The 144,179-nt window shown below is 41.4% G+C and overlaps 6 protein-coding genes and 2 pseudogenes across 19 annotated transcripts; 3 read left to right on the forward strand and 5 right to left on the reverse strand.

The window, feature by feature from the left end:
* Window positions 1–12,614: 12,614 nt before the first annotated feature.
* On the reverse strand, window positions 12,615–22,674 carry LOC103718609 (subtilisin-like protease 4 pseudogene; annotated as a pseudogene). The gene has a single exon (XR_015987920.2). The product of XR_015987920.2 is annotated as a subtilisin-like protease 4 pseudogene (transcript).
* Window positions 22,675–35,928: 13,254 nt separating this feature from the next.
* Window positions 35,929–41,821, reverse strand: FUC1 (alpha-L-fucosidase 1). The gene is made up of 3 exons (XM_008807502.6): window positions 40,584–41,821; window positions 39,836–40,072; window positions 35,929–36,958 (listed from the first exon to the last, which is right to left on the reverse strand). The coding sequence occupies exons 1-3, from the start codon at window positions 41,135–41,137 to the stop codon at window positions 36,187–36,189; spliced, it is 1,563 nt and encodes a 520-aa protein (XP_008805724.4). The 5' UTR covers window positions 41,138–41,821; the 3' UTR covers window positions 35,929–36,186.
* A 2,240-nt stretch (window positions 41,822–44,061) lies between these two features.
* Window positions 44,062–57,482, reverse strand: LOC103718604 (mitochondrial outer membrane protein porin 6-like). The gene is made up of 7 exons (XM_008807503.5): window positions 57,284–57,482; window positions 54,211–54,283; window positions 51,245–51,312; window positions 48,807–48,917; window positions 48,441–48,527; window positions 46,690–46,898; window positions 44,062–44,571 (listed from the first exon to the last, which is right to left on the reverse strand). Exons 2-7 carry the CDS (start codon window positions 54,260–54,262, stop codon window positions 44,265–44,267), a joined length of 834 nt encoding a protein of 277 aa, XP_008805725.3. The 5' UTR covers window positions 54,263–54,283; window positions 57,284–57,482; the 3' UTR covers window positions 44,062–44,264.
* Window positions 57,483–62,006: 4,524 nt separating this feature from the next.
* LOC103718605 (uncharacterized) lies at window positions 62,007–71,638 on the reverse strand. Of its 2 annotated transcripts, none has more exons than XM_008807504.6 (6): window positions 71,223–71,638; window positions 68,288–69,607; window positions 68,128–68,182; window positions 67,925–68,037; window positions 66,966–67,128; window positions 62,007–62,827 (listed from the first exon to the last, which is right to left on the reverse strand). In XM_008807504.6, the coding sequence occupies exons 2-6, from the start codon at window positions 69,587–69,589 to the stop codon at window positions 62,184–62,186; spliced, it is 2,277 nt and encodes a 758-aa protein (XP_008805726.3). In that variant the 5' UTR covers window positions 69,590–69,607; window positions 71,223–71,638; the 3' UTR covers window positions 62,007–62,183. The 2 variants fall into 2 exon arrangements, with proteins under 2 accessions (XP_008805726.3, XP_008805727.3); XM_008807505.6 differs by having other exon boundaries at window positions 68,288–69,592; window positions 71,223–71,545.
* Window positions 71,639–77,473: 5,835 nt separating this feature from the next.
* Window positions 77,474–81,880, reverse strand: TOC1 (CCT motif -containing response regulator protein). 2 transcript variants are annotated; one of them, XM_008807506.5, is made up of 6 exons: window positions 81,217–81,880; window positions 80,642–80,803; window positions 80,419–80,552; window positions 80,132–80,299; window positions 79,029–79,089; window positions 77,474–78,891 (listed from the first exon to the last, which is right to left on the reverse strand). In XM_008807506.5, the coding sequence occupies exons 1-6, from the start codon at window positions 81,389–81,391 to the stop codon at window positions 77,987–77,989; spliced, it is 1,605 nt and encodes a 534-aa protein (XP_008805728.3). In that variant the 5' UTR covers window positions 81,392–81,880; the 3' UTR covers window positions 77,474–77,986. The 2 variants fall into 2 exon arrangements, with proteins under 2 accessions (XP_008805728.3, XP_088579575.2); XM_088723449.2 differs by having other exon boundaries at window positions 80,132–80,320.
* Window positions 81,881–93,655: 11,775 nt separating this feature from the next.
* LOC103718607 (pre-mRNA-processing protein 40A-like) lies at window positions 93,656–126,890 on the forward strand. Of its 11 annotated transcripts, XR_003387806.4 has the most exons (32): window positions 93,658–93,842; window positions 94,303–94,378; window positions 96,215–96,277; window positions 96,420–96,488; window positions 96,586–96,918; window positions 97,031–97,225; window positions 97,339–97,415; window positions 97,633–97,702; window positions 100,575–100,627; window positions 100,760–100,817; window positions 100,919–101,307; window positions 101,400–101,472; window positions 104,931–105,029; window positions 105,108–105,176; window positions 105,255–105,332; window positions 105,500–105,586; window positions 105,670–105,704; window positions 105,897–106,002; window positions 107,128–107,208; window positions 107,302–107,394; window positions 107,457–107,510; window positions 107,592–107,708; window positions 107,903–108,001; window positions 111,777–111,824; window positions 111,906–111,998; window positions 113,353–113,460; window positions 113,559–113,623; window positions 113,720–113,822; window positions 123,102–123,422; window positions 123,533–123,662; window positions 124,701–124,787; window positions 126,240–126,379. XR_003387806.4 is itself a non-coding variant. In XM_088723453.2 (31 exons), the coding sequence occupies exons 3-30, from the start codon at window positions 96,245–96,247 to the stop codon at window positions 123,665–123,667; spliced, it is 3,141 nt and encodes a 1,046-aa protein (XP_088579579.2). In that variant the 5' UTR covers window positions 93,658–93,842; window positions 94,303–94,378; window positions 96,215–96,244; the 3' UTR covers window positions 123,668–123,688; window positions 126,240–126,890. The 11 variants fall into 11 exon arrangements, 10 of the variants coding, with proteins under 10 accessions (XP_017701075.3, XP_088579579.2, XP_008805730.3 ...); XM_088723453.2 differs by lacking the exon at window positions 124,701–124,787 and having other exon boundaries at window positions 123,533–123,688; window positions 126,240–126,890; XM_008807508.6 differs by lacking the exon at window positions 124,701–124,787 and having other exon boundaries at window positions 126,240–126,890.
* On the forward strand, window positions 126,326–133,426 carry LOC149753371 (uncharacterized; annotated as a pseudogene).
* An 8,855-nt stretch (window positions 133,427–142,281) lies between these two features.
* LOC103718608 (protein METHYLENE BLUE SENSITIVITY 1-like) lies at window positions 142,282–143,121 on the forward strand. Its single transcript, XM_008807515.5, has one exon. The coding sequence runs from the start codon at window positions 142,486–142,488 to the stop codon at window positions 142,798–142,800; it is 315 nt and encodes a 104-aa protein (XP_008805737.1). The 5' UTR covers window positions 142,282–142,485; the 3' UTR covers window positions 142,801–143,121.
* Window positions 143,122–144,179: the final 1,058 nt, after the last annotated feature.

Below are 144,179 nucleotides of genomic sequence, written 5' to 3' on the forward strand. Positions count from 1 at the left end.
CTTTCCTCTCTGGTCAGCGCCCTCTAATCAAGCGCTTTTCTGGTCGGCGTCCTCTGGTCGGCTCTTTCTAGCCGAGCATCCCTACTTGGTTGTGTTGGTTGGTCCGAGCGCCTTCTAGCCGAGCGCCTTTATTTCGCGCTCTTTCCTCTCTGGTCAGCGCCCTCTAATCAAGCGCTTTTCTGGTCGGCGTCCTCTGGTCGGCTCTTTCTAGCCGAGCATCCCTACTTGGTTGTGTTGGTTGGTCCGAGCGCCTCTTGGCGCTCCGGTCGACACTCTTGGGCCGAGCATTTTTTCGGATCGGCGCTCTCTAGCCGAGCACCCCTCTGGTTGGTGCTCTCTGGTCGGCACTCTTTGGCCGAGCGCCTTTCCGGTCGGCGCTTTTTGGCCGAGCGCCTCCATGGCGGTATGACTTGGGGTTTTTCCCCCAACACTATCCTCCAACTTCCGAGTTCCAGTTGGCTACCAGCTGGAGCGCGGGAAGTAGCTTCAGTTGGGCCGTTACGAATTCCGAAAATTTTAATTTATTGCGCATTTTGAATTATCGGACGCTTCGAGATGCCTTTAATAGGCGGCGTCTCTTCTTTTCCGAAAATCCTCATTATTGGGACACCTTTTGCGAGGCGTCCTCGCGCCGTAGGCTCATGATGGGGCCACACGATCCGATGGGGCGCTTCGGCGTTCGAAGCGTTAGCCCTAATTAAATGCGTCGTTCTGTCTTTTGGACCGACACGTGTGGTCATCTTAACGGGGTGCGGCTTTTCTTTTTGCCGATCGGGGCCGTTGGGGAGGTTTATATAAACTCTCCCCTGGCCCTTCGTCCCCTTCCTATTGCCTTCTGCTTCCAACTTTTCTTCCTCCAGCTTTTCACAATCCGAAGTTCTTTTCTCCGACATCTTCCTCAGGTTCTCCTTTTTCTTTTTAATCTCTCTCTCTCAATGGGTTCTCTTCCCAGTGAGGTTGTATCTACCATGAGCGTCCTGGAGGTCGAAATGACCGAAGAGTGGTTTTTCCCTCTTCACGGGTTTCATTTGGAACCCACCAGGCATGGGGATCGGGTAACCGATCCTCCGATAGGCCGGATTGGAGTGTACCTAGAGTCACTCTGGGCCGGTCTCCGATTTTCTCTTCACGGCTTCGTGAATGAGTTGCTGATGGTATGCCGGCTGGTTCCGGCGCAACTCGCTCCGAATGCCTGGAGGACAGTGATCGGTTTCCTGTCACTGTGCTTACTGCACGGGATTCCGACCTCTGTCAACGTTTTCCGGCGACTTTTTATTTTTAAGTCGAATCCGGAAGACGGTGAGTGGCTCTACATCGCCTTTCGGGCGGGTCGGCCACTCTTTCATGGTGCCCCCTCGTCCATTCATGACTGGAAGAAGAAATTCTTCTTCTTAGGTTCTGAACGGTCCTGGGGGTTTGACCCCAGGTGGGGGCCGGCCCAGCTCAGGTCCATCAACAAACCCCCCCAGCTTTCTCCACGTGAGCAGGGGATCATCGACACCATCCGCGGCCTCGGGGACGGCATTTTGCTGAACGGCCTCATATGTGAGGATGCTCTGGTGAACGTGGGCCTGAGCTCGGCACGTCCCCACGGTAAGGATAGTTAGTCTCTTTTTATTTCCTTACTGTTCTAATGTTCTAATTTTGTTCGCCTTTGCAGATATCGCAAAGATGGTGACTAAAAGCGAAGTCCTCTACGCCCGCTTCCAGAAGAGGGCAGCCGAGCTCTCGGGCGAGCCCACCGAGCCGAGGAAGAAGCAGAAGGTCTCGGCGACCTCAGCGACCCCGGCGACAGCAGTGGCCGAGGCGGGTCCTTCTCGCCCCGCGCATTCCGAGGCGGGGCCTTCTCGCCCCGCGCACCCCGGTGCTGGTCAGAGAAAAGGCGCGGATTCCAGGAGCTCGGGCTCCCGGGGAGCTTCAGCAGTGCTCCCATGCCCGGTGCCCCTGGCACAAGTTCCTGGTCGGCAGGACGCTCCAGTTGCCGACCAGGGGAGGAGTCCTGCGGGTCCCGCGCTTGCGCGCCCCGCCTCAGTCGTGCGGCAGTCAGATCGGCCGCTTGTCCGACCCCAGCCCCCTAGCTCCGAGCCGGGGAGCAGTCAGGGAGCCTCGGGGTCGGCTCCGCCGAGGCCAGCCGATGCTGGCCTTCCGGGCCCATCAGGCTCGGGGGAGCGAGTGCCTCTTGCGCTCACCTGGTCGGTATTCGAGGGCGATTCAGCCCTCGAAAACCCTCGAGTGGCGCGCGAAGTATTTCGGGTCGCGCTGCTCCCGGCCGACCGGGCCACGATACAGTCCATGAGCTACAATGCCTTCATAGACGCTACCCGCTGCAACGCCGTCCGGGTAAGTAAAATTTTTTATCTGTGTAATTTGTAAAAAAATTTTACTCGCAGCGCCTTATGTTTTTCTTTTCGTCTCTTTTACAGCACTTGTACAAGACGAAAATGCTGATGCACATAGTCCAAGACTACCGGGAGCGGGCCCGGAGGTGCCAGCGCGGTTACGAGGAGGCCCAGGCGAGGTACCTGGCCGCCGAGGCGAGGTACCAGGCCTCCGAGGCCGAACGTCAGGTGCTCCAAGAGAGAATTGGAGCATCCGAGGAAAGAATTCGAGCTCTGACCGCCGAGCTCGATGAAGAGAAGGGCGCGCACACACTAACAAGGTCCGAAGTGCGCGCCGCCGAGGCTCGTTTGGCCGCAGCCGAGCTGGCGTTGGCCTCCCGCGAGCAGGAGGTGGGGAATGCCCGCCTCCGACACTTAGAGCTCGAGCGGGAAATAAAAACCCTCGAGCGGAAGGCCGCATACCACGAGGCTCGGGAGCTCGAGGCTCGGGAGCAAGCCCAGAACGCGGTGAGGCTCTTCCGCGAGTCGGAGGAGTTTCACGACCTCCTAGCAGAGGAGGGCGTGAACGGGCTAATTCAGGGCTTCCGGGACTTTCGCAACCAACTGCGGCGGCTTCTCCCGGATTTCGATGTAAACCTGCTCCAACCGGGAGCAGGGGTCGAGAGGCCGGAGGCGGAGGCAGAAACTCCGGGGGCCGACCAGGGAGGTCCGGCCGAGGCGACCGAAGCCGCCCCTGAGGCTACTCCCATTGCTGCCGAGGCTACTGAAGCCCCGACTGCTGAGCCTACCGCTCCCGATACTGCCAAAGCCGAAGTGGTCGAGCTCGAGCCTTGATGTAATTTTTGTTATTTTGTAAAGTCGGGATGGCCCCCCATACTTGTAAGGGCCGAACCCGAATTTTTGTACTCAGCCTACGGGCTTTTTGAAATGAATATACTTTTTTGGAAACTCGTCTGTTATAGTCCAAGTTTCTCTGCTCGGATCCATTTTAGGTTCCGAGGATATGGGCTCTAGGGCCTCAGCTTTACCCGCCACAGGGTTTGGTTTTAGGTTTGGCTAGCCGAGCTCCATTGCTCGGTCCTTCGACCAGTGGTATAGCGACGCTTATGCTTATACCAAGGGGATTCGGGCTCGGAGAATTTTTTCGAGCCTAGTCCAGAATTCGACCAAGCCCTGGGGCGGCCGCTAGGACAGATTTTTTAGCGTAGTGAACTTCGAATCCGAGCCTCGGGTTGCCGGGGCGAACCGGATTCTTTTCCAACGAGTGGGTCGAATGCTCGTCAGCTCGTGACGGGGATTCAACAGGCTGTTTATACCAAGTTTGTTGATATCGTGAGTGTTTCACGCCGAGGCGACTAAAACATTCTGCTCGGAGTCCACTCTTTGAGGACGTCGGCAGAGAAATTCAAAACAGATAATGTAGAAACATTAAGTAAATGGGTACCTTGTACCGTGTGCGTCCTTGCGCCGAGGCGACTGAAGACGCTCCTCTGCTCGGGGTCCGTTCTTTGAGGACGTCGGCAGAGATCCAAGAATAGATAAGGTAATGTAAAAACATTAAATAAATTGGTACCTTGTACCGTGTGCGTCCTTGCGCCGAGGCGACTGAAGACGCTTCTCTGCTCGGGGTCCGCTCTTTAAGGACGTCGGTAGAGATCCAAGAATAGATAAGATAATGTAAGAACATTAAATAAATGGGTACCTTGTACCGTGTGCGTCCTTGCGCCGAGGCGACTGAAGACGCTCCTCTGCTCGGGGTCCGTTCTTTAAGGACGTCGGCAGAGAAATCCGGTGATGGAGAACGAGCCGAGCTTGTTGGTTGAAGCCGGTGGAGAACGAGCCGAGCTCGTCTTGGTCAGTGAAGACCGCATCCCAACGTATCGGGGCATTCCGAAGAATCGGGGCATCTCAACGTCTCGAGGCATCTCGGCCAAGGTCGGGGTAGGAGAACGAGCCGAGCTCGTTGGCCGATGGAGCACGAGCCGAGCTCGTCGGTGGAAGTCGATGGAGGACGAGCCGAGCTCGTCGGTCACTTAAGACCGTATCTCGACGTCTCGAGCCATCCCGACGGATCGGGGCATCCCGACGTCTCGGGACATCCTGATCGTGGTCAGGGTAGGAGAACGAGCCGAGCTCGTTGGCCGATGGAGCACGAGCCGAGCTCGTCGGTGGAAGTCGATGGAGAACGAGCCGAGCTCGTCTGGTCAGAGAGGACCGCAACTCATATTTCGACGTCTCGAGCATCCCTATAGCCGGGGCATCCCGACGTCTCGGGGCATCCCGACGTCTCGGGGCATCCCGACGTCTCGGGGCATCCTGACCGTGGTCAGGGTAGGAGAACGAGCCGAGCTCGTTGGCCGATGGAGCACGAGCCGAGCTCGTCGGTGGAAGTCGATGGAGGACGAGCCGAGCTCGTCGGTCACTTAAGACCGTATCTCGACGTCTCGAGCCATCCCGACGGATCGGGACATCCCGTTGTGGCAGGGCATCCCAATATATTGGGGCATCCTGACATCTCAGGGCATCCCGACGGATCGGGGCATCCCGACGTCTCGGGGCATCCTGACCGTGGTCAGGGTAGGAGAACGAGCCGAGCTCGTTGGCCGATGGAGCACGAGCCGAGCTCGTCGGTGGAAGTCGATGGAGGACGAGCCGAGCTCGTCGGTCACTTAAGACCGTATCTCGATGTCTCGAGCCATCCCGACGGATCGGGGCATCCCGTTGTGACAGGGCATCCTGACCGTGGTCAGGGTAGGAGAACGAGCCGAGCTCTTTGGCCGATGGAGAGCGTATCACGAACTCACGAACATCTTCAGGGAATCCTCGTAAGTCCCCCATCATCCCGAGACATCGGGGCATCCCAACCGTGGTCAGGGGAGGAGAAATAAACCCCTTGGGGTTCTACTGGTGGTACACGCAGAGATTTTCAGAGCTCCAGCTCCGCGGAATGGGAGTCCCATCTAGAGACTCCAATTTGTAAGTTCCGAGTCGGCGGATGCGCGTGACTCGGTATGGTCCTTCCCAGTTTGGGGCCAGCTTCCCTTGCTCAGTTGGTCGGGAGGCCTTAGCTCTTCTGAGGACAAGGTTCCCTGGTCTGAAAGATTTGACTTTGACCCTGGCGTTGTAGTACTGAGCTGTTTTTTGCTGGTACCTCGCCATACGAACTCGGGCGGCCTCCCTCGTTTCCTCGACTAGGTCAAGGTTGCTTCTGAGCTGCAAAGAGTTGGAGCTGGCGTCGTGATGCTCGACTCTCGGAGAAGGAATCCCAATCTCCAGTGGGATGACAGCCTCCGTCCCGTATGTCAGGTTGAAGGGAGTCTCACCGGTGGGGACGCGGAACGTGGTTCGGTAAGCCCACAGGACATTGTATAGGTCTTCGACCCATTGTCCTTTGGATTTGTCGAGCCTGGCTTTGAGACCCTGCAAGATAGTACGGTTAGTTACCTCGGTTTCTCCGTTTATCTGAGGGTGCGCGACCGAGGTGAAGCGGTGGTCAATGCCAAGCTCGGAGCAGAATTCTCTGAAGTGAATGTTGTCAAACTGGCGACCGTTGTCAGAGATGAGGATGCGGGAAAGCCCGAATCTGCAGATTATGGACTTCCAAACAAAATCCCGCATCTTCTGCTCGGTGATCCGGGCAAGGGGCTCGGCTTCCACCCATTTTGTGAAATAGTCGATGGAGACGACCAGGAACTTCCTTTGCCCAGTGGCCAGTGGAAATGGCCCTAGGATGTCAATTCCCCACTGGGCAAAAGGCCAAGGGGAGCTGATTGAAGTTAAGGGAGCCGAGGGCCGGCGTTGGACATTGGCGTTCCTCTGGCACCGGTCACATCTTTGGACAAAGTCCATAGCATCCTTCTGGAGTGTCGGCCAATAATATCCTTGGCGCAGAATTTTATGGGCCAATGCTCGCTCTCCCAGATGATTTCCACAAATCCCTTCATGGACCTCGCGCATGGCGTAATCAGCCTCCGTTGGGCGAAGGCATCTGAGGAGGGGAGATGTGAAAGATCTCCGATAGAGCTTTCCCTCGTATAGTATGTACCGGGTGGCGGAGCGCTTTATTCGGCGAGCTTCTTGTTCATCAGTGGGAAGGACTTCATCTTGCAGATAGTTGATGAGCTCGTCCCTCCAGCTCGGCTCGAACTCAGTGCAGAGGGTCTGCTCTGGCTCGTCTGTACTGGGCTTTTGGAGGTACTCCAGTACTGCCTCCTTGGGAAGCTCGCTCATGCGAGAGGACGCCAGCTTTGATAGCTGGTCGGCCCTGAGATTCTCCGACCTGATAACATGTTGAATGTGAAAAGAGTCCAGGGTCGAGGCGAGATCCCGTACCTTCTGAAGATACTTCTGCATGGTCGGGTCTCTGGCTTCAAAGTTGCCCATAATTTGGTTGACGACGAGCTGAGAATCACTGAAGGCCTTCAAGTCCTTTACTCCTAGCTCTTTGGCTAGCTTGAGCCCGGCGACAAGCGCTTCGTACTCCGCCATATTATTGGAAGCAGGAAACTTGAGGCGCAAGGCTTGCTCAGCGACCACCCCTTCCGGGCTGGTGAGGATAAGTCCCGCTCCGCTACCTCCCGAGTTTGAAGAGCCATCGACATGCAGAGTCCATGTCAAACTCGGGGTCAGAACCGTTGGTGGCTCAGGTTCGGGCTCGGCCTCGTCCGGTATGGTGCACTCGACTATAAAGTCTGCGAGCGCTTGTGCTTTGATCGCCGGTCTGGGTCAGTACTCGAGGTCGAATTCTCCGAGCTCGACGGCCCATTTAGTGATCCGGCCCGCACGGTCTGATCTTTGCAGGATTTGCTTGACCGGCTGGTCGGTCAGTACAGCCACTGTATGAGCTTGGAAGTAGGGTCGGAGCCTCCGAGCTGAGATGACCAGAGCATAGACAGTCTTCTCCAGCTTGGAGTATCGGGTCTCGGCGTCCCTCAAGACCCGGCTGGTGTAATATACTGGCTTTTGAAGTTTACCCTCCTCTCGGACCAGGACCGAGCTTACTGCTACAGGGGAGACGGCTAGATATAGATAAAGCAGCTCTCCCTGTTGAGGCTTTGTGAGCAGGGGAGGGGAAGCCAGTAGATGCTTGAGCTCCTCAAAAGATTGCTGGCACTCGTCTGACCACAAAAAGTTCTTCGGCTTCTTGAGGGCTGTAAAGAATGAAAGGCAGCGCTCGGCCGAGCGGGAGATGAATCTCCCAAGGGCTGCCACTCGGCCTGTGAGCCGTTGTACCTCCTTGACCGTCCTAGGAGGTGTCATCTCTTGGAGGGCTCAGATCTTTTTGGGGTTGGCCTCGATTCCCCGTTGTGTAATAATGAAGCCGAGGAATTTGCCGGAGGTGACTCCGAATGCACATTTGGCTGGATTGAGCTTCATTTGGTACTTTCGGAGTATGGAGAAGGCTTCATTGAGGTCGGCTATATGGTCTTGTGCCACCTTGCTTTTCACCAGCATATCATCAACATAGACCTCCATGTTTCGGCCTATCTGGTTTTTGAAGATCCGGCTGACCAGCCTTTGATAAGTTGCCCCGGCATTTTTTAAACCGAACGGCATCACTTTGTAGCAGTAAGTTCCCCCGTCGGTGATGAAGGCTGTCTTTTCCTCATCTTCTGGCGCCATGCGGATCTGGTTATATCCGGAAAAGGCGTCCATAAATGCCAGCAGCTCGTGACCTGAGGTGGAGTCCACGAGCTGGTCGATGCTGGGGAGTGGGAAGCTGTCCTTTGGGCAGGCTTTGTTCAGGTCGGTGTAGTCCACGCACATGCGCCACTTTCCGCTGGCTTTCTTGACGAGGACCACGTTGGCGAGCCATTCCGGGTAGGATATCTCCCGGATGAAGCCGGCTTCAAGGAGCTTGCCGACCTCCTCGGCTGCTGCTCGCTGTCGTTCAGGGGCAGCGCCTCGTTTCTTTTGTCGCACGGGCTTGCTGGTTGGCTTCACTTGGAGCCGGTGGACCATGATCTCCGGGTCTATCCCCGGCATGTCTGCAGGCGACCATGCGAAGACATCCATGTTGTCTTGTAGAAAATTGACGAGGCGACCCCTCTCATGCTCGTTGAGGCCAGAGCCGATCTGCACGGTTAGCCCGGGAGAGATCTCTCGTAAAGGAACTTGAATTAATAACTCACCAGGCTCTACCCGCTCTTTCTGAGGGTTGACCCGTGCCTCCAGAATCTTAGTCGAGGGCTGGTCGGTCGCTGGGACAGGCACCTCGGCTGGTCGCTTTGCCTCGTGGGTCGCCAGGTAGCATCGCCTTGCCACCATTTGATCTCCTCGAACTTCGCCGACTCCCTGGCCGGTGGGGAACCGCATGAGCAAGTGGTGAGTTGAGACCACTGCTCGGAGGGCGTTGAGGCCTGGCCTTCCGAGGATGGCATTGTGGACTGAGGGAAGGCGTATCACGAGGAAGCTCATCCCCACGGTACTTTCACGGGGGGCGAGCCCAGCTGTGACCAGAAGGTCAATCTCGCCCTCTACTGGGACTGAATCCCCAATAAATCCAACTAACGGAGCATTCATCCCCCGTAGCTGTTCTTTGGTCATCCCCATTTTACAATAGGCACCATAATACAAAACATTCGCCGAGCTTCCATTATCGACCAAGATACGCTTTACATCAAATTTGTTTATGATCATGGAGATGACCATGGCATCATCATGGGGAGTTTCGACTCCCTCTAGATCATCATCTGAAAAGGAGATGGCTTCAGAGGCGCGCAGGCGCTTTGAGGAGATTCCTTCTCCTGAAGTTTCTCCAACCGAGGCCCCGCCTTGGATGGTGTTGATGACGCCGGCGATGGGCCTATTGGCATTTGAACCTTCAGGCCGTGTGGCTCCTTCGGCTGGCTTCTTCTCTTCACGCCGGCCTTGCACAAACCGATCGAGCACCCCTCGGCGGATGAGTGCTTCGATCTCGTTTCGGAGCTGATAACAATCCTCAGTATCATGGCCGTGATCCCGGTGGAAACGGCAATACTTCCGGGAATCACGACGGATTCTGGTATCTTGTTTCGGAGGTGGGAGCCGGATGCGATCCCGACCCTCGATCTCCATGAGGATTTCAGCCCGAGGAGCATTGAGGGGAGTGTATTTTTCATACCTCTCCTCGGGTGCATGGGCCCGCAGTTGGAACTTCGGGCGGAGTGGTGACCTCTGCTGTGGCGGTCCCCTCAACCGGGGTGGACTCTTCGGGCGGGGCGGATTCTTGGCTCGTCGCGGAGACGGGCTTCTGGGCTGGCCGCGCTCCTCGCGGCGTCTCTTTCTGGGGTTCTGCTCGGTCCCGCCCCGCCTAACGGCCACGGCTTCCTCAGCCTTGGCGTACTTCCGCGCCCGGGCGAGCATTTCGGGGAGGTCCACAGGAAAATTCTTTTCGATCGAGAAGAGGAACTTGTAGGACCGGGCTCCAGTCTTCAGTGCTGACATTGCGATTGACTGGTCAAGCTCCCGGACCTCCCATGTTGCGGCGGTGAACCGGTCCAAATACTCCTTGAAGGATTCTCCCTCCTTTTGTTTGACATCAAGGAGGGAGTCGGATGTCCGCCGCTGGGGCTGGCTGGCGGCAAAATTGCCAGCAAACTGTCTGCCGAGCTGCTCAAAGGAGGAGACAGTATTCGGCTTCAGCCCGGTAAACCACAGTCGGGCTGGTCCTCGGAGTGTCGCCGGAAAAGCCTTGCACATCATGGCCTCCGAGGCTCCTTGTAGGGCCATTAAGACCCGGTAGCTTTCCAGGTGGTCAAGGGGATCAGCCTTGCCGTTGTAAGGCTCCACCTGGGGCATCTTGAACCGTAGCGGAACCGGTTCATCTTCGATCTCCGGGGAGAAGGGTGACTTCGTAGTGAACTCGAAGTCGCCGTCACATCCTGATTTTCTCCCGTGGAGTGCCTGGATCTGGCGCTCCAGCTTCTCGACCTTCTTGTCGAGTTCGTCATTCTGGAGGATCGCTGCAGCGGTTCGTTCGGGTGCAGGTTGCCCCGGAACCGACTCAGCTTCTGAAGGTTGTGGCCAGCCTCCGTGGCCTCTGACTGGGTGCTCTATCCAGAGGGAGGCCTGGACTTGAGAGTCCTGACCTCGAAGGGGAAGTCCGCTTGTAGGAGGCTCCGGTTGAACTGGAGCCGAAGGAGGTGATGCCGTTGGGATGCCCCTAGGTTGCAGGTTTTGGACAGTGGTGGCCAAGGCCTGCACCTGTCGCACCAGGGCATCAAACTGCTCCGGCCGAACTTGAGGTGCTGACTCGGCCGGAGGTGGTGAGTTTTGGACAGAATGTTCAGGACTGGGTGGAGGACGTCGAGAGGCGTTGGAAGCCCCTTTGCTTCTTAGCTTCATGGCAGCGACTCGGGCCCTTCCTCTAGCGCCAACTGTTGCTGGAAATTGGACCCGGGGGCCGCCACGGAGCCAGGGGAGGAGGAGCTCCGCCGCAGGGAGGGCGGACGGCGGTGCGCCGGCCGGCTGCGTCCTCCTGGAGGGTGAACGAGTGAGGGAGAGTGCGTCCTGTCCTGTCCTGCAAAAAAGCCGGTGGCCGGGCTCCCCGGCGCCGGCCCTCCGATGCTTAAGTCAGAGGGGGCAAATATGTGGAGAGAGCAAGGAAGAGATATGTGGAGAAGATGAAGAGAATATTGTGCTCAATTGTGTCTGTGCTGTTTTCTTGTGTTCCCGGTCCCCCCCTTCTTTCCTCCCAGGCTCCCTTTTATAGAAGGATTTTATGTTGCCCGGGAGGTGACAGGGAGTTTGTTCTCTTTTATAATAATTGGGCACGATTTGGCCCATTAATGGCGTAGTGGAAAATAAGGCCGAATCAGACCGGAACCAGGAAGTTGTCACGGTCGATCGGACCTGTTGGAGTGGTTGAACCGCCGGCCATGGTAGGCCCGAGGTCCATGGATAGTAAGTGCATTTATTACCAAGTGAACCGGCGGTCAGGGAGAGCCATACGCTTTGATGGTTCAGTGATCCGGAGATCGTCTTGAGCCGTGTTCATTAAATGACTGAGTGCATCGGAGACTTGAGGGGGTCTCATGCATTAATGGCAGGTCGTGCCAAATACCTGCGGAGATCTTATGCCTTGATGGCTTGGAGATAGCGGCAGGTTGTAGTGGAGTTGTCAGGTCCCTCAGGAGGTTAGGCAGGAGTTGAACATTTGGTCAAGGCAATCGGCTCGGCAGGGGTGCCGAGCCGAGCTGGTCGCCCAATGGGGCGCCCTGTGGCGGGGTCGCTTCTAATGCTTCTGGTCGGCGCCCTTTGGTCGAGCGCCTTCTAGCCGAGCGCCTTTATTTCGCGCTCTTTCCTCTCTAGTCAGCGCCCTCTAATCGAGCGCTTTTCTGGTCGGTGTCCTCTGGTCGGCTCTTTCTAGCCGAGCATCCCTACTTGGTTGTGTTGGTTGGTCCGAGCGCCTCTTGGCGCTCCGGTCGGCACTCTTGAGCCGAGCATTTTTTCGGATCGGCGCTCTCTAGCCGAGCACCCCTCTGGTTGGTGCTCTCTGGTCGGCACTCTTTGGCCGAGCGCCTTTTCGGTCGGCGCTTTTTGGCCGAGCGCCTCCGTGGCGGTATGACTTGGGATTTTTCCCCCAACACTACCCACCTTCCGTGAAGACAAGCGAACCTAGCTACCACTTTTCACCTTATTTTGGGCTAGTCACTACTTGTTGATCTTTTGTTTTGAATTATCCTAGCTGATATTCTTTCCTCCTCCTTCGGAGACTTCCACTAGGATCTTATATAGTGCAGCTCGTGCACCGCAGTGCTGTACATTTTTAAATAGCTATCATTAAAAGATGAATGACTATCAAACGATGTACGATAGGCATGCTCTTGTAGACTTTTTTTTTTTTTTTTTTAATCACCCTTTATCTTTTAATGGCAGCCATACTGCACAGCCCTCTGCAGTGTCGCTGCATTAGACTTTCCCTTGTAACCTACATTTCATCGACTTCCAGCTCTGCTAAAGCAGGCTCCACTTTCACTATAATTTTTTAACAATTTGAAAACCATATTGCTTCGATAAAGAATCAAAATGCTCTATGGTACGTGTTTTGCACATCAGAAAGATGTACAGCTCTAGATGGCTGCCATGTAATCCAATCACGGATGGCCAATTGCCAAACATCCAAAAGCCACACGCCGTGTATGGCATGCAACGCAAAGTGACCCACCGCATCTCGTTTAACAGCCATATCCATCTCCCTAGGTGATGCGGCGGCCATCTCGAATTTAACAGCACTCTACGGTGCAGGAAGCACCAAAAAAAAAATCTAACCTCGAAAGAATAAATACTTTTAAATAATTTGAAAGGCCATCAATGGTGATATTTGTTTATTTATTTATTAGCATACAATGAGAAGCATGATTGCTTTTCCGTCCGCACACATAGGATACTTGCCAGGGGCCAAGCTGTTTGTCATGCGAAGGTGACGGCGATGGGACTTCTTACAACGTGCTCGTTTGAAACCCATGAAAGCTGTCCTTCGGTGACCGAACCAGGTGTTGGAGTGGTGTTTCTGGCTCTAAACCGGATAAGATAGCTCTGCTTCTCACCCACATAAGAGAAAGACAGCTGATTAGTAGAAACATCAACTGCTGCACCACTAGGCTCATCAATCTGCACCGAGTAAACCGAGTTGGCCTCTCCTACGTTCGTCACCGTCCTGTTAACGATCGTTGTTGCACCGGCTCCTAGAGCCAGCGAGATAGAGGGGTAGTTCAGTTGCTCTGCGGTCATTTGGACGTGAGTAAAACAGTTGATGCGACGACCGGCGATAATGGTGACTTGTCTATTCGAAAATCCGGTGCCACAGAGATAGGCGACATACTCGCTTTCATCGATGTCGTAAACAAGGCCTGGATCTGCTGCCGCTGCAGGATTCACATGCCCCGCACCCATAGCGAAGTAGCTGCTACGGGGGTTGGTATCAGGGAATTGGTCGGCGATGAAATTCCCATTAAAATCTTGAGTGTATGCCGTCGTCATGATCGCCGACTTGATCGCAGCCGGTGTCCATCCTGGATGGATCTTCTTGAGTAAAGAAACGATCCCCGAGACATGCGGCGTCGCCATGGAGGTGCCGCTGAGGAAATTGAAGGTGTTGGTGTTGCCGGGCCATGCAGCAAGAATGTTCACACCCGGCGCGATTATATCCGGCTTTATAATGCCGCCGTTCACCAAGCTCGGACCTCTCGAGGAGAAGGTAGCGACCGCCGGGTTCCGGCGGACTCCGAACAGCGTCCCTTTGAATTCAATGGTCGCCGTCGGTGTGAGTGTTGAATAAATGTAGTTTAGAATCCTCCCAGTATTTCGAGAGCTCACATGGACTGCCGGAAGGACGTGGGTTTCCGCTGCAGTGGTGAGCGCTTGGAACTGATCGTTCATAACGATCATGGCGGCCCCTCCGGCAGCCTTAACTATCTGGCCCATGGCAGCATTTCCTCCAATCGCTTGCCCCCAACACAAGACAATCGCACCTCTGACATTGATCCCATACAGTGTTTTGCACTCCTTGTAGTCCTTAATGCCATTGTCTCCCGGATACACAATTGGCATTTGGTTGAGGAGCCCACTTGGTTGGTAAGCAGATTCGCCATTCAATTCCGTGCCATCCCCAAGCTTCACCGTGGCTGCGATTCTTCGATCCGTGGTGGCCGCCCCGACGGTCAGGACCCAGGGGGCATCGTTGGCGATTACGCTCCTGTACGGGCCCGAGTTGCCGGCGGCAGCGCAAGGGACTATTCCGCGCTGAATGGCTGCAAAAGAGCCTAGATTGACACTTTCGAAGAGTGGGAGAGAGACTAAGCCCAGGGACATTTGGAGCACATCGACGCCATCGGCGATGGCTTGGTTTATGCCGGCAAGGATATCACTCTGTGAGCCAACATTATTGAACAAGACCTTGTAAACGGCAATGTGAGCGCGTGGTGCGATGCCCACCGCATTGCCCCAGGCTTGGCCGAGGACGTTGGCATCGGGGACCAAGCTCCCTGCCACCGTGCTCGCCACATGCGTGCCATGGCCGATGTCGTCCAGTGGCGAGGGGTTGGCTCCACCTCGAAATGCCATGGCCCCGATGAGCTTATTGTTGCAGGTCCCTCGGCTAAAATAACAGCTGCCCCTCCACTTTAGCGGCGGGGGTGGCATTCCGTTGTCTTGGAATGAAAGGTGGGTGGGGTGGATCCCGCTGTCGATCACCCCGACGATCACGCCTTCGCCGTAACTGGAGTTCCGCCAGAGGCTCTGCCACCCATTTAGCCCCAGCAAGCTCGGCGTGTACGTCGTGAAGAGCTCAAACTCCTGGTCCGGGTAGGCGTGCAAGAACCCCTCCATGTCTTCCATGGCACGGACTTCCTCAGGGGTTAGCCTCGCGGCGAATCCGCTCATCACATGAGTGTAGGAGTAGACCAACCGCGGCTCGCCAGTTTCTAGGCGGGTGGAGGGCAGGAAGGACTTGTACCAGTTTTCCTGCTCTTCAGCGGAGAGGAAGTCGGTGCCATCGGGCTTTAGTACGTGGACAATGTAGATAGGAACCTTGCTAATGTTGTCTCTTGTTGGTTCATCAACTATGGGCAAGAGCTGGCCGCGGCTGAAGAGAATTGAGGAGGGATCGCACACGAGGAGGAAGGCCAGGAGGAAGAATGGGATGTGATTGGGCTTGGCCATGAGAAAGAGATCGGTGAGCACAAGGAGAGGTGGGGATGCATGGTGTTTATAGGATCTGGCAATCGTACGTGATCCATTGCATGCATGTGCGTTGTACTTGCTTTGGAGAGCATCAGAGAGATGACTTAAGCATGGAGGGGAAGGGACCATCCCATTAGTTTGGAAGCTACGGTGCAATGAACAAACACTTAGGGCCCGTCGAGCAGGCTTTCAGTTGGCTTCCGTCCTGATCTAAGTTTTTAATACTCCTTTCCAGGTTTAATAAGGTTGAATTATTTATTTGGTTCCATTAACATGCCCACCCTTTTTTGGAGAGATCAAGTAAGGCATCAATATAGTAGAATCCAAGGAGATCATTTGGCTAAGATCATTGAAATAAGGACATCGCTAGTGCAAAGAATACAATGACGTGATACCCATATATATATCATGCAAAAGAGAGTTGCCCATGTTTTCTAAAGAACTATTAATGGAGGCGTCAGGGAAACGTGATGACGATGTGATCACCACGAAAACTCCGTTGAAAGTGTTACAGATCAACGGTGACCCGAGTCCCCAGGAATGCCCGTAACGGGCACTCAGAAGAACGACGATTTGCCTTCTAAGTTTAAAGGTTCCCTACAAGCGAAAAACCAGGGTGAGATCAGGTCTGAACGGGGAATTCTCGAGAGTTTAAAAACAACTAGTGGGTGACACACAACTTATGGTCGTATCAATTCATTTACATTTCCTTCTTGGCCTTTCAAATTCTACTCTAAATCTTCTGATGAGGTTGTCCTTGCTGTCTTTCTTTTGCAACCCGCCAGGGACCCGATAGATCTTGTAGGAAGGGTTGAAAGATCTAAAGGATAACATCAAGTTCTTTCATCAGACGACGGTAATCAGGAGGAACCAGAACAGGATCAGAGTCATCAGGAGTGAGGATGGCCAGTTATCAGATGACCCGGTTATGATCCGGAGAATTGTGGAGTGTTTCTTCAGAGTGAGATGGACGGAGCAGTGTGGAGAGGGGGGCCGAGCGGAGCTGCCGACGCCGATGGTGAGGGTGTCGGAGGAGGAGGCTGCAGTGTTGATCAGACCGGTCTCGGTGGAGGAGATTCAGAAGACGGTCTGGTCTCTTGAGGGGGACAAAGCGCCATGATCGGATGGCTTTCCACCGTTTTTCTTTCGGAGGTACTGGATGATAGTGGGACAGGACGTGATGGCGGCCATACAGCAGTTTTTTACTACGGCAGTGATGTCTTCGGATTGGCAGCGGACCTTCATTACCCTGATACCGAAACGGCTGGATGCCTCTGAGCCGGGTCACTTTCGACCAATTAGCCTGTGCACCACTTTGTACAAGGCTACGGCGAAGATCCTAGCCGTCAGGTTACGGGACGTTCTTCTGAGGTTGATTAGTTCGAAGCAGGGTGCTTTCATAGGGGGTCGAAGCATATCCGACAATGTTATGATAGCCCAGGAGTTTATGTTTGATTTGGAGAAGGCCCCGATGAGGAAAAGCTTGATGGGAGTCAAACTAGATATGGAGCGGGCCTATAATAGGATGCGATGAGAGTTTGTACACCAGTCTCTGCTGGGGTTTGATTTTCCTGGGGCATGGATTCAGTGGATCATGGGTTGTGTCAGGGCTCCTTCTTTTGCCATCCTGGTGAATGGCACGCCTTCTCGCTACTTTGTGTCTACGGGAGGGCTACGACAGGGGTGTCCCCTATCCCCTTATCTGTTTATTATATGTGCGAATACATTATCCAGAGCTCTGCGTCAGACTGTGCTCGCCCAGGAGCTGGAGGCTTACAGGCTAGTGTTGGATGCCCCGTCGATCTCACATTTGCTCTTTGCGGATGACTGTTTGCTGCTAGCCCGAGCGACTTGCCGGGATGCTTTGGTTCTTGGTAGAGTTCTTCGGGACTACTATGCTATGTCTGGTCAACAGGTTAATTTCTCGAAATCTGCAATGTGCTTCAGCCCGTCGACCAGATAGGAGGTGAGACATTCTATTAGGGAAAACTTGGGGGTAGGCGAGCAGGATGGCACAATGAGATATTTGGAGGTTTCGCTTTCTGGCCGGCAGTTACGTGGGAGAGATTGCTCCTATTTGGAGGCTAGCATCAGGCAGAGGATGGAGGGTTGGCAGATGCATTCTCTATCTATGATGGGGAGGATCATTCTGGTTCGGTCAGTTCTCTCCTCGATCCCTATTTATTTACTTTCCCATTCCCTCATTCCAGTGTCGGTCCTGAGGAATATTGAGCAGCTAGTTAGGAACTTTATCTAGGGTAGGCAAGGCAGTAAATGTGGTATTCATCTGTTGCATGGGAGGTGGTGTGCCAGCCTACCAGATGCGGTGGCCTGGGGGTGCAGTCTTTGCTGGTGCGGAGGGAGGCTCTTGCGGCCCGCCATGTTGCTAGATATGTCATGGAGCCCGACAGTATGTGGTCCTCACTAATGAGGGCCAAATATGGGATTTTGGTGCCCGGAGTGAGAGCTGCCCGCCACCACTCTCCGGTATGGAGGGAGATGTGTGCCGGAGCAGGGGTGGTCCTATCGGAGATCAGATGGGCTATTAGTGACGGCCGCTCCATTGATGTCTTGGAGGACTGTTGGGTGACTGCAGTGCCGATCAGGCGTTTGCCGACCATGGTGGACTCGGTGCGCTTAGCAGGCCAGAGGGTTAGCGACTTGTTGGACCCAGAGGAGGGCAGGTGGAGGGAGGGGTTGATTCGAGAGGCGTTTGGGGTAAGTTGACTGAGATGATTTTGGGCCTCCGGTGCCATTTCAGGGGGAGTCTGACAGGCTGGTCTGGGCGCTGTCGGGCCGATCACAGGTGCGAGCTAGGAATCTACAGGCTCTTTTTAGTGGGGAGCCAGCAAGACGGATTGAGGGAGGATGGATCTGGCGGATGCGGATTCACCCGCGGGTGGCGCTTTTTATTTGGAAGGTAGCTTGGGGATGCCTCCCCACCAGGAGTGTGCTAGTCAGGCAGGGTATTCGGGTCCCTCAGGGGTGCGAGGTCTGTCCGGATACAGAGGAGACTATTCGACATGTTTTGCTACATTGCCCTAGGGCGAGGGAGATTTGGAGGCGGTCTCTCGTCCCTATCCACCACTCAGTAGAGACAGCACAGGATTTGTTGCACTTGCTGCGAGCCTTGGTGCGGAGTCCTATGCTCGCGGAGGCTGGGATACTTAGAGCATATCTGGCTTACCATATTTGGTTGGACCGGAATGCACGACTGTTTGAGGGAAGGAGGCTCTCGGCGAAGATGGTTGTGGAGAGAGTTGTGCTTCAGGCCGAGGAGGTCCTTTCTTGTATGGCCTTGTCTTCACTTGGGACGACTAGGGACATCTGGGGTATTCGCAGTGCTGTTTCAACGCCGAGATTTGCCGTTGTTTCTTGGGTACCCCCACCCCTTGGTTATCTCAAAGTGAATTTCGATGGTAGTGTGACGAGGGATGGGAGGTCAGGAGGGGTTGGTTTTGTTATCAGAAACCATTTTGGGAGGTTGATTGCATCGGGTGGCCGGGGCACAACAGGCCTCACGGTTGCGGGAGCAGAAATGTGGGCAGCCTGGGCTGGCATATCCTATGCGAGGCGGGTGCTCGGGGCCGGGCGGATGTATCTTGAGGGGGATTCTTCTATTGTGATAGCTTGGATCCGGGGGGGCGGATAGGTATGGAGATGGTCACCCACTTATTCGGAAGACCCGCAGGCTGGCTATGGAGATGGATGAGTTTCAAGCAGTACACGTTTTCCGGGAGGTGAACAGGGCAGCAGACTGGGTCGCCTTCTATGTTGCACGGCATTCCGGGGAGTTATGTTGGATATCCATAGTTGAGCTTCTACTCGATTTGTATTTTTTGCTTTCTTCTGATTTGGCAGGATGTACTCACGTTAGAGCTATATGAATTGCCGTCTTTCACCAAAAACAAAAAAAAGGGATAACATCAAAAACTTATGAAGTACTAGCAACTTATAACCGTGGCACGTTATATCTAGGGATCGACAAGCCCGGTTTCCCAGGAAAGCTAAACCAAGATTAACCGGTGCATGTGCTTGTTTGACACCCATTTAAGTTGTCATTGGGTCTTCTGGCGGCTGTAAATCCAACGCCAAACGCCTGTCTCTCATCGATATCAACGACTGCTTCATCTACGGGCTCCATATTCTAAACTGACCAAACCGAGCAAGGCACTCCCACATTCATCGCAGTTTCTGCAATAGCTTTAGTTTCACCAGCTCCTAGGAGTAGTTTAATCAACAGCTCTGCGCTTATCCGAAAGTAAATAGATCAGTCGATATGGCGATTTCTCTGAATGAAAACCCCGAGCCGTAAAGGTTAGTGATCTACTTGCTCTTAGTGAGATCAGATTACGTTGTAGCAGTACTAACAGGATGAGGCCCTGCCGCTTCAGAAATTATTCCCTACACGGTAAGCACCATATGGCTGCGTACGCCACCAACCACCAAAGCGCACTACTGTTGGTTTCATTCATCATGCGCTTGTCTTGATTGACTTGTAGAAATGCGCCTTGGTGATTGCTGGCATGCATGGCTATGCTGGTGCATGCAGTGCAGGCTATAATGTTTCCAGCTGTCTGGATCGTGTAGCAAGAATATTTACGCTAGATAGAATGATGTGAAAGAGATGGCAATCGAATCGGGTTGGATCAAATACGGATCGGATCATAGATCGGGTCAAAAATTTATAAACATGAACCCGTTCTATTTATTAAACTGGTTAAAATTTCAAATCTGCATCCGGTCTATTTATTAAACAAGTAATTCGACTCAATCCATATAACTCATTTATTAAATAAGTTAAGTCATGTTAAATAGATTAAATAGATTTTTAACAGATTAAATAGCTTTAAATAGGTTAAACAAGTTTAGCAAGTCAAGTTAAATAGGTCAGAAACAAGTTAAGCAAATTTTAAATAAGTTAGATGAATCGGATTATAATCCATTAAACAAATCAAAGATCTATATCTGAATTTAACTTATTTAATAAACGGTCTAAATGAGTTGGCCCATTTATAATCAAAATCTGCTTAAAATGCATGAATAAATCAAATTGATGGGTCAAATCACCACCCTAATTAATGATGTCAGGCTTGATCATGCCATGATTACTCAAGCTTAGGCCCCTATGAAAAGGTAGCAAGCGCCGGCGTTGGCCACTCACAAATTTCGTTTATTTAAAGTCAAAAATTTATTTCTAAAATATTAAATTTCATTAATAGAATATAAAAGTTTTTAAATGCCAAGTATTGTGAGTGGATTCCTGACTCCGGTGCTACAAGCCATATGATTCCTTCTTGGTGATGGTAAATCCCTGCCCATCACCGCATTGGCTATTTTTTCTCTTTCTTCCTCACAATGTCAATTTCCTATTAGGAATACTTTTGCTTTTTCCTAACATTACCCAAAAACCTTTTATTCATCCCTCAATCTACCAAAAATAATATTCTTTGAATTTTTGCCCTTGAGCCATGTGGTGAAGTATTGCACACGGGGCATCTCAACTCAGAGAGGGCAATGAGTAAGAGTTGGGCACGATACAGCTTAGGTTGGATATATCGATAAGAATCTATCAATCTAAATCCGACTTATCTATTAAATAGATCAAAAATCTAAATCTAACTATTTTATTAAACAAATAACCTAACCTTATTTACAATAGGTTGAATCAAGTTACATTGTTTAAGCATTGCCAACCCTATCTCTACAAGTAGCATGCTTTTTTTATTTTGGTGAAAAATAGAAAGGGAGGGGGAGAGGCAGAACCCCACCCGCGTAGCAGCCCCATTGAGCTCCGCTTTCATCAGAGAATGTTAGATGTAGGTTGCAAGTTTCCGCATGCCCTCCCCAACTCATGGAAAACTCCACTGGGCCATCCACGTGTGAGTACGTCACCCCAGCGCCACCTCAGTACTGATGGAAGGAAAGCAAATCCACACAGAGTCATGCGGTCCCCTGATTTAATCGACGCCCGTGCGTTCGAATCTGGACAACTCGGGTGGAGTCCAAGCTGTTGGGAAAAATTTAAATGCGCACGTGGCCCGAAATTTGGCCGTGTGCGCGTTTGAGAGGAAAAAAAAAAGGTAACGCCCAGCGGGCGTTACGCATTTCATTCTGGAAACGGCCGCAGCCGCGGCCGCGTGCTCGTTTGAAAACGAAAACGCTCGTTGGCGTTTTCGTTTGCATTAAATGGGACGCGTGCGCCCGTTGGCGCACGTTTGCGAGAAGAGCGCGGACGCGTCCGCGGAAGGCGCGGACGCGTCCGCCGAAAAGACCATATTGCCCCCGATTAAATCCCTATATAAACCCCTCAATTTCATCTCTTTTGGGGTACGAAAAAAATATAGAAAAATAGTGGAAAAACTCTGGAAAAATTCTTCTTCTCCTTAGCCACTTCCGATTTTCATTTTTACATTTTTATTCAGTTTTATTTTATTCTTTTCATACTGCTCTTTGCTGGATCTGCAAGTCCGATCGGGTTCGTTTTGACTTCTTCCGAGACGTGCCGAAGAAGAGGTTGTAGGGTCGTCGTATCTCCGAGAAGGATTGCCGGGTGACCCGTACGTGGGGGCAAATACTTCTTTGGGACAGCGTCTACGCGCTTCGACCTGCTTTCAATCAGGCTACTTTCTTCTACCTTTATTTTTAATTTAATATTAGTAGATTGGTAGGATTTGAAATTCTATGATATAAACTTATTAAATGCATAGATTTATTTTGTGCTAGAATAGATTTATTTTGTATTAAAATAGAATTATTTGGATGCCGAATGATATGCATGTATATTATTTCCTTTAAGATTTTTATTAATTGAATTTATAGATTTATTTATTTAGTTAGGAGATATATTGCTACAATCCAAAGAAGTATATGTTTTTTTGTTAGTAATATATAATTAATTAAATTCTTTATTACAATTGTGGCATATTTGATTTTAATTGCAATAATTGTTTTTGCTAGCACATCATTAATAATAAATTATTCTAAAGAGTTAATAATTTGGTTAACCTCCAAGAGGTTTATTATACCTCCATTTGGACTCCTCAAGGAGTAATTTCCAGATCCCATTCAAACGGGAAATTCGGAAATTGGTTGATATATAATAATTAATCTATTGAATTGACTTATTAGATCTTAATCAATTATTCTAATAAAGAAATAAATCTTTTAATTCATCGAATTGACATCTTAATTACAATAATTGATTTGCTACAAAATTAGTAATTAATTATTCTAATAAGAAAATAAATCAATTCTACTATATATAATTTATTGAATTGATAAATTAGATTTCAATTACAATAATTGTTTTGCTAGAATTAAATTTAGTAATCAATTGTTACTAATTCGGAAAGGTCAAACAAAAAAAAAATTCAAAAATTAGTTAATTCGTTTAAATTTGCATTTAGGTTATTTTAAATATTGAATTTGTGTGATTTCTAATGATTATATCCACTAACTAATAGTGTCTAAGAAAAGCTTGTCAAAAAGGCATACGTGCCTAAGAAAGGCTGGTACTTAAGTGAGCCTAGTGCTCCACTACCGATCTGGAGCTGATCTGGCTATTAGTTTTTAGATATATCAATTAGACATCCAAAGTTCAATATAAATATTAGTGCAATCTTTTGACATAGATTTTTTGCCTTCAATCAGGTTTCTGTCACAATTCTGTAACCCTGATCCTATGGCCTCAAACACTAGTGACCATCTTAGTGCCAAACCTGAAAAATTTGATGGCCATAACTTTAGGAGGTGGCAGAACCAAATGCGGTTCTGGCTCACCACATTAGGGTTAATCTCAGCCATAGGTGAAAGTACGACCGAAGTTGATAACGGATCCAACCCAACTACCTCTTCCAACACTGAACATTCTGCCTCCACTAGCACACCCTCTAGGACACCTGATGAGATAGATTATCATTGTATCCATAGAATCCTAGGTGCTCTTTCTGAGAGGCTGTATAATATCTATTACACAGCCAAGAGTGCCAAAGAACTCTGGGACACCCTAGATAGCAAATATGGTCTTGATGATGCTGGGGTAAAGAGGTTCAAGGCCTCCGATTTCAATAAGTTTAGGATGGTGGACTCAAAGCCTATGAATGACCAAATTCATGAATTTGAAACCCTGATCCACCAGCTTAGGGCTAATGGAACCAATTTGGATGAATCATTCCAGGTAGCCTGTTTGATAGATAAACTACCTACTTCCTGGTCTGATTTTGCTAAGACCCTGAGCCATACCCAAGGAATTCTCACCCTAACCCAAGTCTTAAACTCCATTAGGATTGAAGAGCAGCATAGGCTTAGAAATAATACCTCTACTGGACCTAAAAATAATGCATATAATGTAGAAGCTCCTCCTAAGAAAAATCAGAACCGACCCTTCCGTAAGAATTTCAAGAAGAAACCCTACAACCCTAGAAACCCTAACCACCACTACAATGGGAAGCCTATTCAATCCCAGGAGCAGAAGAAGAAGAAAGAGGAAGGTGGTGCTCGTTTCTGTTATGTGTGTGGTCGGACCAACCATTTGTCTCCACAGTGCTTCTATAAGAAGACTGCACCTCTTCAATCTAAGAAGAAGGGTCCACACACATCCAGTGCTCAAGTCAACATGGTGACTTCCGGCGCTGGCTCCTCTGAGACAGCTTTCAGGTCTGTTTCCTTCACTCCTGAAGTTAACATGACTTTACAATCACTAGATTGGTGGATTGATACCGGAGCTGGTATTCATATTTGTTCGGATCGTTCCTGGTTTTCTTCTTACCAGATCTCAAGTGGAGGAGCTGTGATCATGGCAAACAGCTCGGAGGCGCGTGTGTTAGGAGTAGGACGTGTGGACTTAAAGCTTACATCTGGAAAAGTCCTGTCCCTGCACGGCGTCCAACATGTTCCAGTTGTTAGGAGAAATCTCATTAGTGGTTCCTTGCTTGTCCAGCAAGGCTTTCGTCTTGTTTTTGAGTCCAATAAGGTTGTAATTTCTCATGGTGTAATGTTTATTGAAAAAGGATTCCTTAGTGAAGGATTGTTCAAGTTGAATGTAATAGCTCCTTTAATAAATGAAAATCATTTGATTATGAATATAGAACCCCCTTCTATTTGGCATGCTAGATTAGGTCATGTAAATTATAATTCAATTAAGCAACTTATGAACCTAAATCTAATACCAAAAAGTGATCTTAAGAACCATGAGAAATGTCAAATTTGTGTAGAAGCTAAACTCCCCAGGAAGCCTTTTAAATCCGTTAATAGGGATTCAGATCTATTAGAGTTGATCCATAGTGATGTTTGTGACTCTAGTAGAACTTCTAGAGGAGGTAACAAATATTTTGTGACCTTCATAGATGATCTATCCAAATTCTGTTATATCTATCTAATTAAAACCAAGGATGAGGTGCTCAGCAAATTTAAAATATTTAAGATCGAAGCTGAGAACCAACAAGAAAAGAAAATTAAAATTTTGAGATCAGATCGGGGAGGTGAATATACATCCAATGATATAACTCAATTTTGTGAAGATCATGGAATCATTCATGAAGTGACTACTCCCTATTCTCCCCAATCAAATGGAGTAGCAGAAAGAAAGAATAGGACTTTAATGGATATGGTTAACTCCATGCTTATAAGCTCAGGAGTACCAGAGAATTTGTGGGGGGAAGCTTTAGTTTCAGCTTGTTATATCCTTAATAGGATTCCCTCTAAAAATAATGATCTAACACCATATGAAGTTTGGAAACATAGAAAACCTAATCTTAGCTATTTAAAAGTGTGGGGGTGCTTGGCAAAAGTAAAAATACCTGATTTTAAGAGAAAGAAAATAGGCCCTAAAACAGTGGATGCCATATTCATAGGTTATGCAGCCAATAGTAATGCCAATAGATTTCTGGTGATAAGTTCAGAAGTAAATGATATTAGTAACAACACTATCATAGAAGCTAGAGATGCAACATATTTTGAAGACACCTTTCCACTTAAGACTAGAGTAAATAGCGGTATAGCTAGTAGCTCTAGTAGAATAAGGACAAGAGAAATAGAAGTAGAAGCAGAACCTAGGAGGAGTAAAAGATCCAGGGTAGAGAAAATATTTGGAGATGATTTTTATACCTTCCTAATAGAAGACTCTCCAACTACCTTTGAGGACGCAATGAAATTTTTGGATTCACCTTTTTGGAGAGAAGCTGTGGATAATGAGATGCAATCAATTATCCAAAACCATACTTGGGAATTGACTGATCTTCCTCCTGGTTGTAAAACAATAGGATGCAAATGGATCTTTAAGAAGAAACTTAGGCCTGATGGCTCTGTAGATAAATTTAAGGCTAGATTAGTTGCCAAGGGTTTTACTCAGAGACCTGGTGTAGATTTCTTTGATGTTTATGCACCTGTAGCTAGGATTACTACTATTAGGGTCCTTATAGCATTAGCCTCCATTCATAAATTAGTGATTCATCAGATGGATGTTAAGACAGCTTTTCTAAATGGAGACTTAAATGAAGAAATTTATATGGACCAGCCAGAGGGATTTAAAATCTCAGGCCAAGAAAATAAAGTTTGCAGACTAGTCAGATCTCTTTATGGTCTTAAACAAGCACCCAAGCAATGGCACTTGAAATTTGATGAAACCATAATGACATTTGGATTTGAAATCAATAGCACAGACGAATGTGTATATCATAAGAGAGTTGGACACAAATTTGTGATCTTGTGCCTTTATGTAGATGATATACTGATCTTTGGGACAGATCTTCAGATAATTGATGAAGTAAAACAATTTTTAAGTCATAAATTTGATATGAAAGACTTGGGACAAGCTGACTTAATTTTAAATACCAAAATAATTAGAAGTGCAAAAAGTATTGAGTTATCCCAAAGTCATTATGTTGACAAGATACTTAATAAATTTAATTATTCCGATTGTCAGCCTGTCTCTACTCCATTTGATCCCTCTACTCATCTTAAGAAAAACTTAGGAACTCCTGTCCTTCAAAGCCTATATGCTCAAATCATAGGCTCACTAGGATTCCTAACAAACTACACCAAGCCAGACATAGCATATGCTGTAAATAGACTTAGTAGATATACTATTAATCCAAATAGAGATCACTGGACAGCATTAGAGAGAATTCTTAGGTATCTTAAGGGTACCAAGTCCTATAGTTTGCACTTTAGTGGGTTTCCTGCTGTTCTAGAAGGCTATAGTGATGCCAACTGGATCAGCGATACCTTAGATGTTAAATCCACCACAGGATACGTCTTTCTCCTAGGAGGTGCTGCTGTGTCTTGGAAATCCACCAAACAAACCTTAATATCTAGGAGTACCATGGAGTCTGAACTGATAGCTTTAGACACTACTAGCACTGAGGCTGAGTGGCTCAGAGATCTACTAATAGACCTTCCTGTAGATGAGTCACCTTTACCACCTGTCTCCTTACATTGTGACTGTAAATCTGCAATAGATAAGTGCAACCAAGAAAATGCCAATGTAAAAATGAACAGGCACTTAAAAGTGCGTCATAAATCATTAAGATATAAATTGAAAAATAATGTTATTGCCTTAAATTTTGTTAAATCAGAAAATAACTTGGCTGATCAGCTTACTAAAGGCTTGTCTAGAACAGTAGTTCTAGAGTCGTCGAGGGGGATGGGGCTTAGCCCATAAAGATAGATCACCACGGTGGGAACCCAACCTTAAAAGGTTCAATGGGTAGAAACAAACCGGAGTGTGACTAAGAGGAGCACTATTTCATGTTTTCCTCATCCCTATGGCGCTAGTGCTCATAAAAGCAAGCGGTAGGATGAGTTCGTTTGTATAACTCTTAATGAGTCCGAGACCCAAGTGGCAGGAGCTTCCTTGCTAGCTTCCTTATTAGGACTCACCTATATGTGCAGTCGTGAGGCCGCGATTATGGAAAATGGGCGATTCCCTAAAAAGCACATGAAAGATACCTGCGCATGGCCATAATAGCGCAACCCGCTTAGAACCCAGATCGGGCTATATTATGTGTGCTGTTGATTTAATCTGAGCCATGGACCGAGGTTCAAGGTTAAGACCACCTTGGCTCCACAGATGTAATCAATTGTCACTAAGTGAAGGTTCAAACCGAAAGGTACCTACACCTATTACATAATATAAGATATCCAGCATTTTATTTTGATTTTAAAATTATTTAAATTTTTGTGGGGGATTGTTGGGAAAAATTTAAATGCGCACGCGGCCCGAAATTTGGCCGCGTGCGCGTTTGAGAGGAAAAAAAAAAAGGTAACGCCCAGCGGGCGTTACGCATTTCATTCTGGAAACGGCCGCGGCCGCGGCCGCGTGCTCGTTTGAAAACGAAAACGCTCGTTGGCGTTTTCGTTTGCATTAAATGGGACGCGTGCGCCCGTTGGCGCACGTTTGCGAGAAGAGCGCGGACGCGTCCGCCGAAAAGACCATATTGCCCCCGATTAAATCCCTATATAAACCCCTCAATTTCATCTCTTTTGGGGTACGAAAAAAATATAGAAAAATAGTGGAAAAACTCTGGAAAAATTCTTCTTCTCCTTAGCCACTTCCGATTTTCATTTTTACATTTTTATTCAGTTTTATTTTATTCTTTTCATACTGCTCTTTGCTGGATCTGCAAGTCCGATCGGGTTCGTTTTGACTTCTTCCGAGACGTGCCGAAGAAGAGGTTGTAGGGTCGTCGTATCTCCGAGAAGGATTGCCGGGTGACCCGTACGTGGGGGCAAATACTTCTTTGGGACAGCGTCTACGCGCTTCGACCTGCTTTCAATCAGGCTACTTTCTTCTACCTTTATTTTTAATTTAATATTAGTAGATTGGTAGGATTTGAAATTCTATGATATAAACTTATTAAATGCATAGATTTATTTTGTGCTAGAATAGATTTATTTTGTATTAAAATAGAATTATTTGGATGCCGAATGATATGCATGTATATTATTTCCTTTAAGATTTTTATTAATTGAATTTATAGATTTATTTATTTAGTTAGGAGATATATTGCTAACACAAGCCCCCTTACCACCAGGCTACCACCTTGGTAGAGTAGCATGCTTCAAGGATAGCCTTTACATTATTTCCCTGGGGTCAGCTCCAATAAAAGTTCATGCAGCATATGTTGCCATTTACCATTTGGCAGACTCACCTTGGTCATCCCTCTCGTTGTCTTCATTGCATATTTCTGGTAGGCTTAAATTTCTGATTGCAGATAAATTTATGATACACGTCGAATGGGTAAAAAAATCATAGACTCCCATTTCATTCATCATGAAGACAATCTACCATGCCTTTGCAACTACTCGATTGTGATGTATCCCATTTCATTCATATGTTGGGTAAAGATAGATAAGCAATAAACTTGCAGTAATAATTTAACTCACTATTTCTGCAAAATCAAAATAATTTCCTATTGTTGTTCTCATCACAAAGGTAATATATATTGAAGTTACATTACCTACCCTAGAATTAATTTCAGTAATTAGATAAGCATTTATTTTATAGCCTTAGTTTTGCAAGTTAAATAAAATGATGTGCATGCTAATACTGAAGAACTGTTCATACCAAAACTGATGCAACGATGGATCTCCTTCGAGGAAACAGAACATTGCTTTCGGATTTTTCGAGAAACCATTAGCGTGAGACTAATGGTCAAAAACTGAGGCCATGTACAGTCCTCATTCCTGGATTTTCCTGCAGATGAAGAGAAAGAACTTAAACTCATAATCCTTTTATTCAGATTAACAACACAATTTTTTTTTAAAAAAAAAATCATACATAAAGTTATACAGTATGATCCTGAATCACAGTGTGAGTATATACTGCATGTCCTACAAAGACCAAAGTAAAATAGCAACGAGAGTGTATCATTGATGGCTGTGAGGACTGTGCGGGCGTGTGTTTAGTCTCATATCAATTTGTTAGGTAGATCTTGGATACTTATACAGGATCAAGGAACCCAAATAATACCTTCCGGCCAGTCATTTTGGGTAAGATCCTAGATTGTTACAAATGGTATCAGAACGGACCCGGCCCATAACCTATGTGAACTAGAGGACACAGTAGCACGGATCTATTGGGACTGACCACGGACCGATCATGATATTTGTGATTAGATTTGAATGAATTTAAACCCTTAGCCTGACAAGGACATCAGAACTTGAACGGGAAGAGTATGTAAGAACCCGGGCGGGCGTATGTTTAGTCCCACATCGATTATTCGCTAGGTAGATCTTGAATACTTATATAGGATCAAGAAATCCAAATAATACCTCCGGCTAGCCATTTTGGATAAGATCCTAAATTGTAACCGCGGCAGTATCTAAAGAATTAACCACCTAAACTATTAGACATTGTGCCATGAAAAATTATTGACCATTTAGCATCAATATGAAATTGGAAAGAATTGTGCCACAAGTAATCAATGGCATTGGGCGACCAACACCAAATAATTGAATTAATATCTAACAATTTATGCCTACACTGGTGTAGCCGGGTGGGGGATAACCCCCTCAAGAAGAAGAAAACTAAGCATGTTTCTTATGTGATATATCCTTTTCCTTTAGAAAGACTAGTGTTTGGGATGTGTGATGCACATGAAAGTCAAGAAGAAAATCAAGAGATGCTCCCTTCACATGTGCAATTCTTTGAAGTTTTGCTTTCCAGTGTTTTTATATTTTTGGGCTGTCCCTGCCATCATCTTTTTTTCCTTTCCTTTAGGACATCCTTTATGAGGATGTAGAACATTGAATTCCAACCATCCTCCAGAGTTTTCGTTATATATGTGTTATATCTTGAAGTGTATATTGTACTCCAAGTGAGATAAATAAATGCTATGATCTTCTAAACATCCGATATCCAACACTTACATTTCGTATAGAAAACAGATAATAGTTCATGCTATGGCATTTGAATCCAACTTTAACATCTATAGCTGGGGGAAAAACACATGGTATCCTTTGACTTGTCAAAATCTCTACCTCAAATAGGGCTGGTAAAATGGATTGAACAGTCAGCAGGGTAAGACTGATGAAACCGCTGACAGCATGAAGACTGCAAGATCAGATATTATTAAATTAGTATACATGATATTATGACTGAAGTAATAGCTCCAAATGTCAAGGATAATGCACTCGGAATAAAAGAAGATAGTTTTCAACAGATGTATTACAGCCCTGCTTTACATAAATCATGGAAGTAAAAGGAAGAAAGGAAGAAAAGTCAGGCAATAATTCGGAAAGATGAGAATAATACTTAACATGTTCATATTTCATAAGGACACAGTTTTTAGGTACCTCTCAAAAATGGGTTTGTTAGTAAGTGAGCAAAGAAGTTGTTCCACCAGTAGCACCAAAAGCAAAAAGAAGAAAAACATGCCACCAAGGAGCTCTGGATGCAGATCTTTGGCCTTGAGTCCTTCAACAATATAATTAAGTAGATGCAGAAAGCACTAGAAATAACTCTGTATATTCTAAAGAAAGATGAACTTCATAAGACAGTGGACTGAGATATGTAATTGGATAAATGTAGCTCATAAGAAAAATCTCCTTTTCATGTTACAGTTTGGATCCAGTCAGTTGACCAGTTTTTCTTTCATTACGAGTCTCACGTAATGAAGTCATTCTGAGGATCAGTGTAGACTGGCACACCCAGCCTGAATGATAGATTTTTACCCGACTTCAATCATGAGATGTTTAAATGTTCGTGTGGTGCATGACCCACCATTTCTGAGTTTTATGACCTATCCACAGTCATCTCAAGACATGTTTTATTGTACAAGAACTCATCTACATGCAACTCTGGCCAGAAGTCATGTAACTATAGAAGATTTGGTTAACAGAAGGAAGATAAGAAATCTACTGGAACATAAATGCAATGCCCTAGGTGATTATCCATAAAAGCATTAAGTTCTTTCCAATAATCATCCATAAAAGTTAAATTCTTAATGCATTTTATATCAAATCATTGCAAATAAACCTGTTGATGTTCTACAGAAATTTTTATCACCATGATAATTTAATTTGTAAACAAACGACTCACTGCATCCTTTGACAATCTTATCCGAAATCCAAGAAATGTTCCATAACCACCCATTACAATGAGTACAACAGCCCGGAAAATCAGAGGAAAACAAGTTATTTGACAACATAGATCAACTAAAATATACTGCTAGTCAAGGTTACCAGCATTCTAGAAACCTCTTCTTTTTAAATAGGTTCCTTCAAGTTAGTACATTGCAGTAGATGGTTTGAATACTTTGTTCTCTCTTTCGAGATCCTTGGATTTCTATTGTCACTGAAAATAACATAAATTAGTTTAATGATTGGATATCCATGAAATTATATTTATGAAAAATTATTAAGTTGGTCCATATACTCACTCATGCAAAATAGCATTGCTGGAGTCCTTCTATTACATTTCAAAAGTTCATAAATGTTTTAGGGATGGTTTATTGATTATGTCAGCTAATGTTAATATTTGCTTTAAATAGTTATTTTATTTCTTGTTACAAAATAAGCAAAAATAACATTTTATTAACTAATCTTGGCCATGTTTTAATTCTGAATAATGTGCCAGTCATTTATTTAAACATATTATGGAAGCATGTGAGCATAACTGATTGAAAAGTATGCTTTTCCTGTTTCCATTACATTAGATACTTCAGGATAAATAGTACTTAAAAAACCAAAGTTAGCAGCCTTGTTCAATTTCAATTTTTTGACATAGAGTTTACCATTTTGTATCTTTACATATCAATTATCACTAGTATGAGATATTAAGAAGCCATGACATAGCTTTCATAGAATGTTTTGAATTTTGACCTCTTGCCTACTTGCGGAACATTAGAAAGTGCATAATGAGATACATCAATGATTAGTAATATTAGCCAACCAAAGATGGTTCAAATTCCTAGCCACATTCACTCACATTTCTGCTGTAAAAAAGTGGTATCCTGGTGGACCAAACTATCGTATCATTGTTTATACAGCTTTTTAAGAAATATGGTGCAGTTTTCACCACTAAGGTTCGAGCACTATATCCTTCCAAACTGGAGAGGAATGCCAACCACATGAATTAAGGCTGGTTGGTCATTGGTCATACAACAAAATGATAATTCTTTGATGCTTCCAGAAAGATATTGCAGCATTAATTCAGGCAAGAAAACAATTACTTTGGCCTTAAATGAAGTATATAATCACATAAGAAATTTGTTTAGCTTGGAAGTAAAAAAAATAAAGAATTACTGTGGTAAGTTAGGAAAAAAAATATATATATGCTCACAGGACTCACCATATTGCCTGGATGACCCCAGTGCACAAGCCAATCAAGAAGATTTCATGTCTTTACAAGCACAACAAAAGGCCCAAATATAGATCTCACAATTCCAGCTGTTGTTTACATGACATCATTTGTATCTATTCAGAGTGGCAACTAGCAGAAAAAGCTAAATAGGAAAATGACATCAGTTTATCATAAATTGATCATACCTTCTACAAAAGTAATAAGATACCTAGTGTAAAATGTGATTATCTGTCAATCACATTATAAACTGTGAAAATGAGAACCTGTAAATTTAGGTCTTGAAGTCACATTGTATAAGACAGTCAATGTGCCTCAGACATCACACAGATTGTCAAAGGACTGATTTTATCCAAGAATAACTTGACAGAGGGAAGAGAAGTCTGAACTGGTCTGCTTGTGACAGAAATACAGGGAATGCATCAGAAACATGATGCTCTATGGAATTTCTTCCAATATACACAAACTATTCATTTATAAAGAAAAACCTCGTTATATAAGAAATTTGAATTTAAGAAACAGAATATATCAGAGATGTTATGAGAGGTACTTTGGGAGGTGTCTGTTCGGTATTTTTGTTGTTTTTGTGCTTCTCTACAAATTAGTGAAATACCACATGGAGATTGATGTTGAATATAGTATTTGCACAAAACTTCTGCTATTCATTGCTTTTGTTTTCACTATTTTTTGAAAGCAATAAATCTTGCAACCAAAAGCTCTAAAGATTTTGCATGCAATTTGAATAAATCATGGCCATGCGTGCTACATGGATAGCTTGTGATTACAATTGGACCTTCTTAGTTCAACCATGAACTGGAGAGAATCCCACTTTTTTTACGTACGCTAGTGTTGACTAGGCCTCTTTCCATGCATCAAAGCACCAATATCTTCATCCTATGCCTAAGTTTCCAAATTAGATTGGGAGGTTACAGAAATAATGCATATAATTTAATGAGGACAGACTCCACTATCTTCATCCTCTTGACGTAAAAAACATGAGTGTCAGCTAGGCCTATTGCAATGCATGATCAAATCGCCTATATCTTTATACAATATTTCACTTTCAAAATTAGCTTGCAACATTTATGGAAACAAAATCTATAGATTGATTTACTGAGGACCAACTTGACTAGATTCATCCTCTAATTTTAAGAGCCCTCCAAAAAAATAACAACTAGTTGAATCTATCCATGTTTCTGTCAATGTGAAGCCACTGTGGAGCCTATAAATCATGTGCACTCTCCATCCACTCTCTTCCCAATTTCTATCAAAGTAGCAATGCCTCCCCCAATCTCCATCCACCTCTCACTCCTTCAGCGTTGTTGTAGCTCATGTTATTCCCTACCCTCGTTTCCTTTTGTTAGGTAAGTTGGGATTGAAAATATGTATATATCATACCCAAGCTACTGTTGGGTATGATGATCTTTTTTTTTCAATTATCAAAAAAAAAAAAGATCATCATTCCCAAGCAACAACAGCTTGGAAGATATGAAATGGAAGAACCAAACACCAAGAGCGCAATCAAAGAAAAGTTTGTGGCCTCTATCAATGTGGCAACAATAAAGGGTATAAAAGTTGCGAAAGGTAAGCACAAATAGCACCAACTAATTGTCTCAATACTCAAGAGCTTTACAAATCATACTAATGAAAGAGGACAAACCAACATCAGATGCCAAATTTTTGTAATCCTAGATCCATATCAGACTATAATATGCAATATAAATTGATAAGCCAACCTGATTTGCCAAATTGTTTTCATACTGTTTCTTTTGAGTTTGGATAGAAATTTGTAAGTTATATAACACAAAGTAAGTTGCATCTATCTTGATTTAGCACTATGATTAATAAAAATATTTAGGACCTAAAGCATCCATTTTGATCAGTCCAAGAAGAAAGCAAACTGTAGCTGTTGCAAGACTCTGAGTACTCTCGCATTTTATGTAGGCATGACTTAATTTTTTGATTTTTTATTGTTGGAGTTTGTTTTCTTCTGGAGGAGTACATCTTGAAGCAATGGACTAGTAATGCCAAAAGGCAAGTAATCCAAAACTTTATTTCCCGGAGAATATAGTTGCATGGTAGAACAATCTTTCTCTTGATGCTGTCAAAGCAATTCACTTCAAAAATAATAATGGTTCAGGCAAAAAAATTATACTAAAGCAAGACGCATGAGGTTGCAAGGGTTGCACATCATAAGGCCTTTGCCAAAGTTGTTGCCGCTCAAAACATGCAAAGGAAGGGAAATCAAATGCAGATATCTGCAAGACTCTGAAAGATGCAATACAAATTGCCTTTGCCAAAGTTGCAACCAAAGAAGATACCTACAATAGCAGCTCTACTAATAGAATTAAAAGAAGAACATAAGATGATTCAGTGAAGGGTTCATTACTACAATCCATGTTTATGCATTCATGCCCATTCAGATATGTAACTGCCTCTCCACCCCCCAACACCTTCTCTCTCCCCATCATCTTGCAACTCTACAACAGTATCAATTTGGCAGACCTAGCTACAATGATTATAGTGGAGGATCTTTTCAAGAACTTATGAAAGTGTGATATCAAATCAAAGTTGGATGACATTTATATAGTTGAAAATAAGGCCTCACGAACCATCTTGGAGAGTTTGTCCTTGCATGGAAGTCTTTTTTTTTTCCTTGTTTTTTTTTAACTTATGTATCAAAAATCCCCAGCACTATTCAGAAAGCTTTATCTTGAAGAGTGTCGTGGAGAGAAGAGGAAGAAAAGAGAAGAAGACCAAGGCCTTACCTTGCTCCAGTGAGCTCTCCGGCTTCGATTCCTGGCAGACATGATGAATCCAAACCGTCGGCAACCAAAAAAAGAAAACAGAGGAAAACAATGGCAGTTGTGAGATCTACCGATGAAAAAGACTTAGGAGGGTCAACGGCTTAAATAGGAGTGGAGGCTAAGCTTATGGACTCTTCCTCCTCCTCTGCTGTAGTTCACCAGGGCTCTGCCCTGTTATGAATGGAAAAAGGGCCTTCAGGCCCTCAGTTGCCATCGGGCCGGACCAAAGGCTGGGCCTAGAATACAGTCCATCAGCAGCATACAAGAAAGAAAGGAAGCATCAACTAAGCTTGTTCAGGTGATAAACTGCAGCAATAAAGATGATTGGTTCTTCAGATTAGCATTCATTTAGATTTCATGGTAAGCAACATGCAAATTTTGTCGACTTATTCACAACAATATCAAAGCATGACAATATGCCCAAGGATAAATATGAATTCCATTCCATTGTAACACCTAAGAGGCTCAAAATACTTCCACCTACAATGCCAACACTTCTGCTGCTGCTTCCACAGCACCAGGATGAACAACCTCGGTGATTGCATTAACAAAAGCAAATATCAGAAATTTCAGGCAACCAATGAGAGAAAGATCACTTTAACTTTGCAACTATTTAGATCCAAAGTTTTGTAAGAATGTAATTGGTTGGCCATGCTTTAAGGGAACATCTGCAAGGTTCAGGTTGCCAAACTTCAACTGCACAAATGGAAGAATAAGATGGTGTGCATGGAGTCAAGGCGATGCTTTATCCATATAACAAAATATTGAACCTATGTAGAAAACATGGCATGCTTCCGAAGCATAAAACAAGATGCCATCAGAGTAATCGATATTTGGAGCTTGAATAACAAATAAATGGAAACCTTACAAGGTAATCAGCATCGTCAATGGCTTTTATACACACATAATTTACAGGCAATACTTTTTGGAGAGCCTGAGCATTCCCAGGCTAAACAGCAGGGATCTGTTGCCCGTGCTTTTAGCTGCTCATACAAGATCCTACATTTGGAGGATTCAGGAAATGTTTGGACTTTGGTTCTCTAAAACAGCTTTCAATAAAAGAAACAGTTGAATCCTAGATTGTTGCTATGCTTGCACTGCCAGAATGATTATATGTTGATAGCTTAATTGTTTGGGTGTCATTCAAGGAAGACTGCACAACAGCACTTGGTAGACCATTAATGACAGTAAAGGGGTCCAGGTAGATGCCAATGTATGAGATCAACGGATCGGCACGTGAGTCATCAATGATGAAGCTCAAAAACTGAGTTTCAACCACTGGAAATTGAAGCAGCCTTTTATACCCAATAGTTGTGCCATATGTAATTGTTGTCCACCCTCTATTTCTCAAAATATCAACATGAAATTTAATAACTCGCTGTCCCATTTGAACTGGCTCTTGGACCTGCAGTACGTTAAATGATATAGATCGACCTAAGTCCAGGAATATTGTCCACTCTGTTTCACCCTCCTCAGGAGCCCAGAAACTATAAATACCTTGTTGGAGGACATTGTAGGGACCAAAGTGCATATCATGCAAACCTCCACGCACAGTGCTTGCAGTAACAATGGCATTCTGAGCCAAGTTATGGGAGAATATTGTGCTCCGAAGTTCAGTGAAGTCATGAAGTACTTGAAGGTCTTCATCAGATATTAGGCCTGATGAATTGGGTGGGACATTCAGTATCAACAGGCAGTTCCTGCCTACTGACTTGTAATATATGTCAAGCAGGGTCATTGCTGATTTTGGATGCTCGGAGCTGTGCCAAAACCAACCTGGTCTGATGGACACATCACACTCAGGGGGGACCCAATCATGCCCATCTGGATCTCCTCCTCGAGAATATCTGTTCCATGTGCAGTGAAAAGGTGATTGCATTTAAACTTTCTTCAATATTGCAAATTGTCTTGTTTATGACTAATGCAAAATTAGATAGGACAAAAATCATACAAAATTTTCAAAATAAAGTAGAAAACAGCAGTCAAGATATCCATGCACACTTAGAAAATCGGTTACCATACAAACACCATATGAGCTATGAACATCAAAGTTCGATAAGCAAAATTTACCTTTACTAACAAGGCTGGGTCATGGTTATATTTAAGAACCAAGTAGGAGGGCATCAAAATACATGAAACAATTGAGAAAAGCTAGATAATGGTTTTTGTCGTCTTCCTCCTTCAACAAGATTATTTCTAGGTCTAGCAGAAAGAAGTTTGTTCATCAGTTGGTCTTCTAGCTTATGCTAAGCCCATCTTCTCTAAAGTTCCATAGGTTAGAAACTAAGTAACCCTTAGTTTAGAGTTGATGTCAGTAATCTGCTCAGTTAAATCATGAAAAACCTACTCAGCTTGTTTCCAACTCTGTGTTTAGTTCATTCATGCACTGTACAGACTTCATGTTAGGAGGTGATAGGCCCCTTTTCTGAAGGATGTCATCCGAAACTTTACCATTTCTGGCATCTAATTTCCACCTTTGATATTCCATTTCTCTTTTCTCCTATTTAAAGATCGAGCTACTTGAGTCGAAGCCCAAACTCAAGCTGGCTCAAGAATAAATGAGAGAAGCTTGAGATGGGAATTTTCAGCTTGACGTGAGCTGGCCATATTCATTTTCAAGCCAAACTTGAGTTGACCCCAGCTCATTGACACCCTTAGCACTAATTAATATACCACAACAAGCACAATATTTGGTCATTAGTCTTGTCTGTATACAAATGACGGTAAATAAAATTTCAGTTATACCTCCTTGCCTAATAAAGCAATAAAAAATATTATACCAGATTAACATATAATATGGTGACAGAGACCTAAGCCAATTTTGCATATAAAATTTGTTCTTGATGTTTATACTCTTTTGCTTGTGTATACAATGTATTTAATTGTATGCTTCAAAATATACATCAGCTATAGCTAGGATACATATCAGATACTTATTGTAGTTATGCAGTTTCTTGATACTTCTTGAATACACCAAAGGCACTTATTTGAGGATAAGGGAGTGTAGTTTCTTACCTTTATGAACATTAACTTCCTAATGATGGACATGACGGATGACTTATGATGTCAATGTTACTATAAAGAGAATGGAATGTGCACTATGGATTTATGGGATGACTAAAAGATGGAGTTTGTGGATGTTTATGCTATCATACAATGCATGGACAATGTTATACCAAATTCTATCCTATTACTGATGATTTGTGATATCATATCCATATTTTTGTTGTATCCATATCCGTTATATGCATATTCCATAAATATGTCCATGCTTGAAAGATAGATAGGGGGAGAAGAGAGAGGCGCGCGTGCGCACGCACATGCAAACGCATACATATAGAGAGAGAGGTGGACTTTCCTCCCCTTTAAGGCCTGTTTGGGAAATCCAGCAGGATTGGGCTGGATTTCCTATAGGAATCGGGCTTGTTGTCCTGCCCAACCCATATTCTTCTAAACCCTTCCTAATCTTAGCCTAAATCCCAATTGTAGGCATGGTGCCTTGCAGGAAGAAAAAAAGACCTCCATGGGTCTTTTTTTTCCTCCAACAGGATTTGTACTGGGGAGGTATTGGATTAAAAAGGGCCTACTCAAAGAGACAGCTCCCTCCATGAATCCAATGGGAAATCTAGCCCAATCCTGCTGGATTTCCCAATAGGCCCTTAGGGGAGAAAGCTTCCTTTTCTCTCCATATTGAGATCATAGAGATGATTGACACAAAAGAAGAGAGTTATGGGGTTGGGTAGTAGTACAGGGCAGAGGAGGGGATTGATGGAGAAGTATACTAGTGAGGGCTGAGAGGGAGTGGCCCTAGGCAGCAAGGAAAGGGTGTATAAGAGATCTCAAGGATGAACAGAGGAAGGGAGCTGAGAAATAACATGAATACAAGGTGACAAGCGGGCACACACGCATGTATGTGCATACACATAGATATACATATGAAAAGAGGAGAGAGAGAGAGAGAGAGAGAGAGAGAGAGAGTGAGTGACAGGCTAGCAAACTTCTAAACTAGGAATCCAACAGATTTCTTGTATTTTACAGATTCCTTAATCTAACAGTTTGATTTTCTGAAGGAAAGCTTAGGAGGGGATGCTTTCTCCTCATAAGTATAACATTAGCTTATTAGTCCTACCTCCTAAACAGATGATAGTGAATGGAGTTACAGGTTGTAGCTAAGCCTGTTTAAAAGTTATAGCAAGGATCATAACTGTGCAACATATAATTCAACATCAGAAACTACAACCACTTTTGTAATGAAATATATCTACTTGATATTTGTGTTCCTGTACTTGCATCCATCATGCGTTTCCATATGAATGCTCTTAACTATGTGGTTGATGTGCATGAGGAAAAGAATATGCTCAAGAAAGAGCAAGGGAATCAGCTGTATCCTTACAAATATGGCCACTATAGCATGTTGATTGGATCAAGGCCTCAGAGATAGAACAGGAAACTTGCTTGTTGATTATATCTCTTTATCCAATCGAAGTTATAATTAGAAAAATAGCTGTGAAACCCTAGCCACCAGCTATGGATGCAGTCTGACTTATCTAAGTGAAGTGTAATGGGGGCTTAGATGACTTGTAACCTGGTTCTAGTCTTACTAAAAATTTATTTTTGTACTCATAACAAAGTGCTAGATCACAACTGCAAAGATAAAATATGATCCTTTAAATACTGAATAGATTACAAACAATGAGCCAAGGAATAGAGAAGGAAGTTCTCACTGATCATCAATGTGACCAATTGTAACAGAACTTTGATTGAAAAGAGACCAGCAAGTAGAACCGGCGACTCCATCCTCATCTCCAATCCATCTGCTGTCTGGTCCGGCATCAGAGAAAATCACAGCATTAGGTTGGAGCTGATGAATCAGTGCAAACCAGCATTCAAACAGGTAGTACATGTCCTTCTCGCCCTCTCCCTTTGCCCCGTCCAACCAAACCTCCTGAATATCTCCATAACTGCTTCAAAAATATTCAACCGCCACAAAGAGAACCACAATTCCCTTAGCCTGAAGTGTTTTCAGGAAAATGAAGTGGATAAAAAGAGAACTGTTTAAAAGTGAATGCTGACAAATGCATCAACTAATCATACAGTAATCATTCCCAGCAAACAGAACAGATCAAGAAGAAGAATTCTCTAAATCTAGATTCCACCAGTCCAGCAAATGTTCTAAAACCCAGAACATCAGGAGTCTTCCACAGAGAAAATTTAATTGCAAATGGAAAAGAATGAGTCGATAAGGAACAATAAAAATTCCGTATGGTATGTAAGTGGGAAAATAAATATAATTCCAAAACCGATATAAAAATCAAATCTTTATGAAGACCAGATCTCATATTTCGCAAAAAGATCCGATCTTTAACCAAAAAATCCTTGAACAAGTAATAAACAGGCAGTTTCCATCCAAGCAATCCGACTTCTCTCGAAATTCAACATCAAGAATACCAACCAAAAAGTGAGCTTTCTTACCGAGTCAGCAGCTCCCTCATCTGCCCCAAGTAGTACTCGTTGTACTCCCTCGTCTTCCCGCAGGAAGGATCGTGGCGGTCCCACGGCGAGAGGTAGATCCCGAAGCCGATCCCGAACTCCCTGGCGGCGCTGGCGAGCTCGGCCACGACGTCCCCGCGCCCGCCGCGCCAGGGGCTGGAGCGGACGGAGTAGTCGGTGTAGGCGGAGGGCCAGAGGCAGAAGCCGTCGTGGTGCTTGGCGGTGAGGACGACGCGGGAGAAGCCGCCGGCGGCAGCGGCGCGGGCCCACTGCCGGGCGTCGAGGGCAGCGGGGGAGAAGACGGCGGGGTCGGCGTGGCCGGTGCCCCACTCGGAGTCGGTGAAGGTATTGGGGCCGAAGTGGAGGAAGAGGGCCATCTCGCCCAGCTGCCACCGGAGCTGAGCGGCGGAGGGGAGGGGCACAATGGGAAGAGGAGGAGGGATAGAGCTGGAAGAGTGGACAGAAGTGGACCAAGTCAAGTAGAGGAGGAAGAAGAGGACGAGGAGAGGGGTACCTTGGGAACATTCTGCTGCCATCTCTGGCGAGTGCTACTGCCAGAGCCTGGAAGCGTGGGTACTGAGGATGCATAGGAGGAGTATTTACAAAGGCCAGCTTCGGTGATTGAAACTTCACGCAGCAGTCAACGGATCCGGCAGTTATATGATTGGATTTGCCACCGGCAAAATCTAATTTTGATAAGCTCCCTGGATCCTGATACGTGCCATGGTTGTCATCTCCCATTCTAACAATTGTATACGAAGGTACCGATATATTTTAATGTGAAAAAAAATTATTTTACATTCAGAACGTATTTGGCAAAATTAAGTTTATGCCAAAAGTACGTATAAAATTTCCATTTTGTTTCAATATATATGTCCAAAGTTTTGTCTTTGTTGATATACAAAATACTTATAAAGATTTTTTTAATCCTTACAAAAATATTAATGGTAAAGGCTTAGAAGTTGCCCGACACTCTCAAGATTCATTCAATATGCGAAATATCCTTATAAAATTGCTATGAAATGTAAAATATAGGCTCCAAAAAATATGTATTTTTAATTTGCATTAAGCTGGAGAGGTACTTTCAGGATCCAATATGCATATATGTTCTTATGCATTTTTTAAAAAATTATTTTCTACACAATATCTCATTTATCATTGAGAACTTTGACAATCAAAGTCAATGGTGGTAGTCTAAAGGAGCACCACCGCCAAAATTGGAGCTTCGGGCAGCAAACAAAAGAATGCATGAGAAGAATGTCAATTCTATTCTAATATTTAAATTAATTAGTTATATTATAATATTAAAAGAGATACTATTAATATTTTATAGTTTTATATTTTATATTATATATATGCTATTTTATTTTTATTTCCAATTAATACATTTTCTTATAATTCTATTTATCGTTATGATATTTTTATTTTGTAGTATAGCATAGAGTTTTGCTATGTTATTTATTTTCTATTTCTATTTTTAGTTCATCTTCTATATCGTATAAATCTTCTTTTTATTTGTATTTGACATTTTAATTTTTCCATGTCTGTTTTTGTTTGTTTTATTTTATTTTTATTTTCTATTTCATTTAAATTTGACATTTTCAAATTCCTATTTCTAGTTCTATTATGGGATTTGAAATTAATTTTGAACTTGAACTATGAGATCAAGCTTGATTTATTTATCATTAATTCAGGCACATTTCAAGTTTAATTTCTAAATATGATCTTAATTGATCGGCTTGATAACCTAAAATCATAGTGAAATTAAATCAAATTTGAACCAAGCTCAGTTCAAGCTATAATTAAATTTTGATTTCAAGCTTGATTCAAGCACGAAGTGATTTTGTTTCTTTTGAGTTCTGTTTAGCTCCAGACCAAGTTGGACTTGAACTTTTCTCAAGTTGAGCTCTAGCCAACCTTAAGTCACCCAATTCTTCTTTGATGGCCCTGCACCTCCATCTAAGTAAATACGTTGCACTGCACCAGGGAAAGCAACAAAAATGTATATTAATAGTACAAAACCTTTTACAGAATTCACTCCTTTATTTGTCCATGTTCCCAAAGATTTCTCAAGTGCTAGTATCGTAATTAACATTAAATCACCTGAATAGCATAACTGTAGGTTACAAGCTGTTTTTTTTCTTTCTGAGATAGGTTTGATATATTGTAGTGTCTCGTCGAGCTAAAGAAGATAACTTGGTCTCAAATAAAAATAGCAATTATAATGTCATTATATTCAACAAAATAACAATGCCCTTATACCCACTCTTAGTCCCAATTTCATATAACAGTTCTGGATCATGTCCCTCCTACTAATGAAACACAACGTTACATACAATGCATTAGTACATGATATATTCGTAATTATGTTTCGCATATATGATAGCATTATATAATAATATATTGTATTCTACTGTATAATGTTACTATACTGTATAGTTGATGTTGGTCGCAGTAATCCTTTAGTATTGATATTATAGTATAAAGTACTATTATAGTATACCAAATTTAATTACATCATTACATCTTGACTGCATAACTCCTTGCTACTTCCTTGATACGTCAAATCTTTTTCTGGTATGAATGTAACAAAGATTAAGTCATAAGTTTTTAGATCCGGTAATATATTAATATCTCATTCCTTTAAAAAGGTATCCCAACTCACAAAGTACTAGGTAGGGCACAATAGATGCTCCTTGTGCTGGCATAGTTTCATGCCATCCAACTGGCTTAATTCCCTACCAAAGATCCATGACTAAATTTTTACAGAGCTCAAGTGCTGCAAATTGGGGCTTCTGAAGACCATTTCTCCAATCATTGAGAGAAGGCCTCCTCTCCTTCCCTGAAAACCTCGATATCATCGCCATTCTTACCATCAACTGGAAGAACCATGCAATCCTTCATGTTAACTTGGCATGACCTAAGGCACAATGGAACAGCCCCATTCTTGGACCTGAATGTCCCCTGGATAAAACAGATGTACCAGTCATCATTCTCTCCTCTTCCTCCTTTTCCAGAGTTTACCCAAAATTAGATGTCCTCTCACCGAAACTACAGCATGACAAACAAATAAAGGTAGCAAAAATCACCTTTAAGAATAGCCTCAACCCACAACTAACCCAAATTGATGATGTGAATCCTCCCTTGATATCACTTTAGTATTTTACTATTAGTATTCATAAATATCAAATAAGGAACAAAGAAAATATCAGAGTTTCTTTAGTGAGTGCTATTTAGAATATCATCCATGAAATCACTGCGAGCAAAAATGTAATGAACTGTGATGCACATGACCAAAGAGACTGCTCTGACCCATTTCTGTACCCTGGGAATATAATCACAATTTTATCTCTGATGAAGCTGTCGTTGAAACATAAGATGTCTGAATAACAAAAGCAGAGAAATTGCCACTTACTGATGCAACATGAGGTTCCCACGCAGAGCCTTACAAAAAAGAAAATTAGAGAACAGTGTTATATGAACTTGTATAATTATGATGAATTTCTGTCAAAATTGAGTATGGACCCTCGGCCACGTGTTTCTGAACTCAAAAATACATCCACTTCCTTAGATATTAACCCAAAAGCAAGCTTTGTTTAAATAAAAAAAATAATGACATTAAAACATGAAACATTCTCACCCTGATTAGGAGAGCTTATCCAATCAAGGTTTGAGAGCAAGTGCAAGACCCACCCTCGATGGCACATTTATTGCCTTGGGATCATACTCAGCTGAAAGAGTAAGGAATGATTTTGGCCTCCATTCATGCCGACAGAGGAGTGCAGCCTTGCCGCTGTTGTTAAACCGCGTCTTTACTGTTGTTAGGGGATTAAGAGCATGGCAGCTTCCAATGGTGAAACTATTCTCATATGTGTTGAACCTGTGGATCATTTCAGCAGCCACTGAAGCTCCAGTGACTGGATTCACCACATGAACATAAGAAGCTTTTAAGGTCTCTCCCCTGTCAGCCCTAGAGATCAGAAATTCAAGAATATGTAAATTACAAGAAAAACATAACGTTTGTTAAATAGAAGAGGAAAACAAACAACCAAAGCTGACAACCTGAATGAACCAAACTTCAGCAAGGGCCAAAATAAATTAAATTTACGCCTACTCTTGTGCCAAATTGTAGAGTAATCTAAATTATCCAAAATCCTTATGAGACAAAAGCTAGGTTTCGAAGGCGAGCACCTACTCATCAAGTGGTTGTGAAGTAGATGATTCCAGTAACATGATAAATGACTTGATTCTTCTCCATGGCCAGAAAGTACCTAATTGTTTTACAGCATGCCTTTCCAAAATGGAGAACAATATGGAGTCGATTATCATCTACAGTTGCCATCGTCTGACTAGGTGTAGAGAATAATTATGCTAACCACGCTCAAGAAAAATGACATCATCCTCCTTTTCTTCTCCCTCTTTTTCCCTTTTTTGTGCAGGGGAGGGGAGGATGCAGTGAGGTTGCTGCTATCCAAATCCAGAACCAGGAGACCCCATCACAAGTAGTTAGCTGGAAATGGGCCAGAGCTAGCCCAAAGCCCATCAAGCCAGGCTAGTTCCAGGCCAAGCCAACTTTGATATGGGCTTTGGACCTGACACCCAGACATTGAAATTGCACTTGGGCCTCAAATCCTCAGCCTGATCAAGTCTCAAGCTCCAGTAAAGTCCTTACCTAGCTCTAAGCCAGAAATTTAAATAAATATATAATTTATGTTTTAAATATAATTTATATCATACATCTATATAAAAGTTACTTTTTGTTCTAAGCCACTCATCCTAAGATGACAGATGACTAAATGTTAGAAACCCTAATCCCCATCACCTATTGCCTAAATCTCTAGCGTATTTCCTCCAACAATCTTCTCTCACCTCCTCTCTCCCAACTCCAACACATTGGCTCCTCTATCGACAACATCAAGCTCCTTGGCCCCTCCACCGCCGCAACATCAAGCACTGCACGACAGCCCTCCTTTCCCATCCCCTCCTCAGATAACATCTTGGCCTCCCATTAACCATTGTTGATGATGAGTCCCACCCAGTGACCCCTCCTTCCTCCCCATCACCTCCACACATCAATCCTGAGGCCTCAGCACCACTAACATCCATCCTGACAACATCCTTCTTCCCATGCCCTCCACTATTGCTTCTACATCTGTTGTCAATACCGAAGACTTCCTAGAGCAGTAACAATTCTGCTTGAGCTTTCAACTGGGCTCGAGATAAGGCTTAGTAATGCTGAGTAAAATTTTCCCACTTAGGCCTCTCCAAAAGCCTAAAAAAAATTTAGGCAAAGCTTGTGCAAGGGATAACCTGGCGCTTGTCTGGCTCATTTCTAGCCTTGGGAAAGGAGTGCTGACCAACAAGGCCAATTCCTACGTAGTGAGGCGCAAGATGATGATGACATAGAGCTGAGAGCAAGTATGTAGCTCTTACTTTCTCACCATCTTCCAGGGATTAAGCTAGTTGGGATGAATCATGGGCTAATGTCAAATTTGCATATTAGTTGAGACCCACTAATTGAATGGATCAAGTGTGTCGCAATTTAATAAATAAGCTTAGCTAGTGTTTGAATACTTAACTTGTCAGTTGAAAGGTTGGGTTTAGATATTGTCATGGTTAAGTACAACTGACTTGAGACAAGATGAAGCTGACACATTGCCACCTATAGGTGTATTTTGCTGACACCTGTAGAATTAATGTGCTTGTACATGCATTTAAAGTGCTAAACGTGATTGACCTGTTTTCATCATGAACTGAAGTAAATTGAACCAAATTATATATGGCACAAATATACATGAGGATTGTCATACTTATAAGATAGATTGCTGTTATAGATCCCAACAATACTTCTCAAAGAATGTAGAAATTCCAACTATCATGGAATTTATGACTAACCAATAAATAAACAATGTTTTAAACTGAAGCATACATTGGGTATGAAAGGCAGGAAATGTTATAATTAATTGATAAGAAAATAATTAATGCTAATGTGAACTATACCATAATGCTTTCAGGATTAAGTAGATAATAAGAGGCTTAAGTTTATAATAATTAAGAACAACCAATACATAGATAACAAAGCACTTACAAAATCAGGGCAGCAGAGAGATCATGTTTGTTAAAGCCAATCCCAGCATTGTATTTGGTGAAAGATGCAGAAGCACTATCAAACCCAACCTCAGCACCAAGAGTAAGTTCCGTTCTGCCAATAGCTGCTGCTAACTCCAGCAAAGGTGTAGGTGTTAAACCAATGCTAGAATTAATCGCTGCATGGTCACGAAGGTATTGCACATCAAGCTGAAACAACATGCATAAAAAATGATCAGACTCCTTTTCCAACATCAAACTGATCTTTCTAACAAAAGACATGAGCCACTTTTATTTAATAAGAAAAGAAAGGATCTTATGAGAATCTGATTTTCTCATCCTTCTCATCATTATGCTTCAAATTCTTTTTGATTGAAAGTACCAATAACCAATAATATGATAATGGAGTATGTGCTATCCTTGCATGAAATAGAAACACAGAGCAGGTTTATGTTTTTATCAGCTGAACATCATAATCTTAGCGCACATAAAAGGACTTCATGATAAAGAAAACTCGTAGACCTTACTGATTGTGAAAGAGATCACAGAAACAAGGAGCAAGTATAAATTTAATATTACATAGTTCTACTACATTAGATAGATTAGTAAACAGTGATTCTTTTATCAGAAATAAATCAGTGTCGACAAATGTCCAAGCAATGAGTACACACCTTATCCACCCAAGGTCATACTAATAAAATAGAAGCCAGCATTATATCATGCTTGATGATGGTGATGGTAGAACAGTTGGAAGCGGGTCCAAATTGGGAATAAGATTTTATAAGGACAGACAAGCTAGAAAATTCTATGTAACTGAGCAGAATTTTAACTGAACTCACAAAGACAACACTTGCACTGAGTCAGCTTGGGGGAAAAATGAGAATATGAATATGGACTTGGATGATTGTTAATACAAGCCTTCCAGTCAGTATATACATAAGTTAGAAATAAAACAGTGTATATTTCCATTTTAATTTAAAGTTCCGAGATGTTTAATAAAAAATTCTCGAAATCATTAAAGACCCACAAGACTGCATAATCTAAGTATAATAAAAAAGATTGCATCATGAAGACTCTAAAATTGGGATAACTTCCAATACAATTTTAAGTTGAATCAGGAGTCCATGGGTAGGAAAGATAATTCAGTTTTGTACTTTCATGCAACGTAAGGGTTTAGAATCTTTTGGATGGATGTTCAATAACTCATAATATCAGTACCATCAAATCAAGGTTGAGATGTCCTTTCAAATGGGTCCCATGAGGAACTGAAGTTCGAATATACTTTCCCTAATTTTCCTCATCTTACAGACTTTTTGGCAAATGATAAGTCACCTTTTCCAAGTGATAACAGGAGTTCTTACTTGTCTCTTTAACTGAAGCTGCCTCTTTTCCCAAACCCAACTTGGTTAGGTAATCAGATCTAGATCCAAACACTAGTCTAGGTTTTGATTTGCAATAGAACCAAGTCAGAATAGGTTCAACTCATATCAAAATCTACCACTAATCAGCTTCCTAGTGCCCTAGTGCGAAGCCAAATTTATTATTTTGACAGATACACAGGAGATGTTCTTTTTTACTGAATATTTCTTCCTTTAAGGCCATGGAAGCACATTTCAAAAAGATGTCCAAAAAAATGACCTAGACTTGCAGGGATATATTTTTTATCCAACTGGACCAATCAGGAGCTTTGTAGAATGAAAGCATAGATATAAAATACAACTACACAAGTACTATGTTCACTCTCTTACTAACCTTGCCAGGCTTTAGATCAGGTATTCTGAAGCTGAATGAAGTCTTGACACCAGCAACTAATTCATTAACAGTAACTGTAGTCGAGACCTGTAACATTAAGAATATACTTCTCGGGCTCATTTTCTCATGATCACAAGCATATGTAATTGAAGAAATATGTCTGGTCATTCAATGTTAACTTGAGCACATACATATGCATAGAATAAAAAATCCTGCATGCAGCCCCACTGGAAAACATACCATATTTATCTAATCACAATAATAGACTCCTGCCAGCATCAAAGCAGGCATGAGGTTTTCACAAATTGGTATCAACTTACACATAAAAGCTTAAAAAGCATGAATGATCCAAGATCCTCCACTTACACTGGAATTGGTATCAACTTGGACATCGACAGTTGTTTTCCCACTTCTATATTGAGTACTTATATCACCAAAAAATAGCTGATCTATCTTCACACCTGTAGCCGTAAGCCCCTGTCCATATAATCGGCATCAGTAGAAGAATATACAACAACAATGAGCACAAGTGAAATAACTTTTTTGTGAAGCAAAAACTCTGAAAAGAACATATAAAATTTTCCATAGCATGCAAGGTTCATAAACTTGCATAATGAGTATCACTGTGTAAAAGGCCAGCTCTAAAAGAAAACTCGGCAGCCTAAATAATATCCAGACTGCTGTCAGATCTGATATACAACAAAGATGCTAAGAGGAAGGGAGTAAGGCAGAGGAGAAAAGAGGAAAATGAGAAGAATAAAAAATAAGAAGAAATGAGGTGGAGGAGAAGCAAGGGAGGTAGAACCTGTTTTCAGATTCAGGTGCAGAGACAACAGAGAACGGAGAAAGGAGAAAACAGAGGAGGGAGGGGGAGACAGAGGGACAGTGAGTGTGTTTGTGAGAGAGAGAGAACCCTCTGCAGGGCTTCTTCAGTAGAGAAGACCTTGTATTAACATTCCTCAAAAGTACATCCAAATTAATAATGTTGCAATTCATGCCTTGACAAAGTAACAAAAATTGACAATAAAAAAACCAAATATTTTTAACAGCAATTAAACCTCAAGATAGTAATATGAAAATTATGACCTAAAACAATTATGGTTCCATTAACTCTATTTTGAAATTTATAAATGCTTAGAAAATCATCAAAAAATGAACTCAAAACATATAAGAAAATTGATAAAATTGTAACATTCATCCCATCTAAACTTAGTTAGAGCAAGTACCTTCTAATTATAATATAAACCGTCTGTTGTGCCGGTACTAGGCCCCATATCGGTTGCCCAGCGGTGTAGGTCAGTACTACCCCACGCCGCACCGTGCCTTGTACCAACACAGTAGAGGCGGGGCAGAGGAAGAACGGGAGAGAGGAAGAGAGAGAGAGAGAGAGAGAGAGAGAACATGGGAGGGAGGGAAAGGGAGAGGAAGGAGGAGAGAGGCCAGCAGAGGCCGGGGAGCCTCCCCGCGGAGGAGGCGGGGCTCCGCCTCTGCGGCTCCCCAACCTCTGCCTCCTCCGCACGGAGGCTCCCCGGCCTCCGCCGGCCGGCCCCGGCCAACCTCTCTCCTTCCTCTCCCTCTCCCTCCCTCCCTCGCTCTCTCTCTTTTCCTCTTTTTTCTTTTTCTTCTCCCCCTCCAGTGATGGGGTCGCGGTTTTGTTACCGGAACCATCCCGGTCCGCCATTGGTATGGCTCGAGGCTGGAGGTCGCGGTTTTGTTACCGGAACCATCCCGTCTGCCATTGGTACGGCTCGGGACGCCCCGAACCGGGCGGTTCGGGACGGTTCCACCGACCATGATATAAACTATTAGTTCACTATTTTCTATCATAATCTGAGCTTCATGAAAAACATGTTTTATATAAGAATAAATTATATAAATAATTAAAGCAACGGTGCAAAACAATAGCAAATTATTTGTAAAGTTTTTCTCCAAAAAATTGTTCAACACATTTTCATACTCATTTTCTTTCCTAAGGAAATTCTAGTTTTTCCATATGTTAGCATATAAACATGTCAAAGGAAGTTAAAAATAGGGCATTGCTATCAATATTCATTTCTGTTCTATTTAATACCTACGCTTCACGCAAGGCCCCTCTCTTTCCCAATAGTCATGTTGGTTAAGGATTCAGCATCAATCCTCATGCTCAAAACATTCAGTTGAGAGCCAGATGTAACATGTTGTTGATGGAAGATAGATCCTAAATTGATCTATTGATTGTTGGGCATAAACATTATTAGTCAGTACCTGTTGCGTCCTTTTTAAGAATAAATTATAAACTCTAGCAGAACCAAGCAAAACAAAAGGAGAAAATATCAAGAATAGTCTGCTTACCAGGAAAACAATCTATAGCTCAATTTGCTTCTTCTGTCATATGTAAAATTTTCACTACTCAAAATGTTTAAGTTTAAATTGTTATTTCTTTATTCCTTTCTCTCAATCATTTTGCTCTTCACCAAATTCCATAAGTTTATACTAAATTATGGCCCTAGTCAAGTGCAGAACTATGACTTTGTGATTCTGGTGTAAGCTAGACAAATAAGCATCTCTGCAGCATTCTCATAAATAATTTGAAATAAGCAATGGATTAAAATAAAACCTGAGATGAAAAATTAGCAATAATATCACAATCGCATAAAATATGCTTAAACATCTGGAGGGAACATTAAGCAACGAAACATCACCTTAAAACCTCATCTCCAGGCGCAAGTTTAATTTTTTATTTTTTCTAAAGGATGTCACCAGACATGAGATTACTGATACTGAATAAAGAAATTCACTCAAAAGCAGGAAATCCTTTTTTTTACCAGTCCAGCATCACTCAATGTTGTCAAAGTGACCTTGTGATCGAAGTTGTAATCTTTCGTCAAAAGATCTTCAAGGAACAATTATAAAAAATTGATTAGCTGACTTCACGAGAAATACAAATTTGATTATCAGATTATCTCATGTATCGGCATCAAAGAGGACACAATGAAAAGCAAGAAGTTTGTAAAGCAATATAATATACAAGAAGGCAAAAAAGATTCAACAGCAGAAGTGATGCCAAATCAGCATTCGGCTTTAGTAGCATTCTTCGAACCATCTGCAATCATATGTTCTCAATAATAAACACTTAGCACAGAGGACCAAAAAAACTTGGATGATCCTCCAACAACAACCGAAGAGATTGATTTCATTCTGTTACTAGTTCGGTACCAACAATATTCAAACAAATAACTGGCAGGAGACTTGTTCTGCATAAAATGGGAGCACACCACCTGGAATGTTATTATGTAAAAAAACCAGCCCACCCGAAAGGGAAGACCAAAACCTGCAGAAAAATAATGAAAACAACAACACTAGAAGTACCAGGATTACCCAAATCCCTAAATTAATGAGAACCACGGGCCAGCCAAAGGAAAATTTCAAAATAATAATTACATTTGCCTCCATGAATCTAAATCTACTCAAATATTTAAATGATTATCTCCAATAAAGCAACCTATAAAAGGACATTGACAAGATATCCAACAGAAATTATTCCTCCAAACACTCAACCTTCTTATGAAAATGGAGTGTACGACTTGACCATAGTATTATTGGTGAATAGGTGTTTGATGTATTTCTTTAGAAGGAAACAACATATATTAAGAGGAAAATTCCTTGAGTTTTACCCATGGACTATCGTAGCATCTAATACGGTGCATGTCGTACCATACCGGGTGGGAACCGGTGACAAACTCAAGTTCAAGTTGGTACGGGCTCCATACCATCCCATACGAAAACGTACCAAGATGTATACCAACTTGTATCGAGCCGTACCGAGATAAAAAGTTACAAAAATAGTTAGAGAGTTGTTTCGGAACAAGGTACATACCGTACCACTGTACCATACTGAATCGGTAAGGTACCAGTACGATACCCGGTGTTGAGACTGCGGACCTTGGGTCTACATCTTCTAAAGGATTTGCATTCAAAAATCTCGTTATTGCTAGCAGTCCAGTTAAATGCATGAATAGCACATACCACCTTTCTTCCTATTACCTTAAACATCTAGCAACTCATGCCACCAATCTAAAAGTATTAGTTAATGAAAAAAAAAATAGAACAAGGCCATCTCAAAACTATCTCATCAAACACTTCAAGTTTAGTGTTGTATTCAAACATAAGCTGAAAAGTGTAAGTATAATTTAAAATTTGAACTTAAAATTGGTCCAATGGGAACTAACAATCATGTCACTCTGGTCCATATATGAATAGGTTATCACCAAAAAATTGTCCAAACTAGATGGTTAAGTATAGGAACAACTCCAAACATTCAAACCTGCCAGACTTCGGCAGGTCAAAACAAGTTTTATAACTGTGAATCCACCTTCAACCATAAAACTCAAGCATATCTGTTGTCTTAAGAATAGCCTTCTCACTCAAATAGAAAGGAACCAAGTCTCAGGGCACAATACCCATATATATGATATCTTCACAGAGACTAGTGTTATCAACACATAGTAACAAAGCCACTTCGGAGTGCCTCCTCCATGTCTAAATAACTAACCATATGCCGTGACCATTGGCTTTCGTTCAACAAACCTATCCCATATTTCAAGGAGGCTCTTTTAGCATCCATATGATTTCGACCACACAAATCCATCTGTCCTGATGAAGTTTTAATACCTGCTAGAATTAAAAAGAACGTACACAAGGTAGAGAGAGTGTCTAGAATATGATATTCAAAAAGGATGGGTGCACCCATTAGCACAGAAATTTAGTGAAAACACTCTAATCTTCTCTTGAATTTCTCAATTATTGGAGTGCAATCCATCCAGGATTTAAAATGGCGCACCTTAGGTTCAAACTTGCATAGACGACTTAAAGTAGTAAACCTCTAAATTTGATAGTAACTTAAACCAAATACCGAATTCAATTTCATAAACTGAAAAGGATCCTTGATTAAAAAGGATGATAATGTCATCAGCCACTAAACTCACCACCATGACCAAGCATATCCAGTATAATTAAGCCCCTCTGCTAGTTGTATTAAGAGGTAGAACATACAAAAAATTTGTTTGCCGATTTCTGCAGCTTGGGGTTTTGACAGCTAGGGCTTTACCAATAAGTTGTTGCCATTATCTTCTTCTTCTTCTGCACGTGCCTGTGTGCTTTCTTGTGTGTATGATTTGTATGTTTGCGGGTTGTGGGTGTAACTGTGTCTCATTTGTTGGTGCATACTATGTGCTCTCTGTATGTGTGTCTTGTGTCCCCGTGCGTGCTATAAGCATAGTGTTTGATTGATATTTCATGGTCAAATATGTTAGTTCAATGATACTACAGGGTTCAAGTCTTCAGGCTATATCAAGACAAAACAAAATCTCATGCAGTTAAGTTTTCCATGTAGAAGCTGCTGCAAGCAAAGCTATATCTAGCAATAGCATAGTATCTAATAGATACAAATACATGAGCAAAATAAATTTGAAATGGCTTAACAACAAATCCAGTCCATGTGTTAATGAAAATTAGATTGTGGAAGCTGAAAAATAGCTTCTGAACCTGTCAGTGAAACACTTATCCAAAATGATACTAAGTCTTCTGATAAAATGTACTCCATATTAAGTTGCACAAATACTTCATATAAATATGGTTAAAATTTAAAGTATAATATATCATAATATCATTGAAACCATGTAGTGAAGCCACATAATCTCACCCATTAAAACTTTCAGTACCACAAATCGCAAGCTGGTTTTTATTTTCCAGCTTTTTGGTAAGAATAATATAAATGAAACAAGAGACTTGCCTCTTGCCTTCTTCCCGATATCAGAAAATGGAGCTGGACCGTTGCCCATCATTAATCCAAATAAAACACGTAGCTGTCCAAATGCCATAGTGCCAAAGGAGTTTTAGACAAATAACAATTAACAAAATAATATAGATCAAGACAAAAGAGGACAAACAAAGTTCAAAAAACTAGAATATGATCAAGTCCTTATAGAGCTAACCATATTCTAAAAAGTGGCTTTTCCACCAAGAATAAAGCTCGGGAGATGGCATAGTATTACGGCAAATCATAGTCTAGTTAATTTTTAGTATGTTGAATCTAACAAAACTTATTTCCATGCAACATACTTCCAAAAATTGCAAGATAAAATCAATTTAGTTTTCAAAACAATGTCTGCAATACCAAAATCAGCACCCGTGCAAATAGGTCGTCGGTACAGTATGTACGTCCCAATGACATGTCGTTCCGACATAAACCGACTGAAAAACCGACAAGAGAGGGGGATAGGAAGAAGGAGAGCGCGGAAGAGAGAGACGGAGGGAGGGAGAGGGAGAGACGGCGGAGAGAGAGAGAGGCAGAGGAAGTGAGAGAGGGAAAGGGAGGGAGTGAGTAGCAACCGTGGGAATAAGGTGGAGGGAGGGAGGAAAGAGGGCTTTCTCCATGCATCGAAACAAGGGCACCTGTTTCGAAAGAAAACAAGGGCTTCGACCCCTTTTTTATAGTTTTCCGATTTTTTAAGTGAACTCGACAACCATTGTCGTCTTCACTTAAAAATTTTTTAAAAAAATAATAAGTAAAGTCAGTAGTGACTGCCTACTTCACTTAAAAAAATCAAAAAAAAAAGAAACTGAAGCTTCTATTTCCTTTCGAAACAAGAGCTCTGCCCCTATTCCGATGCACAAAGGAGAAAGGGCTTCAAAAGCCCTCTCTCCCCCCTCCCTCATCTCTATTCTAGCAGTCGCCACTCACCGCCACCCTCTGCCCTCCCCCCCTCTCTCTCTTTTCCTTTCTTTCTTTCTCCTTCTCCCCCTCTCTTGCCGATTTCTCGATTTCATTGCCAAAATCATCCTGGTCTGCCGCCGGTACGACTCAATATGCTCCAAACCGAACGGTTCAGGACGGTTCGATCTTCCTTATTTCAAAATACTGCAACTAAAAGAACAACAAGTTGAAATTTGATATACATCTCAAAAATGAAAGAATTGAATATCCTACAAAACAAGGTTCTAAGTTCCAGAGGGATAGGGGCATCCCAGTCGTCCCATCCCATTTTTATGCAAAAATAGGACCGGGACGGGGTCGGAACTCGAAAATCCATCCATGTAGGGAAAGAAGAAGAAAAAGAAAAGAAAGAATGTTAGAAAAGATGAAGAAAAGAAAAAATTGAAAGAAAAGAAGAAGAAAAAGGAAAGAAAGAAAGGAAGAAGAAAACAAATGAAAAGAAGGAAAGAAGGAAGAAAATAAAGATAAATATGAAGAAAATGGAAACAAAGAAAGCAATAAAGGAAAGGATAAGAAAAAGAAAGAAGAAAAAAATGGAAAGAAAGGAAGGTAAGGAAAAAAAAGGAAGGGACGAAGGAAGAAAGGAAAGAAGAAAAAGAAAGAAGGAAAGGAAAAGAAAGGAAAGAAGAAGAGAGAGACGAAAGGTACCTATAGGACTCTCAACCGGGCCGTGGAGACAGGGCGGGATAGTGGCGTGTCCCATTCCATAGAGAAATTGGGACACCCCCATCCCATAAGATTTAAAACCTTGTATAAAACACACTATCAAGGATCTCTATTTTTTATCAAACCATAAGAATACTTGAGAAGACCTTTCACAATTTGTATATATAAACTACTAGTGGAAAACTATGACATATTAGAACAATTTGAATCTTCGCCAGTTACCACTACAAACTCCTATCTGAAGATTCCTAAGGCATACATAGAAGGATAACGGATATTTCATCATCATGATAACAAAGCCAATGTAGAAAAAGTAGTCAGAAATTACAAAATAACAATTACAGTGATGTTGAAAAATGTATGGAGATGTCAAACAAAAGGTATAGCAATTTTTTAAAAAGCAATTTCATAAAAAAAAAGAATAAAATAGTATTTCACGAGGCAGAGCTCATGAACACTTTTAGTGCAGCAGTGGATACAAGAGCAAAATTTTAAATTAAAATTTTATAAGAACCAAACAAGCATTAAGATGACAACTTTTTGGTTTACTTAGCTCATAGGTTCGACCTTTGCAAATCTACAATACCATCTTATGTTGGAGCAATCATAGCCTTCTAGGAAAGAGACTGTGTGTCAAAAAAGACACTTGGAGATTCACTCTAACAAGAAAAAAGGTTTCTGTCAAAATTGACTGGAATTGAAAGTCAAGCTCTGATTGCATCCATCCGTTACATCCCAACAGAATGTTCAAAACGCAATCGTGCAGCTTTTTTGGTTCTTCAGAATTTCAAAGACAGACATAAACTCCCATCAGAACTTTATTTTTAAGAAATCAGAAGCAATCAGGTCACGCATCTATCAACAACTACAATATCCCAGACCACATAAAAAAAAAAAACAGGCAGAAACTGAGATCCTGTGTTCACATCTGTCAAATAACAAATGTGATTTCAAGAACATCATGACATTAAAGTACATCAAATTTTACCGATACCATCCATAAACAGAATACCAGGAGCCAATACTATCTATTAAACATAAGCAATGTCTTGTCTACTAAAATATTCAGATTCAACATCGGCGTTCGAACAAGGATTACTCCATTGATGGTTGAGAACTCTGCGACACAACCAGAGCCCAGAAAATATTGAAAAAGTTCTCTTCAGATACTACTATCAATTAAATAATTAAAAGTTCACTACTTCAAGCTCTCTCCCATGGGCAATCTGATCAAGAAAAAGTTTCATCCGATCAAAAAATCCCAACTTTATCAGAAAATATGCAACTAAACAAACAAAAGAAATCTATAACAGAATCAAACCATCGAAAATCGTACAAAAGCATGAATGCAATAACCTCCCTGACTCGGATTAGAGATCAGAGAAGGGGATAGAGAGAGAGAGGGGCGGGTGAGATTACGGACCTGGAATCGGCCACCAAGGATCGGAACGTCTGGTGGCCGGAGACGGGGAAGGCTTTTTGGACTCCGCTGGGTTCGCCCAAAAAATAAAAAGAAAGAAAAGAAAAGAAAAGAAGGAAAAACTAGCTTTTGGAGCTAGAACGCCGGAGGTGGAGGGTTTTGAGGCGCAGACAAAAACCCCTTTTTTTTCTTTTTCTAACGGAAGAATAATAAGAAAACCTGGACCGCTTAATATGCTCGTACCCTTTTCCAGACCACCGACCACGAGTCCGGCGATTCCTGTTCCGTGGCTCGGCCCAGGTTGGCCCAAACCACCAACTCTCAGCGCCCCCTCGCCCTCAAAAAAAAAAAAATCAGGAAAATAAAAATAATAATAATAACTAATTTAAATAATTAAAAACTGCTAAATTGACAAAGAAATCTTAAACCAGAAAAAGAAAATCCACAATTGGCATAACCTTGGTCCATTGATCAACTATATATGCTCAACATTATGGAGGCATTTGGTATGGGATGTTCATCCTAAGATCAAAGATGATGTAAGTGGAAATAATGAGATCACGTTATTTGATTGTACTACGGTGATTCTGTATAGCAGTAATCATAAATCATCTACATTTCTAAAATCACCACCTAACCTAGTGGTGGGATACCCATTCTTAAGGTTGGATATTATATCTTGGAAGCAAAAATATCTCATAATCCACAGAAAATATTAAATATTAAATATTATATTAATATTATATATATTATACTTATGATATCATAATATATAATTAATCATATAATTATTTACAATTATAAATCAAAATATTAGTTCTATAATAAGAATTAATATATCTTTATAAATATATTATTATTTTATTATAATATATTTTATATGATTAATAAATATATTTGTATGGAATATATCAAGGATAGCTTTGGTATTATATGGCCAGGGATTTTGGATTTCTATGGAATACCAAATATATTACTTGTGCATATCTAGAAATCTTTAATCACTGAAATATAGAATAACAAACACAATGATCTTAGATCATCGAAAATTAGATTACTCCAGGATAAAAATCACCAGTAATCTAAGATCACATCCCGTTTGAGTCATCAAATGGCAATAGATTGAATAAGCAAAAAGTTGCACATCCAATGTATATATTTTAGAAGATTCATGAATTAGCAAAAGAGTTAAATTTTGTAAGACCACTTGGGAGAAATTTATCAGACCTTGATATATAAAAAATCTTATTAAAAATTATTTACTATCTATTGGATGATAGTATCCCTTGCCACTTGGACAAAAAAAAAAAAAAGGTAGTGTTCAATTCGAGTTGGTGTCAACCCTTAAAACTTAGATTAGTAAAGCAAAAGGTAAGAACTAGCTATCCATACAAACATACATGTATGTATGCATATGTACATTATATATGTACATATATATATATATATATATATATATATATATATATATATATATATATATATATATATATATATATATATATATATATATATATATATATATATATATGTACATATATGTACATATAGATATATATGTACATATATATATATATATACATATATGTACATATATATATACATATATGTACATATATATATATATATATATATGCATATGTACATATATATGTACATATGCATTTATATATATATACATATATATTAATTAATAAATAAAAATATTCGATGAATCCAGCTCTAAATGTCAAATAATTCATTGATTTTCTCAACCGATTTAAATTCTGCAGAAGCAAATGATGCATAAAGCTATTTTTTGGGCAATAGCTAATTAACCTCGAGGTTGAGCATACAAATGCTAATATTTGTAGTTGATGTGATTTCAACCTATCATAAATGTGAAATCCAAATTAACGATAATATATATGATAAATGATTAATCGAAGTCAACTATTACGTATGCCACGCTCCCGACTCGAGTTCGAGAGCCGATAGTCATGGCAACCGCCACGTATTCATAGAAAACTCTCCCAATAAGTATGCAAGGCATCTCATCACGATATTATAAACATACAACGAAACAATTTTAAATGATAATATACAACTTTATTTGAATAACTAACTCGAAATTTAAATGTCTCATAATTCTAACAATATTATAAGATAGTATATCAATTTAAATAAACTCTAATCTACGATAATCTGTGCCAAAATTTTGCTAGTCACTCTTCCATATTGAACCCTAGTCATGCTAGTTTTTCAGATCTATAAAAATAATAAAAAATTATATAATGAGCTAGACAATCCGATAAGTAATGAATATCTTAACTAGACAATTCATGTAATAATATAAAATATAAATACATATTACAATTAATCAGTATAAAAACATAATTAGTTCTGTTTCAAAACACAAATTCATTAAAATTCATATCTTTCAAATATTCATATACATAATCATTAATCCGATTCGAAACAAATCACATTCAACTCAATAGCTTTAAACTATGGACACATTTATATTCTATACCTAGGCCAGAAATAGAACCGCACTTATATCTTAGAGAGTGGGTGAGAATACCGCACTTATATATTATGGAGTGGGTTAGAATATCACATCTATATCATATGGTAAGGCCAAAAATAGAATCAATGAGCCCAATAATAGTTAAAGTGCCAATGCATAACCCTCAATTGGCGGGGTCCAAAACATACTCAGGCTGAGAGTTTAAATCTGACACATATCTTTTTTTTTTACAAAATAATATATATATATATCATAATCCAATCAATATAACAATAGTCCTAAAAATATTACTCCGAATTATATATCTATTTTTTCATTCGAAACCCCATCTCATAAAATTCATAAATCACATATAAATCGATTAACAATTTTTTAGATGTAAAAATATTACATAAATAAAAAATCTAGAAAAGACGGATCATTACTTACCTTACACAAACAACGAGCATATAATCCAACTAATTTTAAAATCCTCCTTTAGAACCTAATATCCAAAATTATATTATTATTTTATTAAAATTTAATCATGATTAATTTAAGAATAAATTCTAAATTTCGATATCCTCATAAGGCCAACTAAGGGGAAGTGCTCGATACTCCGGTCGATTCAATCAAAGCAGAATTCATCTGATCATGCTTAGACTAGGATATAGGTGGTTCAATAAAGATCAAGGGTGACTAATTCCAACAATGTCAAGGAAGGGCCAAGGTAGGGCTAGCGCACTATCCGACGACCATGGATTAGAGCACTTTATCGGGGTTGATCCAAAATTACTAAAAGGAGTATCTTACTGGATATATCATCTCTAGAGAGAGTAGAAAGAAAAAATTTGGTAAAGAGAGAAACAAAAGAGAGAAAGGAGGAAGAGAGAACAAAATCTCTCTTTAGCAATAAAGAAGAAAGGAGAGGCAAAGGGTGGTTGTGGTGGTGCATGGGGTCAGGAAACCCATGGTCGGCGAAGACTGGTTGCCGGCAGCACCAAAACAGATCAAAACAAAGGTTTCAACCTCTTAAACCATTGATCCAATGCATCAAGGAAAGGTTTCAACCTCTTAAACAAAGGTTCCGACCATAGCTTCCAGCCACAGGGAGGGATCAAGGAAAGCCTCTACGATAAGCATCGGTGACGGTGGCAACCATAATTAGAAGAAAACAAGGTATGTTTCCGAAAATAGTGGAGAACAGGACGTTGCCTTTCTTGGCCAAATCCCGACAATCACCGACCAAATCGAGGTTTCAAAAGGTCCAAAAGGAAGAGGAGAAAGGCAAATCGAAAATGGCCATATTTTTCACCTAGTTTCCAACAGTGATTAGACGTGGCGAGAGAAAATCGAGGAAAACGCTGGCAATGAACTTTGATCGAGGCCGGTTCTCTAGTGAGGGTGAAAGAGAAGTCGAGGAGGGCCTCTAAATAGGTTTAGTTGCGGCCAGAATCCGACTCTTAAATCGGATTTCGTCTGACCATTTCGGAAAGAAAGAAAGCTCCCATCGAGCGTCATACATACATACAGACATATCTACACACACACACATATACACACACACACATACATATATATACACATATATACATATATATATATATACACACACACACACACACACACACACACACACACACACACACATATATATATATATACACATATATATATATATATATATATATATATATATACATATATATACATATATACATAAAAGCTTGGCAATTAATGTTCTCTTTGGATCCCTGCATCTCGATCCACAACTCAATCGACCGTGGCTACAGATTGAGCTGCCAGTCGGGTGTAGCTCAGAACCCAAAACCCGGCAGCTCGACCTGCGGCCCTAAAAACCTGTAGCTTATCCTCTGCGGTTCAAGCTGCACTGCAGGTGGTCGAGGCCCACGTTGATGCCTCCTAACACCTTCAAGGGATTGCCTCAAGTCACTGCATGTTGCTGTTCTTCTTTCTTTTTCTTCTTTTTATTCAACTACATGCAATACCAGTTTCATGCAACTCGAATTGCAGTGCATATACAGTTGCAGGAATCCAAACAGCCCCGTATTAGTAAAACTTGTGCAAGATATAATATGCATGTAATGAACTTCATGTAATGATATACCTGTCAATGAACAGATAGAACAGTAAAATGGATTTTGTATCAGAAGCTTTATAGGCCTAGACCATGATAGCGAGAGGCCTAGCGATATGCACTATGGTGAAGATCAGCAGTGATATTTGGGCATCCCGCATCAAATTTTAGTTGATTATTTCTACAGTAACGTAGCTACTATCTTTGACCAAGTTTACTTTTTACAACAAACCCTACCCATGTCAGCAAATCATTCACACATTAAGTACATTGGGGTGGTATGTTACAGATCAAGGTTAGTAGAGCCAATATGCATTTCAATCACATTTGATTTCTGTCCAAGCCCTCTTCTCAAACATGGACAGATCCTCAGCAGCCCCCGCTGTATCCAGCAATTCGATCTGCTTCTCGAAAAGTGATCCGTTCTGCCCAGCATTTTCAGCTCCGGAGTGGTCAGGATCAACCACCAACTCCCTCGGCATCATATCAATTGTTTGCAATTTCATCTCCTCCAAACTTTCTGCCTGACTTTTGTGTATGGCATTCGCAGGTGCATGTTCGCTCTTGCCCTCCTCAATGGCACGAGGCCGAGGGCTCTGGATAGACAGTAATTTGCAGCCACCTGCAAGTGCCGACTTGGCAACTGAAGCACTTCCAGATCTGATCTTGGCCTCAATAGCCTTGATCAGTGAAGCAGCGGCCTTGGGGGAAACTACACGGGCACCACAAGCAAGGGCAGTTGCATGCACTTGAGGATTCGGGCCCGAATAGGACTTGCAGTGCTCTAATAGATTCCCAGGAGACGGACTTAAAACCAGTACACTCTGAGATGCTGCTGCCGGCTGCAAGGGTGCATCCTGAATTTGAGGGTTTGGTCCTGCAGGACGAGCAGAAACTGGCAATGCCTCGATTGGAGCCGCCACAAGGGTGTATGAACCACCTGAAGTTCCTGGTGTTGCAACTGTTACAGTTCACCAAAAGAAGACACATAAGTTCACGCATTATCCCAAAAGATATTCCTAGCTAAAGGAATTGTGATAAAAATAGCTAAGAAACGCTATATCCACATGGCATAGGGATTAAAATCTTGCTCAGCAAAGGTCTCCTCCCATCTTTACCCATGTCAGACCCCCATAGCAACTGGAAGGTACTTGGAACACAGCATATGTAGGTGAAAAGAACTTAAAGATGCTTGTTCGTTAAGTGTCTAGAATCGCCGCAAGATATTATAAGATGTCATAATTACTTACTGAAAAATGGAAGTTCTGTTTGTAAATAGCTAAAAACCTTATAATCTTTATTCCATGATTTGATAAAAACATGAAAAGAATAAAACAGTAAAATAATAATGCAGGTAATTTAACAACAACAAAACAAGGATAATGAATAATGAATTATTGACAAAAATCGTTATAATCATGACAGTTTAAAATTGATGATTTCAAGTTGTCCAAAGTTCTTTTTCTATCATGAATAAAAGCTAGGTCATTTCAAGTCAGGTTATAAGATTCCAAGACAATCATACCTATTTGCAAATCCAGTTAGCATTTTCTGTTCGCCCAAGCAATGCCCCAGACTGAAAATGAATGTCAAATCACCTAATTCACTAAAAGACTAGCAAGCTGTGTAATTGGCAGAAAACAAACTAATTTTCATTATGGCTTAATAGAATACAATAAAATAGGCAATCAATAGTGAAAGGGTGCTTATTCATTTAATGCCTAAAGATGCTATATGTTTGCATCTTTCTACCAGGCCTCCCATGAAATTGTTTCTGTATTTCTTTTTCCACCTGTGGTACTTTTTTCCCAAGCCTCTTGTATTGGTCCCGGCACAGAAAAAAGTGGGTTGAGTACCATGCGTTGACATAGTATAGTGTAAGAGTCTGCCAATATCTTATCAATATGGTAAAAATGGTATGGCCGAGATGCACCAGTAGTTAAATCCTTTATTGATATATCCAAGTCTCTCCAAAGCAAACCAACTCTAAATAATGCTTGATAAAATATGATGAACTAGCAACTAAGCATATTAACAATGCATGCAGTTTTATTAAAGTAATTCCTAATGTATCATATCTCTCCTTTTTTTTTTTACCTGCTGTCATTTTCATGCTATCTTTGCTCCCAAGACTCTCCTAAAATTATCTTTCCTTTAATGCAGATGACTTCAAGTCATCTAATATAATTTTTCTCGTGAACAGAATGCTAGGTTATCTTCCAGTCAAGAACAACATTGTTCCATAACAATCAAATTCATTTGCAATTTCACAAGGATACTCGATGTAGATTCATTACTTTAATGCCTTTGAATTAATTGTGGAATCACCTAATTTGTTAATTAATAGCAAATGCAACTGGTACAGAACAATAGATTGTCAATACAACTTAATCGAATGGAAAAAATAGGCAGGTTAAGAATTTAAATGGAGATATATTCAATACGGTCCTGAATGTAAAATATCTTCCTATTTTTCGCATAAGTTTCATTTATACTGTTTTTTCTACTCTCTTCTCTCCTTTAATTGTTTGTGCTATTTTTTCTCCCATTGTCTCCCGACATGTACTTGAACTTTTATATAGACGGCCTTAATTCATTAAAAAAAATCTTTTATGAATAAATGCAAGCTTATCTTCAAGAAAGGTTCGACAGGATTCCAAGACAAGCAATCAATGCAAAATCTTCCTTTTCTTCCAACTCTTTCCTACAAGTTCACGGAAAATCCTTTTTTCTATTATATCTTACGAAATCCAAATCACATCATTCGTAACCTCATGTCAAACAACTCAAGTTTTGTTACCAATCATTTTTGCAGCCAACCCCAGATAGTAGGGGTCTGGAATCAAAGTTTTAAGGACCAATATCTCCGCCATCTTAGTGGTCAGCCAATACCAAGAAGGCCCACGGCTGAGATAAGTAGCCTGATAGATTTTTTTGAAAAAAATCAAAATCCTAATTTTTCGGTATAAAACAAGAACTAAATCAACCAAAATAATGGTCAAGCATTCATCTCTTTACCATGCTTCCCTCCCCGCGTCTCGTGACCCACCTTATAGCTCCTCCACCCTGCCACCATCCTTAGCCCTTTGCTTCACTGTCGGCAGTCTAGCTGCCCCCCATCCTCGTCGCATCTCTCTGCATTCCACCTGCCACCATCACTCCTCCATGCCACCACTGTCAATCCTCTGCCCTGGCTTATCTTCTCCACTGATCTCACTTTCCTCAAATAGCAGAAAAAAGCAAAAAAAAAGATTATGAATATCAGTTTGTATTTATACATCTTATCAGCCAATACTTTCGTATATTTAGGCTTATACAGCCATGATTTTAAGAGCCGATATCTAAGATTTATCATATTGGTTGGCATCTGATATCGATATAAACTAATCTCAGCCAAGATCTCCACCAAGATGAAAATCTTGGTTTGAATCAACCTGGATTATGGTTACAGTACCCAGAGACTTGTGTCCAATTTGATGAATCTATGTTGGATATGTATTAGCTAATTCAGTACACGTCCAACGCTAGGATACTTCTAAAATATCTTGTTGCATTATTGATTGGCATAGAGTTGGACTCTTTCAACAAAGAGTTTGAATCACCATGTTATGGCTGTGATACCCAGAAACTTGGGTCCAACTTGAAGAATCCATGTTTGATATGAATTAGCAAATTAAATACCTACTAAAAAATTGGATCTTCTTAAATCTTTAGTTGCATTATTGACTGGCAGAGTTGGACTCTTTCAACAAAGAGTTTGACTCACCATAATTCAATAAGAAGTGCACCTTTGAACATTTTAGAGGTTGGTCAAGGATGTACAATATTAAAACTTTTTGAGAGAAAGGGAGGTAGGCCCACATGTACCATAATTAACCATGTCTAGATTTTTGATTGCACCACCAAGGATAAAGATGTTAAAATAAAGCTTTTGAAATCTCATGCTTCTCGCATCCATAAGCTAATTTTGGACTAAAGATGGGGAATCATATATACTGAAAGGCCATTAAAAGTTATTTTTTTGCCTTTTGCTTTGAACAATCTCTAGGAAAAAAATAGACAACATTTAAATTTGTTTTTTTGTATATACCCTTGTATCTCCCCCTTTTGTCCTGATTGCTAACTCAGAAACATGATACGTGTCTGCATTCGATTCTTATATCTGTGTATATGCAACATTGGACTTAAATATTCCAACTCAAGAGCAGGGACCATGCAATCCTTCCCACGAAATCTTTATTCATTAAGAAAGAGAATTCCAATTACAAATCTAAGCCCAACCTACCAAACCAATGAAGCACATAATTTTGGTCAAAGTCCCTGATGGACAACTAATTGAAGCACATGGTTAAGATTTTATGAAAAATGTACCTAAATGTGGATGAAACTCAATTAGCTTTGGTAGCCATCAACAGCTCTCTATATTATGTAACTTGATGGCTATTCATATAAAACCCTGAATATAATAACAAGTAAATAAATCGCCAAGCCCAACCTTTGAAAAATTCCACGTGACTGTAAATTTTCTATACCGAATTAATTTACCATGTTCTTTCCAAAGAACCTGACAGCTAACTATAATAACAAGTGATTTAACATTTTGGCTATCTTATCTGTCCATAGATTAAATGACTAATATTAGTAAAGAATGTAGGATATTACAAGATGACAGTATTAATTCCCAAGTGACATCACTCCTTTCAACCAAATTTAAAAATTGATAAGCATACGAGATCATTTTTGTAACTTGCACTAGACCCAGAAGAATGTATATTAGCATTCATTAGAAAAATATTAGTTAACAACCATAGAATCAATAATGTTTCCCAAAAGCATTGCATGAGTGGGATGTTTTTTTCACTTTTATATATTTCAAATATATTTAAGCCAATGGTTAAGTTATTGTTCAAATAATGACTTATCGAAAAGGACCGATCAACTATGTCCTCATAGCTTCTCCAACTAATTATGGTGTTATTTACTGATTACAAAAGATATTCAGAAGGGAAAGGAAAAAAAGAAAGAAAGAAAGAAAGCATAATATCTCTCAAAGAGAATTACTTCAACTATGTAAGATGGAAGAAATGACTGATAACAACCTGAACAAGATGCTGGTAAGCTTCCCATCACAGGCATGTAGACTGTCATTGGCACTGCAGGAATAGCCACCATCTGTGTCTCAGAGGAACCTGGACTAGTTAAGTTGTAGCAGCCACTTCTTGAAGTTGAGGCAGCTTCAGCTGCAGTAGCAGAATCCTGGTTCTGCAAATTTAGGATGCAAACTGAATAATGGTGCACAAAGAAACTAATGCAGGAAAATTCAAAAAGAAAGATAATACAGAAAAATATTCAAGTCAGAAACTCTCAGCATTTAGAGTTCTGCAAGATCATAAGATTGCTCGGCTTAAACTTGCAGTTGAAGTTTATTTTCTATTTATGCTTATAATATATAGGGGAGAGAGTATGAATTCACAATTATATATATCTTGATATAGACTTTAAGGCATTGCTGAACACTAGTCCTCAAAACACAGCATAAAAAGGACTGAATTTCTTTTATTACAGTTTCATGCCAATATTCACAATACTGAGTCACACAATTCTTAGAGGATTTTGATCAAATCAAATTACTGATACATCAAAAAAAATTTAAAAAAAATTACTATATATGTACAAACATGCATATATATAATGTATATGTATGCATGTATGTATGTACGTATGTATAAATATATAGGTTATCTTGCCAAATAAATATCTAGTAAGTCTTACCACATATTCCATATCTGCATAATTATTGTCTACAAAATGCATGTGGAATGACATGGCCTCCAAAATATGAAACACACCTAGTAGCCAAATTCAGCTAACTTTTACATTCATTGAAATGATCTTAAATGACCAACAACTATGAAATTATGAGTTGCCCAATTTCTTGACAGAATTGTATTATTCCTCTAATAAACAAAGTTAGAGATGACCTTTTATGACACGTTCAAGAATTCTCTCAAAATGAAGTATACAGGTAATTAGCAATTATATCAGCGTGCAAGAAAACCTGAAATTTCTGGACGCCGGCATCAAGCTCCACATCTCGATTGACTATCTGCATTGCCATCTTCCTTTCTGCAGGCAAATCAGAACCTTCTGATCCATTTCCAATCAACCCATCTGTAGATGGTGTGGAAGGCAATGATTGTTTTAGTAGACTGACAGCATTAGCAATGTTCAACACTTGAGTAACATGGGCAGTATACAAACCATCTGATCGATTATGCAGTAACCGACCATTTGCTATGTTGAGGATTAATGGGACCTGAAAAGAGTGATCAGATGAACTTGAATCACTTGGTGAACTAGATGGTATTAGCAAAAAATTAACGGGGTGGTGAACATGCTTGAGTTCTTGTGCTGTTATTACCTGCTTGACTTCATTCAAGCATTGCAAGTCTTGCAAAGCTTTTGTTTGTGCTGGATGGGCAATAAGAAATGCTTGTCTAGCTCCACCAATAGCTAGTCCTTGCTGTGCAACAGTAACAGCACCTCTTTTGGCTGCAGCAACCTTCTCCACAGCCTCTTTCAGAGCAGACATTGCCACGTTATAACTGTCTTCAGTTGCAGCCCCCTCTTGCGCATACTTAATGGCTTCACAGCATAACTGGTTGTATAGGACAGTTAGTGATTCTCGACTTGTACCTTGTGTTCCAGCACAGGATTCATCAGTTACCATCCCATTAGGCTTTGTAATTGCTCCTTGCAAATTAATGACTTTCCCGGCATTGCTACGTGATTCAAGACAAGGCATCTTTAAAGATGCGAGAGAATGGTTATGCTCCTTCTCAAACTTTGTGACAACCCATTTTCCAGAGTTTGCCTTCTTTACAATAATCATAGCTTTACATCCTATCCTTGTTATCAATCTAGGGCGCTTGGTTTTCCCTTCATCAGTAATCTCATTCTTTACACGAACTTCACGAAAGCCTTCCTTGGAACAAACAATCTGCCGAGAAATAATCGAATTATCACGTCTCGAACGGCAATACTTGCTAATACGTGCACGAAAACCCAAGTGTCTGGCATAGGTTATGTAGAAAGCCTTTGCAGCTTCTTCAGAGTCAAACTCCATTCCCTCATATGGTTCCTGAACAGCACCTCCATCACTGATATATGATTGTACCAGCAAATCATCATCCCTGCGGCCTGTCCTAACCTCCACTTTTCGTGGAGGCACTGGCCCGTGGTTATGCTCCTTTACAAATTTGGTAACAATCCATTTCTCAGGGCCTATTTTTTTAACCATAATCATTGCCTTACAACCCACCCTTGTGACTGCTCGTTGTCGCTGTCGTTGTTCATCAAAGAGACCTTCATTAGCACGAGCCTCACGAAAGCCCTCTTTGGAACATACAATTCTTCGAGAAATAATAGAGTTGTCGCGCCTTGACCGAGTATATCTACTAATACGGATGCGAAATCCCACATGCCTAGCATATGCAGCATAGAATGCCCTTGCTGCTTCTTCAGATTCAAACTCCATGCCCTCATATGGTTCCAAATCTGCAACACCTCCAGATGCAACTATTTCTCCTTTGACAGGACTTTCCAACATTTTATTGTCTTCATCCACAGAAGGCTCGATATCCATGGAAGCAACGGTAACTTCTGTTTTACCATCTTCTGAGTCAATATGGGGAGTGACTAATTCATCTTCCATCCTCAACATCCACTGCCACACAACATTCTGTCAGTTAAATTAAACCAGATTAGCTTGATTTGTGAAAGAAAACATTACAATGCATTGGAAATATCTGCTGGCAATTTGGTGTTTGATGTTTTATCCAGGCATGGTTAATTTGTAATCTTTTAGATGGCTTTAGGTATCAACTTGAGGTTCAAAGTGGTACCTTGGCTGCTTACGATAGAAGACATTACGACTCTGAAATTTTCCTATGGGGATTCTACATAAATTTACACTAAATTGAGTCACCAGTCAATAATGTCAATTTTTTGGGTAAATATTAAATTAAAAATTAATGGCATCATCAAAGTATGTAAATACATCAAGCAACAGACAACAAGCATGCATGAAGCAACAATGTCACATAGTAGCAGTAGCAGCAATAGATAAACTGCCAGCATTGATTGATAACCTAACTGTCTTTTACAAAGAAGTCATAAAGTTCCTAAATATTTTGTAAAAAATCCTGGAAAATATAGATAGTGAATTAATTCAATTATCTGGCCAGAATTCTGAGACACATTCAGCAATGAAAAATCCATAACTACTGGAGGTTTCTTCAACATTTGAGAGTATCGTGACTAAACTGAGAACACATATATATGGTACGGAACACAAATTAAGGCAAGCTCAGGAAGTAGCAAGTATCGGATTCTAGCTAAGTAAGCATGCTTACTATTTTTAAATGATATATGGATAGTGAATATAGACAGTGAATTAGTTCAATTATCTGGCCAGAATTCTGAGACACATTCAGCGATGAAAATTCCATAACTACTGGATGTTTCTTCAACATTTCAGAGTATCATGACTAAACTTATAACACAAATATATAGTACGAAACATGAATTAAGATCGGATTCGATCTAAGCAAGCACGCTTACTATTTTTAAATGATATATAGATAGTGAATATAGATAGTGAATTAGTTCAATTATCTGGCCAGAATTGCAAGACACATTCAACAATGAAAATTCTGTAACTACTGGATGTTTTTTCAACATTTCAGAGTACCGTGACTAAACATAGAACACAAATATATAGCATGAAACTTAAGACAAGCTCAGGACATAGCGAGTATAGGATTCTAGCTAAGGACCTTCTATTTAGCCTAAAGAATCCACACCCGACACTTGAACACGGACCTTGGTTGCTCACTCAGACACAAGTTTCAAAGTATAAATTGTTGGACGCTTGAAGGAACCGACACTTAGACATACACCGCACTCGACACAACAGCCCGAGTCCATTTAACATAGCATGCATGACAGTACGTTCATTAAATCCACTCTCTATACACATACAGAAGGAGAGTGGCCTAGTCAGTGTGATCAAATGGGTTTCGGTACTCGATCTTAATTCCAAGAACTTATCCTTCAAAAACATGAACAAAAATCAAAATTTTGTGAAGGTTGCATCCTGAATTCAAAATTTTATAAATCCGATCCAACAGTTCCTCACCATGTACGCATAAAATAGCCAAACTTTTTCGACCAAGTCCAACCATTTAAAAGCGCAAACAAACGAAAGTAACTTTTCAAAACATTGGAAGAATTTGATCAGAGTTATTAGCAGAACTAAACATGGCGACAATTCGAACCCGGATCAGAACAATTACCTTTGGATATTACTATTCGAACTTCTCCTGGGAGCTAAGAGCGCGCATCCATCACCCCGAGAGGGTGGAAGATATCAGAGCCCTAGTTGGCTTGGCTATGGATCTTGTGATCCACGAACGAAGGAGTGGTGGCATTGGCGAGGGAAATCTCTTGGATCAGAGGATATCAGAGGCCATCGAAGAGAAGGGGTAGGAGGCGATTGCGGGGGATTAGGGATTGCAAGGCTCCGATCGGTCGGGGAGAAGCGAGAGAGAGATTGGGGTGCGGTTGGGGTTTGGCCAAGTGGGGCAGCGAATGGACGGTGCTGGACGGAGATCTCGATAAAGGAAATGAAGAAGATTGGACACGGATTCAAGATGGCGAGGGCGATGGGGCCCACCATTTTCCGGGACCGGAGCTCACGTGATGCGCATTTAACGGTGGGTGTTTTTAGTGAAATATTTAAAGCATTTTCCTCCGACGCCAAAATAGAAAACTTCTATATTTATCCTGGATATAGATATGACCAGAATATTAATTATGCCCATATTTTTTATTATTTAATTTTGAATATAATTTTAATATTATTTAGATATAAATTAGATTTTAAGTAGAATCCGATAACAAAAATTAATATAAATGATGAAACTATAAAAGATGAGAATATAACCTATCATTCAGATCACTCAATGCATCGACAACTAAGTGAAAATTTGAGATATAATATTAACCCATATGAAAATAGGCTTGACCGGGGTCATAGCCCAAATAACCAATTTGATTAAGTCTACATTAAAATGTTAAAACCTAAAAATGTTAAAAATAAAAATATAAAGATAAAAATTTTAATAAATTTTTATTCCATTATTACTTTTCGATTGTAGCTAATAAAAAAATAATGACGAATGATCTATTTTTTAAAAGATTGTAAGAAAAAAAGTAAATAGGAATATGTAGATTTTATTTATACTTTTTAAATACTTTTAAATAACCAAGTTCTGAAAAAAATCAAGAAGAATAAAATAAGGTACAAAAATTATTATTTTTAATAAAAAATTATTTGTTATAAAAAATAATTATTAAAAATGTAATAACACAATATAATTTAAATGGCTCTAGTTAGTGACATGAATATACATTATATAAGTATAATAAACTATCATCATTATTCATGGTTGTGCTTGTGATTGAGTATTTCTTTTCTAGGTTGAAGGTCATGAATTTAAATGCGATTTAGATACAATTTTTTTACTGGAGATCTAGATCTGAAAATTTCTTAAAATCAGGATTCAAACTTGGAATTTGTAAATTTTTGAATCAAATACAGAAATAGAAGCCTAACTCTGAAAAATATCTTAAAATCCGAAATTGGATTCAAAACCAGCAAACTTTTGGATATAAAAATAGACGCTGTTTGATTTCCCACCCAATTAAATATAAAATTGGATATAGCCCGATATCAACCCACTTTTAGTCCTATTTTGGTACTATTAGCAACAATTAGCACGATACACTAAACATGCCCAGTATTAGTTGGCTCAAGCAACTTCACTAAAAAATGCCTAATATAAGCAACTTTTGTATGTCCTCGACCGACGCTTCAAGTAATTTTATTTTCTCATGGGATTAGGTTTGAAATTACTTCGCTTAATTTTATAGCATAAAATTATATCTATCTATCTATCAATTTATTTATTTATTTATTGTGATTTATATCAAGTTAAATGAAAGCAATTGAGTTACATATAGCTTGTGTTCAATTTATTTATATCTTGAACTCAAAATTGTAGCTTATGCCAATTCATTTATCACTCAAACTAACCCATTTCAAGTTATTCAAATCCAACAAGAGCTGCTCATGAATTGCTCACTCATTGGACAGCCCCCTGCTTCCAAGGATCAACTCTTATATCTCCGAATAATAAATCCTTCCCGAAACTGTCATTTACCATTTTAATGGAAACCGCGGTTGTACTTGAGCACTTCAGCTTCCAAAGGTTTATTTGAGAAGAAAATTATGGCTATTACAAATAAACAAGAAAAATATAAAATAATAATATAAAATGACACATATGGAAAGACAAAAAAGGCAGCAGTTGTTTTACTTGACCAGAAGACGAGTGCAAAAATATCATTACATGCGAACAGATATTAAAAAAATCAAATAATGGCTGTTAATTCCCTAAATGCAGGCTTGAAGTTAGAAATTAAACATATCACATAAGTTAAATGATAAAAGATTATATAATTATTGAACTTTAGAGAGAGAATCTGAGCCTAAGATTTGCCCCATAGACTTATCTACTTGTTCTTGGGTGGCACTCATTAGCAATCAGAACCATATACAGCAGCATGGCATGACATTTTTCAATCAGAAGTAAAATTATGGAAAGAAAAAAAAAAGCATTTGTTGGGTACTTTAATGAACGAAGCTGCTAAAACTGATTCTTTCATTCAGTTAAGTCTCGTAGCACATAAGTAATATCATCATTCCAACACCATTTGTCATGCAGGAATACCAGATCATTTACTACTGAAAGTAGTAGTAAATCCATTCCTCATGAGTCATTTACTGCTCATATTAGGGTTCTGCGAGGCATGTAATTCCTCCCTCAATTGCTGGCAGGGCACACCATTGTTATGAGAAGATATCACAGAAGAGGTATGCTGCCATTGCTGGCTTTTTTATGTGCTTGTTATGTTGGTACATGCCTTCACATTGTCATTACTTTGCAGAAAATCGGAACTCCCATCAAGGAGTTGCAAGTGAAGCTTATGTCTTCAAGGAATATCTTTTTAAGAAAAAAAAATACACTGCTTCAAATTCAGTGGTTGGCTATTGTAACAACTCAAGACCTTATCCAAAATGATTAATCGGAAGGTATTATTTGGGTTCCTTGATCCTGTATAAATACCCAAGATCTACCCAGCGAATAACCAATATGGGACTAAACACACGTCCGCACGGATCCTAATATACTCGCTCCGTTCAAGCCCTGACGTCCTCATCAGGCTAAGGACCAATGGATCCGTGCTGTAGTGTTCCCTAGTCCACATAAATTATGGACCGGGTCCGCTCTGATACCATTTGTAATAACTCAAGATTTTACCTAAAATAGCTAGCCGGAAGGTATTATTTGGGTTTCTTAATTCTGTATAAATACTTAAGATCTATCTAGTGAATAACCGATATGGGACTAAAGACATGTCCGTACGAGTCCTCACAGCTATTGAAGCAGTAGAAGCATTAAAGGACTTCGCCAAGTTAGAAACATTATGGCACTAGGGTATTCGCAGCTTGGTGAGCTTACTAACTTCAAACCAAACTTTTGTCTTCTGGAAACCCCCCACCCTGGGGCACGGTGTAGGGGAATTCTGATTCATCATGGAAGGAAGAGAAGGCTGGCGCAGGCTTTATAATTTGAGATCATTACGGTAATGTCCTTCCAGCTGGAACCAGATATTTCATAACATCCGTGGTACTAAAAGCAGCATAGAAAGGATTGACAGCAGCAGTCTTAAAACTTGGAGCTATAAGAATTTGGCTTGAAAGTCACTCTTCAATAGTCATTGGCTGGATAAATGGTGATCAACATAGCAGTGGATCGTCACCAAAACATCCTCTTCTCATGGACGTAAAGCAATTTCCACAATCACTTTCTTTCTTCCCCGCCAGCCCCATGTAGAGAGGCCAATCGACCGGCAGACAAGCTTGCTGGAACGGGATCTAATAAAGATTGCTACTGTTTTACATTGATTTCTTTAGATGTTCACCCCCTAATTTATGCTGATATATATGGTGTCTGATTTTTTAAGACAGTAGATTTGTGAGTTCTGAACAATTTTTAAGCTTTTCCCTCTAGTGTTTGGGAACGAGCTAACTGGCACCTTCTTTGATGAAGCTACCGTTGCTTGTGGCTTTAGCCTCAATTTGCAACTTTAGCTAACACTGACCTGTAACAGAGTTCCCTTGGTTGGTGGGATCATGGCTCCCACTTAAGTACATGTCTGGAATTTATTTACAAAAATAATGGCAAAAGAATCCTAATCTCAAAAATTTTCAAAGAGTTTTTGCTAGAAAAATAAATAAAATCATTCACACCATAATGCATTTATCAGATACTCCTGCATACTTAAATCAATCATGTGCATCACACAGGCCGACAATTATCAGCCATTCATGAGAAAACACCAGTTCAGTTGAATCAATCAAGCGCATTGTATGAAAACTAAAACTGACATGCAAGAATTCAAAACTGTCATGAAAATATCCTCTGCTTCCTTATATACTGGTTTCCAAATTAATCATCATGGCACAATATATTTTTCCCCTTATTTGGCACCATCATCCTGTCCCTAAGTTTCACTGCCAGTTTTATGCTGCTCTGATTGCTCGGCGCAAACAATGGCCAAACCCTACAGAGCTGCATCCAAAAGCACACAATTTCTTCAAAATCCTTGCAGCTTCTACCCTTTGGTTATTACTTCTACTTGCAAAGAAGTGACCAAAAAGAGAAATCAAAGTTCATCTCCAATGCTAGTTGCTTATAATATTTGTTCCAAGTCTGTGAACTTTAAAGCAACCTATATATCTCCAAAACAAAAGTAGGCTTAGGAATCATATTCAGACAAGCAAAACCCTACTTCATTTAGAACTAAAAGGAAACAAATAAATAAAACTTCAAAAGTGAATTGAATATCTTAAAATTGACCGCTGTGGTTCAAGTTTCAGAATCTATATTTGCCCCCTCCCCTCGATCGACTGCAATGTCTCAGATGCTGTAGCACCTTTTTCTTCCCACACCTATAGAGAATGTACCTTGCTTCAATGCTCCCTCTACTCAAACTTGGTGCATGCTTTTGCCTTGCCATGAATCATAGATGGTATCATGGCCTTACCCAACCCTGCAGGTCATCCCCCTAATCTTGCCAAAAGCATAATGAACCTCACCTTGTTTAGTCAATACAGCCACCAATTGTTAGCCAGATCACATTTCCATCATCCCACTTCAACTTGTTCTCCATACACTTAGGGTATTTTGAGAATTATAATCCCCATGAGCAATATGATTCACAAAAGCTAAAATAGTAAGACAAAGGGCCCAAATAAAGGTTCATATAGAATAAAGACGCAACATTACAGCCAGAATGGGAGAATTATCTACACTTTGAAAATTACATATCTGGGGAAACTCGTTAATTAAATAGTTAGCAAGATCCACTAGTATGTCATAAAATAACTGAAATACTTGGCATTAGATTTCCACAAGCCATTTTCAGCTTTGGGCTTCCAAAACAAGGAAAAGGGCAAGGAGCTCAGGTGGCCTGTGTTTTGCTGATTGTGACGAGAAGGCAAAGAGAAGGAATAACATGTAGAAGAAAGAGCTCCATTTGTGCCACTGTTCCATCTATTAAGACAAAGTCACAACATTTGCATACCAAAATGAGTTTGCAAGTGGAAAATGAATTATATGATTATAAAGTGAACAGGAGACTGACAACGATTCGCCCCAGTTTTTTGTTGTAACAAGAAGATCCAGCACATATTTCCATTGGGGAACACCTTGCTTCAACCAACCCACATCAATGTCAATTCCCCATCTTTTGCAAACAAATAAGTTCTTCTAGTCATTATCAAGGCCTTAATCTCCTCATCATTGCTTATCAACATTGCATCATCAATGTTGAGGAAAAGAATTGTAATTTCAAATATCCTCTATTAACAAAGATTATGTGGTACATATGACTATTAACATAACCATAGTTGTTTTGGCTAATCTACACTCATAAAACCATACCTTCAAAAAAAAAATCAAGACTAAAAGTAGCTCTGCTTTGTTTGCATACTTTGCAGTAACCTCCTTGAAATTTTGAGCCTGGTGGGGACACATACAAACCTCTTATTAAAGGACTCCGTTGGAGAAATGCACCTATATCCAGCTAATTCATTGAGAGATGTTTAAGTTGATTTTTGCAACAGGTGAAAAAATCTCAGAAAAGTCAATTCCATGGAGTTGAGAATTACCTTTTGCAACCAGCCTTGGTTTATATGCCTTAAAATGCAACTACCAAGCTTCAAGTTCAATGACAACAAACATCTGCACCCACAGGCTTCTTTCCTATGGAAAGAATGACAAATTCAAGTGTCAAGTCTTTCTAGTGCTGCCATTTCCAACTCCATTCTGAACTTGGATTACACTTCTACTCTATCTCACATTTTGTATGAATGGAACTCGATATAAAGAAGCGAACATGACAAAGGGCTAACAAATTTGATGCTCTAATTCAACTTTGTTGCCAATATAACTCAAACCACATTGGTTGATGCATTAACTTCTATGCATAGGATCAGCCACTAAATGAAATACTGTCACAGAGAAGTCTTGGTACAAAATCTTATCAATTTGACCATAGAGAGATTTTCTTGGAGAAGTTGATACTGAGAAAGGTGAAAGGTTAAGTGTGGCTAATTTATATTTCCATATATCTACTAGGATAACAACAATATATGATACCTAATACTTAAGTGTGGCTAAGTTTGTAACATCTGGTACATTGGAGACCTGTTGCCCTATAGCCCATGCATCAGCATATCTCTAATACATTTACGAGCTTTGACTATGCTCTGACCAAACTCTGAAGAATTCCATTTGAGAGAAGAAGCAAGTTTTAGATCCCTGGATGAAGGTTCCTCATCTTCATCCTTCTCATAATCACCATCACCAGCAATTAATTCATTGTGGTTTGCTAGCTTCAGTTAAACAGATCAACACTCCGAAGCATTCTATTCGGGAGAAGAAACAAGCTCCAGCTCCCTAGATGTTGGTTCCTCATCTTCATCCTCCTCAGAAAAACCATCACCAGTGATAAATTCATTGTGGTGAACATCTATATTGTTCCCCTCCCTCACAAACTGCCCCCGAACTCTTGGCCTTTTTTCAGCCAGACGTTTTCGATTGACATACCTAATCTTCTTATCAAAACATCTGTCCTTTCTCTTCTTCCTGAACTTGATAAGTGCTGCAGCTCTTCTTTCAGTTCGACCAGATTTCACTTCAGGTGTAGATGAGCTTACCATCGATGACCATATGTGTGGTGGAGGCACCTGACCTGATTGCAAACTTAGGCCAACTGGATGATATAAAAATGATGGCATCATTGGCATATGAGGACACTGAGGAAGAACGTTATACTGAGGCAGCAAGGCTGGTGCAGTATGTGCTTGCACATCATTCAGACTACCCTGAAACATTTGCACAGATGAGGGTATCATATCCTGCTCCATCATCCCTGGATAATAAAATGGTAAATGGAAGATTGATGGAACACCAGAAACATCAGTTTGACCCTCATTCCTTGATTGTGTCTGCGCATTTGAAGAAGAAGGGCAGACTCCAGGAAACTCCAATGGCATTTGAAATGTACTTGTATCACAAGTGTTCTCACCAGTAACAGTGCCATTCCCATCAGAGTAGCTTCCTTGTGCCCCCCTATTGCTATATCTCTCAGTATCACCTTCTACAAAAATATTTTCTTCACGATGTGTTGATGGAGCAGCATTTCCATCCATATTGCCAAGTGTAGTGCTGCTTCTTGGTGCAATCGATTTCACATACGCCAAGAAGGCTGAAGATTCGCCAATCTTCAGGTCAGTCTTCTTTGGACATGAAAAAAACCCTCCTGAGAATACTGGTAAAAAAAAAAATCGTGAGGAAGATTGGGAGAAGAAAATACCTGCAGGCAGGCTTTGATAAAAAATAATAATAATACTAGTAATAATAACTAATTTAAGCAGAAGAGGCTGCATAAAGAACTTAGCAGCTTACCTGCACAATCACCTTCCTTAAGAATATTAGGCTCCTCCTCTAGTAAATTATTTTGAGCAGGCTTCAAGCAGAGGCATTAGAACAGAAAAGAAACAAAATTAGAAATCTAAAACAGCATGATCTCCCAACAATTAGAGAGGGTTCTGATTCACATAAGGAAAACCGTAATTAACAGTGATAATTGCAAGCCCATAAGGTTAGACAAGTTCAGATCAATATCTGTTGATAACTGACGCTCCCCATAGAGGATTTTAAAATGGATTATATGCAATATGCTACACTATATATTGCTAATGCATTAACTGGTGAAAGACAATGTTACCAGGACACTATTTTTAAGGTGTCTGGAAGTGTTGACATTTTTGGACACTTGGACAAAGCAGGACACTACATGACATGACATGGATGGACATCCACTTTGAAGAGTCATGCTGATGTTAGCAAAAAAATGTCCGACACTTGGCACTTTTAGAGTGCCACGCAGAGGATCGGTGAAGTGTGCTTGAGTTTTTCTGGACACTTTAAGTGAAGTGTCCTTAAGTTTTTCTGGACACTTCAAGCGAAGTGTCCTTATATATTTAATATAATCACTGAAAGTATCCTTGAGATTTTTTGGATACTTTAAGCAAAGTGTCGTTGAGTTTTCATTGAGTTTTCATTGACACTTCATGCGACGTGTCCTTATATATTTAATACAAAGTTATCAAGATGAAACGGACACTTTAAGTGAAATATCATTATGTTTTAAATATACATATATCACAGTTAATTATCAATCTAAGTATCTCAACATATGTTAAATGAACCTAGCACATAAGCAAAACAAGTTACAGACTCATGGTTATGCCACTAACCTATTTGCCAAATAGCATCTATAATTCTAAGTTTCTCCACTTTTTTGAATAAGCATCTAAAGACAAACATAATGACCAAGTGTCTAGATTTTTGTAGATTGCGATGTCTAACACTTGGTGCCAAGTGTCTAGGTAACACTAGTCAAAGATCTAAAAAAGAACCTCCAGGCTTGTCACTCCTAGGTCAAAACAAACTTCAAGGATATGATTAAAGTAATCTCACGTATTTCACTAATGACCAAGTCTTACCTCATATTCGCAATGATTCGACACACTTGTCTCGGGACATTTTGCCTTCTTGGGCTTGTCATCCGTGTCATCCGAGAGTGGAGTAGTGCTGTTTGTGTTGGCATCACTAGGGTCCGACAATATCAACTCAAAGTCGTGGCTGAAAACATCCTTCTCTAACAGACCAAGCTGCCAAAACAAAACAAACAACTGCTGATTCTAGCTATTGTATCTGCCACACTACAGTTTAGAGCATCATAAGTCATAGGAAACCGTCGTAAATGGAGACAGCTATTGTTAAGCAGTACCATGCGTCTTCTCCTCCACATGTGGATCCAGATATTCAGCAGCTCATTTGTTCGCAATGGCTTCACAAGATAGTCAGCAGCCCCAAGCTGCAAGCACTTGACAACCACGGAGACCTCGTCTTTTGCAGACATCACTAAGAATACAACAAGAAGGCGACAATTAGAATGCAAGTAACAACCACCACAAGTGGCCCAAGCATTTCTAAGAACACAAGAAGCTTACTGATAATAGGAATACGCCTCAACGACTTATCTCTAGCTATGTACTTCAACATCTTCAGCCCTTTGGCTACTGGGAGGTCGACTTCAGCAAGAATGATGTCAATATCAGGCCCCTGGGCATTAAGCGCATCGATGACCTGTCTGGCAGACCTCACTGAAGTTACTGGAAGAACATAGAACCCAATATCAGTACCGTAAGCATGTCAATCTCTAGAGGTAGTCTATGGAATCTGTGAAGCAAGTCTATATTGGGAATGGATAATGTTAATCTCAGCAGACTCAGCTATATATCAGGGGGAACTTTTGTGAAAACTCAACACATTAACCAAGATCATTTTTTTCTCTTCAATTAACTCATATTCCAGTTATCGGAAAAACAGATTACTTGATCCAATGCAATCCTAGATTGACTCTCAACCAATTCGAGTGCTGATTCAACTCATTGTTCATGTACAAGCCAGTTATAGTGAAAAAAAAAAGCGGACTACCTTAAAAGCAGAGTGGAAGAAAGGCTAGTTATCAAGAGAAGGGGGAAATGAGCAGGAGTAGGAGATGGAGGGAGAAGGTAGTGGACACCTTGGTAGGAGCACTTGCAGAGGAGCTGAAGAACCTCTTGGGAGCTCTTGGGATCGTTGTCGCAGAGAAGTATCCTGACCTTGCTGCGGTCGAGGAAGTGACGGCTATTTCCCGCATCATCGGCCTGGCCACGGCTGCGGCAGCCCTCTTTCTCCTCCTCCCCTTCGCGCCCCATCACCTCCCTCTCTCTCTCTAGCACACACTTACTATGCTATTAACCATCATCGTCCGCAATAAACGGCCATCCAATTCCTGGGGGTGGGTCTCTTTTTCCCTTGCTGCTGATGCTGTTCTCGAGGAGGAGGAGGAGGACGAGAGAGGAACTGATGATTGGAAGCGTCCGGATCCGGAATTCGAACAGGGGATTATGATGATGACGATGATACGGCGGGGAGCAGGAAAAGGGAGGACGGCGATGGATCGATTCAAACCCCCTCCAAGCTCATATTAGCACGGGGCTTGCTTCCTAGGGCGAAACATGGGAAGGTCCTGGCCTCTTGCGGCGGCGGGGGAGGGACGGTGCACGTTAGCGTGCAGCGGCGCGTGGGGACGAAAGCAAGAAAAAGGGCGAAAGTGGGGAGGACGGACGGATTGGGGAGGGTGGGGGAAGGGAAAGTGGGGACGCGTCACACCGTGCGATCGAGGACTCGCCACGTTGCACCACGAAGATCGCCCGACGGCCCAGCTGGACTTGTATAGGCTAAACCGGACTGTGCATGAAACCCCAAGAGTCTCAGGTTTAACCATTGGGTAAACCGGAAAGAAACCGTGATTTGATATTTGAGCTTGTGGTAATTTGATTTAGCGTGCTCCTAATTCAAATTTTGAAAAATTAATTAGTTTTAAATTTTTTGTCCAGCTTACCGATAGATTGACTGTATCTAGATTGTCGTCTTGTATTCCTATGGAGCCAAACCCTACACACGTTCAGGGGATTGTCACTTAAACATGATTTTGTTGTTCCATAGACATTTATCTCCACTCACCGACCTGTAAAATAGCCCTAACAATACAGTAAAGTAACAAAATGGAAAATTAAAAAAAAAATAAAGGGAAAAGTTGGGGAGGCATCGTATCAACAATTTATTGGTTGGAGAAGATTCAGATGAATATTTGAATTTAGGAAAGTCATCTTAGATTTACCTGTTGGGGGAAAAATAGATTGTCCCGAAACATGTAAACGTATCGCCGGCACATGATGACAGGCGCCCCGACAGCAATCCTCGGATGCGCCCGATCTCCAAGCGCTCGACCACGAGGCGTCCGACCTCATAGGCGCCCGACCTCGGATGCGCCCGACCTCGACATCCTCGACCTTAGAGCTCGAAGCCCTGCGGCCTTGCGGCCCCTGGTCTCGATCAAGCCAACCCCGACTGACCTCAATCCCGAGAAAGATCCGGTCAAAGGATGAAGCAAACTCCTTCATTCCGTCGGGAGCCAAGCCCCTCTCCTCCTCATCCGGGACCCAATCCCATAATCTTTGCTTGAACGACTGTCAGCAATTAATGCGCATGGCCTCCACGGATCTCCAGCTTACTCAAAATCTTAGGCCCTCCGCGGCAACCAGTTGATTCATTGAACTACGTCCGGTCACCCACAACAACTCATCGGCTTCAGTCTAGCCCTCCAGGCAATGCATTAATTCACGTGATCGTGCTCAATCATGACGGTAACTCATTTAATTCGTCCGGTCATATCACAGGTAACTCTTTACCCCTCCTATAAAAGGGGAACCTCTTCCTCTCGAAGGAGGATTCTAGTTTTTATACTCTGATATACATCTTATCTCTCTTTCTCCACTAAAGCCCCCCTCTGACTTAAGCATTGAAGGGTCGTCGCCGAAAGCCCCGGCCACCGACTTTTTGCAGGTCCCCGGAGGACGCAGCCCGCCGACGTACCACAAGCACTGGAGCTCCTCTTTCTCGGCCAGTGGTCACCTCTGGGTCCAATTTCCAGCAACAATAGGTGCTAGAGGAAGGGCCCGAGTCGTGATCATGAAGCTAAAAAGCAAAGGAGCCTCCAACGCCTTCCGTCACTGTGCACCAAGTTCCGGACACTCAGTCCGGAACTCACCACCAAGGCCTCTGGTGGATCCAGTTCCTCAAGTCTAACCGGAGCAGTTCGACATCCTAGTACAGTAAGTTCAAGCCTTTGCTGCCGCAGTCCAAGGCTTGCAACGTGTGGAGGCCCCTCCTATGCCGCCTCCACAGATTCAGGTTCAACCGGCCCTCCCTCCAGAGGAACCGGTTCTCCAAGGGCAGAATCCCCATGACTCCTCGAGGGTCAACAACGGAGGACAGCGAGGTTACCAGGACTCAACCCGGGCGTCTTCCCGAAGAGAACCACTAGGGAGACACCCAGACAGACGGCTGCAGCCCTCAGAGGCGGAATCAGCCTCAAGCGAACCAGCGCCGGAGCAGACCACCGTGGCAGTTTCCCAGGGCGGGAAACTCGACAGGAAGGTCGAGAAACTCGAGCGGCAGATCGAAGCCCTCCACAGCCAGAAGGCAAGGCGTGAGGGTGACTTTGAGTTGTCCACCAAGTCACCCTTCTCCTACGAGATTGAGGATGAACCGGTCCCACCATAGTTCAAGATGCCCAGGTAGAGCCCTACAACGGGACTACGGACCCCCTTGACTACCTGAAAAGCTACCGGGCCCTCATGGCATTGCAAGGGTCCTCGGAGGCCGTGCTCTGCAAGGCCTTCCCCGCAACACTCCGAGGGACAGCTCGGCTTTGGTTCTCTGGATTAAAGTTGAGCATTGTGTCCTCCTTCGAACAGCTCGGTATGCAACTCGCCACCAACTTTGCTGCCAGCCGACATCAGCGGCGTACGTCGGACTCCCTTCTCGACATCAAGCAAAAAGAGGAAGAGTCCCTCGAAGACTACATCGACCGCTTCACCGCCGCAACCTGGGAGGTTCGCGAGCTCGATCAGTCAACAGCCATGTCAGCGTTAAAGACAGGAGCTCGCTCCAAGAGGTTCCTCTTCTCCATTGAGAACAACTTTCCCGCCGACTTCACCGAAATGTTGGCCCGAGCTCGGAAGTATGCGAAGGCTATCACCTCCAGACGAAGTGCGACCGAGCAGGCCTCGAAGAAGCAGAAAAGGCGCCGCGAGGAAAGCGGCCGCCCGAGAAGTCGGTCCCCCCATCGAGAGAAGAATCTATCGCATCTGAGGAGTCCACCTCGTCAACAGGCGCAGCCTTGATCGAGATCCCTGCCCTGGCCGAGGTCTCCACCTCGGTAGTGGATCCCTCCGGAAAGGTACGAGAACTACACTCCACTCAACACACCCCGAGCGGAGATTCTTATGGAGATAGAAGGTCGGAACTACCTCCCACCCCCACCCCCGATGCGGGAATCAGAACTCCGGCGCCACTCCAGAAAATACTGTCGCTTCCACCGAGACCACGGCCACGACACAAATGAATGTCTTCGACTCCGAGACGAGATCGAAGCACTCATTCGCCGTGGGTTCCTCAATTGGTTCGTAGCGTTTAACTCGGCTCAGGCAACCCGTCTCGAGATACTTAGCTCCAACTGCATGAGAGGTACACCCTACTCGGCACGAATATCTTTCTATGCTTACTTGGTTATATTGCAGAATGATCAACGGACGAGGCCCGCCTCCCATATGTATCTCCGATAGAGCCCCGACTAGGTTCGGGATCCCCCGACCAAGGTTGGGATGCTTTGCTGAATCGACCATGAACCGAGTCTCAATCAATCTCGGAAGGCATCGCAGAGTCAACCGCGAGCCCAGGCTCTCTTGACCTTGCGCGCGATGTCCCGACCGAGCTCGGAATGCTCCGCATCGCCAATCTCCAGCTCGATCTCTGCCTACTTCAAATCTCTCCAAACAAAGGCCCGACCTAGTTCGAGACAGCCTGCAACAACGACCTCGAGCAGCCCGATGATCTTATCTTCCGGCCGGGCTCGGGGATGCCAAGTCACTGGCCACAGACTCAAGTTCCGCCTGATGGCGCCTCAACCAAGTTCGAGGTCAAAGAGCATGAAAGCCTCGACAGCAGCTCAACCTCGGCCTACGCTGCTATTGAGCCCGAACTCAAAGTTTTAACAAAGTTCTTCCGGAAGCCGAGCCCAAGGACTTAGCGAAATTTTCCCGGAGGAGGAGCCCAAAGGCCTAACAGGACTTCTTTGAAGCCCGAGCCCGAAGACTCGGCGAATTCTTCTGAAGTTTAGACCTAGAGCCTTGGCATAATCCCTGTGGGGGCTGAGCTTAAAGACTCAGCGAAGTCCATCAGAGCCCAGATCTAAAGACTTAGCCGAGCTCGAAGACTTGGCAAAATTCGCCAAGCGGGAGCTCAACTCAAGCAGCCAGGATAAAAGTTCATCAATTATGCAAATAGAAACAAATACAAATACACACGGAGTTTGAAAAGAAGATGCTTCATTGATTGAAAGCCCGAGGGTTAAGTACAAAATTAGGCTGCAGAGGCCTACTTCATTTACAAAAAAAAAAGAGAAGAAGGGAAGAAGCAAAGCCCTAGGGCATCTCGGAGGTAGCAGTGGTCTCGGCGTCAGCCTCAAGGTCGTCCATGACGATCACGTTTTCGGTGGGAGCTACCCCGAGGTCCTCCACTGGCCCATCTCCGCGAGAGTCTGCAGCCTCCTCGGACGGGGCCTCGCCAATAGCCTCGGAAACAACCTCGGGCACTTCTTCAGGGGCGTTCTCGGTAACTTCTTCGGGGAGAACTTTCTGAGTGGTCTGATCAGTCGCCTCGTCCCCTCGGGCCCCCATTAAAAGTGCCCCGGAGCATGCGGACCGGCGAAACAATTTAAAGCTGCCTGGCCCCACCAGCATAATAAAAGCAATTACTTCCTTTGCCCGAGCTCGTAAATGGCTCGAACTCGGAAGTCGGGGGTAGTGTTGGGAAAAAAATGGATTGCTCCGAAACACGTGAACGCATCGCCGGCACGTAATGACAGGCGCTCTGGCAGCAACCCTCGGATGTGCCCAATCTCCAGGCGTCCGACCACAAGGCGCCCGACCTCATAGGCGCCCAACCTCGGATGCGTTCGATCTCCAGGCGCCCGACCTCGGATGCGCCCGATCTCGAGGCGCCCGACCTCGGCATCCTCGACCTCAGAGCTCGAAGCCCTGCGGCCCTTGGTCTCGGTCATGCCAACCCCGACCGACCTCAATCCTGAGGAAGATCCGGTCAAAGGACGAAGCAAACTCTTTCACTTCGTCGGGACCCAAGCCCCTCTCCTCCTCATCTGGGACTCAATCCCGTGATCTCCGCCTGAACGACTGTCAGCAATTAATGCGCATGGCCTCCACGGATCTCTGGCTTACTCAAAATCTCAGGCCCTCCACGGCAACCAGTTGACTCACTTAACTACGTCCGGTCACCCATAACAACTCATCGGCTCTAGTCTAGCCCTCCACGGCAATGCATTAATTCACGTGATCGTGCTCAATCATGATGGTAACTCATTTAATTCGCTTGATCACATCACAGATAACCCTTTACCCCTTCAATAAAAGGGGAACCTCTTCCTCTCGAAGGAGGATTCTGATTTTTAGACTCTGATATACAGCTTATCTTTCTTTCTCTACTAAAGCCTCCCTATGACTTAAGCATCGGAGGGCCGGCGCTGGAAGCCCCGGCCACCGGCTTTTTGCAGGTCCCCCGAAGGACGCAGCCCACCGACGTACCACAAGAATCTGTTTTGCAAGTAGTATGCTTTTCATATTGCTCAGTGTAATGAAGATTTCGGAAGCATTTCTCATATGCCTGTGGATGAGAAGGAAAACAGAAATCAAAGTTATTATCTGTAACCATATAAGACCAGATGGAAGAAGTTTCACTCTGAAGCTTAACATGCTTCCATAAAATGGCAACCTCGTATACAAACAGAACCAATATCACCTATATTTTGCAGCAAAAATCATATAACGGTACATTACATTCTATCTTGTGTTTGTTTCGATGATTAACCAGCATACTCTATGCCTAATCATTTTTCTCCTTTAAGGCTTTAAAACATTGTGTTCTGTCTACATGTATATGTTCTGAAGAAACAGCAATCATCACTGAATATAGTCCTTATCTTGTCTTAGCTCATCAGACCTGGATATAAGTAATAGATGTCTTAAAGATGTTTCGGCAGTGCAGTCACAAAGATTAACTGCAGGTGCTTCTGTCGTAATGGTTGTAAGTCTTCTCCTCGTTTCAACCCCAAATTTTATACTTGTCAATGACTTTACATTCCCCTGGATTGTATTAATTAAACTTTTTGTCATATTGATTATTGAAATGCTACTCGATAATTGAATTAAGAAACTTAACCAAAACTTTTGGTGGATCATCATCTTAATGCACCTGAGATTTCAAAATATATGGTGTTATTGATATCTTCATATTTGATCTTTGACTTTGTGATGAAGTGTTTTCTGACCTAATCTTTATAATGCTACATGTTTGAATTTGTAGTCATCAATACGCTTCCGTGCTTCGGCATCAATAAGACTTATAAAAAGCTATTCCACATTCATGTTTAATGTTCAGCATGATTTATGGTGAACAACAACTAAAATGAAATAAGATCTGGGGTGAAAGCCAAAGGTAGAAATTTTGTACTAGCTCTTTCTATTGCTTTAGTGATATGACTACATGACAATTTTTATAAAGGAAAAAAAAAAAAAAATCAAAACCAACTTACTCTCTACCATCGATAAACTTATCATCATTGTAGCTATCTAATCTTATCCAAGATTCAACAATACTCTAGATATTTCTCGAATAATACTGCCAATTACAATTATAACAGGAAAGGACTATGTTGGTAGGTGTGAGATATTTGATTAGTCCTCCAACATCCTCCCTTAATCCAATTCCTTTGCCGACTAGATTCCAAGTAACTTGCGAAATTTGATGAAGGTTTAAGATATAATAGTTTTGTGAAAATATTTGCAACTTGATTTTTACTTGGACAGTATAGCAATTTGATTGTTTTTGATGTGTTCATAAATAAAACGTGGATGTCAATATGCTTGCATCATCCATGAAATAATGGGTTCTTTGCTATTGAAATTGCTGATCTATAATGGGTTCTTATTTTGAGGGAGGCACTGCCTTCTTTATTTTGCTTCTTGATTGTATCGAAGTTACCTCAACATTAAATGCAAGGGATTTCTATTCCTTTTTCGTACCCTTCTCACCCAAACTTTTTAGCCCTAGACCTCCCCTCACTGCTCTTTTCTTTCATTCGCAAGTCCAACAATGATCAATGATTTTTGATAATCTCGACATATCTTCATCTCTTATTGGATAAGAGAAAGATGTGTGCATTTCAACATCTTCCGCATTAGATCACCAAAATCAGGTAAGGAGTTAGGGTTTTTAAAAGGTACATTTCATTATTAAGATATCAGACTCTTTTGCCAAAAGAAGGGTTCTTGATCGTAGGACCTTGCTAAGTTCGTGTAGATTTGGTTTAGATGATTTGGCCAACCGGAAGGTTGACAATTCTAATTTTAATTTGTATATAAATTTTGGGAATTACTTCAAAGCATATTTTCTAGTTCATATATATTACCCTGAGATGTATTTTTTCCACAAAATAGCATATCTGGTTTAATATCTCAAAGAAACCAGTGTTGGTTTCAATCAATCTAAACACGCTATAATAAAAGGTGACTCGCCTTAAACTTGACATAAGCCAACCAAGTTCATCCCCATGCACGTCATCATATTAAAGAAATTGACGAAGACTGGTTTCATAAAATTCACAAGCAATCACGGTTAGGCTAAAATCACAATGCCCTGCCATGTCTCATCGCCATAAAATTAGTAACATAGTTAAATCATCTGTGTCCAAACTTATTTTCTTTAGCATTACAAGAATCCTTCCAATTTTTAATCTAGACTATTCCATGGCAATATCCTATTGCAATGAATGAACCCAAGTTCAATGTTGTTTATTGTAATATGCAGTATAATAAATTATACTAATCTATATAGGATTTAAATAATCGAAAAATTTAAAACCATTATTTTATAGCATGTAATTAATTAATACATGGAGAAATTCCTCAATTTCTGCTCCGAATTTTTAGATCCATCATTAAAAGAGACTTTAAGAATAGTATAGCTTTGTCATTCCTCTTTCAAATTGTACTCATCAATATTATTTTAAACATATAAGTTTTTCTACAACTTTTCTGATCTCAATAAGGATGCTGGAAACATCATCTTTTTGTATAAATAATATTCTTCTGATAAGTAATACACTATACATGAACTAAACTACATACTCAACCATTAGCAACTCCAAATTTCTCCTCAGTATATTTGAGTCTTGAACATGAGCATTCTCCAAGGGAACAAATAGCGAGTAATTTCTTAATAGCATCTACAAAAAATAGAAATAAACCGTATTCATAAGAAAATGAAATAATCAGTATCTAAAGAAAATGATACAAGATTAGTTACTATTACTACTATTGAGATAGATATGATTATCAAGTCAATTCACTATTTCATCATAATTTATGAAGTAAAATTTGTGCAAAGGTAGAGATATCCTACATTTTCATATCTTCTTCAATTTTATAGTCAATGAGAAAAGAATCTTTTTATCATTTTCATTAGATGATGCATTCCATTGGTACACACAAATTTTAAATTAGTTATCAAATATATCTGCCCTTCTTCCATAAGCATGTGAAACTCTTGCAAAATATTTTTCAGATTACATCATTAACCCGACAAATACGGTCCTCCTCAATACAGGTATAACAATCAATAATAAATTACTGAAATAATTTGCAACCCCATAATGATATATGACCTTCAGATGCTCGAATTGCAACCTATAGGCATAAAACTCCCCCATACTCCCTCACATCTATATTCATGATTATTAATTTATTTTTATAATATTACACTTATAAAATATAATATAATATATATTTTAATTTATTACAAATATATATTTAATATCATATATAACAAGTACATGTTTATAATTTAATTTTAACTCAAACTCAAGCCAATGCACGTACATAATTTGCTCCATAGCTTAAGTAACAGCTGTTACAATATCATAATAGCACCATGATATTTTGGACAAACATATATAATATTTTCAATATGATTTATTACATCGTGATATTATATTTTAAGAATAATTTTAAACTAAATAAAAAAATATATTTGCGCATTGCTCTATTTATATGCTAGTATATATCTAAAATAGAGGTTTGGTTTATGCTAAGCTCTCTATTATCCATGTGGATGCCCGTATTAATGATATCAATAATATAGTTTTTATTTTGGACAATAAATATGGCTCTTATATCTATTCGATTATTTATTCTATATTATAATTTATTATCTATTTTATTATCTAATATATATATACATGATATTGTATAAAAGTCAACCCTTTCAGCAAGGGTTGTGTTGCTGGAAATTGGACCCGGGGGCGACCGCGGACTAGGAGAAGGAGCTTTTCGGTGAGGGCGGCGGCAGATGACCGATGGATCTCGAACCAGGAGGTGGGGCTCTCCAGCACAGGCGGCGGCGAACGGCCGTCTCAGGCAGACCTGCAAGAAGCCTGAGCCGATGCTTAAGTCAGAGGGGTTTTGTGGGTGATTTTATGGAACAACAGAACAGTGTTTTCGTAGAGGAAGAGAGGTCGAGAGAGATAGATCCCCTCTGCCTCGCCAGTGCTCCCCCCTATTTATAGAAGGGGGTGTGGTGGTTACTCATTCTTGATTACGATTGCGCAGATCTCGAATTAAATAGGTTACCTTAGACGACGCGAGATTTCAGACTGGCTGGCGATCGGTTGAGATTGTGAGGATTCAAATATTGGCAACCGTTGCGGCGAAGACTGCGGGATTTGATCCCAGATATGGCGGACTTGATGACTCCTTTATACAGGCGTTACGACGTAGAGGTCGGCTTGGTTGTTGGTAGAGTTGGAGTTAGCCTCAGCTTTTGACTAGGTCTTTTTCGGCCTCGAGGTCAACTAGCCTCGCCCGGCCGAGACTAAGCTTGGCGAGGTCGTGCTCGTCGAGACCATGCGTGCCGAAGTCGTGCTCGTCGAGATCGTGCGTGCCGAAGTCGCGCTCGTCGAGACCGTGCTTGCCGCCAGATTTGGGCGTTCCGACCATATGCGTCGAGTAATCTACTTTTCTCCCCAATACTACCCCCCGACTTTCGAGCTCGAGGCGTCCTCGACCAGAGGTATTGTCTGCTTTGGGGAAGTGCGTATGTATCACGTAACGCGTTGGCAATATTTTTCTCACGGCTTTGTCCTTCTTAAAAGGGCCCTCTGGAAGGAAAGGGGCGGCCTCTTCTTATAAGGCATAATCCTTTCCGCTACTCTTTCAATGTGGGACTAAAGTTTCGGATCCCCCATCCGCCCCCCAACACTACCCCCTCAGTGGTCCTTCTAGCGCCATCTGTTAGAGCGGAAAGTAACTGCGTCCCGACCAGAGCTATTATCCGCTTTGGGGAAGTGCGTATGTATCGCGCAATGCGTTGGCAATATTCCCCTCACGGCTTTGTCCTTCTTAAAAGGGCCCTTTGGAAGGAAAGGGGCGGCCCCTCCTTATAAGGCACAATCCTTTCCGCTACTCTTCCAATGTGGGACTAAAGTTCTGAGTTCCCCATCCCCCCCCCCCCCCCCCCCAAAACAAGTTGTATACAATATTGCCAAGTGTACATAACAACCTCACCTATTAAATTATGATAAATTTTACCTCCAATCTTCATCTTCCTTAGCTTTTTATAATATTATAAATTATGATAAATTCCATTTGATTGGTTTTATATAAGACTAGTGAATGCTATTTATACCCTCCAAGTTGTTCATCTTCCTCATCTTTTAAATGATGATAATCCCACGTCCAACCTTTTCATCTTCCTCTGTTTTTATGATATTATGAGTAATAATAAATCCCATTTGATCGATTTTATATAAGACTCATGATAAATCTCATTTGAACGGTTTTATATAAGATAATAAGCAATGATAAATTGTTACATTAATGACATCTCAAATCCTATTTCAAATATGCAACTTCACCTATGAACATCTTAGACCCAATATTCCGCTTCAAGAAATTCTAGAATAGATAATACATAAGATCGGAAGAGATGACAAAGATAGCAAAATGAAAAGCAAATTCACAGGCTTATGATTTGACTTCAAGACCAAAGAAAAAAAAATATTTTTAATATAAATATATAATATCAAATTATAAAAATGTTGTTACACTAATTATTATTTATAATAAAAAAACTATTTTTTTTATAACTCAATCAAACTGATCAATATGCATAAATTCTGTATATATATAACAAAATAGAGGCTTTGCTTGTGCACAGCTCTCCATTTGCCAGTAGACACCTATATTAATAACATTACTCATACAACTTTTTATTTTTGATAATAAATAGGGATCTTATTTAATACAGTTTATAATAACATAATATTATCAATAAGAATCTTATTAGCTTATTAAACCATATTAAATAAATAACTTTCCATTAGTACTACTAAATTAATATAGAAAAAATGATATTATTAATAATTATATTTGCTTAATGTATGTTGATATTAATAAAAATATTTTTTATTAGTACTATATGTACCATATTCGTGTGAAGTAATTGGACTACACCAATATTTTATTAATTTTTATTGCATTTTTATAATCATAATCTTACTTAAAAGTGAAAGTACAACCATTAATGATCCTAGTGTATTGCATTTAAATATCCCTTATATGCATTTTTTTTATATTTTATTATATGCAGGTTGAATTTTGATCTTATTATTCTATTATTATTATATTATTTTACTATATTAATAGATATACATATATTATTAGAATTTTGAATGATGAGTTTATCATAATATTAATATCAAATATTTTTTTAGAAAATAATTAGGTTCTCATATCTGTTCTATTATATTCTATATCAGCTATCTATTCTATTATATCTATTCTAAGCTCTTCATTCGTCATATAAATATCCATATTAATTATTAGCAATATGTATTAATATGTTATTAGTATATTTCTTTATTTTAGATAATAAAGATCGCTCTTATATCCATTTCACTCTATTATTTATTTTATTATTATATCTATTTTATATTGTATTCGAAGAAAAATTGAGAAAAAAAAGAGAAAAAAAGTATTATTAAACGGGCAGCCTTAACATGCGGAGCTGCCAAGTGCCTCACATAGGCTACGAGACCTTGGGAATATCTCCCACTCTACAATCTAACCAGAATTTGGAACTCTCGCTCAATGACTGGTCAGAGTAGCTGCTCAGCACCGACCTCCCTGTGCAGCGCGGTAGCCGTAGGGTAAAGATCGAACGGCAAGGAACAGAAGGTAACGCACCCCCCCTGTATAAAATTCGGCAACTCGGTTACAGCTTTTTTCTTCCCACAATTCGCACCCCAGCGGCAGGCCATTTCTGTTTGCGTGGGGAGTGCGAGCTGAGCGACCGAGGAAGAGAGAGCGAGAAGAAGAGAAGGAGAAGGAGTGGACGAGAGCGAGAGAGTTCAAGTATTTTCTCTCCGGCATCGTCACAGCGTCGTCCCCTTTCGATTCCGAGCGAGTTCAGGTATTTCCCCCTTGTTCCCCTCTCTTCCCACCCCTCTTTCTCGATACCCGAACACGGGAGCCGGAACAACCCTAGAAAGTCTTGTTCCTTTCTTGAATGATCGTATTAAGGCTTCTTTGTGACTTCAGAGGCTTCTGGCGCAATTGCTAGTTTTCCTTTAAAATCCCTTTCCTTGGTTATTGCCTCCATATTTTCGATTGTCCGTCTGCTCGGGTTCTTCAAGATTACGTGCAATGTGGTTTGGGCCTTCAGATTAGATCAAGTGGCTTGTTTTCTGATACCCTCAGGCATCAAGCTCGGAGTTTTTTGCTCGCAGAATTGTTTTTAATGAGAAAGGGTCAGATAGGGTTCTTTCTTCATTTTTTGGTGCTTAATCTAAGTTTCCCCATGTGGTAGGGTTTAGGGATTTATTGATTTTGCATCAAAATTTGAACTTTGCACTTTTCTCCTGCCGCATCAGGGCAGAATTGTTATTGACTTCGGCACATCTCTGTGTACGGAGACTGTGAATGGCGGCGCCTTCCTCTGGGTGAAGGGTAAGCTATGTCCTTTAATCCTTTGCTTATTTGCATTGACATGGGAGTATGCGATTCTGATATTTTAATTCAAAAGTCTTGCCCTTTGTATGAAAAATTCAACGATCCATGTCTGATTTCGTTATCATTGTCATACATACTCATGCTAATGTTAAAGTAGTGAGCTAGACACCTTAACTCTCATCCCATAACTTAAAAAATAAAGTATTATGATCAAATAAACATTTTATCCTAGTGTTGGTACCAAAATTAAATATGGAGGACCACTAAAGTTTCAGCTGAAAAATTGGCCCTGATTACACACTCTAAGCAGGGATTTAGCTATTTAAAAAATATGAAGGCTTATGTGAGTTGGAACATGAATGTTACTGTAAGATGGGCATATCATAAACCATTTTCTTTTCTTTTCCTTCCCTAACACCTTGTTTTCCTGGTTTCTCTTAAAGCTTATATTGCAGTCAACTGCTTTTTTACTCATTTTTTTATTAAAGGAAAATTGAAAGCCATGCATGCCAAAAAAGTAGGAACATTGGTATGAACTGGAGGAGGTGAAGCTTAGTGGTTCAGATGTTCAGTATATAGAGAAGAGCTGGAGTGAGAACATTAGAATCCATGGTACATTATCAGTTCACAATAAAACAATGGGAGGCTTGTTCTCTAAAATTTTTATATTATAATCCTAGAATGGTTATTCCTTCAAAATTGTATCTTGGATCATTGGCTAATGCCATATTTATTAACAAGACTATCAAGATTATTTTGAGGGGGGCACGGCCTTGTTTGTTGTCTTGAAAGGTTTGAAATATTTTGAAAAACAAAGAATTATCTGTATATCGGAGATGTATCAATCTCCGCATATAAACAGGTGTACCTATTTATAATGAACATGGTGTGCAAGACTATTCCCAAAATTTTTGGCATATTAGGTGTTTAATTGGGTAGTTTTTTAGCTGCATTATGAATCATGAATGCATTTATGGACACCCTGAAAGACCCTTGTCTCTATTATCTGAAGACTGCAAGAGAGAAGTCTCTTTAAGCTGTATTTTATTCCCTAAGAGGGATTTTTGAATTTTATATATTTTAAATGTCCATCCCTGTCATGTCCTTAAATATCAGAAATCAGATAAAGGCACATGGATTTCTTGCTGTCCTTTATCGTATCGGTATCCAGTGTTACTTCTTATGCAATAGCTACACTCAAAAAATTATTTTGTTGAATGGTTTGATGGTGCTAAATGATAATTGCTTTAATTTGTTATCGAGTAGACGTGCCTGAGTAAATATCCCACATGAAAAGTTACATTGTAATGATTACTTTTTTGGTTTGAAAGGATTGTTTAAACAATATTTTTCTAGCAATGAGGTTTTAATGCAATGAGATCACGTACTGGTTAAATATTTATTGTTCACAGAGATTCTTAGTGTGTCATGTCACGAAGTTTGAGTAGGGAAGTTTATCAGGCCATTTAAAGCGAGGTCCTGGTAACATTCACAATGTCCTTGATGAGATTTTAATATCTTAATGTTGCTTGTGTGCTAGAACGTTGGCATGGTGTGGTTCAAATTAATCTATATGTAATTTCTCATTGTTCAATGTTAAGGAAATTGGAAAAGTTCAGGAGGAACCATAGCCAACTGAATGACTATGCATTTTGGTATGAACATAAAGAAAACTGAACTTATCTTACTACCAAATGCTGCCTCAAATGCATCTTTATTTTATTCTTTTTTAACTATTGAAAGTTTAATGAGGGATTTGGATCCTTGACTGCCTTTTTAATCCAATTCAGTTATTCATGTCTACTATTGATGTTAGTCTTACTGCTATTCTAGTGCTTGTTGCTGCTTAAATCTCTGTTACGAATGGCCAGCAATTCACAGTTTTCTGGGGTACAGGTAGCATATATAACTCTTTAATTCTCTTGCCATTTTAATGGTTTGCTGTCCTGTCAATCAAAATGAATTTACCCCCCTTTTCATTTGTTTGGTCTTTTTGCTGTTGCATGAACGTAATACTGTGTTATTTTATTTTGTAAAGCCCCTTAGGCCTGCAGTGGTCAGGTCCGCAGTTCCACCTCAAAATTTTGGTCCACCAATGCCTATGCAGGTGAGAATATATTTCTCTGCTGGAATTTCAGATATGTTGCTTTATGATCAATTCCCTTCATTATATCTAAAAGCATGCTATTATGTGGATGTTGTAGTTTGGACATGTGGTTCCAGCTCAACAAACACATCAGTTCATCCCAGCAGCCTCTCAGCAATTCCGACCTGTTGGGCAAGGTGTTCATGGTACAAATATTGGAATGCCTTCTGATCAAACTCAAATGCCCCATTTTTCTCAACCTGCACACCATTTACCTCCAAGATCAGGCCCAGCAGCACCACCATCTTCACAAGCAGTTCCAATGCCATATGTTCAGCCAAACAGGCCTATGACATCTGGGACACTGCAGCCCCAGCAAAATCCTCAGATGCCACACAATCATCTGCCTAATTTCGGTGGCGTAGGAATGCCTCTTTCTTCATCTTATACAGTAAGATCTCTCATATCCATATTCTTTAGTAGCTACTAACATTTTGTTCCTTTTTTCTTTTTTGCTTTCGTTAGCTTTGGTTATGTGATTTTGTGCTAATACATGACTGCAGTTTACGACGTCTTATGGCCAGCCACAACATACATTCAACACCCCATCCCAATATCAACCAGCATCTCAGATGCATGCACCTGTTATGCCTGCAGTCGGACAACCTTGGTCTACACACGGGACTCAGAATGTACCTCTTGTTACACATTTAGTGCAGGCTGCAGCACAATCTTCAGCTGCGGCAGGCACAGTTCCTGTGAGAAACTTCTGTACTTTTAATTACTTTGGATGAAAAAAGTTCGCTCCAACTTCATGTTGATCATGGAGCTTGCTTGTTCATATCTTTCTTTGTCCTTCTGAAAAATCCAGACAACAAATGCACAACCTAGCTCAGCTGAACAGGCCTCTTCTGATTGGCAAGTGCACACATCTGATGATGGAAAAAGGTATAGTTTTAATAGACATTTGTACTTCCATTGCGTTCTTTTCCTTCCTATGTTTTCAGATCTTGCATTCTTTTGCTCTTGGCTTTTGGTTTTGTTATAGGTGTAGGCAGTGCCTGATGTAATTTCTGCATCTTTCATTGGCTCATTTGATTTCCCCCCCTACTGTGTTGGACTATGTTTTCTTATTCTGATTCAGCTACAACATTTAATTATTTAGATATTATTACAATAAGAAGACCAGACAGTCTAGCTGGGAGAAGCCCTTTGAGTTGATGACACCTGTTGAGGTGAGTCATATTATTGGATGTCTACATGTAATGACTCTACTTCCTCTTCCTTTGCGGTCTTACTAGTGGTTGCCATTATGGTTCCTTTCACGAATGCTGACAGTTGTAACTGTACTGGTGTTGATCAAAATTGTTTTATGTGGATTCTCTGTTTCTTTGCATGTTCTTCTATTGGTCTGTAGATGTCTTTTGGCACGTCTGGAGCAAAAAACAACTGCTATATATGGTCATTATGAAGCAGGGTTTCAGTTTTCTCAAGGCAGGCAATGATTGCTAAATCCTTTCTTACATCAAGGGGCCCCCGTTTTGTAATTTTAGTGGTGGGTGCAATCTGTGATCTGTAGAAAACATGAAGTAACAAAACATGATGCATTTCCTCTGTATCTTTGGATAATTTGGAATGAAATTTTGTTGCTTTCAACTACTGTTAACCCTTAAGAGTTGTCATGTGCTGAACTACTGACTCAATGAAATCTTTAATTGACACCAACGATAGAAATTCCATAGAGTAGTTCTTCCATACTATTGTACCACAGGTTTTATATGATTTTGTTTTTTTAATTGTTGACTTTTTTTTTTGAAATTGTGGACTATGGTATTATCAATGTCGTATACCTGTTTTACATGATAGCATGGTTGCAAGCATTGGATACAGTAAATTCTCAAAATGCACATGCAACATGGCAGGCATATGATGATAACATGAATCTGTATGCTAATTACTATGATCTAGCCGATATGCATAATTATTTCAAAACGATTTGTTGCAGTATGATGAATGAATTGATTTCAATCATACTAAGTTTTTTCTATCATCTTAGATCTCACTTTCACTATCACATTCTAATTTACTTTGAATTGCATGGGCAAGATTGATACAGATGACAAACACAGTTATTGGGTAAAATGATGCTGGCTTGCTACAGATACTGAATCTTCTATCTTAAACTTTGGTGTTGCTAAATGCATTCATTACGATACAACATTGTGAGTTCTTTATTTATGTAAGCAGCATACCTGATGACAATCAAAGATTTAACTATGAGCATTAATTCTAGTCTTGTATAAATATCCAAATGCTGTGTAAAGTTTCTGCTGTTGATCATGAGCTGTGATTTCAGGACCCGTCAAGTGCTGTGGCACAGATGTCACAAGCATTTTGTCACTTGCTTATGATATATCTGAACTTGTTGGTTTGAACTCTATACTCTGCAAAGGGCACTCTTTTCATTTCTTCCCCTTCTATATGGAGCACACATTCACTTATTTCCATGATGAAATTATTTGTCCTATTTGGCTCATAACGGTGATCCATGTAATGTTGTAATTTGGATTTGCTCAATGTTGATTCATTTGACATCAATACTTTCTTAAGGTTGCTCACAGATGCATGATTTATATAGTCACAACTCACAAGAGAGGTACAATATGTTACATGGTGCATGTTCATTGCAATATTTCTTGTTCAGATTAAGTTACACTTTATTCATTATTCTATTTGTCTGTCACCGTTGAGATGCATTCTGCACATTTCTAGTTGAGGCTTTCTGTCTGCATTTTATTGTAAACAAGAGTATTTTCCACCATTGAGTAATGTTGCATTAAATTGTGTTACTTTGCATGCATAACATGTGGTTTCAAGTTTCAGCAAAATGTTAATTACTTGATAATGTGTGATGTTTTTAGTACAACCTCATGATCAAATTAATTGTTATATAACTAAGTTATATTTCTGCAAACTGCTTTGTGAAGCTTGGTACTATATTTATGGGTGCATTCTGGTTTATTTACTGCTTATTGTTGATGGTTACTATTATTATTGTTATCATCATCATCATGGTTATTGTTGTTGTTGTCATATATGGTTCCTCATTGTGAAACTCAGGCAGTCAAGTTGTTTCACTGAAGCTTTAACTCCAAATCCCATCAGAGAGACCGAATTATACATACATATATATATATATGTATATGTGGTCTTCTATATTGGTCATAATATGATTAGTCAAAGGTTGAGAACCTTTTACACCCAGATCAAACCTGACATTGTCCTTCTATCTTTATTTTGTTTCTGTGTATAGCTTCTTTCCTTTTTTCCCAATTGAACTGGGTTCTAGGTAGACAAATTTTAGAAATAGTTTATCGAGAATGCAAATTGCAAGGATTGAATATCAGTTATTCAAAGTCTCTCCAATGAGGAATATCTTGTATTTGATGGTACCAGCTGAAAATGGGAGGATATTGTCATGTTGCTGGATTTTACTTTTTCTTAATTTATATGAATATAAAAAAAAACTTATAACACATTCATACATCCATATTTCATTGTCGTAGGAGTGAAAGTATTGCAGGGGATAGTAATATGTTTTGCCAATTTTATAATCTTGAACTGAGTTTGTTGTATGCCTCTTTTGATTGACTGCAATTTGACATGTTAAAGGTGGCATAGTTGCTGCACAGATAGATGAATTTCTACAGTTATTTTTTGGCCATAATCACTGGTCTCATCAATTTAGATGAAGCTTTGGGTTTTATTACTATGGCATGCGACTAGTGAAATGCTACAACACTGAAAATCTATGTTGTCCCTGAGCTGCATCATTTCAGTGAAAGGGTGGTTTTGTTAACTGCTGCATTTGTGGTCCTTAATGATTTGATGCATAATGGTTCTTATCCTAAATAACTGATATGAACTTGTGTAAGATGCCATGCCAAAATTCTCGCTAAGATGAATGAGTGACCTTTTGTCAGTTAGTCGCTTTGGCTGTGCTTTAGTCCTTGATACACACTCTCAATCTTGGTAACTTGTTTTTTTATCAGTTGTATTCAGTACTCTTCCATCTTTGTGCTTATTTAACCTTTTCGTCTTTCACAGAGGGCCGATGCTTCGACTGATTGGAAGGAATTCAGCACTCCAGATGGACGAACGTAAGTAATTTTCTCGTACCTTTAGCAAGTTATTGTCCAATTTCTTGCCAATGCATACTGTAGTTTGAAATCATGTGGACATCTTCGTTGTTTAACAGTCGTAATCTTTTCCATTTGCTGAATATTTTACAGATACTATTATAACAAGGTCACAAAGGTATCCAAATGGATAATTCCTGAGGAGCTCAAGGTTTTAATATGATCAACCTTTCGGCTTTGTCATTTATATGCTCAATTTCTCAATGTATAATATTTCTCATTTCAATTCTGATTCAATGTACTCTTGTTCAGCTAGCTCGTGAACAAGCATTAAGGGCTGCAGCTGCGCAGCCATGTACAGAAACTGGTGCAGCTTCTGCTGTCCCAGCTGCTCCAGTTGTTTCGTCTGGGGAGATCCCTCCTGCCACAGCTTCTGTGACTCCTGAAGCAACATATGCAGTAGTATCAAGCCCAGTTTCAGTGTCAGCCAATGCTATTGTACCTCCAGGTGTGATGGCTTCAGTATCGCCATCTGTTGCTGTTGTACCATCTGCTGGAATCCCTTCTAGTTCCTCTTTGGGAATTCTAAACACAGTTGGCGCATCAAATCCTCAGACACCTGTAACTCCATTACTGGCACCTGTTCCTGCAAATACAGTGGTTCCTACTGTTGCAATAGAAGCTGCATTATCTAATGCAAAGTATAGTTTCATGAGCTGCTATGGATGCATTTGTTACTTCTTAACTTTTTTTCTTCTGTTTTTTAGTTGAAAATAACTGATCTTATTTTCAGGAGTAATCATGACAATTCCTCTCTTGTAAATATTGCAAGTTTGCCTGATGGAGCTTCTGCTCAGGATTTGGAGGTATGGCCAATTTGTAACCTTCTGATTGAGTTCCTTCTTTCATGCATTCTGATTTATCACCTGTGATATTAAAGTTTTTTCATGTTGTGAACTGGTTTTTGTTACATATTTAGTTTGACTTATTGTGGAAAGTGGAAAGAATGAACTTCAAGTTACATAATCAGTTTTGTCATGTATTGGTTAGTTCGGCATTTTATTTATTTATTTATTTATTAAATGATTCTTATAATTATTTTCATCTTAACTTAGTACCATATTTGTTGGTGCATTACGACTTCCTAGCTTTTATTTCTTTGGTTGATAATGATGAACATATAGCAAAAAGACAGTTCTGGTTATAGCACCCTGTATATTGTTTCTTTATGATGTCTGCTATTCTCCTTTTGTCATTTCTCTTGAGGAGATGGTTACAAACTTACAATAAATACTTACAAAGCTTCAACATCTCGGTGATACGGTGGCACCTAGAAGTGTCAAATGAGAAAGCTATTCATGAGCAGCTGGGCATGCAATTTGGATCGAAAAGGTTTGCTCAGTTAGTAAATAATTCAAGCTTGATCCTAGAATTTGAGCTTGAAATATAGACAATTTGAGCTTGAGGCTGGTCTATCTCGTTTATGTTTGGCTTTGTCAAGCGGAAAATATATCCGTAAAAGACAATCACTTCTATATTTAGTTAGCATTATAACTAGTTGATACAATCACTTAGTAAATATAATTGTTAACTATATATCTTTATCTAATAGCTGGAACATTTAATGTTTTTAGCTGTTGGATCAGAATCTAGTGACCGACATTAAATCCTTGAACTAGCCTCATCTCAATCCTAATGGAAGCCCTATCTTGTGGTGGATTAGTCACATTCAGACTTCACATTGCATGATATAGCTTTTTGCTCTCCCCTTTTTCCTGTTCCCCTTTCCAAAAGCGTAGTCACCTCCACAGACAGAAGTGAGCAAGAGAGAAGGATCTAGTTGATGTCCATGCACTATTGTCCTAGGTCTTGGAATGACATTAATGTGGAGGCATTGGGAATTATTGATGCTGAATGGGGCAGGTGGGTCTGTAGGTGGTTGGCTAGGGCTTCAAAATTGGTGGCATTCCAATGGATAGATGGGAAAGGAATCTGACGTCTGTTGTTGTACTGGTTCTTTTAGGCTATCTCGTCTATCACTTTTCCTTCACCCCCTTCTCTTTCCCCTCTCGCTTGTATGGTAGACACTAGATGCTTGAGCTTTTGAACAGCTGGTTTATGCTTGAGACTCACCTAGAGCTAAGCTTGAGCTAGCTAGTCCTGGCTTGTTTCAAAAAATGAGCCAAACTAGAGCTAGGTCAGTGGACAATTGAGTCAAGTTTGAGCTGTCTTGATTACACTTCTAATGACACTTGATGAATTGGATGTTACATATGGCACTTTCAATGTAATGGGATATCCATGACACAAATGCCTGGACAAATTGATTATTTTTTTTGGTCTGATCTGTCCTTCTTGCCCCTAGGAAACTTGTATCTCAACACTTCTGCCTTGTTGGTGGGGGTTCCTTTCTTTAATCACATTTCTACCTTGATTATTTTGTTGAGCATAATTTACATCCCCATGATTACTTATGTTACTTTGTGGTGTATGATAATATACCCTTGGATTAGAAAGGAGGGATGCTTGATATACTAGAAGAGATGTGATAACAAGAAGGAACATGAAGTGAGTGCAAGGTGGGAGCTACACAAATACAAGAAGAAGATTAATAATCTTGAATGGTAGGTTTCCAAGTTGATGGGAGGTGCGGCACCACCTTGTGTGCTGAATAGTTGAAGCTCTAACTACATAGTTTGTGGAGTACCTCTAGGAACAACTAAATAACCTTATGACTTCAGTTGGTTGGCCGAATGGGAACAAGGTTAGGAATATCCATACCTAGGTATGGGTGCTCCAACATGCCTGATCCAATATCAACTAATGACGCATTGCTTAGGCTTGGTCTTAACAAGCATTAACTTTGGGTTCTCTTAATGCACCCAGGAATTAGACCTAGAAATGGGTCATCTGACCCACCTGGCCCAGTCATTTGGCTGTTAGTCATGGATTTCCATCTCTTAAATATGTCGGTCAAGTTTTTATACTCAAATGATTTTCAGTTTGGCTTGTGCTTACCCAAAATTATTCTAGCCTGACTTGGCTGAAAACATAATAATATATATAATGTATAAGGTATGCCATATTGCACCGAACCAGTACGCAGTACGGGGGGCGTACTGACACTCGATAATCGAACCAGCCTTTGTATCGGGTAGACCGACACAATAATAGGGTGGCACCGGTACGGAGTTCGGTACCAAAACAACGTACCTTGGATATAACATCATATGTATTTATTTTATTATTTTTAATAAATTTATAATACATATATATCAAAACCCTCTCTGTTTGTCCCTTTATCTACCCTTTCCCCGCCTGCTTCCTTACATTTGCTGCATGACTGCTTGATTCTGTTCCCAAAGCAGGTATGTTGCCTACTATCATTCTGCATCCGCTTCCTCTCTTTCCATCTACCTTCTCACTACTGCCGGCACCTAACCACAATTATTTCCATCTTTACCACCTCTGTCCAGACCACCACCTTTGGCTCCTGTGCCACCATTTTTTTTTAATATCATCATCACTTTTGACTCCAAGAATCACATTCCTTGCCTCTCCTCTGCTGCCATGGTTGAGGAATGGGGATTGACTCATGCCCTAGGGTTAATTGGTTGAGCTTGATAGTTAATAGTTGGACTTGGGCTTGGGTTGAAAAATTTAAGCCTAAGGATGGGAATGGTTGGGCTCGACTAGCATATTACTTTCATAGATATTTATAAGCTTAAGTTTTCAGTAACTGACTTGTTGTCAAACAATTGAATGCAACATAAGTTAGGAACACCTTTAGTTTTCTTTTTAAAGATTTTATATAAGCTTTCAACCTGTACACATTGAAATAAATTCAGATGTTATGACGGGGAAAACATAAGCCACTATATGTGGTTTGTACTTTGTATGTTTGTTTATTTTATTTTTCTCTAAAATTTTCTGGTTTTTTCATAGTCTTTTTATATTTTTCAGCCGAAATTCTGAAACTCATACTAAAACATGCCGAAACTATGGAAACCAAACTTGGTGGGTGTGACTGAAACTCGAAACTGAATATTTGATCTTTGCATGGCCCCATGTTTAATGATCTGGTGTTTTTGCAGAGTTTTTATGTAAACAAGGTAGGCTGTAGTGAAGAAAATATATTAAGTTACTTTCTGTGTTTTGTTCTTTAAGTTTCTTCAGAGGAGCTCTGTACAAATCATGCTCTTAGTAGTTGGTGGAGACAGATGCTTTTGAACTTTGTGCTGTCACTGTTCAATGCAATCTGCATGATAGCTATATATAGTTTGATATCTATTTTTAGGCATTTGTATTGGCAAATTTCTTGTAGGAAGCTAAGAAGGGTATGCCGGTTACTGGAAGAAGCAATGCCGCTTCATTGGAGGAGAAAACAATTGATGAAGAACCTTTTGTTTATGCTAATAAGCAGGTATGTAGTTGGTTGTGTATCTGTTCATTTCTCTTGGTTGTTTATGACAAGTTTGTGTTTCCTATTTGTTTCTTTTAGGAGGCAAAAAATGCATTCAAAACCCTACTGGAATCTGCAAATGTTGAATCTGATATGACTTGGGAGCAGGTTTTTTCCCCTGAATTAATAATGTGGCATTCTTTTTGACTGTTATGTAATTATATGATATTGGCGGGAAATTCTCAGGCAATGAGAGTTATTATTAGTGACAAGAGATATGGTGCGTTAAAGACACTTGGTGAGAGGAAACAAGCATTTCATGAGGTGAGTTTGCAGATGGATTATTCCGTACCTGAAGTGTAATTTGACTTAACAAGTCACTGTAGTACATCGTAGAGCTGTTCTTTCTTTAATACTTAGAGAAATCACCTTGTCTACTAGTGATTGATTTTTTTGCTCTTGCTATTTAATTTCTCTTCATTTTATCTCAGTACTTGGGGCAAAGGAAAAAACAGGAAGCTGAGGAACGGCGCATTAAACAGAAGAAAGCACGAGAAGACTTCACCCGAATGTTGGAAGTATGTTGCATTTTTCTCTTTGTGAAGGTACACATAATAGTTTCTTCCATATGATTAATAATTTTTAATTATATCTTATGCAGGAATGTACAGAACTTACTTCGTCAACCCGGTGGAGGTCTGTTTTCTATTTCTGTGCATGTTGTTATATACGCAAGAAAAGAAACTAGTTAAAAGTCTAATACATGTTTGTAATAGAAATCTGCTTGAATTGGAAAATTAGAAACTAACCATCTGAACTAAGACTGCCTATCTGCCTTTATTATGCCTTACATCATACATTCTCAGTAGTTTGATTGTATCCATTCAGTAAAGCTGTCACCATGTTTGAGAATGATGAACGATTTAATGCTGTTGAGCGGGCAAGAGATCGTGAGGATCTATTCGAAAGCTATTTGCTGGATCTCCTGAAGAAGGTCAGAGCCTGCCAGATTTTCTTTTTCATGCGGTCTTGATTTCTTTCTCTTTGAGATTTGTGAATAAATTTTGTTTCTTAGACTCAAAATTAAAATAATTTTTTGGACAAGGCAAATAGATATTACTTGTTTCTTGTTTTTGTTGATTTTCTTGAATTGTAAAAATAGGCCCCTGATATTCTTGTTACTACTCTGATGTTTCATCTGCATCTAATCCGTATGTTGATATAGAATCTTTATGTTGCGAGCATAAAGCAAAATGTGAGTTTTTTTGATAACCATAACTCTCTATCCTTTTCTCAATTTGGGGCTGGCTTTACCTATCCTCATTTGCCAAGCATTGAGTTTGTTTGATTCAGTTGTAAAATATAAAATTTGTATCTTATTATAGGTGTGTATACCAGCAATGCAGCTAATGTAAGAGACTTTTGAAACAATACCTAGGGTTGGGATTGACTATAAGGTTCAAAAGCATAAAGTTGACTTAAATTCAAGATGTATTGGTAGAGGTACTTACAGAGGAAACCTAGATTTTGAAACTGTCTGTGAGCTTAGAATTTTAAAATTATTATCTAAGAGTACTGTACTTGAAAAATGAAAAAGCCAGTGTTAAATTCAAAAGCATGGAAGCATTACTTAAAAATGATTGATTTTTGGGAATGACTATAGGATTTAAACTATTAGAACACGAAGTTTCAAGACACAGAGCATGACTGAAATTCAGGCTTCTTTAATAATTCATTCTATTACACTTAGCTTCTATTTTTTTTTTATATAACCACACTTTACTTCTTCATTCACATAGTAAAATGGCTGACTGTAAGGAAATTTCCTTTAGTTTCCTTTTAATATATTTAATTAGTTTTTGGTATCTTCTTTAAGTAGGGGTATGGTAATATTATCTGCAGATGTATGTTTGAGCACACAGCTTGCTGAAGCCTGTGGTTTGAGCTGGGAAAATAGATTTATATGACAATTGTTTTTTAGTTCTTGGTGGGCTAATGATTTGGCGCACGCATCTCTGGGCAAGTGGCTTCCTTTGGGAAAACATGTCTTTGAACTTATAACTGATTTCTAGCATGCTTTTTGTTCCATCATTTTGCTGTAATTTGGATCCTGCTGCAGGAAAGAGCAAAGGCTGCTGAGGAGCATAAGCAAAACATAATGGACTATAGAGCTTTTCTTGAATCATGTGACTTCATTAAGGTACTGTTCTAAAATAAGTCCCATCTCAAGCATGCATGGCACAATCTTTCTGCTTTAGGTTATAATTACTTTTTTTTGTCCCTTTTCTATTAGGCAAACAGTCAATGGAGGAAAGTTCAAGACCGGTTGGAGGATGATGAAAGATGTTCTCGACTTGAAAAAATTGATCGTTTGGAGATCTTCCAGGTGTGTTTCTCATCTTGTCATTTATGTTGAGGGGTGCTGTTGCTCATGTCAATGTATTGCAGGAGTATATACATAATTTGGAGAAGGAAGAGGAGGAGCAGCGAAAGAAACAGAAGGTACATTGATGTTTTTCTTGTTATAACTTGTAAACTGAAATTTAGAGTATGCTCATGCATTCTTCATCATTGAACATGTAGGAGCAATTAAGACGGCAGGAACGCAAAAACCGTGATGAGTTTCGCAAGTTAATGGAAGGACATGTTGCTGCTGGAATTCTTACAGCTAAAACTCACTGGCGTGATTACTGTATGCAGGTAACTTGAAAAATCTCTGTACACTTTGATGAAATTATGGTTCATTTGGGATATTGTATAGCTTTATATGTCCATATGTTATAATATAATGTAACGCTGATCTCTGTACACTTTCATGAAATTATGGTTCATTTGGGATATTGTATAGCTTTATATGTCCATATGTTATAATATAATGTAACACTGCTTTGCAGGTGAAGGATTTGCCACCATACAAAGCAGTAGCATCAAACACATCGGGTTCAACGCCAAAAGATCTGTTTGAGGATGTTGCAGAGGAACTTGACAAGCAGGTTAGTTTCTTATCATCCATCTGAAAATTATGCTTTGCCTGTTCAGTGTATTAGGCATGTTAATACGGATTAATAATGAAATGGGATGTAAACTTCGAAAAATATTGGGGTGCTTCATGAATGATAATTGAATTGCAGTTTTTGTAATTCAATTGGAGTTTCAAGAAATGTGTTGAAGCTGTACTATACTTGATGATTAGGTTAAGGGTCGCCAAAACACATGAAATTTGATTTTTAATTATTTTTTATAGTTTAGATCATGCTCAATGGTTTGGATCTTGAATTTGAATAGTCCATCATTGATTTTGAATTGTCAACTCCTTTTTAAGGTGTCAATATATGTACACACACAAGGTCGGTAGAACCGTCCCGAACCGATCGGTTTGGGGAGTCCTGAATCGATCAGTTTGGGGAGTTCTGAACCGATGGTTTGGGGAGTCCTAAACCGTACTGGCCGTGGACCGGGACGGTTCCGGCAACGAAAACGAGACCAGCGCCGGAGGGGGAGAAGAAGGAAAATGAGGAAAAGAGAGAGAGAGCGGGGGAGGGAGAGGAAGGTCGAGATCGGCCAGCGGAGACTAGGGAGCTGCCGCGCGGAGGAGGGTGCCATGGAAGAGGGGCTCGCTCCAGTCCCCTGTTTCGTTCGAAACAAGGGCGAAGGGGCTCCTTTTATTTTTGAAAATTTTAAGTGAAAATTGGTAAATCCATTGCCGACTTCACTTATTTTTTTTTAAATAAAAAAATTTAAATGAAGTCAATTGGTTTGCCGACTTTCATTTAAAAACCTCAAAAATAAAAGGCCTCCTCCGGCCTCTGTTTTGAATGAAACAGGGGACCAGAGAGAGCCCTTCTTCCGTAGCTTCTCGGTGGCTCTCCGGCCTCCTCTTTCGCACGGCGGCTCTCCGGCCCTCCATTGGCTCTTTGCGGGCCTTCCTCGGCCTCCTCTCTCTCTTTTCCTCTTTTGTTCTTCCTCTCTCCCGCCTCTCTGCTGTTTCCGTACGGGCCCGGCACGGCATGATGCAATCTGTATTGACTCATCTCGCCGGACAACCGGTACGATGCTCGGTACCGATTCTGCCGACCTTGCACACACATATATATGTGTGTGTATTATATGTATGTGTATGTGCATGCACATGCACGTGCATGTGTATGTACATATGTATGTATCTATATATATATATTTATTTATTTATACATATGTGTGTGTATGACAATCTCAGCTTGGACTTGACCGGCCTAACTCAACTTGTTGGGTTCACACAGGCCAACCAACTTCAATCAGCCAGCAAGACTAGTCGTGTTTGAGTTAAGACCCCTCAACCTATCAATTTATGGGGTATATATATAATGATATTTTTTGAAAAATACAAAGTTTTATATAGTGAGTGATATGATCTATTAGATATCGATCAAATGGTTCATTATTTAAAGAAAAAATATTTGGAGAAGGATTGTTAATGTGTTTGCTATTAATATGTTTAGGCCATATTTGGCATGCTGTTGGAGGGCCAAAAAGCGCTTCTTGGAGGGCTATAGTCTCTTTGAAGTGATTTTGAGATATTTGGTAAAAATTGTGAAACAACTTTTTAGCACATCCAAAAAAGGTTTACTATGTAAAACCTTTTTATTTAGAGCTTTTTTTTTTAAGGGAAAGAGATCACTTGAGAGACACGGTTTGAGTCCCGGCAATGGATTTTATTAAAAAATAATTTAAAATACTTTTTGATTATTGGATATATATGAACTATTTTATTAACATTTTGTATCCGGTTGAATAAAATCAAACTTTTATGTTACTATTAGAATCAATAACTACCTAGTTTACTATTATGATATTCCTTTGATTTCCCATAAAAATAATTATATATTTATTATATTATTAGATTAAAATATAAAAACTTACAAATTAACAATACTCTATAATAATAGCTTTTGATAGTGCAATAATACTATATAATATAATAGTATTCTATTATATTATATTATACTAATTTTATATTACTATTTTCATTGTTGTTATTATACTATAATAATATAATATTATTACTACAATAATATTATGATATAATACTATTATAATATTGTATTAAGGTGATATTATTATATAATTTTATTATAGCAATATTATTAAAATATAATAATATTATAAATATATTATTATATTTATAATAAATGTAAAATTATTATTTGTTAGGTTATTTAGATTAAAATATCAATATAAATGATTTGTAAATAAGCATATGTTATAATAATTTTCTTGACGGTATAAATAGTTAGACAATTGAAAATATTTTTGTAATGTCCTTTTTTGTCACTTTCTAATATCAAAAGCACTTTCTTTTGGCTCAAACAGATATTAAAATTTAGAGTTTTTTTCATGTATACCCTCCTAAATTTATAAAATTGCATGAATACCTTCATAAAATTACTATTTGCATGTATATTATTTTTTTTCTTTTTGCATATGTACCCGTACCATCTAACGTCGTTAAAAAATAAACGGCTTAAAACTAAAATGACTGAAATACTTTAATGGGTGGATATGCAAAAAAAAAAAAGTTATAAGGGTATACACGCAAATAGTAACTTTATGAGGATATTCATGCAAATTATCATATTTAGAAAGGTATACATTCAAAAAATCTATTAAATAAAATAGAACTCGGATGGAACTTGCTAAGTCTTTTATGATTCAGTTGGATCGACAAGTAAGAAAAAAATTGAGCCACATTGTCAATTTTCTTTTTAAGATCATGATTTGGTCAAATTGGAATATTAGGTGATCATAAGAAAAAAATTGAGCCACATTGTCAATTTTCTTTTTAAGATCATGATTTGGTCAAATTGGAATATTAGGTGATCATTTTGGTAATATTATTCTTCATTTGATTTTGATATAATTTCCATTATTGAATCTATGATATGTATATATTCTTTATTATTTTTAAAAGATTAAAGCATATCAAATTTAAATTAATTATAGATGCTTAGATTAGTAAAATATTTTTTAGTGATTTGTAAATATTGAGTTCTTGTTTGTTTTTGAGGCGTGAATTTGGTAAAAGCAGCATGATTCATTCTATAAGAGTTGATATTAACATGAGATCATGTGACATGATAATATTAATCTTTTTTTGCCATATTTTTTTTATTAAGAACAACTGAATTATTTTTACTAAATTTTGATCATTTTTTATTGGATTTTTTTTAAGTGTATATCCTCCTAAATATGCGTAATTGCATGAGTACCCTTGCAAAGTTGCTATTTGCATATGTATCCTTGTAAAGTTTTCATTTTGCGTGTCTACCTGTAAGGATATTTCAGTCATTTCAAATTTAAATTGTTTATTCTTTAATGGCGTTAGATGGTATGGGTCATATATAAAAAAGAAAGAAAAAGAAGGGTATACAAGCAAAATAAGTATTTTATGAGGGTATACATACAAATAGTAATTTTATGAGGATATTCATACAATTTTGTATATTTTGGAGGGCGCAAAAAAACCTTAAAATTTAACAACACTTCAGAAATTTATTTACCAAACAACAAAAATTTTTTGATTAAAAGATCTACAATCCAAAGGTCTACAGATAAAAACTCTACTACATACAACAATGCCAAACAGAGCCTTAGTTGTTAATTGCAATATATATATATTTTTGATATAACAAAAAGTGTTTTAATGTAGCTACGAACAATCCAAAAAGTGCAAAAATAAAGAATCAACTCAAAGCTCCTTTCTTGACCATTTTTTGCTTCATTTTTTGGCAGTACCATGAAGACAAGGTCCAGATCAAAGAAGCAATCAAGATCCAAAAGGTAATATATAACTTTTGTTTTTGTTGCTTCTTTTCCTTACAAACTAATGGATGGCCATGATGGCGAAAAACTTATATCCAGATTGCTTTGGCATCTTCATGGATGTTTGAAGACTTAAAGGTTGCCATTTCGGCTGATGATAGCCTAAAAGGAATATCTGAGATAAACATGAAGGTAAACTTTTTCCATATTTATGTCCTTTGTTCTATTTTCCTGTTGCTTCTTTTTAGGTGGGTGGGACATTTACCCCCATTGGTATTCAAATCCTTGCACAGCTTCTTTCCTCCACTCTAATTTTCTGTTTGTGATTAATGTGAAGTCCTTGAAGAATGTTTATTTGTTCCTCCATTAACTATCTCAGATGTCCTCCTCTTTGATCCTTAGTCCATTGATCAACTACATTTATGAGGCATCATTCTTGCTCCATTCTCAATCCCTTTGCATCCCCCTTTGTATGTCTCCCAATTCCTAAGTTGCCTAAGCTCCCTACTAACACTATTTTTCTGACTGCCAATCCCCCTTTTAACACTCAGAGCTCTGAAAGGAAATTTGTGCATCTTTCCCCTCAAGTTTCTGTTGATCTTCTCAGATGGCAATAAAGGGAGTAACATGAACATATATGGGGAAAAAGAAAAAAGAAAGAGAGAGAGAGCAATAGAAGTACGAGGGTTGGAACAAGAATATTGCAGTCGAGTTAATAACAAAGGGGGGGTGATGGGGTTGACTAAAAAGATTCATATAAAAAGGTGATTGTTGGAGCATCTTTTCCCTTAGATTTTGAAACTTCTGTTAGTTTGTGTTTGTTTATTTGTGTACTCTTTCTTTATATTTATACATTACTAAAACTATACTTCTGTGTATAATGTACGTTTAAATATTTTCTGTCGACTGATAACTTTCCAGACAAAATGCCTTAACTTTCCAATAACAAAAATAGAGTTTATGTAAAATATATCCTTTCTTAATCCTTTTCCTATCAGTCAAAGTATATTAGGCTTTTAAAAGAGTTTGCCTTGTTCATTGAAGTTTCCTTTTTTTGTTCCTCTGTTGTGATAGAAAACATATGAGTTTGTTTGGTCATTGTAAAGATATTACTGCCTATTATGTCGTTGCTGGTTAAGTGTCTAGAAAATTTTAAAGGTTCATCAAAATCTTATGGATTTTTTAAGTTGTGAACTACATATTGTCTTCAACTGATGTTTTAAAGATCCACCATAAGTCCTTTTCAAAGATCATGATTCCACTTTATCTCTTTTTAAAATATAAAAAGTGCCATTCTCTACTAAAAGTCATGAAAGCCTAGAAATATTCAAGTAAATGAAACACATGTTGAAGTCCTTATGCATAGGTCAACAATTTATTCATTGTTTTTACCCCTTTTCCGTTTCATAACAATTGGCAATTAAATTTGATTGGTAAAATTTTTGTTAATTTGCCTTGTGCTCCAAATATCGAGAACATGTTAAGTAAGCAGATTCCTTTTTTCCCTACAATATGGACCTTATTTGTGTTTTACCTCATTTCGTAGCTTGTTTTTGATGAGTTACTGGAAAGGCTTAGGGAGAAGGAGGAGAAAGAGGCTAAAAAGCACCAACGTCTTGCAGATAATTTCTCTGACTTGCTTTACTCAATTAAGGTATTCTGTGACCATGTTCTTAACAGATACATGATGTGTTAGTTCACAATGCATATATGTGGATGTAGATACATTTAACTGTTTGGTTTTGTTTTTAGGAAATAACTGCTTCATCAGGATGGGAGGACTGCAAATCACTGTTTGAAGACACTCAAGAATACAGGTAGTCAAAAATATGGCTAGATGATCTGCATTTTTATTTTTAATCTATTTGTTTGATTATCTATTTTTCTTAAGCAATTGGTTCATGCTTTATTAGGTCCATTGGTGATGAGAATTTTGTGAGAGGGATTTTTGAAGAACATGTTGCCCGCTTGCGAGAAAAGTTGAAAGAGAAGGAGCGTAAGAGAGAAGAGGAAAAGGTATCCAAGATTTTTCTGTTTCTTGTGACTTTCATATTTAATCAATTTTACTTGTACAATTCTGGAGTCTTCCTAGGTTATGAAAGACCATTTTTGATTATAAGTTCATGACTTGGGATACAGAACATTTCTCTTGCCATAATGTGCTATCATCATCATTGTGTATTGTTTAATTTGACATCTTACTGTATCAAACTATTTGCAATCATGCATTCTATAAACATGAAGGCTTTAAATGGGTTAAGTTCTGGTCAGGTTGGATCTACAGGAAGCTGGCCTAGACATTCTCAATGACCCAAACCCCTATTATCTCGACAGGAAGTCACCAACAAGGTGATACACCTTGACTTGGCCATCCACTAAGGTCTTGGTTTAGGAATTGGGTTTAGGTTTGGGTGTGGAGGTGGTTTAGGTTTAGGTAGTGTTTTCTGAGGCAGGGGCAAGGTGCACTTGGTTGCCGCCTTAGCACCTTGACTATCCTGAGGGAAGGTGATTCCATGTACGCACTCAAAAGGCATGCCTTTCCTATGCCTCATAGAAAAGGCCCGGTGCAAAAAGAGCACCTTATCTACATTAATCTCGATCATGCACTACAGGGTTAAATCAAGTTTTTGAGACTTGAGTGGTCCAAGGCAGAGAAAAGCATTGTCAATGTGGAAAAGAGGGAGAGCTGGGCTGAAGTGAGGAAGAAGGCTAGCTGAAGTAGCAATATTCTAAGGTTTTGATTGGCCAGATGGTGATCTTCTAGCATGATTACAACTAAGAAGTCCCCTCTTCTCTTCTTTGTTTTTTTACCTCTCGGAAAGATGGGCCAAGCATTGATTTTCTCCTCTTATTCATATTCTTTTTTCTCTTCTCCTCATCTTGGTTGCCCCTCTTTGGCCATTAGAAAACCCTCCCCGGTTTCTTATGGCCAGAGAAGCATGACCAGAAAAGTAAAGTGCAAAAAAACTGGGGTGGGGGGAGGAGAGAGTGAGAGAGTAAGAAGCTGCATCAAGGATCGTGCGGTGAAGGGGCATTCTGTCGAGCATCGGGTGGGCGGACCGATGGGAGATCCCGGGCCTGGCCAGCCGAGGGGTGTCGATCGGCTCCAGTGGCCGGCTTTGGTGCAGGGGATTGCAGTGTTGGCTCCGGCGTGGTTTGCGGTGGCTCAGGGGAGAACAGTGCAGCTGGAAATGTCCTATTTCCGACCTAGCGTGGAGTTGGCGGACCTGGAACGACGGTTCCCTCGGGTGGTAGTGGTTCCATCGAAGCGACTAGAGCAGGCCTGGACAGAGTGGGAGGGAAGGGCCGTTATCGTGAGGAGTCTGGGGCGGCGCGTCCAGGCGGAGCTGGTTGCGCGAGATCTTCAAACCCGGAGCAAGTTAAAGGCTCCGATCGAAGCTTTTCCAATGGCAAACGGGCTTATGACCCTTCAGTTCGGATCGGAGGATGATCGGGAGGTTGCGATGGGGACTGGCCCGTGGTTGGTGGCGGGCCAGCTTTTGGCAATGGAGAAGTGGTTGCCCGATTTCAACCCGGGCACCCACATCGTTAGCTGGACGGTGGTCTGGGTCCGGCTGCCGGAGCTACCTGTGGAATACTGGGACAAGACGACTATTATGTCGATACTGGCGGAGGCGGGGCGACCACTGGATCTTGACGCCTCTACCAGTGAACGTCGGCACATCGGCTATGCCCGGGCGAAGGTGGAGATCAATGCCCTCCTCCCCTTGGTACTCGGTGCTTTTGTCTTTGGGGGGAGGCAGAAGTTCTGGCAGGTTCGGGGCTATGCTTTCGGTGCGCTCGCATGGGGCATCAAGACGGCGATTGCCAGCTTCACCGGGAGAAGGGCTAGGCAGCTACAGCGATGACTAACCAAGGAGACAAGGGTACGGAGGGGGGCTCATTCGTGGAGCCAGGGGTTGGGGCGCAAGGTGGCGTCGGCCCTTGGATGCTTGCGTCTCGGGCTCGGTGGCAGAGGGTCGGAGCTTTTAAAGGGGGTGCGGGGAGGAAGACGGTGACTGAGCCTGCTCCTGAGTCAACCCAAGAGGCGAGTCAGAAGAAAGCGGAGCCAAACCCAGGTGCCGCTGGTCCGAGCTTGCCTGCATCTTCGCGGGACACTGGGGGCTGGCAGAAGCACAAGAAGATTGCTCGGCGTATCTCGCCGGCGAAGAATGGAGGGGAGGGCAGCTCCGGGCTGCACGTGGAGACGACGACGAGTCAGCCGGGTGGGTTGGCCCCGAGTCAGAATCTACCAGTGGGCTCCCAAGGCTGGGCGTCAACGCGAGGCCCAAGCCCACCGAGGGCCCCAACCTGGGCCAGCGGCCCAGGCCCAGCCAGTGTTGCGCCAGTTGGTGCTGGGCCGTCAAATGGGAGCCGGGCACAGGCCCAAGGGTGATCGACAGACCTGGCCCAGGCGACCGAGCTCGGTGGACTCGGCCCACTGAAACGAGCCAGGAGTCCAACGAGGCACCGGAAGGGTAAGGAGCCGTTGGTTGCTCGCCCGCCTGTGGGGAGGGTCCCGACGATACACGGTGATTGGCGCCGCTTCTGGAGCCGGAGCTTATCGCCAGCCATCATAGAGGGTGCACGTACCCGGGGAGCAGGCGGATGAGGTGGCGCTGGCGATGGAGAACGCCAGCGAGTCTCGGCAGATCTGGGGTTTCGGCGGGGACGACTCACCTGCGATGGGTCGACCGTGTCAGGCTCATCAACAACGACGGCGAACTGGCATAGCGGTGCTCGGGCGGTGAATTCTGCAGCCTGTGGTCCGGGAACGGCAGAGGCGGGTGGCGAGAAGATGGCTAATAGCCGGAATCCTGGGTGTCAACTGACGTCCGGAGCATAGGGGAAACAAGAAGCTCTCCACGTTTCTATGGACCGGGAGGCACATGCGGAACAGTTAGGGCCTGTGGCACGGGGTGGACCGGCACGCTCTGAGGGGTCTTCGGTGCTCAGTGGACCGGCACGCCCTCAGGCTCCTATTGTGGCACGGGAAGTAGGGCACAACGGGGAGAATGGAGTTCTTGAGATCTCCAATGGGCCGGCACATGAAGAGGTGGTGATTTAAATGAAGGAGATCATGGCACGGCAGGGGAATGGGAAGGAAGTGAATCCAATTGTTGAAGACGGGTCACAAGACGAGACTACGACCCGGCCGGCAACCCCTCCACCTCAATGAAAGTTCTACTTTGGAATTGCCGGGGGGTGGGGAAACCATCCTTTAGGTCGGCTTTTCGAAGGCTAGTTAGCCTTCATGACCCTGATATTTGTATTTTGCTTGAGACAAGGTTGTCGGGAGCCGGTCTGGAGCGGGCTTGGCGAGCTACTCCGAGATCGTGGGGGACATACGCGGTAGAGTCGCAGGGTATGTCCGGAGGCATCATGGTCATGTGGAGGTTGGGATCGTGCATCATTGATGTGTTTCATAGGTGTAGTCAGTAGGTGGCTTTAGTGATTACAGAGAATTGTGGGGCTCCATGGGTGCTATTAGTTGTCTATGCGAGCACAGAGTACAGGGAGAGGAGGGTGTTTTGGGAGGAAGCCATCTCACTTCTTCAACTGGGACATCCAGTATTGATTGCGGGGGACTTCAACTGTATCAATGGTCCGAAGGAGAAGCATGGTGGATTGCCCTTCACTAACAAAATTGAGGTTAGGGAATATCAGGACTTTATTCTGTCTAATGGGCTTGCTGACCTTGGCTTTACTGGCCCGAGGTTTACCTGGTGCAACAATCGATTGGGGCGGGCAGTGTTTGGGAGCGGATCGATCGTGTCTTCGCTTCGACTGGGTGGATTCGGCGGTTTCCAGATTATTGGGTATGATACTTGCCCAGGATTGCCTCAGACCATAGTCCTGTTCTGGTGAGTACTTCGCACTCCTTTCAGTCTTATAGCCCATTTCGTTTTGAGAAGGTTTGGTTGTCCTACCCGCGGTCGTGGGATGTGGTGAGAGGCATGGCGCTCGCCAGTTCGGGGGAATGTGATGTACAAGGTGACACGGAAGTTGAAGTTGACCAGACGCCGACTGATCAGGTGGAACAAGGAGGTGGGATTTATTCAGGAAAGTAGAGAAAGTCGAAGCTTCCATCACCAGACTACAGGCCCTAGAGGATAGTAAGGGGGGATTAGCAAAGGGTGACGAGGGTGAGCTCAGAGGGCTTCTGGCTATGCATCATTCTCTTCTGAGTCAGCAGGAGGTGTTCTGGAGGCAGAAGTCGAGAGTTCAGTGGATCAGAGAGGGTGATCGGAATACGAAGTTTTTCCACCAGTCGACCATCATCAGGAGACAGCAGAACAGAATCCGCAGGATACGGGAGGGTAGTGGACAGGTGTCAGAGGACATGGATGTTGTGAGGAGGGTTTTGGAGCAGTTCTTCCGTGCCAGATGGACCGAGTCGGGAAGCATAAGTGGTAGTACATGGGGGCCGACCCCTGAGGAGCAGGTATCTAGGGATGAGAATGAGGCCTTGATCAGACCAGTGTCGGATACAGAGATTAGGGAAGCTTTCTGGTCCTTGGGGGAGGATAAAGCCCCGAGGCCGGATGGCTTTCCCCCACTTTTTTCAAGAGGTATTGGCACATTGTCAGACAGGAGGTGCTTGCGGCGACTCAGCAGTTCTTTGTATCTGCGTCGATGCCTGAGGAGTGGAGGCGGATCTTCATCACATTGATCCCGAAAAGATAAGACCCAGTGGAGCCGGGCCACTACTGACCGATCAGCCTATGCACTACATTGTATAAGGTGGTGGCAAAGGTATTGGTTCAGAGAGTGAGAGGTATCCTTTCTAGGATTATATGCCCTGAGTAGGGAGCCTTTATTGGAGGACGGTCTATTTCTAATAATGTCCTCATTGCTCATGAGTTCATGATAGACCTGTAGAGGGCACCTTGGTGTAGGAGTCTGATGGAGGTCAAACTAGATATGGAGTTGGCTTACAACAGGATGAGATGGGATTTTGTGAGACAACTTTGGAGTTGCTTGGCTTTCACCCTCAGTGGATCAGGTGGATTCAGGGTTGTATTTTGTCCCCATCCTTTGCCCTCATTATTAATGGTTTTCCGTCGAGCTTTTTCGAGTCTTCAGTGGGTCTGAGGCAGGGTTGTCCCCTTTCTCCACTATTGTTCATCGTTTGTTCAGACTCTGTCGCGAGGCATCTTTGACTCAGGAGGTAGAGGCCTACAGACTGGTGACAAGAGCGGCCTACATTTCACATCTGCTTTTTGCGGATGATTGTTTACTTCTGGCACGCGCAACGAGGAGATCAGCACAGTCTATTAGGAGGATTCTAGAGTGCTACTGTGGTGTGTTAGGTCAGCTGGTCAACCTGACGAAGTCTACCATTTGCTTTAGCTCGAAGATCGACGAGAGGGCGAAGGCCTCCATTCTGAGCAGTCTGGGGATTGGTGAGCAGGTGGGTATGCTTAGATACCTCGGGGTTCCGATTACGGGGAGGCGACTGTGGAGGGGAGAGTGCACATTTATGGAGGCGAGCATTAGGCACAGGTTGGAGAGTTGGCAGACTAGCGCCTTGTCGATGATGGGCAGGGTCACCCTTGTGAGGTCAGTATTGAGTTCTATCCCAGTTTACTTAATGACTAATACACTGGTACCTATTGCTGTACTACGTGATTTAGAGAGGATGTTCGGGAGTTTTATCTGGGAGAGGTGTCGGGACAGAGGGGGCGTCCACCTTGTGGCATGGGAGGCTGTGTGTCAGCCGATTAGTCGGGAGGGATTGGGGATCCATTCGCTACTGCAGTGTAGGGAGTTATTGGCCACCAGGTTGGCAGTTAGGTATATTCTAGAGCCGCTTAGCCTTTGGGTCTCCACACTGCGGGCAAAGTATGGGGACCCAGTTACCTCGGATGCATTCCGTGTGGGTCGGGCTTCGTCGTTTATTTGGAGGGAGATTTGTGCTCGTGCCCCGGGGGTGCTTCCGGCGATCAGATGGGAGGTTGGGGACGGGCGGGCTATCAGCATCTGGAGGATAGGTGGCTGGCGGAGGATACACTGCAGGGCTGGCCCACCCTGATTAACCATGGATGGTTAGAGGGTCGCACAGTCAGTGACTTGTTTGTTCGAGGGGAGCGGAGATGGGATGTGGATCTTGTCAGGAGAGTCTTTGATGAGCAGCTTGCGGAGCGAGTCCTATCAGTGCCGATCCTAGTGGAGGAGGTGGAGGATAGGACGGTATGAAGGCTGACTGGTCAGACAACAGTAGGTGCTCGAGATATACTGAGGATGAGTGGGGGATCGGCGGCTCGGCAGTTGGAGGGAGGCTGGATCTGGAGGCTACGTGTCCATCCTCGCGTCACACTTTTTCTATGGAAGGTAGCATGGGGTTGCCTACCCACGAGGAGCGTTCTGGTGTGGCGGGGGGTGAGGTTTTCTTCAGCATGTGGAGCTTGTCTGGAGGTGGAGACCATATACCATGTGCTGATCGAGTGTCCACGGGCCAGTCAGGTATGGAGGAGTGCAGGGGTTTAGTTTGTCCAGGGGCAGAGGTGGCCGTCTATTGAGGAGTTCCTGCTCTTTTTGGAGGAGTCGGCATCTGGTCCCAGACTGGAGGAGAGAGGCTCTCAGGTGGCCTACCTAGCCTACCACGTGTGGTTGGACAGGAACGTCCGGATTTTTGATTGCAACAGTACACCCCCGAGAGTGGTGGAAATTATAGCTTTACTGCATGCTTCAGAGTTCACCAGTGCTGCTGAGATTTTACCTTCTGGCCTGGCCAAGGACATATGGGGCCCCCCTTCTTGCTCTTGTAGCGCCCGGGTTTGTGTGCGTATCTTGGGTGCCTCCACCCCTTGGCTTCCTGAAGGTGAATTTTGATGGCAGTATGGCGGACGATGTGGAGGTACAGCTTTTGTCATTAGAGATTATGAGCCCAGACTAGTGGCGGCAGGAGGTCAGTGGATTTTCGATGCCTCGATGGTATGTGTTGAGCTCAGAGCGGCCTGGGAGGGCATCTCCTTGCCCATCAGACTTTGGGTGCAGATCGGCTTATTCTCGAGGGCGACTCGGCTACAGTGATTGACTGGATCCGGGGTCGGGGTCGTGCGGGGGAGGGAAGGCCACTGCTCCTCGATATTCGCAGACTGCTGCAGGTGTGTGTTGCCCATCAGGCCGCACATACCTACAGAGAAGCGAATGGAGCATCTGATTGGGTTGCCTCCTATGCAACCCACCACTCTGGTAGTTTTGTGTGGTTGGGGGGGTGACAGATTGCCAGTTTCTTTTTCTGCCTTGTTGTTTTCTGATTTTCTTGGTCGTGTCCATATTCGTAGGGTGTGAACTGCCGCTGTACCAAAAAAAAAAGAAAAAAGAGAAGCATTATCAGGAGGAGAAAAGAAAGTGCAGATGCTCGTTCCCCCCCTCTCTCTCTCTCCCCTTGTCTGATTGAACTCTTCCATCTGATGGAGACCCTTGCTTTCATTGTCTTTCACTGTTTTTTGTGTGCATGTGATGGTGTGGCTGTTTGGTGTGTGGCATGTTGACTAAGTAGGTGATTGTGGTTGAGAATAGTTCCAAACTTTTTAATTTCTATAATACATCTAATTAAATTTCTTCATAAAAGTGTATCCTTACTTTTAATGTCACCACACTCTTCCTAATCCTTGGCCTATTATCACTAGGATTCCTGTCACTCTTTGCCTAGTGAATCTAATCTCTCTCTAGTCTCTACTCCACCCAAGCTCCAATCCGAAAAACCCTTGAGCTTTATCAATTTTGCAACCAAGGACCCCTTGCTTACAATACCCATTTTCTTCAAAATTTATAATTTAATTAAATTGTCTGATGTCTAGACTCTTTAGCAGCACTGTGTGTTTGCACCTACGTTATAACTATTCTATATTTATGTATGTGTATGTGCATATGTATGTATGCATGTTTATATATATTAAGATCATATAGATATGCATATATGTGTTATATATGCTCCTCATTCTATGGTGCATGCCTACCGTTCCTGTGCCCTTAGGCTCCAGGAAACCTTGGTGCCTTGACCCCTTGATAATTATTTGGTTAGAGTTAGATTCTAGGTTTTCAGTTCAGTAGGTGGCCAAGAATCGTTTATTAGGTTTGAGATGGGCCAAGGCTGTGGTGGGATAGAGTGCATTGTGGTGATGAGGTGGAGGGGCAGTGTTGAGGTAGGGTAGTGCATATTGGGGGTGGACAGTATGGGTCGGGGTGGTGAACATGGGAGTTGGTGGATGTCCAAATGAGTAGTGGCGGGCTTTAGGGGTTTAGAGAGGTCAGTGTGGTAGGATAATGGAAAAGAGGGAGGGAAAGAAAGAGGAAAGTGTGAGAGGATTGGAGAGAGGGAGTGTGTGTGTTAAGGGGAGGGGAGGAGGTGTTGCTGGCTGCTGGTACTAACCTTGAATGTGAATGGGATGTGATATGAAGGGCTATGATTAAGATCATAGATTGAGCTTGGAGGGGGAGTTAGGGTTAGAAAGAGAGTTAGGAATCGAAGTACTATTCTCCCTAAAATAGTAAAGGATAACTAAAATTTATGAGAAATATGCATATTTTACTACATAATGGATATGCACTATAAATAATTTGCTTGAGCCATAGTTGAATCAGGTCATCCTAAATCTGGGTCCAACTTGGTTACTTTGTTGGATATTCAGGTCAGTTCATAGACAATTAACTGTTTATATCCCAACCTGGGTTAGTCAGGTGATGTTCTGGTTAGAATCAAACCTATCGGCGGGTGCACACTGCCCCAATCCATGTTCCACATTCCCAAGCGACACCCCCCCACCTTGTGCATGGCTGCCCAACTTTCCCTCCCCATTCTAGCTGACTTTGTTTTCTTCCTATCCGAAATTCTCTTTCATTATATATTTGAAAATATGATATTTTTCTATGTCATTTTATTTCTTTTAACTTAGCAATCACAAGTATCATTGACTGAACTCCCAACACCTGCTCATTCATTGGACGCACATGTTTGCATATGGATGGATCTCAAGGGTCTAATTAACAGTCATGCTGCTAACATTGTTCTCTTATATGACATGAGTTTTCATGCAACTCTTTTTAAATAAATAGAAAAATTGTCTCCAATACTCTTGGAATATGTCATGATTTAAGATCCATGGTTGCTTGTTGTTCAGTTTTTTTTGGGGGGTGGGGTTGGGGGGGGGGTGTTGGTTAATGTTAGAACCATCGTATATTTATTCTTTCAATGTGAATATATTAGTTAATTGGGGGCAAACTTTTGTAGTTCCATATTGCCATCAATGTTGATTCAAGAGTGATGAATCCTTTTCTCATTTACAGGCAAAGAAAGAGAAAGAAAGAGAGGAAAAAGAGAAGAGGAAGGAGAAAGAAAGGAAAGAAAAGGAAGAAAGAAAGGAAAAAGAGAGAGAGCGTGAAAAAGACAAGGGAAAGGATCGGTCTAGAAAAGATGAAGCAGGGAGTGAAAATGTTGATATGATGGACAGCTATGGCTCGAAGGATAGAAAAAGGGAAAAGGATAAGGAAAGAAAACAGCGAAAACATCACCACAGCATGGCTGATGATGTAAGCTCTGAAAAAGACGAGAAAGAGGAGTCTAAGAAGTCCCGCAGGTATAGTGGTGACCGCAAGAAATCACGGAAGGTACAAAATGTGCTTTTTTTGCCTTGTTTCAAATACTCAAGAGGCAATATAATTATGTTTTTATGATTATTTGAAGACGTATTGAAAAATCAACTTCGTGTTTTTGGCAGCACTCTTACTCTAGTGATTCAGATAGTGATAATCGGCACAAGAGGCATAAGAAAGATCGAGATGGCTCCCATAGAAATAATGGTTACGAGGAGCTTGAGGATGGGGAACTTGGAGAGGATGGGGAAATCTGTTAGTGCTCTTCACCTTGCAGCTTTGTTAGTCACTTTTTATGTTCTTCACTTTTGCTGATTGAACTTTGTTAGGCTTTAGTTTTTGAACAATTTATAGTTGTTTGGTGTACTGGGGCAACCCGCATTTGGCTATGTTGTAGCAATCAGCTGTTCAATTTGTAGCATAGCTTTACTTTCTGCATATTATTGCAGGTTGTTTGACTTTTGTTTAATAAATAAAAAGATTGTGGCTAATTGCTGGTAGCAGGGCCTTCTTCAAGATTGCAAATGAATCTGGGAAGTAAATGCATTTAACGATACTAGATGCCTTTATGTTTCCACTCAACCATATATCATTATTTCTCTATGTCGCTGGTATGTCTTTTCATAGTAGTGGCTTGATTTTGGATAATCCTGTTGGTAGCATTTGCTCCTCTCCATTCTTTTGAGAACTTGCAAGCTAGTTCATGAAAGTCTGGTATTGCATTAGCATCGATTTTCAGTCTTCATGGTCAATGTCATCACTGTAGTCTTCTGGTGCTTAATATTTCAGTGCTGTATGTTGACAATTCTTTTGAAAAATGGAACTAGCTCATAAATGAAAATGCTGAGTTACATGAAACTGGAATTAGTAGTAACTCTAGTTGCACGTGTCATTTTTTTGCGTACCAAAAGTCATAGGAGGACTTGGAAACCGCTGGCCTATGCATCAAGTGGTCAAAAATTGGACTGTTAAAATAGCATGAAACAATTCATGTTTTTTGACCACTTTATGTATAGGCTATGGATCTTTACATCACATGATTTTTGGTGTGTAAGCAGTTCGGCTCGGATCATTGATGTGGGACCTTCTCGTCCATTACAAAAGAGGTACAACTCTATAAGAGTCACACCAGGAGTAACTTGGACTTGATTCGTATGTGCGTGTATGTGCATGCGTGTATATTTAATGGTCAAAAGAACATGTATGGTTTTGTATTATTTAAACTATGTAATTTTGACCACTTGATGCATAGACTAAGAATCTTCAAATCATATGATTTTTGGTATATGGCAGTTTAGAGGTAGTGGATCATATCCAAGAGCTCATATCACTGATATGGATACCAATTCAAGGTGTAACTCTTATAGAGTTATAGATAGTGTAAGTTGCTGACCCTCTATGTATGTAAATAGTTAGGTGTAACTTGAACTTGACCTATGTATGTGTGTGCGTATTGTCATTATCTAGCCATATCGCAATCTATTTTTCAGGAATTGCCATATTGATGTGTATGTATCATGTTGTAGACACACCATACATTATGCCCATGCTTCATAGGTGCTCAACTTGTGTACAAAGTCACCAACATTCTTTACAATTGAGTTAGTATCACACATATTTCACGTGTTCCTGCACTTTACTTTCTCATATCATGTTTGATCTTGTAGTCCACTGGTATTATTGTAAATCCACTTGTTAGTAACTTGGTGCATGCGCATGTTTTCATGCTGTTTAGGTATTGCCTTTTGTTCCATGAGTTTGGATCTTTCGAGTATTTTTATTCGTATGACTTTTCAACAAATAATGGTCATCAGGTTTCTTCTAAAATGTTTTAGATTGCCTATAATAATAAGCCTATTAGTTAAGTAATAATAAGATGTTCTTTTTTTTTTTCCTGTTTTCTGTGAACCAAATATATGTAATAATGATAATTTGATTATACAGGAGTATCATATTAATTTTATTAACTTTTGAGGTTCTTTAAGCTCTAAGAACCTGCCTAGACACCCAGGCGTTGCACCTAGGTTTTTCAAGTGCCCACCACCTTGGACTACTCTGGATTTTGACAACCTTGAGAAGAAATGAGTTGCATCCTTCAAAATGCAGTGGTTTTAACCGTTTTAATTATTAACAATAATTTAAAAGTATGGTGCTTTCAGGCACAACAGCCATAATTGGCTGCTGGAAAGTTCTTCTGCTTTGTCTAGTGGAGATAAAGAATAATTATTTGAAATCATGCTAGAGAGAGATGGGTTGGGTTTAGAAGTTTACTCATGGCAAGTATGGTCTGGCCCATTATTATAGGGCCCCCGCATCTCTGGCTTCATTCTAATAACAGTAAAACATTGGTTACTTTCCATAAGCCTATCCTGTCTTGAGTATGAAAATGGAATTTATGATAGACTATGTATTCATTACTCTGTTTTTCGTGTAGATTGTTTTCTTTGAAGTATTGAGTTAAATCAGATGGTAAAAGTCTTGTCCCATTCTGCAGCTTACATTTTATCTGCCATGTTGTTTTCTCATTTGAAATGGGCTTGGAAACATCTATTTCGGTATTAACCATTAATGGTTGTAATGGTGTGCTAAGGTGGACATGATAGTTTCTTATGTGAGATTCGGGTGTTGTACCCATCCATGGGTTGCATGTCAAGCTGCATGGAAAAAATTCCTTTTCCATTCTAGTATTTCCGTTTGTCATGTGGAAATGATTCTTGATGTTATATGAGTTGTTCCTAGCCCATCCTCCCAAATATTTTTAGATCTTCTTGTTGGATAGATACAATACACAGATTAATTTTGCTCAAAGTAGATGTTTTTGTTTTCTGGCAGTTAAGAATCATGTACCAGGTCACTGAGGCAAGAGATTTCTACATGTAATCTGGTGATGGGATGCATTCGTCTCACTGGTTGAAGACATGCCTTCAGCAGCATACTGTTCCATGTATCATCATTTCCTTGCTGTATTCACCCTTGACAAGGTTTAGAAGGTACCTTGACAACCATTTGTCTTGATCGAAAATCCTGAGATGGTTGAGCCCCTTTGAGGTGATTTTCTCAGGCCGCAGGATATTGCCGTTTGCTTCAGTACTAACTTTTGAGCTCGATGCCATACTTGCTTGGTGATAAAACTATAGTATTTTGTGGGGCAACGCCGATGCTTTTCACTTTGATAGCCTTTGTATGGTATATGTTATCAAGCTCCTGGAGGTGTGATGCATCTTGGCTTATCAGGTGGAGCTTTCAGATGTCTCCTATATCTATATCCTATTGTGGGATCCAGAGTTCTGTATAGCTACAGCAATTGGTGGCAGTTGTTTCTTAGATATGGTCAGTTTTACTAATTCTGATATATAGATGAAGTGATGAGTAGGATACTGCACCAGTTCTTTGAATTTGTTTGCATTTATCCAAATATTATGAGATCTTTCTGAAAGTTAATTTATATTTTTAATAACCAAGCAGCTGGGTTTTGTTGCACTAGTTCTGTGCTTTTGTAATTTGTTTTTTAATTTAGTGGAACTGCCTTTGGGAATTGACTACAATCAGTAGCTAACCAGAACGGATTCCTTGGTTATGTATTGAGTGACAGGTATTGAGTTGGATGCATTTGTGTTTTTAAAAATTTTATTAGGTCATCTTGTTTTGATGTGGTAGCTGTCTTTGATTTCTTTTGGCCAACGTAATAGAAAGCTTTTTGGTGCATAATTAGTAAAACAGAAAAGGATGTTAGATGCCACATGGTATGAGTGAAGCTGGAATTTGTTTTGGCGGAAAATTTTGGACCGCTAAGATTGATGGTTGCTTGGGAAGCCTTGGCCGGCTTCCATGTTGGCTTGCTAGAAATTCTTTTCTTCTCTTGGCATGGTAGCGTTCGGGATGGACTATTTTTCATAACAATTTTTCTGGTTTTCATTCAGTTTCGAAGGATAGGTCACCTATAATGCTGAGGTATTAGCTACCATAATGATGGACTATTTTTGTTTTTTTTTTTTTTTGATACAACGGATGACTCATATGATTCTAATATGAATACATACAAGGAAGTTAGAAAATAGTAAATTTTAGGAAGCCTTATCGGTTTCCGCTACAAAGAAAAAAAAAGCCACCTAGTCTGCATGCTCCACCTCATCGGTCCATAGGACCTTACTCGAGTGATCTATCATAAAGGAAGCTATCTAGTCTGCAGTTTCATTCATCTTTTTATAGACATGCCTTGCCTTGGAAGTGATACCTTGACTAACCATACCTTAAATATCCCAAAGCAAGGTGGTGGCACCCAACCTTCTTAGGGCGCTTCTGGATCCACCTGACCATCGTGGCCGAGTCATTCTCTAATAAAATGGCATTAGCCCTCAAAACACACTGGGCGTGAGTGAAGCCAGCCTAGGCTATCCTCAACTCTGTTCCAAGGACTGAGATGTCGAAGATCGGGCTCTCTCCATCCACTACCACTTAAAATCCAGGTCTCTGATCATAAAGCCCATTCACTCCTCTTGCCGCTATCCAATATACATCCATCAAAGTTGACTTAGAGGAAGTTTAGAGGTGGGGGTTTCCAAATGATAAACACCGTCTGAGATGATACAGGAGCAGAGGTAGAGTCCTAAATGCCTTGAGTTGTCGTAGGCTCGCTAGGCGGACCTGCTTAGATGATCTCCATAGCATGCATACGAGCCCTCTCCAAGGTAACCCTCGATGACTGACTGCTCTCTCGAAGATCTAGGAATTCGTGGCCATCCAAGTATGATAGGTAACATACATAGCCATAATCACTCCAAGTCGGGAATGATACATACTCGATCACCTCATCACTAGCTGGAGGAAGGCATCAGCCGAGGTCATGTCACAGTGTATCTCTTGCAGAATGTCGGAGAGTCTCTATACCTGCACTGCCCGATCATACTGAAAGAGGACGTGGTCCAAGAACTTCTCCGCCTATACCCTAGGCAGGTTTGTGGAAAGCTTATCCCTCGCCTGCTCAAGATTGCCCTGGTTAGAAGCCATCCCCAGGTCACCTTCTAAAAGAATAGAGCAACTCTCAGGTGAAGATTGAACCTCCAAATCCAGGCACAGTCCCGCCTTTGAACCTGCTCGCTTCTGAATAGGTCGTAGAGATACCTTACTCTGACCCTCGGGCTATAAGATGAACTCCAAACCTTCACATCCAGAGCATCACACCTCAGAACCGCCATCGACTACACCCTCTGCCAAGTGCTCATAAAAAGATGGCCGGTCCGGCTGGAATCCCACCCTCTCCTATTGGGGCGGAGAAGATCGCAGACACACAATCATTCCATGGCCTCAATATTGACCGTGGTAGGCCATAGCCTCAATAGGAGGGCATCTATCTAGGAGCACCCAAAATGTGCACACTTCGCCCATCCCCAATTAGCCATTTGGTATTGACGAGGACTCTTGGAATGTGCGCACAAATCTCCCTCCACATGAGGGAGCTCCTCCGTCTACTCCTGATCTCTCCATCAGCAGTCCATGGGCCATACCTAGTCCTTATCACCAAGCTCCAAAGACTCTGGGGCTCCAAAACCAACCTCGCGGCATATGTGGCAACCAGTGCCTCTCTCTTCCTCATCAGAACTAAATGCCCAACCCTCTATCCAGTATTGGTTGGCAAACCGCTCCCCAAGCAACTAGATGCACGCCATGCACATCACTATACAAGCCCCACAAGAAGCTATAGAACATCTACTCGATCCTCAGTAGCATGGACCTCAGAATGACAATGTTCGACATGAGGTAGACCAACATAGAGCTCAGCACCGATCTCATGAGGGTCAGCCTGCCTATCATGGATAGGGAATAGAATCTCGAACCCTCCAATTGCTCCTAGACATGCTGCATCAGAATAAGACACTTGGTCGTCCATAGTTTTCTCCTTGTAATAGGAACACTCAGGTAGTTTTATGGTCCCTCCTACTCCCTCATTCTCAGGAGCTCCCTAATAGCCTGCTTCACCCTTGGCTTGGTCTTTAGGATGAAACAAATAACTGATTTGGATAGATTCACCTTCTGACCTAATTTGGATAGACATTCCTCGTGAGAGCCCGGACCAAATCATCTACAAAAAGCAAGTGGGAGATCGGTTAGCCCCAGGGGTAGGCATATAGGCGTCCAAAGCTTAGCCCCAACACGATGCTAGCAAGGCTCAGAATAACACGTCAGCACAAATGATAAACAAGGGGACATAGGACAACCTTGCCGTAACCCAATCGTGGAACGAAAGAAAGGTGTCGACGTTCCATTGATTAGGATGGAGAAGGATGGAGCTTGCACACAGCCTAGGATCTAGCCAATCCACAGCGTGGAAGTCTAAGCTCTCAAGGGCATACTGGAGAAAGTCCCAACGGACTCTATCGTAAGCTATCTCAATATCTAGCTTCATCGCCATGAGGCTTCGTCGACATGGGGCACGCCGCAGATCGAACATCAACTCTCAGGCGATCAAAACATTATCTATAATGCCCTGACCCTCCACAAAGGCTCTCTACTCTAGGCTAATGAGTCTAGGCAGCAGTAGCTTTATCCTGCCTATCATAATCTTCACCACTGCCTTTTTGAGAGTAATGCACAGGTTGATCGGTCTAAAATGGCTAGGATCTGACGCATCTTAGTGCTTCGGAATCAAGGTGATATAGGTTTGTTTCCAAGCATTCGGCATAATAGCCAGCTTCGGGATAAAGTCTTCCTTTATCCCTAGAAGAGAACGGTGTATTGCCAGCTTCCTTCGGAGTTCGGCTAGCTCATCTGCCAACACACTTCCACTGCTATCCCCCTCCCCTGAAGGTCAGCAATGGATGCTTCCACCTCATCCAAATGCCTAAAGATATCACCCACGACCTCTTGGTACCATCGCCGCTAAAGCAACACGAGGAAGGTGATGAACGTGATAGGCGGGAAAGCATTGGATCTAGTTTAGCATGGCTAGGACCCTGTCAATCCTCTTCCACACTTTGGCCCTACCTGATAGGTTGTTGCCCCATGTAAACCTTGGCCCGGAGAAGCCAAGATCTGCCAGCCCATTGGCTCCGATGAAGTTCCAAAACTTTCTTCTCTTAAGTTTGTCAGTATAGGCCTTGCCTCCTCTCTTCTCCAAGGCCCCCTGTATATAGTTGAAGTCACCAACAACCAAGGTCCCTGACCAATAAGGTTAGTCACCTCGCTTTGAAGGGTCCTCCTTAATCTATAGTCAGTGCTACCATACACACACGATAAGATCCAAGGAGATCCATTAGGCTCGAAAACCACCATTATAACTTCTTGGGGGCAGTTGTAGAAGACATTCACTGAAGCCACACCCCACTTCTATACTATAATAATACCCCCTGCTAGCTCTAGGATTCAATGACATAAGTATTCCAAGTCACAAGAAAATGTCACTAGATTCGTAGGAGGCTGCCTCCAGAAAGACGTGTCTCACAAAGGAAGAAGACATCCGGATCATGCACCTAAATTAGTCTTCTTAATGAAGAGGTGAAGTAGAGCTTGCCGCCCCCCCCTCAGTTCTAGATAAGGATCTTCATTCCTTCTCACGACGTATTGGTGGACCTAGCTCCTCGTCACAATAGGCAACTATCTCTTATTCTCGTAGCTAGGCCGGTCCACTGTTGGAGGCCTTAGCTCTCTCCCCCAAGCCCAAAGTGCTCTTCACCCTCCTCACCGCCACATCATGCTCCCAAGGTTCGTTGGACAGGTGAAGATCCTGCCACCTCGGTCGGCCACCACCTCACCCATTGCTACCCTTGGCTAGCTCCTTGGCAGCTGCTGGTTGTGGTGCTTGCTCCACCAACAACAGGGCCTTAGCTCCAACATTCGTGGGAAGGACAATGGAAGTCTTCCTTTATCCCTGGAGAAACTAGTTTCTCTTCAACATTTAGATCTTTCATATAACATAATGAAGGGTAATATTCCACCACACATCTTTATAGGTCTAGTTTTACTTCGTTATCTAGATCTTTCCGATAACCTATTTGACAGGCATTTCTCATTTTCTTCCTTTGGTAATCTTTCAAAGCTAGACTTTATCGACTTGTCAAACAATGAGGAATTATTTGTACATCTTGATAGTGGAAAGTTTGTTCCGTCTTTCCATCTACGGTCCCTCGAGTTGTCACATTGTAACCTTGATGCGAACGCCCTTGCAACACCGTCTTTTCTTTCTTCCCAAGACAAGTTAACATTTTTTGATCTTTCCCACAATAACTTGATGGGAAATTTTTCTTATTGGTTGTTCTAAAATCTGACCAGACTAGCAGTTCTCAACTTGAGAAATAACTCAATAATGGGTGCATTTCAATTGCCAAAGCATCTAAATATGAGCATGTATGCACTTGATCTCTCTATGAATCTCCTCAGTGGGCCGATTCCTACAAACATCAGCACAATATTTCCACAGATGCTGGCCTTGAATTTATCCTCAAATTATCTAACCGGAAGTATCCCTTCATCATTGGGTAACTTGAGAAATCTAGAGATCTTGGATTTGTCCCATAATAATTTATCCGGTGAAGTACCAACTTGCCTGATGATTGATTGCCCTGAATTGTTTCTCTTGAAGCTTTCCAACAACAGCTTACATGGAAAGATGTTTGGTACAAATTATGGTCATCCTTCACTGCAATGGGTTTATCTAGATCGAAACAAGTTCACTGGAACAATGTCGAACAATCTGTCAGTCTACCATAATTAGAAATATTGGATGTCCACAATAACCAATAATCAGGTATAATTCCAGAGAGTGTAGGACTTGTTTCCAATCTGGTTTTACTCAAACTGGGAGAAAATGATTTCCATGGCGAAATACCAAATCATTTGTGTAATCTAACAAGGCTTTAAATCTTAGACTAATCCCATAATAGCCTCTCCGGGCCATTACCTCATTGCTTCCAATCATCCGAACAGCTGCATCACAAGTTCACTGGGAATGCTTTAACAAGCACAATTCCAAGTAGTTATTTCAATATTTCATCCCTTGAAGTTTTTGATGTCAGCAATAACCAGCTTTCAGGTAAACTGCCAAGACATATTAGAGAAAAACTGTCTTTGCAAATTCAATTGAAGGCCATATACCAATTGAGTTACGCAAGTTACGGTCTTTACACATTGTGGACCTTTCACAAAACATTCATTCAAGATCAATACCCTCTTGCTTTGGCAAAATGCACTTCAGGAAACCTGATTCAACAGATCCATATTTGCAACATAGTTTTGGATGGATCCTATTCAGTATGGATGGGCTGGTTGAGTTTTACTTATTTGAGATGTTGATGGTGGACCTCGTCACCAAAGGCAACTTATATGCCTACCAAGCAGATCATTTGCTTTTGATGTCTGTAATTGATTTGTCCAGAAACAAGTTGACAGAAAACATACTGCCAAAAATTGGAAATCTAAACAAGCTTGAACAATTGAATCTATTGCACAATCAGCTGACAGGTTCAATTCCTGAAACTTTCTCGAAACTTAGTTAGATTGAAAGCTTGGATGTATTACACAATCAGTTGAGCGGTGGGATACCCTGGCAATTGACTCAACTAAACTTCTTGGAGGTCTTCTCAGTTGCTTACAATAACTTATCTGGATGTATGCCGAATTTCAAAGACCAGTTTGCCACATTTATTGTGAGTACCTATGAAAGTAATATTGGATTACATGGGCCATCGTTGGAGAAGACCTGCATATCTGACTCAAGTCTAACCATGCCACCTGAAGTAGAAGAAAACCAAGATGATTGCGGCGTGGAGGATGATGCCATCTTCTTTGCAATACTTGCAGCTTCATTCGTGGTTGGCTTCCGGGGTTGTTTTGTTTTTTTGTTGTGTCATCACACGGGGCAGCATATTCGCAGTATATTGGATGATTATGTGGATTCTGTGGCCGTCTGTCCCGCCGTTGGGCCCTCTCTCTTTGTCGAGGTCAAGAAAGGAGGCAAGCTCAGGCTCGACTCCCGCTCATCAATAAGGACTAGCTTGATATCCCTCGCGGGCCCACCCCCTAGGTAACAATAGGGCCTCCAGCCGTGCTGGGCCGCTACTTGATGCTCAGTCGGCCTGATTCCCCAATGTGTTGGTCCACATTAACTTCGTCAATCACTGGACTCCTGGACTGCTTGAGGTTCGAGGAGCTTGGGCCCACATCCAATATTGCAATCTCTAGGCTGCTTGAATCCTCCCCTAGTCCAACCCAACCCTCCTCCCCGGCCGAGTCAACCAGGTCTCAGCAAGTCAAAGCTCGACCTGATCCCAAGCTCGGCCTAAGTCGTCGTTGCACTTGGGTCGCCGCCACCCCTCAGCCACCCAATCTTTTGGGGACAATCGCCGGTACGCCGCCTTTGTCGATTTTTGCCACTCGTCCGAGGTTGACGGTGAACTAGGAGAACTTGATGATAGGGGGGGAGCTCGACCGTGATAAGGAAGAGCCCAACCCCAATGACTTAGGGGTTGACTTGGTTGCCTTCCTCATGCTCCGCATCTCCTTCACTGCCCTCAGTGGCCGGATCAGCTAAAGGTCAAATGTGGGCTTCTGGCTTTGCTCATCCAAGCTAGTGTCATGCTCGCCACTATTCCCCTGCCCTCCGCCCACCTCCACCACCATTGGAATCGGGGACCTCATCCGATCTGGCACATCCCCCACCTCCATCATCGGCTCCGATGCTGAAAACTTACATTCATCAACCGCATGCCCTATTCGTCTGCTTTGATAACAGAAGACCGACACATTTTTGTACACATACGAATGCCAAAGAACCCTAGTTCTCCCCTTGATCTAGATCTCCTGCATCAATGGCTCAGTGGCATCGATGGCCACCTTAACCCTAGCGAACCCCGACTTCTTCAGCTGGTCGGTGAAGCTGTCCATGGCCAGTGGTCGGTAGGCCGCCGAGGCAATCTGCAGAATCATGATTTTGTCACAATACTCTCGTGGGAGCTTCAACAACCACACCACCGTCAATTTGATAATGTCTGATTCTGGGATGAAATCAGGAGCCCATGGCTCCACCGCTAGCAACTGATCCTCAACCACCCAAAGGCCCCCAGAGAGGGCACTATCTCGGTCTTCCTCTAACTTGAACCTGATCACCAGGTGGTCAACAGTGATGGAAAATACTTCTACCTCATACTATAGTTTTTCATGCACCACCACCTCCCAGGCCACCCACTCTACCGGAAGCCGTCGACCGAGGCTTTGGACAATGATGAGCACCTTCTCCCAAGCTTGCCTGCTGGCCTCGATCCGCTCCTCCCGCAACTCGAGGACCACCGTAAAATGTCTGTGGAGGTTCTCCACCTCCTCTAATATCCGGTGGAAAGTCCACTCTCCCCACTCGCATTGTTAAGACCCTTGTCCTCATGTGGTGGTGGCGGACTCTGGCTCCCTTTGGCGGAGGAGCCACCCGAAGCCTTCACTCCTTGGTCACCCATCTGCTTGCACTCAAAGTGTTCAATGGAAGTTCCAAAAGATGCATGAAGTTTAATGCAATCGCTTACCAAAGCATAGGGCTCAATTCTGCAAATAGCATCAATACAGAAAAGGCTAGGTCTAAGTGGGACTTGTACCATTTAGTACCTGCTTGACTTGATGATAGGGGTGGTAATGCTTAACTTGTTTAACCTGTCTAATTTGATTCAATTCGATACAGGCCGGGTTGGGGTTACTTATTTGATAAAATGGTCAAGTTTCGATTGGCAGATTTTTGATCTATTTTGTACCTGACTTGATCTATATTTGGTTCGACCTAACCTAATTGCCACCCCTACCTGATAAGGGGGTGTGTATCCTGACATGGGTTTGTTCTAATGGAGGCTGAGACTTTAATCCTTTTGGGTCCAAAGAAGTGAGATGAAATTGAGCTACTTCCTTTTGAGTTTTTCTTCTTTATCCAAGTGTTGACAGATCTGGATAGAAGAAAAGAGGACAGAGTTGTTAGTTTTCAATTTTTCCTTAATTAAATTACTCGTGTGTTTGGTTTTCTCGAGAAACCAGGATTTGCAGTAATGCATAAAGCAACCCAATTGTCATAATATAATGTCATCAAATTATGATGGCATCCTCCTAAATCCTTAAGGATGCACATTTAGCCATTGAAACTAACAAGTCGTCGTAGCCATAGCACGATATTCATCTTTAGTTGATAATCTTGATGCAATACTTTCTTGGTCTTCCAAGATATTGGTTAGACCCCAAGTAAGGTGTAATAACCAAAACTCGAACGCCTTATCATAGAACTTGTCCATTCTGAGTCGTAGTAGGCTGTAAACTAGTACAAGGGAGAGTCCTTTGAAGTTCCTTTCAAATATTGAAGCAATCTCATGGTAGCTCTGAGATGTAGTTTTCTTGCTTGGTGTACTGTTTACACTATTCTTTTTTTTTTTGGTAAAAGAATAGGAGGGGAGGGGGAGGGACCAGCCCACCCGCGTAGCAGCCCCATTACTGGGCCCCCCTTCCACTAGGAAATGTTCGATACAGGTCGTAGGTTTTGCGTGCCTTCCCCGACCCGTGGGCTCATCCCACTGGGTTCACCGCCTCACGTGTGGGTACGTCACCCCAGTGCCACCTTGGTACAAGTAGAAGGAAAGCATAACCGCCAACAAGCAAGCCGGGCGTGGGGCATCCGGTCCCCTAATTTAATTGACGCCCGCGCGTTTCGAACCCGGACAACTTGGGCGGAATTATCGCCCCCTTACCATTGTCAAGACTATCAAGGAGTCCACTACGCGATGCTAAGGAGCCTCAAAGTTTCCCAGGCTGGGCCATCATGCAAGTTTTTCCAGGTTTGCATGGAATTGAAGTCTTCGATGATAAAATGGACACTACTCTTGTTCGAAAGCATGGCTTTGAAAGCCATATTCCTTAGGCGGAGTTGATCCATTTGTTAGTCAGTTTTTTGTAAGATATGGTCATTTAGTTCAAGTTCTACATAGACAAAAGCTGACATGATTTATTGGAAGCGGTTACCTGTCAAGTGGATATGGTGTTAAGGCCACTAGTAGAACGACACAAAACAACTTTGCATTTGATAGCATAACATGTTGAAAAGATGCCTCTATTATCGTGAGCCAATATAACATGCTGCAACATGTCTCGATGCATACTGTGGTGAACCTAGTTTACCATACCTCTTTAATTGTTAAATTGGCCTATCAATCATGACAAATGTTAGGGTCATCGTGAAACTTGACCTTTGATTTTCTTCCCACTAGAAGGATAAGACGAAGACTATCTTGGAGAGTGCTTGGGATTCATAGACTAAAGTGAGGAGGAAATTATTCCACAAGTAAATGTGATACCGTGCCAGACCAAATGAGGAGTCATTGATGCCTCGGTCGATATTAGACCCAGGGCTGGCCCGACTCTTAGGCGACTAAGACAGTCGCCTAAGGCCTCGGCCTAAAGAAGGCCTCCGAGCCACCAAGGTGGTAGTCTAGTGGTACTGGGCAGCAATTCTAACCACAAGGTCCCAAGTTCGAATCGCTGCGGCGACGATTAAATTGTGGATCGGAGCTCACTACTTTGGCCACTGCTTGGACTTGTGGTGTAGGACCGCTCTTGAACCGCTCGTAGCCGGAGTGGTGCCGGGTGTGACGTACTCACACGTCGGACTCGAGCCAGAGCACAGAAGAGTAGCTGAGCCGGGCCTACGGGTGGGGAGGGTATGAGTAAAACCGGTCGGGGTGCCCAACACACGGCCATTTCTGCCCGCATCGAACATTCTCCTGGCGGGGCGGGGCCCAGTGGGGCTGCTACGCGGGGGTGGGCTTATCCCTTCCTCCCCCCTACCCTTTTTTACTAGCAAAAAAAAAAAAAAAAAAAAAAAAAAAAAAAAGAAGGCCTCCGACTGCCCGCGCTCCCCCTTTCGCCCCTCCTCCTCCATCCCCTTTTCCTGGGAGCAGCGCCCGGGGATCCCCAAGATAGCCGGCACCCCCAAATCCCACCCCTCCGCTCCCCTCCTCGGCTCCTCCCTCCCCCCCTCCGGTCCTCCTCTTCCGACAACTTTCGGAAGACGCGATTCAACGCCAGGATCGACGTCGCTGCTGTCGATCCTTTCGCGGCGCCCCTCGCCGAGTGCACCAAGGAATTCTGCCCGGCCGAGACGGAGGAGTTCTCGCAGAGGAGCGAGAAGGCCACGGTCCAGCATGGAAGGCGACGGTCTGGTCGGGTTGGCTAGATTTACTCTCTTTCATCTCCGTTGGTAAAGTTGCCTCCTCCTATTTTTTTATAAACTATGCCTCTATAGGAAATTGTATCCTGCACCGCGTCTGCGTGCACATTGGCAATCATCTTGTCTCCTTCCTATAGGCATCATTCATTATTCACATATTTTGGTGATAGACCCGACAACAAAAATTCATAGTCTATCCCGTAGAGCTCGAGCATAGATAGAATATAGAAATATTAACCATCTCATCTTATGCGTCAATTTGCACGCTGTAGCATGGTACGGATAGATGTGCGTTGCATGGTTTGGGGCTGTCTGGTGGGAGTAGGGTTGGCATGGGTTCTACTAATGAGTTCACGTATGACAGTATCTGAAAAGGGAACAAATCAAAACCATGGAAATCACCTCTTGCCTCTTTCAGGGGTTCGAAATATTCCATGTTGAAAAAAATTATAGAGTAGAGAAGTCTCACCTTTCTGGGTAAATGCATATTGATCCTCCTCTCTCGTTTTTTTTCTTTTTTTCTTTTTGCTTTTCCCTACTTCTTCGTTGTTCGTTAATATAAGTATTTGAATTTCTTCGATTTGGGTGCTTGGAGACAAATTTCGTCACAAAAAGGTTCGACCGAACTTTGGTAGATTTGGTCTTGGTGATGTGCCGAACTTGTGCTTTTTGTCTTCTTGATAGGCATTTTGGCTTTCTGGCAATTTCCATGCTTGCTTACTAATCTTTTTTTTTTTAAAGATTTGCGTCAATTCGAAGAATATAAATTATTATTTGATGTTGCCATAAATCAATTAAAATGTCTTCTTTCTTATTTGAAAAGTTATAAGAAAAATGGATCCGTGTCTTCTTTGATTTCATCTAAAAAAATTGCAAATAAAATAAAATAAAACTACATTTGGTAAAAAATGTGTGACTGTAGAAAAAAATAATTTGATAAAAATAGTGATGATAAGACAACAAGATCAACTGAAGAATCTTTTAAAATTAATTACTTTTTATATATAGTACATCAAGCTAGTTTTTTAATTCAAAAATATGTAAACAATTCACCATATATGAAGATGTTTTTGGTTTTCTAAATGCATGCATTGTTTACATGATATTGTTAACAATACATTGCTTCTACTGAAAGAAGTTTTTTAAAATAAAAGTTGATAAAATCTTATTTGTAGTCAACTATGTCACAAGAAAGATTAAATGGATTAGCTATATTATCGATTGAAAATAGTATTTTAATGAATCTTGAGTAAAAAAAATTTGATTAGTAATTTTGCATCTCAAAAAGCTAGACAAATTATTTTTTAAATAAATTTTTAAAATTATTTTGCACTTAATTAAATTTTTTTCATCATTTTTCAAAAAAAAAGAGCCTCCCTTAATGATTTCACCCTAGGCCCCAACTGCATTGGGCCGCCCCTGGTTAGACCAATGTGTGAATCCATGATTTCTGGCCATTTTGAGTTACAAGATTGTCAAGAAAAGAGTCGGTGGAAACATGCCGAAACAAGTTTATGCTATTATAGTCGGTCATCCTTTAGTGTTTGTGGGTGAGGGCAGTACTATTATCGCATTGTGATACTATCTACCTTTGTTGTTAGGGTTGGGGGGCAATTGCATCAATCGGTACCTCCATTTTTTTCTCCGGATATCATAAACACAAAGTCCATATAATGGAGGGCAACCTTATAGGGGTGTATTTTTTGGAAAAGGTTTTATTTAGTTTGGAATTTGATCATTCAGATGATCAAGTATCCTCATGCTAACCATGGATAAAGTGATTTCGCGCACTTGAAAATTTGTAGATGGATAGAAATGGGAGTCCTGAGCTCATTCCAAAAGTGGAGTCATGAATAAAGTGAGCAATATTAGTAAGGCTGCAAATGGGTCGAGTCACAGGTCCCAACCCTCATAAGACCCAACGCGACCCGAATTTTTAGGACCCGCGAGGCCCGGTCGGGTCCTAAATTTGGACCCGTTCTATTTTTCGGGTCAGGTCAGGTCCACCCAATCTCGACTCGGACTCGGACTCGACCCGACCCGACCCATTTTTTTTGCTTGATGTTATTTACTATTATATAGTGTAATTTTGAATATCAAAATACATAGGCTCGGATCCGACCCGACCCGAATGACTCATCAGGTTAAAATTTGTAGGCATGGATCCGACCCGATCCGATCCGATTTTCAACTGGATCGGATCTGAATCCAAAATTAGAACCCGAACAAGAAACCGGGTCGGATCGGGGTCACTCAGGACCCGACCCGACCCGACCCATTTACAGCCCTAAATATTAGTGACTGAATAAAGTACATGGCAGTGATTGGCCATTAAAGAAGAATTCATTTATTTTTTGATATATTGTTTTTATCAAGAAAGCCGATACATCAATTTAATACTTTGTCCAAAGTTTCCAAGATGAGAATGCTCACATGTTCCTAGCTATGTTCTTGATTTGCTCATTGTAAATGTACGGCCATCTTGTCATCCTCGCTTGTCCTATAAAGAAGTTATGAAAGTAGGAAAATGCTATCCTAGAAAATCGAGCTTGTGCTTCATCCAAAGCTTTGAACTTCACCTCTTTATGTCATCCTCACTTGAGCCTTCAATTTGTCATGAGGCTCAATCAGCTGGGTTTCCAGAAAAGTAATTGGGTGCTTAGTCGACTGAATCTCATCCTAGCGGTCATCGTAGACGTTTTTGCTTGGTTTAAGTTCATCTTCGAGAATGGATATAACAAACTCGAGCTTCTTTTTTCGTGAAAATTGTTGCTTAAATAGACTTTCAAAGCTTTAATATATAGTGGATCATTTTTCGCAATTATAATATCATCTACGTGCACAAGTATGATAATCGGGAAAAATCCAATGGTGTGAGTGAGTAGAGAATAATCAACTTGAGATTGCACAAAACTTGCAGCTAATAGACTCGTGAGAACTCAGCACACTATTCCGAGAAGGTTTATTTGAGATTGTATGATGATTCATTGAGCCTATATACACAATGCTTTCCCTCTCACGATCCGTTTTTGTCAGGCTAAGAGTCCAAACCCATTCAAATATAATCACAATCACTACAATCGACCAATGGTCAACCTTAATGAGTTCATATTGTAGTGCCTTTTAGTCCACATCCGCTATAGTCCAGATTCATTTTGATACCATTTGTCACAATCTAAGATCTTATCTAAAAAGATTAGTTGGAGGGTATTAATTGGATTTCTTAGCCCTGTATAAGTATTCAAGATCTTCTCAGCGAATAGCCGATGGGAGATAAACACACTTCTGCATGGATCCTCATACATATGGATATCAAACAAATAATTCATGTTCAACCCATTGTTCAAATTTATGTTGGAAACAAATTTTAGAGGCCGGACACAACAACCAAAACCATAATAGTAATCATAGGCCGGTTGTGGATTGAATAATACCTCATAATGAGACTTGTTCTGCAATAGAGTTGTAGTTACAAGAAGGTAAAAGAGAAAAGCTATGATAGCATTAGAAGGAACTGTAATTGTGAGTTTAGCATATCAATTCATACACATGCTATGTGTCTGTATACAAGTTGTCAAATAATCAAATTCCAAGCTACAACAACATTGGCAGAATTATATAATGATAGTACAAGAAGGTAATCATGGCTATGATAGGAAAGTAATCAAATTTATCTCAGCCATACGGCTTGGCAGGATCTTCTCCTTCTCTATGTTTATTGGTGACGGAGAAGATGGAACAGGGAGAGATAGCCTGATTGCCCTCCAACACACGCACAAAAGGAAAAAAAAGGATAAAAACACTACTTGTCTTTTAGAGTCATGCCATAATAGAAAACGTGCTCTTATGCTGTGGCGCATGATTGCTCGTGAATATGGGGCATTCTATATTTTATAATTGGATGGTAATTTATGTGGCCCACTATATCAAAACTATATTATTGGACTCCATAGTGACTCTTAAATATTTTGTATTCAGACACTACTATATCAAAATAATATAATATATCTGATTTATTAGAAAGAAGGCAAAATGATGGCCCCCATTTGGACTGAAGAGGGATATTTCGGTACAAAGCAATTGACTTAACCAGTGGGTAATTGCTAAATTGGAACCTAACTCGCCAACACCTTGGCCATGATGTGGACCACGCCCATATTGGAAATGGATGGCAGGATGCCGAGAGCTATCATATCACCTCTCCATCCCATTAAATAGCCTATGCTACCCTTCATCAATACCATATTCTTACAATTAAAACCCATTGTAATTTTCCCTTTTATATCTCTAATTTAATATATATATATATATATATATATATATATATATTTATTTATAAGAGAAGGGAGAGGTCTATGTTCATCAAAGTCTAAATTTTCAGGTACAAACCATTTAGGATTGAGTCTAGACACTCTGATTGCTAGATCGAGATGCAGCATTCCCCTTCGACCGTTGGATCGTTTAATGCACAAATCTCAAAGCAATAAATGGACGATCCAATGGTCGACGGGCGCGAAGGGAGGCGCGCACCCGCGACGATTGCCCGCCGGTTTGGGCGTAGAAGTGGGGCTCGGCACGGAGGAAATAAATAATATTATAAAAGATAAGAAAGAGAAAACCACGCTCTCTCTCTCTCTCTCTCTCTCTCTCTCTCTCTCCAGCGGTCTATTATATCCATCTCCCCTTTCCCCCCCTTCCACCCCCAGCCCTCCCCCCCCCCCCCCCCCTCTCAAAGCAGCCGGGATTAGGGTTAGGGTTAGGGTTAGGCTTTTGCTTTTTCTAGCGGTCTGTGACGGAAGAGAAGAGATCGATCCATCCCTCGATCGGCCGATAGATAGGTAATAGGGGGAGGAGGGAAGAAAGGAGGGAGAGGAGGAGAAAAAGGCCTCAGCAGAAGCAGAGATGACGGGGAAAGCGAAGCCGAAGAAGCACACGGCGAAGGAGATCGCGGCGAAGGTCGACGCTGCGACGACGAACCGCGGGGGCGGGAAGGCCGGGATGGCGGACCGGACGGGGCTGGAGAAGGGGGGGCACGCCAAGCTGGAGTGCCCCTACTGCAAGATCACCGCCCCGGACATCAAATCCATGCAGATCCACCACGAGGCCCGCCACCCCAAGCTACCCTTCGACGAGTCCAAGCTCAACAACCTCCACTCTACCCACGGCGCCGAATCCTCCAAGCCCCGTCCCGGCGTCCGTGGCTCTAAAAAGAAGTGATCGAGTCGGCATTTCATCGAGCACCTGGTCACCAGCAGGTATACTATACTATACTCTCGCGTCGCGCTCCTCTGTTGCCTTGCTTTGGTGCTGGTGGTTCTCGCTTCTATGGCCGGCGGGCTGTTGGTGACATGCTATTATCATGATGATGTCTATGGTACTAGATCTGAGAAAAGGACGATCTTTTTTCTTTTTTTTTCCTCCTGTGATCCTCTCTGTGGTACTTTTACCTTAGAACGTAGGCACCTGCAGGTACTCTTATGGTTGCTGGAGACTTTTGTGAATAATAAATTTGTAGTAGCTGGATGCGTGGTGACTAAATTTGTGTTATTATTACTTCTTGTTCTGATTTTTTGATGCCCTGCCCTCTGTAATTTTCTCCGGTGATATTCTACTGGCTTATGCTGCTTCTTCTTCTTGTTGTTTGGGTAGAAATTTTACTCATCCTCGAAAGAAATCACTGTTGACATTCATAACGCTACATGCATGCAATTTAATTGGGAATATGTGGCAGTAGATCGATCGAAACAATTACTGAACCATTATAATCATTATATTTTTAGATTGTGTTCAACACAGAACCTGGTGGCTTGAAGGAAAATTATCCAAGATGGCAATAAAGCATGCAATGTTATATGGTATCCAAGGAAACTAGTTGAATGCAGCAACAATAAGAATGCTGGACTTTATGTGTGGTAAAACTAGGAAGGATAGAGTGAAAAATGAGTATACCAGAAGAGCTGTAAGGGCCGCACAAGTTGAGAATAAGGTGATGGAGAATCAATTGAGATGATATAGGCATGTATAACAATGATTTAATGGTACTCCCACAATGAGGGATATTTTAATTGTTGTTGGAGGATCGAGAAAAGGTTGAGAATACCTAATGCCACATTGATGGAAATTGTGAGAAAAGATATGGAATAACTTGAAATAACATCAGATGTAGCCATGAAGGGTAATGCTTGGCAAATGAGGATCGATAAAACCGACCTGAAATACTTGGGACAAAGCTTGGTGGTCATGGTTATGATTTTTCTCTCTTGAGTTTCATTAGTCATCTGTATTCAACATTCAACTACCAAAATTTTCCGAAGTTGAATAACTTGAAATAACATCAGATGCATTTTTTCTATCTCACCTAATTTACTTCATCTACCTTCACATGTCCTTGCTTCCTAAAATCTTTAGAGCCCTGTTTTGCTGTACCCTCACCACAGCATGATGCACTTTTGATATAGGCTACTTAGGATCAATGCACACAGAAATATGCTTTTGCATAATCTCTGCTTGTTTGATTGGTGATCAGTGTCTAGTCAGTGTAATGCCGCCTTCTTTGCATAACGTGTGTTGGCAGGATTTCGTGGATCTTTATATTG

Source organism: Phoenix dactylifera, chromosome 6 (assembly GCF_051530095.1).
Source record: "Phoenix dactylifera cultivar Ajwa chromosome 6, Ajwa_hap1_PhDact_Kaust_v1.1, whole genome shotgun sequence".
NCBI lineage: Eukaryota > Viridiplantae > Streptophyta > Magnoliopsida > Arecales > Arecaceae > Phoenix > Phoenix dactylifera.

Excerpts from the sequence above, each read along its gene's own strand:
- FUC1 (XM_008807502.6), bottom strand. The coding sequence starts at position 41,137 with ATGGCAGCAGAATGTTCCCAAGGTACCCCTCTCCTCGTCCTCTTCTTC. Across the intron at positions 40,073-40,583 it reads ATGAGGGAGCTGCTGACTCG|TTATGGAGATATTCAGGAGG; the intron begins GTAAGAAAGCTC and ends TTTTTGAAGCAG. Across the intron at positions 36,959-39,835 it reads ATTGGTCACATTGATGATCA|ATATTCTCGAGGAGGAGATC; the intron begins GTGAGAACTTCC and ends CACATGGAACAG.
- LOC103718604 (XM_008807503.5), bottom strand. The coding sequence starts at position 54,262 with ATGATGGGCAACGGTCCAGCTCCATTTTCTGATATCGGGAAGAAGGCA. Across the intron at positions 48,528-48,806 it reads AAGTTGATACCAATTCCAGT|GTCTCGACTACAGTTACTGT; the intron begins GTAAGTGGAGGA and ends TTAATGTTACAG. Across the intron at positions 44,572-46,689 it reads CTCTCTGCTGCCCTGATTTT|GGCTGACAGGGGAGAGACCT; the intron begins GTAAGTGCTTTG and ends TCTGATCTCTAG.
- LOC103718605 (XM_008807504.6), bottom strand. The coding sequence starts at position 69,589 with ATGTTGAGGATGGAAGATGAATTAGTCACTCCCCATATTGACTCAGAA. Across the intron at positions 68,038-68,127 it reads ACTGCATAATCGATCAGATG|ATGGGTTGATTGGAAATGGA; the intron begins GTTTGTATACTG and ends CACCATCTACAG. Across the intron at positions 62,828-66,965 it reads CTTACCAGCATCTTGTTCAG|TTGCAACACCAGGAACTTCA; the intron begins GTTGTTATCAGT and ends GAACTGTAACAG.
- TOC1 (XM_088723449.2), bottom strand. The coding sequence starts at position 81,391 with ATGGGGCGCGAAGGGGAGGAGGAGAAAGAGGGCTGCCGCAGCCGTGGC. Across the intron at positions 80,804-81,216 it reads CTGCAAGTGCTCCTACCAAG|TAACTTCAGTGAGGTCTGCC; the intron begins GTGTCCACTACC and ends ATGTTCTTCCAG. Across the intron at positions 80,553-80,641 it reads GAGGCGTATTCCTATTATCA|TGATGTCTGCAAAAGACGAG; the intron begins GTAAGCTTCTTG and ends TTGTATTCTTAG.
- LOC103718607 (XM_017845586.5), top strand. The coding sequence starts at position 96,245 with ATGGCCAGCAATTCACAGTTTTCTGGGGTACAG. Across the intron at positions 105,030-105,107 it reads TTGTTTATGCTAATAAGCAG|GAGGCAAAAAATGCATTCAA; the intron begins GTATGTAGTTGG and ends TGTTTCTTTTAG. Across the intron at positions 105,705-105,896 it reads ACTTCGTCAACCCGGTGGAG|TAAAGCTGTCACCATGTTTG; the intron begins GTCTGTTTTCTA and ends GTATCCATTCAG.
- LOC103718608 (XM_008807515.5), top strand. The coding sequence starts at position 142,486 with ATGACGGGGAAAGCGAAGCCGAAGAAGCACACGGCGAAGGAGATCGCG.